The 144,179-nt window shown below is 39.0% G+C and overlaps 1 protein-coding gene across 4 annotated transcripts; it reads right to left on the reverse strand.

Moving 5' to 3' along the window:
• Positions 1 to 3,645: 3,645 nt before the first annotated feature.
• Positions 3,646 to 80,495, reverse strand: MAGED1 (MAGE family member D1). 4 transcript variants are annotated; one of them, XM_022566312.3, is made up of 15 exons: positions 80,428 to 80,492; positions 45,547 to 45,650; positions 45,353 to 45,440; positions 9,730 to 9,803; positions 8,291 to 9,019; positions 6,961 to 7,629; positions 6,765 to 6,828; positions 6,469 to 6,548; positions 6,149 to 6,240; positions 5,843 to 5,922; positions 5,709 to 5,751; positions 5,374 to 5,436; positions 4,686 to 4,800; positions 4,066 to 4,451; positions 3,646 to 3,856 (listed from the first exon to the last, which is right to left on the reverse strand). In XM_022566312.3, exons 4-14 carry the CDS (start codon positions 9,772 to 9,774, stop codon positions 4,074 to 4,076), a joined length of 2,358 nt encoding a protein of 785 aa, XP_022422020.1. In that variant the 5' UTR covers positions 9,775 to 9,803; positions 45,353 to 45,440; positions 45,547 to 45,650; positions 80,428 to 80,492; the 3' UTR covers positions 3,646 to 3,856; positions 4,066 to 4,073. The 4 variants fall into 4 exon arrangements, with proteins under 4 accessions (XP_022422020.1, XP_089760661.1, XP_022422021.1 ...); XM_089904535.1 differs by having other exon boundaries at positions 45,353 to 45,650; XM_022566313.2 differs by lacking the exons at positions 45,353 to 45,440; positions 45,547 to 45,650 and having other exon boundaries at positions 80,428 to 80,495.
• Positions 80,496 to 144,179: the final 63,684 nt, after the last annotated feature.

Raw genomic sequence — 144,179 nt, forward strand, 5'->3', positions numbered from 1 at the left:
TACAGAGGGAAAGCAAACTTCTCATCTCTTTATGACTGAAGGTAGCTATACAGCTTGGAGCCAGGTGCCTACTAAAAATTCTAAACCAGTAGAGTCCAAAGTTGCAAGGACCAGAAACATTTTGTGAATAGGCCTTTAGGAGCAACTCTAAATTCCATCCTTCAGCTCTTAGACCTAGGAATTCTGGTTGTTGACTAGATGACATTATATATTGTATATGGTGGCTAGTTCAAGACACATAGCATATATTGTAGGACAGCACCTCTAACACACAAGGTGTTGTCTCTCAACTTGTGGCATAACTGTCTTCAATAGAGTCATTATTCCACTGTATAAGGACAACATTTTTTATGAGTAATGGAGTGCATGATAAAACAACGAATTCCGTAGGTATAAGCCAATCACCACACTTTTTTAGTTTTAAAATGTCCCTTGATCGGAAGCAAGTCTGCATAAAATTTCACAACTATGGATAAAACATTCTGTAAGATCACAGATGGTGGCACTGACAGAAGTACTGCAGGCAGTGAAGGCAAATCCATGTCTAGAATACTCACTTATTCCAGAGAAATTATAAAGCCAACTAACTCCTCCATGATATAATGGCTCCAAACTAATTAACTTACCCCCAGGTACCTGGCTGGTCCCCTTGAGATTGATATGTAACAGGAATTCAGTACAGTGTTGACAAGTTGGGCATTCAGCAGCGGGGGTGGTCACATCAGCCTTTGTAAAGTGAAACCATATTGCTGAGGTCATGTATAGCCTCTGTTCATGCCACCATGACCACTTTCTACAGGTGCCCATTAAGGAAGCACAGGAGTGTCTGAGAAAAGAGGTTTACTGACCTCCACTGAATGGGTCATATTGCCCACCTGATTACTGAAAGCATATTGATGTGAGCGGTCACATCTAACACTAATAGTCTCATGCTCCTGACTGGTTCCAAGAAGTCCATATACCACTTCCCTAGATCTGTTTTGTGTCCATTTTCCCAAATGTCCTCATTCAAAATCTCTGCTAATTAGGATGAACCATTATCCCCGGACTTAGATCTGGATGCAATATCCTATATATTCATATTATATATATATATATATATATATATATTTCCAAAGGGTGCAATGGCAAGGAGTGTGTGTAGATGTTGGATAAGTGAACTTCAGTAAATATTAAAGTAAAAATAATTTTTAAAATTTTTATTCTGATAAGACTTACAAAAAAGTTGCAAGGATAGTAAAAGAATTCCCATATACACTTAACCTAGATTCTCCAATGTAAGTATTTTACTGTATTTGTGTTATTCTCCTTGTCTCTCACACTCTATACACACATACATGTGGACACAAATTTTAAAATATTTTGAGAGTAAGTTACAAACACATTCTCTTACAGAAAACAGTAGAATAATCAAAATCAGACCACTAACATTGATACTAACAGACCACTAACTGACCTTATTCAGATTTTGCCAACTGTCCAAATTGCACCAGAATTTCATGAGCAGTGAAGGGAAGGAATCAAATCTCTTCTGGGGTATGAATAGGGCAGATGGTGTACTGAAGCCTGGATTAGGGTTCAATCCACAGGGATGGAGCTAAGGGGGCTTCCATAGGCATTGGGCCTCCTCTGCCAGCTCCAGGCCCCAATGATACCACCCTCCTCTTTCTTCAGGCTTCCTAGAACTCCCTTGTGACCTTCCACACCTCTGATGTTGCCATAACCGCATAGTTCTGGAAATAAACTTTACCTGGGACTGGTCCCCACAAGGCAGAGGCCCCAGGACTCTTCCACCACTTTAGTACCTAACACAGCTAGGAGGATCCACAGAGCTCCATTGTTATTATTAGGTTTCTGTCTCACAGACACGAGCTGGGGAGGGGTGCAAAAATCATCTCTTGTCATCTCTCATTCCCATTGACAAATGGGCAAGGGAGGCTCAGAGAAGTCTGAGACTATTAGGGGCAGAGCTGGGGGAATGCCCCATTCCTGTCTCTTAGGCCTAGTGTCTTCCCCTGACATCACACAAGTGGTCTAAATTCCCCTCCCTAAAGGGCAGTCACAGTCTGCGCACAGCGTGGAGCTGGGGGTGTGGGTGGTGACGGGTGGAGGAGGGAATGACACCTCAGGGAAGACCTGTGCTTACCCGGGTGGCTTATGGATGAACGGGTTGTTCTTTTCTGAGGCTGCAAAGTGGAGTCCATCTACCTGAACATGGAGGCTGTAAACACACATCGGGAGAAGCCTGAGGTAGGTGAGGGACTCTGTGGCCTAAGCTGGCACGTGGTGAAAGCACCCTCCCCTGCAGAAAGGCAGCCCCAGTCCCACAGAGCTTGGGTGTTTCCACCAACAGGTAGAATAACCAGCACCCAAAAATGCAGGAACCACAGCCCAGACCCGAGGCACCATAGACACGCACAGCTAGAGCAACCCTGCCTAAAAGGCCTCTCTGGCTGAGGTTCCCCCAGGCTTGCCTGAGAAGAGGGTCAGGATCCAGGCCTGGCTGAAAGAGGGGAGCCTGGCAGTAAGGACAAGAGGCAGGGAGGGGCGGGGGCTCCACACTGCTGGCTGCTTCCTGCTAATACTGGGTTCTCTCCTCTCAGAATGTGAACGTCACCCGGGAAACTGTGGAAGCCCTGGACACTGTCCCTGCCCACTACTGAGCCCTTCCCAGATCAAATTGCCTTTGCTCCTGCTTTCTTCTACCGCAGGAGCTCCTGCGTCTGCCCTTGCCCATATGCTCAGGTAACACTAAGCCTCTGAGGAAGTTATGGCCTCTAAGTTGATCCTCAGCGAGAGAGCTCTGCTTCCAGCAAGACCTCAGCAGCTCAAGCCATCCCCGTTCAGTCACAGCCAAAAGACTGTCTGGCTCTGCATGGAGCTTTGTCTTACTTTCTCAATTCTTGTTCCCTGAGCAACAAAGGTTCCTCTTTCTCCCTGCAGGAGGGGGAGAAGTGGCCATTGTGAGGCCTCCTTCACTATGCATAAGAACTTGTCTCTGTGATGAGGCCCTGTTCCTGTGGGGGTGGGGATTGTGAAGGCTTTCTAGAGGCAGATTCCTGGGCAGCATTTCCAGAAGTAAGGGGCACCAGTGGGACTGACCCTTTATGAGCAATATGACTAGGGGTATGAGATCTTCCTTCTCACACAGGAAACTCCGGCACCTGGCTCACCATGTTCTCTGCTCCTATTCCTGCCCCCATCCTGGGGTCATTTCACTTTCCACATGGATAATATAACCAACACCCTGGAGTCCCCAGAACATTATCTCCAGGAACAGTTATCTCCCCTTACCTTCAACTACCCACTCTCCGAACTTTATTATTATTACCTGGAGTTCTACCTCCTGCGTCTTCTTAAATGCAACTGTCTGACCACCTACACCCTCTCTCATTATTTCATCTTTCAATGTCACTTCAAAACACCTAGCAGCATATCTATCACATATGAGTCACTTCAGTGATATTTAATACCATACTTTTTTTAGACCTCATTAACATTCGTGTTCATCAATCACTCCTTTGTTTCCCTATCCATTAGTCAGAAAGCTGATCCGCCCTTCAAGCTAGAACTGAGGCCCCATCTCTCCCATATAAACCTGTTGATCTCTCCCTAAACACAGAAAAAACAGGGAGCACATCTAAATCACTTTGCAGTTTCAACGTTTATTTCTGATACCAAAACTTGACAGCACACAAGGGGGGGAAGAAAGCAATAGACAAGGAACAGCAAATAAATTTATCTTGCATGCCACTTTCAGTCAACAGGATGTGGCTCTCTAGATAGCTGTGTTTAGAAGGATTCTGAGGCTTCAGCCTCACTCAGGGGAAAGACTATTGCAACTGATTAGCAATATCTGTGAACATAAAAAAGAAAAAAAATGTAAAAGTCAATGCTATATACCAAATAGTAAGGAACATAAATAACAAATACTGCTTCCACATACTTTCCTCTGCTCCCCACCACGTGTTTCCTAGGACTCCCAGCTAGAGCACATAAATACATTCCCATGGATTCTGTATCTCCCAATGACCCTAAGTGCCCAATCCAAAGTGATATACCTACCCAACATCTCACTCAACCCAGAAGAAACCGATGGCACCAAAGTTGGCAGCAAAGTTGGCACTGGCTGTACCACCAGGGCCAATAATGGGGCCGGCGAAGGTCTGAGGAAATCTGGAGCGAGCATTCTGGTGGTATCTGGCCCAGAAGGTAAATGGGATTCTGGACCAGGGATCTCCAAAATCTCCTTCCTCGTCCCAGGTCAGCAGCTCAAATTCAATGTCATCCCAGCTCCAGGGCCCAGATACGGCCTCATCTCCAATCCCCATGCGGGTTCTTGCCTCAGCCCGGGCCTCGGCCTCAGCTGCAGCAGCATCCAGAGCATCCAAGGCCTCATCTGCGGCCTCCATGAACTGCGCAGTCCAGTCACGAGGGTCTCTCTTCTGAACCTGAGATGAGGAATAGAAAATAAAACCCATAATAGTATTAGTTAATATTTATGAAGCACCTACTATATATTTAGCACCCTACTTTGTGCTATTATTTATGTAGTAACAACAAATACCACCAATAATGTGGTACCTACCGTGTGCGATACCTAAAATCTCATTCCTGCTCTGGAATTTTCCCAGTCAGTCATAGTTCATCCCTTAACCTATAGAGTGTTGCAGTTCCTCTATTACCTCTGCAATGAATCGCAGCACTTTCATCTTGCTAGTCTCATGGTAGGAACGGAGGCCCCAGAGGAACTCATACTCAGGAGGGTTGCTGTTGGGCACTCGTCTGTAGTCTAGGTACCTTAGAAAGAGGAGAAAGGCCTTTGTTTCTACCCAGGCAGAATGATAGTCCATCAATGCATAATAATCTGAGATTCTGACATCCCAGATTTCAGGTAGCAACTCCCCTCAGTCTCATTCCTAAACACAGATTTACCCTCTAATAATCAGGCCTTTGAATTCCTGTGCCAGTGCTTCTACACAAAGCAGTCACCTAGGCCTGGAGGGTGGCTTGAGTAGGGTCATAGAAAGGACAACACTTAATTTCACCCCCTCTGTCACAGCTCTAACTCCAAGTGCTTATAATCTTGTCATTGAATCACAGATAGGCCCATTGCAAAGCCTCAGCTAAGCTCAGCCTTTGGAATATCTACTGTGGGCGTGGTGGACAGGCTCCACTTGCAAGATCACTATACTGCAGGAAAATCCAACCACAAAGAGCATACTCAATAAATACTCCTGCGTACATATGTGTGTGTATATGCATAGGTATAGGTATAGTTAGTATAAGAAATGAGCATGGAAAGGGCTTTCTGAGGCTGACCAGCACACAGAATTCATGAAGACCAGACAAAGCTGCTTAGGCATCACTTACTTTTGCTTTACAAACTCATAAGTGAGAAGTTTCCTCAGATCTCCAAGGAGGGGATGTCTTACCCTGATAGTAACAACAACAAAAAAAAGGGATCCATAATCACACACTATGACATTGCCCAAAGGAAAGAAAAGAGTTTTCCAGCACAGAGGTCAGAGACAAGAGAAGAGGCAGAGAGGTCAGGACTATTTCCCCATCCACCCAGGTCACATCCTTGGGCTCTGTACCTCCCCAAACCAATTCCCTTAGACCACCAGGCTGATGCAATCCTGGGACCATCCTCTGTTGCCAAAGGATGATATAAACAGGCAAGAGATGAGAGAGCCCAATCATACCCAGGACGCAGTCCCATCTTGCGTAGTGCCTCCCAGAGGACAGCTGCAATGGGAGGCAAGGGGAGACAAGGGACGGAAAATGAGCATGGAAAACAGGCGGTAGCCAACCCCCAGCTGCTGGCCCAGCCACTCACCTTCACTGGCACGGTTGCCATTCATGAAGATGACACCCAAAATCACTAAGAGGAGACCCAGCTTGGGTGTGTCTTTGGTCCTAAAGAAGCACAAAAAGAATATATTTTCAGCAGTCATTTGCATGAGACACCCCAGGCAGCTTACCCATCTAGCTTCCCCAGTATTCCTCAGCTAGGGGATAATTCTACCCCAGGTCTGCCCATGACCTGCTATGTGACCCTGAATCCTGGACCCTGGCCTACTCGAAACTCCAGGAAAAAAGCATCACTGAGAAAGGCAATGTTCCACCTCCTTTCCCATCTTACGTTCCCAGTATGCCAGCCAGGGACTCAGGGGTACTGATGAGAATATACAGGTGTTCTTCCTTGTCAATTTCCTTCAGCTGAATTCCAAATTTCTACAGGGACAAGAAAACAGACTATGAAATTACAAAATCTAGCATAAGCTACCCCCACTCAGTACTACCCACACTCAGCTACTCCTTCGCCTCCCTGTGAGATTTGCCCTAAACTCCCAGTAGGAATCCCATGAATCTTTTAAATCAAGACTTTCCCGTGATATCTATCAAAAACAAAAACCAAAAACCCTTTCCCCATCATTCTGTTCCTCAGGGCTGCCTTCTCACCTTCTCCAGGACAAAGCATGCGCGTTCAATGATTTCTGGATACACATCAGTGTATTCACGGATGATATCCCTCAGCATTTCTGTAGGAGAGAGGAGGGAGCACCTGAGCTGAGCAGGGACCACAGAGCTGCGACCTCTTTGCCAGCCCTGCCCAGGGGAGCACAGTCAGTGAAAAAGGAAGACTCAACCATGGAAGGACGGGATTGAAGGGGAGGGGACATATAAGCAAAGAGACGTCCACAGAGCACGGGGTGAGGGGAAGAGCAGAGCTCCAGGAGAGGGCACTGGGTACCTACCTGAGCGCTTGATGGGCACCTTTGTGTAATCTTTAAGCATCAGGTACTTGACCAACTTATTTGCCTGGGAGGGAAAAAGGAAATCATTAAAGTTATAAGATATTTACAGAACACTTGGTTGAATTATAGATGGAAAGACAACAATGAAAAGAGCAAGGGGTGGGGGGAGAAGTGACTGGGGAGTTACAGTTCTTACTCTTTCCTGAAGAAGGGCCACATCTCGGGGCTGTGAGGCACCCAGGTTCTGTGAGGCACGCGAGTTGGGAGAGGGGCGCAGGTTTGGTGAGGGGCGCAGGTTCTGCCAGTCAGGTGGAACTGGCCAATCGGTGGGGATCCAGTCAGGTGGGAGTGGCCAGTCAGTGGGAAGCGGCCAATCGGGTGGCAGTGGCCAATCAGGGGGTAGTGGCCAGTCGGGAGGGCCTTGCCAATCTGGAGGACCCTGCCAGCCTGGTGGAGTCTGCCATCCAGGTGGAGTCTGCCATCCAGGTGGATTCTGCCAGGCCAATGGGTTCGGCCAGACAACTGGACCAGGCCAGACAATGGGGTTCGGCCAGATCACAGGGTTCTGCCAGATCACTGGGTTTGGCCAGATCACTGGGTTCTGCCAAGCAACTGGGTTTTGCCAGGCTGGTGGGGTCTGCCTAGCTGGGGGGCTCTGACGTGCTGGTGGGGTCTGCCTGGCTGGCTGGTTTTGCCAGCCTGATGGGTTCTGCCAAGCCAATGGGGTCTGCCAGAGCACATTGGGGGGTGCGCCAGGTGGACTCTGAGTGGTAACTGGAACTGGTGCAGACCTCCAGGTCCCTGGAGCCAGTGGGGCCCGCCTCTGATCCCCACTGCTGCTCTCTTCCACATTCAAGTTATTAATCTGCATCATCAGAGAAAAGGAAGGTCAGGGTCACCAACTGTTTCTGTGTCCTCACCATATCTATTCCAGGAAGGCCCCCTAAAACCCTCACCTGTAGTGACAGCCTGACCCACTAGCCAATGGTCACCCTGAGTCCTGGGCTTGTCTTTCACTGTCTTCCAGGCAGGAGTTTCATCTCTGAACCAGGCCAGGAGCAACCCAAGGGTGGGGCCTGAGGCTTCTCCTCTTCCCATGTCCACCACTGGCTCTGCTTGTACCACCCTGGACAAATCACTCAAGTCACTTCACCTCTCTGGGACTTAGTTTCCTTCTCATAAAACTGAAACTATGATCCCTAGCTGGTATGAGGTACCTTGAAGATTTAGTGAGTGAGATAACCTGTGTGAATGTGTCTAGGCCAAGACCTAACACATGGTGGCTACTTTCAAAACGTAAAGTGAATTACATACAGGCTGTATATATTATGTGTCCATGTCTCATCTCCCCATTAGTCTGTGGACACTCAGAGAACAGGAATTAACACTTTCACCTTTATCATCCCCTACAACCTAGTCAAATACAGACAGTTACATATATTGTTTTGTTTTGTTTAGAACAAATGAACAACCTCAGAGAAGAAAAGAGAGCGCCCAAAGCAAAGTGGAACTAGCAGGGATCTCACCTTGCGGGTCCTCTTGCCCCGAATTATAGTCCTGGACTCCAGATTCTGAGCCTGGGAACCATCTGCTGATGTCTGTGCAGCTGCACCATCAGATTCACAGATACCTGGGCATGGGTCAGCCTCTATGTCAGCCTGGGAAGTGGCTATCTTGGCTTGGTTAACATTCTGGGTCTGGGTATCAGCTACTGGGGCCTTAGTGGTGTCATTCCAAGCCCTGAAGGCTGTTTTGGGCTGAGTGCTGACCATCTCACTGGCACTGAGAGACTGAGAGAAATTGTAGGTGGCATTTGGGCCCACCGTAGTAGTGGTATTCTGGGCCTTAAAGGCCATCTCCGACTTGTTGGCAGTTAACTCACTGGTGGTTGCTGCCTGGGAAAAATCATAGGCAGCATTTGGGCCCTTTGGGGGGGCATTCTGGGACTTAAAGGCTGCTGTAGGCGGTGTGTTGGGAGTCTCCTTGGCATTAAGAGCCTGAGAGAAATCATAGGCAGCATTTGGGCCTTTTGTGGTGGCATTCTGGGCCTTAAAAGCTGTCTTAGGCTTAGTGGCAGCTGCTAAAGCCTGCATATCAGCCATCTCACTGGCTGTTGGGGACTGTGAACTCTGAGGACTAGCATTCGGCGCGCTGGCAGCTGCTGTGGCCTGGTTGGTAGGCGGAGCCTCTGAGATCTGGATGGCCTCCATCAGGGTCTGCATAAGCAAGGTGCTGTCTTCCACGGAGGCCTCAGCCTGCAAATACAGGGGGAAAAAATTAAATCTCTGGGTCTGCGAGGTGGGGTTGGGAGGATAGGGGAGAGAACACGCAGGGATGGTGCAGGCGAGCGGTTGGTGCAAAAAGAGGAAGGCTGAGGAAGAGATCTAGCAGCCTGCGTGGATTAAGGGATAACAAAACTTGTGGTAGGGGCTGAGTGGGGCAGGGGCTAAACAAGGGGTGGGGCCAAATGAGGAGAGGAGGCAAAGTGGATGGGGGGTGCTGATCTAGGAGTGAGGTTAGAACAGGGCAATGCAGAGTGAGGTAGGAGCTCAGGAGGAGGAGGCGGAGCAAGAGTGCCGCCTTGAGGAGTTGAGGAGAATAAGGGGGTCGCAGGGGGTGGGGAATGCTGGAGAAAGGGAGGGTGGAGGCGGGAGGTTGGGGGAGGGGGCGGCAGAGAGCTCTACAAGCCTCAGGACTACGGAAAAAAAAGGTTCCTTACCCAACCAGGATTCTCTGGGCAGATTGCCCTGACTACTAACAGGGTCTCCCCTTTCTCTGAGCAGGGACTGATGGCTGAAAAGGGACGACCCCCCCACACCCCGCGCCCTTAAACCATGGGAATTTGAAAAACGACGGAATCTAGGCACCAAGAAGGCAAAATCGGATCCAGGCGTCTGGACAGCCAAAGGGGCCCGGGGGGAACTGTCGGCTAAGGAAATGGTGGGGAGGGGAGTGGAGATCTCACCTGGAAGCCGAGGAGGCCCGCACCACAGTCCATTTTCTGAGACATGGTTCTTGTCCCTCTGGCAAGAGCAGAGCCTGGGGGGTGTGGAGGAGGAATTGGGCATTATACTACAGAGGGCAAATGCGAAGGAACAAATTTGGGGAGATGGTGGTGTTTGAGGTTTGATTGTGGGGGCGGATGAGGTGCTGAATGTGAGGGGAACGGGCCAGATCGGAGTGCGAAAAGTGAATGGGTGTCCGGATGGAGGTTCTGAATCCTGAGAAGCTACGACGGGGAGAAGCTTCAAATCGGGGTTCAGATAAGAGTTCTGAATCCAGGCAGATTGCGTTGGGATTCGCATTTGGGAAATTGAATGGAGTTTTCGAATCAGGAGGAATCGTATAACAGTACAGATCGAGGTCGAGAAATCTGTAGAGATTCTGAACGATGGGAGGGGTTCAGAGAGCGAACAGGGATTCTGAATAAGGGAGGTTCAGGTGAGGGGTGTGTGAATCAGGGTTCGGGGAGTGGAAGAGGGATCAGAATCCGGGGTAAAGGGATCGGGATGAAAAATGGGGGGCCCGCACCAGGGGGCAAGATGCCCTGTCTGGGGGCTAATTCTCACCTTGCCTCAGGTCCCAACCCCAACCCCCTCGTTGCCTCCCTTCTTCACGACTCAGAGGATCGGGATTGCAGTGTTCTGCTCTCAGCAGCCGCACCCTCTCCTTGTCCAGGAGAAAATGCCAGCGCGGCAGCTAGGACGACCCCGCCTCTTCGCCTAATATACCACCCACCGCCTCACATGGTTGTACGCATGCGCAAGAACTGACCGACCAAATAAGAGTCCCGCCCGTTTCCCCAACAAAAGCTTCGCCCTGAAGGCTATGCTGCGCATGTGCAGCGGGAAGCAGTCCCGCCCCTTTGCCAACACACCACCCCACCACCAACCAGGTGGACAGTTTACAGCGGTCCCTCCCCTTCCTCTATATCCCCTCCCCCAAACAGATGCGCTGTGCCTCTAGATCCCACCCCTTGCCCCACACACCGGCCCCCTACCTTTTCCGCAATGCGTCTCTGTTCTATCCCTCCCTCTCAAGGCCCCTCCTGTCAGGTGGGCATGCAACTCCACCCTCTAGTCTAGCAGCACTTAGGTCACTATTAAGGAGGTCTCTGTGTGGGGTCTCTAATTGCAACAAGTGCTTGGCTCCTGCTAAAAATAAGCTCATCCACTTAGGGGGCCTAGGAAAAGGAATGGCCAGAGGATACATTAATGGAGGTAGAAAAAGTCTGTGCCACGTGACTCTACATGATCTTCCCCCCCACCCAACAGCTTCCAGACTCATAAACATTAGCTTCTTTCCTGCCCTTTTGCAGCTCCAGCTATTTATTTTGTGTGTGGAGGCGGGGAGGAGGGGAGGGAAGGGCACAACGTGTACTTCACAGCACGATCTACGCTGGAGCTTGTTTTCCTCTCACAGCAGCCTTGGGAGGTGGATATCAGCATCTCCATTGTACAGATAAAGACGCTGAGCTAGACATTACATGAACTAGACAAGGACACTGAGCCAGTAAACAGAAAATGCAAAATGTGGGCCTGGGTCTTCCAGACCCTAAAAACCCCCGTTGCACCATCGCTGGCCCGGGGACTGAGGCACCCTCCCTTCTTCAGTTTGAGCAATAGATCCGCCCCACCTCCCCTGCTCTGTCAGCACCTGTCCCAAGCAAGCAAGTGTTCTGTTCCCTGAGACCTAAGCTCACGCTCTGCATCCCGGAGGGCACAGGTGGAAGTCCCCCGCTCCCCCCTCCCCACCTGCTCTACGTGCGTCCATCCCGGTGTGCAAATTGCTCCTTGGGGTCCACTCCCTGCTCCGTCAGGCCTCTTTGCTATGAGTGGCACAAACGCTGTCCCTGAGGCCTTTCTGGTGCCTGCTGGAGCAACCAGGACAATAAGGCACCTGTATGTCTGAGCCATGGCAAGCCTTGATTAAGAGTAAACGTTTGCCCTGCTTCCTTCCAGGGCTGGGCCTCAATTCGTGGGATGGAGTGCTGGACCAGTGTGTCACTAGCTGCATGAGCCCACTCAGGCCACTGGAATTCTCTGAGCCCGGCTTCTCAACGGGAAGCACAAGTAGCACTTACTGGGGTCCTACCCAACAACAAACATGCTGCACTTCCAGAATGACTGGAGAAGCTCAAAAAGGCAGAAAATGATATACAGATGTGAAATGACTCAAATTGAACTGATACTCTCCAAAAATCCAAGGTAGATCTTTGTACACTTCACATTTGTTCTTACATCAGCTCCTGCCAGGAGCCAACATATGAAAGGAAGCTAATGCTGGGAAGAACTGCAGCACTTGGTCCCCAAGGGCCAACATCAATTCTGCCTGGCTGGATGACTTTCCTCATCTGTTGCATAGCAACCTCCCCTGTCAAGCTGCCTGTTTTTCCTCAGCACTTCCTCTGTAAAGTGTCTGCAGTGGGACGTGATCAGACTCAGGAAAGGTCTGAAACACCATGTTATATGCTTTCTGCTCCCAAATCTGTATTTCCAGTTCTTGACTTGGCTTATGAGTTCTAGATCTATAATCCAACAGACTACCTCACTTCTGCAATTGTCTTGGTATTTTTACTATTAACAGGTCCCATATATCCTCCTCCTCAGCACATTGTGTTTCTCCTTTAGTCATGCCCTTCTCTCTCTTTTAGAGAGATGGATTTTTGTTTTATTCATTGCTGTATCCCTAGCACCTAAAATGATGCCTGGCATATTTTATATGCTCAAAAAATATTTAATGAATGAATGAATCCCACCATCCACCCTACTGCTTATGCAAGAAACCTGAGAGACACTCTTTTTTCTTTCCTGTGATGAATTCACTTTTTACTCATTACACAAATGCATATTCATCATTAAAAATTCAAACATTACCTAAATATTTTAGAAATTAAGTAGCCATCACTCCAAATCTCACCACCTTGAGATAACTGCTATTAAGATTTTGATGCTACCTTTTCATACACTTTATGCATATATATTCTTACATAAATGGGATTACATTATATATGCCATACTTTAAATTGCATTCTTTTACTTACTGCCTCCCACTTTCTTTCACCTCTATACCCTCATCTGAGACATGGTTGGTTGTTTTTTTTTTTGCGGTACGCAGGCCTCTCCCGTTGCGGAGCACAGGCTCCGGACGCGCAGGCTCAGCCAGCCATGGCTCACAGGCCCAGCTGCTCGGCGGCATGTGGGATCTTCCCAGACCGGGGCACAAACCCGTGTACCCTGCATTGGCAGGTGGATTCTCAACCACTGCGCCACCAGGGAAGTCCTGAGACATGCATTTTTAGCAGCCATTTTTATATCCTTTTATGTCCAAACATGTTCCATGTTTTTTGTTTTACAAAAATTAAGATCATATTATATACACTTTAATGCATCTGATTTATCTTAGTTAATGCTAATCTACCTCTGATTCATTCCTTTACATTCCTGCATAATATTCCATAATAGGGATGGACCACAATGTATTCAACCATTTCCTCACTGATAGTAATTCATTTTGGTTTCAGGTGTTTTGGCGGAGGGAGGGAGCACATACCAACAACATTGCAATAAAATACTTGTACATATATCCTTATATTTTAATGCTCAATATTTATTCCCATGACATCAGATGCCCAGGAGTAAGACTGATATACTCTACGTTTGGTGTCATAAGACTTTTCCAATTTTTTTTCCAATCTGATGTGTATTTTATTGGTATCTCCTTGTGTTTTTAATTTACATTTCTGATAAGTAAGTAGTGGACCACATATTCATATAAGAATGGACCTACTGGATTTCTTTTGGAAAGTACTTATGCAAGTCTTTTACCTATTTTTCTTGTGTTGTCTTTGTCTTAATTATTTTGCGGACTTCTTGGTACAGTCCTACAGATGCTTATTGAAATCCCTTAGAGCTAGATGTATTGCAAATGTTTTTTTTCACATTTTAGTAAGTGTGTATACTCTATACTATGTAACAGTTCCAACTGCAAGAATATATCTGCCAAAAAGGCCAGATATATTATTCACTTATGCACATTCCCTTAGCAGCTAAGAGAATGTGATCTAGGATTTACCAGTGTGGTGGGGTCCTGAAGGCCACCATCGGGTTCAATGATTCACTAGAAGCACTCACAGAACTCAGGATAGGTGCTACATTCATGGCTATGGTTTATTACAATGAAAGGATACCGATTTAAATCCACAAAGCTAAAAGGTGCATTAAGTCAAAGTCCAGGAGAGAACAGGGATGAGCTTCCAGTTGTCCTCTCTCAGTGGAGTTGTATGGCAGTGCTTAATTCTCCCAGCAAGATGTGTGATAACCAGGGAAGCTCACCTGAGCCTTGGCGCCTGGGATTTTACTGGAGGTCAGTCACGTAGGCATGGAACACCTGGGTGGCTAACCTTAGTTTACTCAGTCTTCAGCCTGCACAGAGGTCAAACTAACGCCGCAAGGTTCAAGGTCCCACTATAAATCATACTCTTAACATAAACCATCTGTTGGCCCAAAGCCCCGGGTTAACAAAGAGACTCTAATCAGGCACCATATGCCAAAGGCTTAGAGGTTATCTCCCAGGGGTTTGTCAAGAGCTGGACCTTTCTTTGGAATGTGCAGACATTTTTCGGAATGCACAGGGTTTGAACACCCCAGACCTGCCGAGTCAAGTCTTCTACTGCACAGTCATAATTCCAACCTAACGCTTGATCTGAAAGGAGTGATTCAAAGATTCAATGATGGAATTCAATGCCATATCTGTGATGGTGGGAGCAGGAACCGCAAGAAAATCCAGTTTCTAGGCACAGCATTGGTAGCAGGGCCAAGGGCAGCATCCAGTATACAGTATTCAGTGGTGACAGTAATAGTATCCAACCATGCCAATATTTATGGCATGATTTTTGAAATACAGCTGGGCCAGCTGCTCTTAGCAAATTATTTTATTAATTCTACCACTTTAACATACTTAAGAATATTTAAACTTTAAAAATTAATTATGGATACACTAAAAATTGCAAAGATAGTACAGAGAGGTCTTATGTACCCTTTAGCTGCTTCCCTCAGTGAGCATATCTATATACATATAATACAATATCAAAACCAGGAAATTGACATTGGTATCACATGTGTGTATAGTTCTATGTCACTTTATCACATGTGGAGGTTTCCACAGTAATCACAACAACCAAGATACAGAACTATTCTGTGACCAATAAGATTTCCCTGTACTACCCCTTTATAGTCACACTTACCTCCATTCCCACCACTATCCCTAACCCTTGGAAGCCATTAATGTGTTCTCCATCTCTGTAATTTTAACATTTCAAGAAGATTATAAAATTGGAATCATACAGTATGTCACATTTTGAGTGACTTTTTTCACTCAGCATAATGCCTGTGAGATACATCCAAGTTGTGTGGTTTTCTCCTTTTTATTGCTGAGTACTATTCAATGGTATAGATGTGCCACAGTTGGTTTAACCATTCACCCACTGAAGTACATCTGTGTGGTTTCCAGTTTGGGCTATTAGAATAAAGCTGCTATAAACATTTTTGTACAGTTTTTTCTGTGAACATAAGTTCTCATTTCTCTGGGATAAATGCCCAAGAGGGCAATTGCTGGATTGTGTAATAAGAGCATGCTAGGTTTATAAGAAACTTGCCAAACTTTCCCAGAGTGATTGTATCATTTTACATTCCCACTAACAATATGTGAGTGGATCTATTTTCTCCAAATCCTTGGCAGCATGTGTTGCATATTTTTAGGAATTCTGATAAATGTGAAATAATAACTCATTGTGGTTATAATTTACATTTCCCTAATGGCTAATAATGTTGAACATTTTTAACATATGCCTATTTGCCATCAATATATCCTCTTTGGAGAAATGTTTCTTCATGTCTTTTGTCCATTTTTCAATTGATTGTTTTCTTTCTTTTTTTTTAAAGTGTTGAACCTTGAGAATTTATATATTTTATGTATAAGTCTTTTGTCAGATATATGGTTCGCAAACTGGTTTCGCCCAGTTTGTAGCTTGTGTTTTCATCCTCTTAACAGAGTCACATGGCAAATTTTTTAGAAGTCCAATTTATTGATTTTTTTTCCTTTCAAAGACTGTGGTTTTTGTGTCATTTCTAAGAACTCTTCAACAAGCCATGAGGATCTGAAGATTTTATCCTATATTATATTCTAAAAGACTTAAGGTTTTAGCTTTTTTTTTTTTTTTTTTTTGTGGTACACGGGCCTCTTACTGTTGTGGCCTCTCCCGTTGTGGAGAACAGGCTCCGGATGCGCAGGCTCAGCGGCCATGGGTCACGGGCCCAGCTGCTCCGCGGCATGTGGGATCTTTCCGGAACAGGGCACGAACCCGTGTCCCCTGCATCTGCAGGCGGACTCTCAACCACTGTGCCACCAGGGAAGCCCAGGTTTTAACTTTCATATGGGAGTCTATCATCCATTTGGACTTAAATTTTGAATGAGATGTGAGGTCTAGGTCGAGTTTTATTTGGGGGTATGGGAGAGGCAGAGCTACAGAAATCCATCTGATCATTCCAGCACAATTTGTTTAAAAGATAATCCTTCCATTGAGTTATCTTTGCACCTTTGTCAAAAATCAGTTGGCCATACTTGCATGAGGCTATTTCTGAGTTCTCTATTCTGTTCCACTGGTCTATGTGTCTACTCATCCATCAATGCTGCAATAGTCTTGATTACTGTAGTTATACAATAGTCTTGAAGTTGGATAGAATTTTATTCTTCTTTTTCAGAATTATTTTATCTATTATTCTAGTTCTTCTGTTTTTCCACACATTTTGGAATAATTTATATCTACAAAGCATCTTACTGTAATTTTGATAGCAACTGCATTCAACCTGTATATCAATTTAGGGAGAATTAACATCTTTCCTATGTTGATTTTTCTAATTCATGAATACAGTATGTCTCTCCTTTTATTTTGATCTTCTTTGACTTTTTCATCAGTTTTGTGTATTCTGCTGTTGTTGGGTGGAGTGTTCTATAAATATCAATTAGATCCTGTTGGCTGATGATGTTGAGTCTATCTGATTATGCTTTTCTCCAAATTTGGGAAGTTTTCAGCCACTTTTTCAGCCCTTCCTCCTTCTCTCCTTCTGTGACTATGATGACACCTATGTTAGATCTTTTGCAATAGTCCAACAAATACCTGAAGGCTCTATTTATTTTTGTTTTTCAGTCTATTTTTCTCTGTCAGATATAATTTCTATCATTTCACCTTCAAGTTCACTAATTCATTCTTCTGTCATCTTATTCTGCTGTTGAGTTCATCTATTGATTAAGTTCATTTATTGGATTTTTCAGTTCCTAAATTTTAAAAATTCTTCTTTATATCTTCCATTCTTTTGAAGATTTTCTATTTCTTTGCTGAGACTTTCTATTCTTTCATGTGTCCTATGAACAATTGCTCATTGAAACATTTTTATCAAGGCTGTTTAAAAACCCTTGTAGATGATTCTAATATCTGTCATCTTGGTGTTGGTGTGTGCTGACTGTCTTTTCTCATTCCAGTTGTGATTATCATAGTTCTTGATATGACAATTGATTTTCAATTGCATCCAGGATATTTTGCATCTTATAAGGATCTGAATCTTACTTAAATCTTCTGGTTTACCACATGTGGGTGGAAGTCCACATTCCTACTCAGCCTCCACTGACACCTGGGAGAGAGGGGCTTCTTTTTACTGAGGGCTAAGTGAGAGTTCCAGCTCCATATTAAGCTTTTACTGATACCACCCTGATTGGGAGAGACCAGGTGCCTAATTACATAGCCAGGGAACTCACCACCACATCATTGCTTGGGATCCAAGTTCCCTAGAGAGCATGCCATCTTATCTCCTACTTTCAGGGTCATCACACGTTTGTTTTATATATAATGCTCAGTGACAAATAGGGAAGAGTACACCTATACCATTTACCTCTTTCTGCTGGAAGCAGAAGCCCCCAATTCTAGTTGGGGGCTTTTAAAAAAGTTATAACTATTGAGATTTCTAATGTAAAATCATACTATAAGAAAAAAATAATTTGATCACTTAATTAACAATATATATTGCAGTCATTTTGATGTCTTATATGACTTGCTGAAATAACAAAAACAATATTGGGCAATAATCTGAAAAAGTAACATCCCTTTCTTTTTCTTGAAATGATTTTGCCATTTAGAATGTTTGTTGCTTTTTTATAAGTAGCTTTCAAACAACATATTTAGTAGTTTATTTCTCTTCCTATTTTACTTACAGTTACTCATGTTTCTTTCTGCCTTGTTCCCAAATCTAATCCATCACCTATTCTTGTTGATTCTACCATTTTAAGTACACCTCGATTCCATTCTATTCTCTCACTTTTCATCATCCTATTGCTAGAAGGATGCATGAAGAGAGGGAGAAATGGAGAGAGAAAAGTTGAAAAGAGAGGGGATGAAGAGAAAGAGAAGGGAGGAAGGAAAGAAGAAAAAAGAAAACAGTAATAAAAGAAAGAATGAGTGACAACAGCAGTTGCAAGTAAATGGAATTATTAAGATAAGGAGAAATAAGAGAATGGAGAAGGAATGGATACTAAGTTGAAATAGACAAAGCAGGAGGAAAGAGAATGAGGAAGTAGAATGCATAAGGGAGAAGAGATGTAGGATGGAAGAGTGAAAGGGAGGTGGAAGGAGATAGAGAGATTAAGGGGTAAATGAAAAAGAAAGGAAAATAAACAAGGGGAAGGAAGAAAAAGAGGAACGAGGGTGTAGAGAAAATAACTAGGGAGGAAAGAGGAGTGTCTGAAGTAAGAGGGGCAGGGTGGAGGAGGAAGAGGAAGGGGGATGGGGGAGAGGGAGAAGGAGGAATGATGTGGAATCACACCTCACTATTGGCAGATTTCAGTCTGCAGAGAGAAGAATGCTTAATGTTAGAACTTTTTTTTTCTCCTCAAATACCTAGTTCCCTTTATATTTGGTACCCATCAAAGTGCCAGAGGTAATTTCTCACAGGGCGTCACTCTTGCCTAGAGGTAAGACCACTGTGGTTTTCAACCAGTAAGCGCCACGTGCCCCACATTTTGAATAGATAAATTTGTGTGTGATACTCAGCATTTATCACATACTTTCTGCTGCTCGTTATTCATCAGGTATGGATGTTATCTGACAAATTTAGGTATGCAGGAAATGTAAGTTTTCTTTTTCTCTGCAACTCAACTTGAATTCTGTCAAGTTCCCAATCTACTGAGTGGTTGAAACTCAACTCCAGCAGTGTGAAGTTCTCCTCACCCCATTCTTTGGGATTGTAAGTTATGCTATCTTAGTGTCAAAACATCAGGATGGGTGATATATGTTGAGTATCACATGTCCATCCCAGCATGACATGATGTCATATCTGGTTTACCAATGTTTGTCCAAGCAGGTAGCTGTTGAGTTGAGCCTAATTCTTTACCACAAAGCCCCTTTTGGGGTCTGACTCTCTCTGAGGGTGTCATATCCCACTCATATACATGGGAAATATTCTGCTACTCCTATCATATGTTCATCTCTGTGAGGCTGTCTTTGATGAACATATTCTTCTTATACTCCCATGATATCCTGAGCTGAGAGAAACTATGTGAGGAAGCCCACAGCTCAGAAAGCATATAGATACCACACAACCATTTTTAGTTTGTAGTCTTGTCCTTGTCCTCTTCCTGGCCTTACCCAAGAAGTGAGGCACAAGGCCACATTGCTAGAGGATCTTACAAACCTATCTTGGGTTTCTTCCCATCCCTGTAACACAGGGTCTAGGTTTCTCCTTTTTTCAGTAACCCACAATATCTACTGACTTCTTACTTCTTCTTTGCTTTTCTTCCCAAAATGAATATGAGGCTAGAGATACAGTCTTGAAAAGAAGTGCTAACAAGAACAAAAAGCTAAACAAACTAAAAGTCAATGACTTTTCTTGGACTTCAAGGAGAAACAAGGTTTCAGAGCAAACCACCATCCTGAAATATTGAGGGACAGGCAAATCAAGAGTCACAGACAAGATCTGCTTATCTAAGGCAGAAGCCACTAGAGCCATAACCTTGTAGGAACTCTTAAATGAAAATTTTGACAAACTGCTAGAGGCTAATATGGACTAGAATGAGAGTGAGAAACTCCTGGGAGTGGTAGTCTTGTTGAGAAAGCACACTTTCATGGGCTTTATTTCCAGGAATCTCACCAGGTTCTCATAGTAAAGATACGAGAAAGACACCATGGCAGCCCCAGCAGGAGGAGGGTAAGAGTCTTTGTGATTATCCTTGTGAAATATGCCCAGAGCCTTATCCATAACAACGCCCTACTTTCCAGGAGGAAGGCCTACCAGAGCCCTGTCCCAGAGCCATGAAGGTAGGACATTTTTCTCACTCCAGCCCCGCTCTAGCTTCCTTGTCTCACCTAAGGTGTGTGTGTGGCAGAGGGACAGTTGTGTGGGTGGAGATGTGGGGACTATACAAGAAGAAGTACTTGTAAGGGTCACAGCCCCACTAAAACACTGAAATTTAATTGGAATATTACAAAACACTCCCTTTCCCCCACACCATACCAACAGGGCTCCACTATATTATAGTGGATTATAGCGGAATGAGCTGCAAGACAGAGACTTTCTAAGGAAGCCCAAAATCAAGAGAGGAGAGGACGCTAGAGGAATATGAAGCCTCTGCCACCTGTTGCTAAAGTAAATTTTAAACAAAGCCCACCTCCTAACAAGATTAACATAAATCTTCACAACAGAGGCCTCTCTTTCTCTCAGTTCCTATGACCTGTCCAGCTTTCAACAAAAAATTACAAGGCACACCAAAAGGCAGGAAGAAAAAGTCTGAAGAGACAAAGCAAGCATCAGACTCAAATGTGACAGAGCTATTGGAATTATTAGGGAATTTAATATACTATAATTAATATGTTAAAGGCTCTAATGAAAAAAGCAAACAACATGCAAGAACAGATGGGTAATGTAAGCAGAGAGATGGAAATCCTAAGAAAGAATCAAAAGGAAATGCTAGAAATAAAAAAATCTCATGACAGAAATAAAGACTGCATTTGATGGGCTCATTAGTAGACTGGACACAGCTGAGGAAAGAGTTTGTGAACTTGAAGACAGGGCAAGAGATACTTGCCAAACTGATATAAATAGAAAGAAGAATGAAAAAAACAGAACAGAACATTCCAGAATTGTGAGACAATTTCAAAGGATACAACTATGTCATAACTGGAACACTAGAAGGAGAAAAGAGAGAGAATGGAACAGAAGAATATTGCAAATAATAATGGCTAAGACTTTTCCAAAATTAATGAAGACAACAAATCACAGGTCCAAGAAACTCAGAGAACACCAAGCAGGTAAATACTAAAAAATTTACACTGAGGAACATCATATTCGAACTGCAGAAAACCAAAAACAAAGAAAAATATTGGAAGAAGACAGAGGAAAAAAAATTCTAAGTATACTTATATCAGAACAAGGATAAGAATTACAGAAGACTTCAGCAGAAACCAAGCATGCAAGAAGAAAGTGGAGTGAAATATTTAAAATGTTAAAAGAATAAAATCCAGTGACCTAGATTTCTATGTCTAGCAAAAGTATCATTTAAAAGTGAAGGAGATATAAAGACTTTCTCAGACAAGCAAAGACTGAAGGAATTCATCACCAGTAGATCTGCCCTGCAAGAAGTGTCAAAAGATTTTTCAGGCACAAGGAAAATGATATAGGGCAGAAGTGCAGAACTACATAAAGACAGGAAAAGCATCAGAGAGGGAATAAATGAAGCTTTCCTTCAAAGAGGAAATCAAAACTACAATTATAGACATTCTGGGATGCTTTAATCAAAGGAAATTTATGCAATACATTTTTCCATTATTAAACAACTACATGCAATTCACAATAGAAATATTTCAACCATAAACATATAGCAAGGATAAAAGGATGAATTAAGTTATGGCACACAATTAATAAACAAAAGAAGATGTATTAATATTAGACATAGTACTTTAAGACAAAACATTCTAGATTAAAAGTTCACTGCATAATGTAAACAGAATAATATACAAATCATAATTTAATAGATGTGCAAGAAGGAATAATAAAACCAAAATCATATCATGCTATTATAACACCCCTTTCTAAGTGAATGATAGACTAATCATTCAAAATATGATTCTTAAAACTCTTACGAAGATACTGTTCATTGAGGCCCAAACATAAAATATTATGGTGCCTCAAAATGAACATTATGGAATTCTTAAATCCTTCTTCCATGTTTTCTGGAATGGAGGTAACTTGATTTCATCTGTTTCATTTACATATGTGTAAGAATGAAGAAAGAAATTTTAAAGTACTGTATGCTTAAGAGGTGCTATGTATTGTGGTAAGTGCTGGGGAAATAATGATGAGCAAAAACACACATATTACCTGCTTTCAAGGACTAATGGATCTCAGTCTAATGTAAACAAACTGAGCCCAGTCATGCTCACACAATTTTAAGAAACCTTACTGAGCTGTTCATGCCAATTTGTATCACGGGATCAGCCAAACTGACATCTCGAGGTTACATCAAATGATTTTTTTATAAACTTAAATAGGTTACACCTTCCTTCATACTCCACATTTCCCTTCCAGTTAATTCCTCCCTCCCACCACCTAGCAATTAATATTCCATTAATAAGCAGAAGGTTACCAGAAGCCTGCAAGTAGAACTTCCACACAGTTTGAGGATGTTTGATATTTTATCAGATGATCTTGCCATAAGGGCTCTTGGTATCTTGTGACACACAGGCCCTCTATCATTTGCATTGGAAAATCCAGAGGTATATCCGAATGTTCTCATATACCTGGGATATGATTTAGCTCCATATGTGTCTTTTAATGTTCAGCATCAATATAAAACTTCTAAACCGCCTAATTTGAGAATCACAAAGCTTTAACGACAACTATAACAGGGAGCTGGGCTTAGACAAGTCATCACATACTTCAGCTTTATGGCATTTCCTGATTCATTTAATGAAACAAGGATAATCTGAAAAGCACTGGGATACCATACCAACTCCAACATTGTACACACACACACACATGCACAATGGTAAATGATATATTCCACCTGAGACTGTTTTTTAGTACATGATGTTACATCACAATTATTTTGACATAACATTTTCCATGACATTAAAAAGCCTTTGCAAACTTCCTTTATAATAACTATGCAATATCCAATGATATGAATTTACCTATGACTAATTAACAAAAGTATTATTTCTATTTATTTTTGTTCATTAAATTATCATTGTGGTGATTTTTTTCCCCACAAACTTCAGTGCATATTTCAAATTATTTTCTCATGGTATATTATTAGAAATGGAATTACTAGGTCAAAGGTGTATGAACTATTTTAAGGTTGCTATTCAATAATACCAAAACGCTTTTCAGAAAGATTTTGATCAACACTAGTAATGTAGAAGAGGTCACATGTACCTCTGATAGTGTTGAGTGTTTGCTTGAAAAATATTTTCCAGTTTGATAGACAAAATGATATTTAATTGATTTAAATTGCATTTCTTTCATGATTAATGAAGTGGAACACACTTTCAATGTTTATTAGACATTTGTACTTCTGCTGTGAGAGTTCTTTAAATATTAAGATTATTAACCTTATATCTAGCTCATTTGCTGCAATTTATTTTTTAGTTTGTGGCTTGCCTCTTAATTTTGTTCATGAATTCTTGATCTAGGAAAAAATGTAAACCATTACTTTCTTTTCCATTGTCATTTCCTCTATATTTTTAATGCTACAGATGTCCTTCCCAATCCAAAAGCCAAATAAATATTCATTTTTCTGGAGATTAATTTGGAAATGTGTATTTAGGGCCTAAAAATACTTTCTCAGTAACTTACCTTTCAAGACTATGCTCTAAGTGGGAAATGATAAAAATCTGAATTATTTTGATGATTTTCATGACAGAAGCATGAAGTATAAAGTAAGAAAACACAATACAAATTCAGCAGGATATTCACTGGGACTTTTACAGTTGCCTCAGAATTTTGGTTAAAGCCACATAGCTAAAAAAAAAAAAAAAAAATGCCAAGTATCCCCATATTCTAAAGAGAGCCACCAAGGAGTCCTGAACACAATCCAATAGGGCTTAGGCAGGGGTGGCAGACTACTCATACTACTGATACTTATTCCATTCCTTCTCAGCCCAAATGTACTTAAGAGACTAGAAAGAATTAGAGAACAATTTACAGTGTTGTGAGTCCTTGGCTTGGGAAAGAGTGTCTTTCTCTCCCTTGAGGAAGGGAAGGGCATGCGACTCCCTTGCCAAAGCCATGTGAAGAGGGATCCAAAGAACCACTTATAGAGATTGGGGGGATCTGCATGAGATAAGAAGAGAGGGGAGTATTTTATCACATTTTGGATAGTCAACAGTTTCCCTCCAGATTGGAATTTCTGATGATTACTAAGGTTTGACTTGCTCCTAAAGACCTCTCTACGTTAAGTGCATTCCTATGGCTTCTCTTCACCATGTATTCAACTACACTTAATAACTTTTTTTATATTGAATTATAGTTGTTTTACAATATTATATTAGTTTAAGGTATACAACATAGTGGTTCAATATTTTTATAGATTATATTCATTTAAAATTATTATAAAATAATGGCTATATTTCCCTGTGCTGTAGAATATATCCTTGTGATTTATTTTATAAATGGTAGTTCATACTTCTTAATCCCCTACCCCTCCCTCCTTCCCTCTCCCCACTAGTAAACACTAGCTTGTTCCCTGTATCTGGGAGTCTGTTTCTGTTTTGTTATATTCATTTGTTTGTTTTATTTTTTAGATTCCACATATAAGTGATAACATACAGTATTTGTCTTTCTCTGTCTGACATTTCAATAAGCATAATACCTTCTAGGTCCATTCATGTTGTTGCAAATGGCAGACTTTCATTTGTTTTTATGGTTAATATTCCACTGTATTTATATACCACATCTTCTTTATGCATTCATCTGTTGATGGACACTTAGGTTGCTTCCTTATCTTGACTATTGTAAATAATGCTGCTATGAACACTGGGGTGCATATATCTTTTTGAATTAGTGTTTTTCGGTTTTTTTCGAATATATACCCAGGAGTAGAATTGCTGGATCACATGGTAGTTCTATTTTTAGTTTCTTGAGGAGCCTCCATACTGTTTTCCATAGTGGCTGCACCAATTTACATTCCCACCAACAGTGTAGAGGGTTCCTTCTCCTCCACATCCTTGCCAACATTTGTTATTTGTGTTCTTTCTGATGATAGCCATTCTGTCAGGTGTAAGGTGATACCTCACTTTGGTTTTGACTTGCATTTCTCTGATGATTAGCGATGTTGAGTAACTTGAACTCTGGTTGAAAGATCATCCATGATCACTACATACATGGGCTTATCTCTGCTGATGAATTTTCTGATGTTAACGAGATCTGAAGCCTGGTTAAAGGCTCTTCAATACTCTTTGCACATGTTTTCTCACCATCATGAACTTCTTGGTGACTTATAATCTCTGAAGTTGGACTGAAGCTATGATCATGTGACCCACATCATGGGCTGTCTGTCCTATGTATAGATTCATCCTAATGTAGGACAGTGTCTAAGATTAGAGCACAGTTATTCTAATACTTACTATAGTCTTGGAAGCTCCCTGGCTGGGAGCCAATTCTGTGAGTATCTATCCTAAGGCTTAAACATCTACCCTTTGAAGGGAGGTTAATCTGTCTCTTTAACCTGTCTTTACACTCAGAAGTTTCTTAAACTCAGAGTTATGAAGAGTTATCCTTGGAATATGTGGTCATATTACCTGTGATCCAAAATCTTCCTCAAATCCTTGATTTTGAATAAATTTCTTGTTCTTTTTCAGGCTCTTTCTCCTCATCTGATAACACAAATTTTTAAAGTACAGCTATCACTTATATCTGATACTTGGCAGTAGTGAGGAAACCAACCAGCTCAAAGGAGAGGAGAGGAAGAGTAAAGAAGAGAAAAAGGAAATGGAAACGAAAATGGAAAGAAAAGAAAGGAAATTATTCTTAAGTCTCCACCATACAGCTTCCTAAGAGGCAAGCTAGAGACTCAATTTACCCTCCAACCTGACAAAAATACTAAAAAAAATGGAGGACAAAAAATGTGAAATAATTGTGTTCAAGACACTGGACATCCAGGAATGAAAACCAGTGATCCCTGAGAGATGAGGGAAAATGAGGTGAACCTTTACAACTTGGGGGAGTTTCCAGTTTGTGGTGCAATGAGGGAGAATGCAGTCAAAGTCCAAAGGATTCACTCAGTTTAGGTGACAGAGATGAGACCAGAAAGACCAAGGTGGCTAGAGTTCAGAGGACAGAATACCAAAAAGGAGAGCGCTGCACTTAGGGAGAACTCCAGACACCTTTGAAGGACTGCCATAAAATATTCAGGAGAGTACTGATTAGTGAATGCATATAAAGAAATTATCCAAGGCTTGGAAAAGAACCATCTGAAAGTGTTAGAGGGAACAAGTGTCAGAAGCTCAGACAGGTCTGGGGATCATGCCTGTTCCCACCATCCAGAGCAGAAAAACTCAATTCCTGAGGCATGGGGTATTCAGATGGGCTTGCCTCAGTAGGCTGGGATAATTTAGCAGAACAATGCTGTGGTCCTGCCTAATAAATCTTAAAAGCAAGGCCTGAAAAAGATTTAACTGCTTCTGAGTAATTGCTTCTCATAATAAAGCTCAAGAAGATGTATAATAATACAATAATAGCACCAAAAGGTAAACCTTTATATCAAAATTTTACCAAAAAGTAAAGTTCATAATGCCTGGCATGCAATTAAAAAAAAAACTCAAGCATATGAAGAAACAGAAAAATGGGACCCATCATGAGGAGGAAAAAAAAAGTTAATCAATCCAAACTGACCCAGAACTTACACAGATGCTATATTTAGCAGACAAGCACATTAAAAAAGTTATTATAACTATGTTCCATATGTCCAAAAGGCTAGAAAAAAGAATGGTCATGTTAAGTAGAGAAATGAGATATATTTAATAAGGTGCAAATCACGGGCTTAGTGATAAAAAGCAGAATTGAAATAAAAAATACACTGGATGGAATTAACTAGGAAAGATTAGTGAACTTTCCTAGTTAATTCAAGTTCCAAGTGAACTTGAAGACATAACAATAGCAAATATTCTAAATTAAATAAAAATAAAAATTTAAAAACAAACAGCACATAAATGCCCTTGTTTACACTGTTTCCTCTTTTGGGAACACTTTCCCCCATCCCAACCATCCGTCCATCCTTCATCCAGTTAACTCTGAATCTGCCTTCAAGTCTCAGCTCAATCATCACTTCCTCCATCTTTCACCTCCCTGAGTAGACCAAATCCTCTTTAAACCTACTCACAAAGCCCCGTACTTACCCTCCACAGCAGTGTCAACTTCACAAAAATTTGGTCTGTGATTAATGTCTGTCTTCTTCACAAGACAGTAAGTTCCATGAGGGTAGAGAAAACATGTTTATTTCTGCCTACGATATCCCCAGCAACTCAAACTGTGCCAATCATATAGTGTTCCTGTACCCTGAATACTGTGTCTCTCACCTCTGGGATTTTAATCTATTAGTTATAAACCCTCTCTCCCATATCTTCAACCTCTTTCTCTACTGGCTGTATCCTACCCAACATCCCTTTTTCTTACTAAATAAACCTTGATTTTTATTATGGGTGATAATGTTCCCAATTGTAAACATACTTCCCAGACACCCTTGCAGACAGTGGTGGTCATGTGTCACAGTTCTGTCCACTGGATGTAGATGGAAATTGTTGGGTAGGATTTGGGGGAAAGCTCTGTATAAAGGAGATGAATTCTACTGACAAGTTATTTTGCCCTCTCCCCTTCCTCATCTTCCTACCTGGAACATGTAAATGATGGGTGGAGTTGCAGCAGCCATCCTGCAACCATGATGGGAGCCACATGCTAAGGATCATGGAATAACAACAAAAAAATATGTGGTACCTGAGACACTGATGAAATCATGGAAGTCCTGGGCTTTATACCATTGGATTTGTTTTAGTAAGATAAAGATATCCCCTAGTCATTTTAAGCAACTTACTTTTCAGATCTCTGTTACTCATATCCAAATGCAATTCCAAATGCCTATCACAAAACATGAAATCTCTCTCTCTCTCTCTCTGACAAACACACACACAGAATCTTTAATACACTATCTCATTCACACATGATTCCCTCTATGACTTATATGATAATGACTATGATTTATGATCTCCACACACTATCCCAGTTCTCCAAACTATCACACTAACCCACACACTGTCTTTATTACTCTCATTTCTGCACATACATTATCCTATCCTGTACTATCATACACACAAGTGTCCATACAGTACCATGACACCCACTGTCAAATATAAGTACCTCTAATCAACCTCCATTATCACACACACCATCTCCATCACTCAGTCACATCTACCATTACTCAATCCCTACACTATCACACAGTGCCTATCCATACCCACTATCATACACACAGTCCACATCCCCACTATAAAACCTCCATCATCCTCCAAAATTCCTTTCCCACATGCTCATGCTATCTCCATATCATACACACTCACAATCAATAACCACATCACCTCCATTCTCACACATTCTTTTGCCATTCCTCACTGACACTCAGAAACTGCATTTACCCATCACACACTTTATTCAACAACTCCACTCAGACACTCATGATTTCCATGCTCTAAGTTATCATAAGTATTACCATTCCCCATTGTCATGCATGCTCACTGTACCTATCTGCCCCCACTAACTGATATACTTCTTATTGCCCCCAGCATCACACACTCAAACATACAAACACACTAACCCTATCACTTCCACCATGTACCTATCTTCTACCATCACACTACATTTTCCCCATTCCACCCACTGTCTACGTCCTCCTATTATTGCTTGAAATGCCCCATCCACATTTTCAAACACACAAGCATCCCAGGGTCTCATTAATATCGTGTCCTTTCTCACTATTTTCTCTCCCTCCCTACTCTTTCACACAACCATACATATGCATAGTTCTCATCTTCCACAGTATGACATGCACTGCATCCCTATCATTATCACATACTTTCTGATCTTGTCCTGTCACTAACATTCACATTGTCCCTGACTTCATTTTCAGTGATTTCACACCATCCTCCACTATTATTCACACCGTCCCCATTGCCACCATGATCACACATACCTTGCTCACATCACTCCCCACTATCACTCAATACTCTCCCCATCTCTGCATCAAATACACAGCTCAGATCATCCACAATTTTACACATGGTGCCCATCCCCTGCAATCTTTCTCATTTTCTCTCTTTTTTCCCTTCCCTTCTCTTCTCTCCCACCCCCATACCACATACTTTCCCAATATGTGGTTATTACATGAATGCAGATATAGTAGGGAAATTTCTTACATGAAGCTTCATTTCAAAGCTTTAGTAAGTAGAGGAACAGACCATGGTCAAAAGTTACAATATTTTGTGTTCCCACTTTAGTTAGTTGTAAATGGATTCCTTTTGGTACATTTGCCTTTAAGAAACATTTCTTCATGTTTTGTTACTGCATTTAGATGAAGTTTTTAAATATTCCATTGATATGACTTTAATATGAAACTATGCAGTTATTTGCACTACACTTAAGTCTTCCTAAAATATCCCAACAGTTTTTTTTGTGAAGCTAAAAGCAAAATTGTGATATTTTTGGTACTGTAGAGGATAGACAGGTTCAAGCAAATGGCAATACTGAAGATATCACTAAGCTATGTTAGATGGAACGCTTAATCTTTACTTCTCATGCTTCCATGTGGAAGAACTTCAACTAGACTAACATTCCTGCTTTTCTGTCCATGGGAAAAGAGATGAGTTATATGACTAGTATGTTTAGGAGAAATATCTGAGTAGGCTTGGCTTGGGCCCTTGCTCTCTTCTTCTCTTTCAGGAATCTGTGTGCCTATAGTGAACATGCATTCTGACTGGCTCCCTGCCATACAATAAGGGGCCTACTTTGGCCTGGAGTCTTGTGGTTTTGCAGTTGTCTGGGCAAAGTTGCCTAATTCTGGGGTCCACAATAATTGGAACTCCACACTAAAACCATCTTCTCCAACCAGCTTTATTAGTAATGAAGATGATGATGTTTTGATCTCCATCTATCTGATTCCTACATTTATATTTCAATTGGTTTTGAACCTAGGCAGGGAAGACAAGTGTTATTTATTGATCCCTTACAATTCCCACACAATGTAGACCACTGAAATCATGTAAATTCTCTTTACTGGCTTTATCTGTCTTTAACACAAACAAGTTTCAAGGTGGAGTTTGTTTTTGATTAGCACTTAAGATTGCTTAGAATTCTTTCATGGGATAGGGTGGCAAACCTTTATGTGAAATACTAGAAAAGGAGTTAGATATTCATCCAGATGTACGAAAGCCTTACTAGAGAAAGACAAGATTATACATCGGTGAACCATTTCTTAAGGGGTAAAAAACCCTTTTAAGAAAAAACTAGAATTTAGTCTGATAGGATGTTCTTGTTAACAAGTTTTCTGGAAATTTATACTCTAACAGACATTTTGGCTATTTCTTTTGTTTTCTTTTTGCTAGCTAGCTTTGTGCTAGCTTTTGAGCCCTTGTATACAAACTTAAATACTGTGCTTGTCTGCTTATTAGTAATAACACCATTTCAGAGTACAATTTGTGTCCAAGGTAACTAGGCCCAAATATTGGAATTTTCAGTTTTTACCCTAGGACAATTTGTGTTGTACAGAAATGCCAACTGTTCTCTGGAAATAAAGCAGTGTGAGAACTGGACTTCACATGTGACCTCTTTTGCATAGGAACACTTTTCATACTTGCACATAGTTGGGTGTTCTAGTGGTACTGACCCAAATACAACAAGGTCAATACTGCTAATCCATTAGCAGTACTATTTACAATTACCAAGATATGGAAGCAACTTAAGTGTTCATCAACAGACGAATGGATAAAGAAGATGTGACATATATATTCAATGAAACACTGCTCAGCCATAAAAAAAGAATGAAATTTTGCCATTTGCAGCAACATGGATGGACTTGGAGGGTATTATGCTAAGTGAAATAAGTTAGACAGAGAAAGACAAATACTCTATGATATCACTTATACGTGGAATCTGAAAGATAAAACAAACTTGTGAATATAGCAAAAAAGAAACAGGCTCACAGACATGGAGAACAAATTAGTGGTTACCGGTGGGGAGAGGGAAAGGGGGAGGGGCGAGACAGAGGTAGGCATTTAAGAGGCAGAAACTACTGGGTATAAAGTGAATAAGCTACAAGGATATACTGTACAACACAGGGAATATAGCCAATATTTTATAATAACTAAAAATGGAATATAACCTTTAAAAATTGTGAATTAGCATATTGTACATCTGAAACATATATTGTACAGCAACTCTACCTCAATTAAAAAAAAACACAATGAGATATCACCTCACACCTGTCAGAATGGCTATCATCAAAAAGTCTACAAATAATAAATGTTGGCAACGATGTGGAGAAAAGAGAACCCTTGTACACTGTTGCTGGGGATGTAAATTGCCACTATGGAAAACAGTATGGAAGCTCTTCAAAAAACTAAAAATGGAACAACCATATGATCCCTCTGAATTCCAGACAAGATTGACACTGACTAATTCATTTATCCATTCACCTATCCATTCATTACTTTATGGTGCTATATGTTAATCTAATCAATACATTTAATAAGGACCTGTTATGTGCCTGGCATGATTCTAAGGCCCTTGAGATATATCAGTAAACAAAACAGACAAAAATCCCTGCCTTCATGAAGCTTACATTATAAAACATACTTAGGCATACCCTGATCAAATTCCTGAACTCAAAGAATAAAGAAAACATCTTACAAGCTTACAGATAGAAAGAAAAAATTATCTACAATAGAAAAATTAAAGTCAGACAGGCAAAGAACTTTACACGAAACTTCATGATTTCAATCACTAATTTTCCCAGAAATGGCTTTACTAAATTCTCAGGAACGCTGAAGTCAGTCTTTGACTCAGAACCTATGTTTTCCTAGGACACATTATCTAACAGGGGCAATACTACCCTTTTCTCATGCAACTAGATGTGTGCTTTTCAATTTTTTTTAAATTAACAATATATTGTTTAGGGACATACATATAAGGTGATAAAACTATAAGAAAACCAAGGGGACTGTTAATACAAAAGTCAGGGAGAAGTGTTACCTCTAGATGGAGGTAAACGGGAGGGGTGATTGGAGAAGCACACATGGCAGGGGGGGCACTAAGGTATGGCTAATGTTCTATTTCTTGTCCTGGATGGTGGGTTTACTGGCATTATTTTATTCATATTATTTTAAATGTAAATAATAATTCATTCATTCAACAAATAATAAGTGCCCATCATGTATCAGGCATTATTCTAGGCATTGTGGACACAGAAATAAATTAGATAAAAATCTCCGTCCTTATGGAGCTTGCAATAAAATTTTCCAGAGCTTAAGCACAAGAACATACACACTGAAAGAGTCTACCAAGTGTCCAGTACAATAGATATACAAATATCCACACATCACCATGAAATTTCAGAATATCAGTGATAAAGTAGAAATTCTAAAAGCTTCCAGGAGTTGGGGGTGGAAATAGTCCAGACTGGAATAGGACAGAAAGCTCTAGAAAGGGGATTTCCAGAAAATAAATTTTCTGGATAACCTAACTTACTTGAGCATGTTGCAAAATCCCAAACAAACAAAAACAAAAAAAACAGACATACAGATTAGATGGAAAAGACAGTAATATATAAAAAATGCAAGTGAAAAGCAATTATTAAATCTAGAATTGATAAAAATGTGTACAAGAAAAATGTAATCACAATTCACTACTGGTCTCTTTAGTGAACAATGCACACACAATAATGTAAATGTTATCATTAAAAATGTATGCTATAACTATATTAAAAGGATGGAGAAGGGAAGTAGGAGAGGAAAAGTGAAAGTTTAATCTTCATCTACCACAACAGGAAGTCAACAGCTAATACCTGAAATAAGTAACTCAAGAAATAATAGTATAGCCGTATTGTTTAGAATTATTGAGATAAAAACCAAAATAAATAGCTAACACATTTCAAAGTTGGTTACTTCAGGCACTTGAGCCTGGTGAGTGTGGGGAGGTGAAGCTAAATACTGCTATTTTTTGTTATGACTATATATTTTTAAGCCATATATAGGCCTTATTATAATATAGAATATATTGTATCTAAATATTATACTTACTATAATAAAAATACAAAATAGAATATACTTTCATTATAAAGGGCGCTAGTTAATTATAAAGGAAAGGGATATGATGAGAACTGGGATTTACTGAAATTAATATGGCCAACAGAATAGATCAAGAGGTGAGGAGCATATAAATGTAGAAAGTGAAGGGCCCCCAATGTTTGCCTTTTATTCTTTTGCAACTCAGGGAAGTGGGTGTTCCAAATTGTTCTTAAATTGTAGCAATAGTCAAAGGGGAGTTTTACACTTGAGAAGTGACCACCAGAGGACCTGGTAGCCCCAGTCTCACAGGTAGGATGGAACTGGAAATTATGGGTCCAAGATAGTCAGAGACAGGGGAGACTGAAGACAGGAGAGGGGAAATTTATTCTGGGAAAGAAACTCAGACTGCCACAAGAGAGCACAACAAGAATGTAGTATTTCCCCTGGTTCCCCTCCTACCTTTCCTGCTGCTCATTCTCAGCTTTTTTGCCCCCATCCCCACTCCCAAATGCCTGTATTTCTGAGATTCTGCCCCGCCCCCACCTTTTCCCACTCCACACACTCTCCTGGGGCAAGCTCATTCATACCTTAATTAAAACCAGCACCTCTATGCTTGATGACCTCCAAATCTATCTGTAACCCTACTTGCTTCACAGCAGAATAAATTCCTGACTGCCTACTGGATACTTCCTCTTGGACATTCCAAAGGTGCTTCAGACTTTGTTCAAAATTGAACTCATCATTTCTTCCCCTCAAACCTGTTCCTCATTCTGAGTTCTCCAGCTCATGGAATGGTTTTTACATTTCAACCACCCAAGGCAGAAAGAAAACTGAAGATCATCCTAGATTCCTTCTTCTCATCGGCCTCCCTATATCCTCCAGTCAGCCACTGAGTTCTTAATTTTTCACATACATGTATTCTAATTTCATTCCCACTGCCTTAACACAGGCTTCAACATCTCTCCTCTTTTGTAATAGCCTCTGAACTCATCTCCCTGTACACAGTTCTGTCTTCTCCAGTCTATCCATCAAAATCTCATCCACTAGACAACTGATGAGGACATACTGTATAGCACAGGGAACTCTACTTAATGCACTGTGGTGACCTAAATGGGAAGGAAATCCAAAAAAGAGGAGATATATGTACGTGTGTGGCTGATTCATTTTGCTGTGCAGTAGAAATGGACACAGCATTGTAAAGCAACTATACTCCAATAAAAATTAATTTAAAAAAACTCATTCACTGGATATTTCTAAAGTGCAAATCTGTTCCTGTTAATAATCTCTTGACTAAAATCCCAATATCTCCCCACGGTTCTTAGTATAGCATTCAAGGCTCTCAATGATCTGGCCACTATCTTCTTCTCATTAAATACCCTCTCACTTTCTATGTTCCAAGTATACTAACCATTTTGAACATACCATAAATATACTGAAAACATTGAATTATTTCATATAATGTGTCTTTGCTCATACCACCACTGCTTGGAATGACTCTCTTCTATTTCTCAGCCCCAACAGTTAAAGCTGACAACATCTACACACCTTGCAGGACTTAGGCATTAATTTCTTTCTGGAACCCTCTCCCACCCAACAGAATTAACTATGGTCCTCCTCTGTGTCTCTAATGTATTCTATATAGACTTTTATCAAGCATCTGTGATATTTTGCTGTGTACATTTGTTTATGTGTCTCTTCTACTAATATCAGCTTCTCTAGGACTAGGAACATATCTTTTTCATCTCTCTATTCAAAATATATATCACAGTGCCTGGTATAAAGAAGATGCTTAACAAATGTTTCTGAATAAATAAAAGAATCATCATAAGGATGTAATATATGAGGCCAGCCTGATGCCAATCTCCTATCTATGGCAGACATCAGTAATCTACCATAGAATTGTCCCCTTGCACCTCAGAATCATTGTCAAGCCAGCATATTATGAAAACCGATTTCAATCAATTGGAATTGGCACAAGATATAAAATTTATTTCTTATCCTGGAATGTAGGCTGTCACAATGGAGTGCCTCAGTAATTACTGGAGTTGATCTAAGAGAATTAACATGGGAGAATTAACATAACTAATGGCAGAGTATCTCCTAAACACTCTTTGCAACAGTATGTTGTAGCAAAAATTGGCATCAGGAGGTAAATTCTGTCTGTATATATCCAGCACTACCCATTGAAGAGACATCTTGTCATCAGAAGAGACAAAACCCCACATATTGGTATTCTGATTTATACTTCAATTTCATCTCAATTGATTCAGAAAATATTCCTCTCTAAGGATCAGAAATCCGATAACAAGCAAAGTGCTGCACCTGAGCTACCAGGCATATCACACTTGGAGAAACAATGGATCAACTTATCTTCATTCCTTCTGCATCCAGAACCCCTGGGAAAGTACAGAAGAGAAAAAATTCCTTTCTCAAATGGAACAACAATCTATTGGAGCACTGTTTCCAAATCTTAAGACCATAACACATATACAAAATGATAACTTATCTACAGACATGGGGCTATACTGGACAAGACTGTTCATTGCCAGAAGTAACTGGCCTGGAAGCTCCAGGCAAATTGGGCTGCCTGTACAATGTATTAGTTTCCTATTGTCACTACAAATTACCACAAACTTAGTGGCTTAAAGCAACATAAGTTTATTCTTTTACAGTTCTAGAAGTCGAAAGTCTAAAATGGGTTCACAAGGTTGCATTTCTTCTGGAAGCTCTAGGGGAGAATCATTTCCTTGCTTTTTCTAGTTTCTAGAGAGTCTACATTTTTTGGCTCATGGTCCCTTTCTTCATCATCAAAGTCATCAGCTTAGCTATCTTCTTTCCTCTCTGACCCCTGCTTCTGCCCACATATCTTCTCTCTATAACTCTGACCATCTTGCCTATCTCTTATAAAGAGCCTTGTGATTATACTGAGCCCACCCTAATCATCTAGGACAATCTCCATATCTCAAAATCCTTAACCTTTTACCATTTCAAGTAACATATTAGGTTCATATTCAGGTTCTGGGAATTAAGACAGACATCTTTGGAGGCCCACTATTTAGCCTACCATTTGCAGATTGTGCAAGCTGTGCATCACATGATTCTGCAGGGTATCATTCATACTGTGCACATCATACATATTTGCATTTATTATGACAATTTTCTGGCAGGTAGTAATAAAATGTTTTGAAGAAGAGATACCATATTCCAATTCACACAAAGGTACCATATGACTTAGCAGAAGCTCATGGTCTAAAGTGATTAATATCTCAACACAGCTGTAAAACACTGGGGTCGGGGAGCTCTGTATTATAGAGGGTTGAGGCCCTGGAAGAGCTAAAAAAATTATAGCAAACATTCATTAAGTGTGTACTATGTGCCAGGCACTACACTAGACACTTTATAACCCTTAAAATCCCTTGAATCTTTACAACTTGTTGTGGTATTAATATTCTGACCCAAAAAATGAGCAACATGAGACTCAGAGAGATTTATTAAATATAACCAAGGTCACACAGCTAGAAGGTGGTTAAGCTGGTAAATAAACCTAGGTATAGCTGATTCTAGAACACAAATACTTTTCTGCTGTACCATGCTGCCTCTTTTTTTTTTATTCTTTTGGCCGTGCCACACGGCATGTGGGATCTTATTTCCCCAACCAGAGATTGAACCCATGCCCCATGCAGTGGAAGCGCAGAGTCTTAACCACTGGACCACCAGGGAAATCCCCATGCTGCCTTCTTAAAGTGAGAGGATATAAAAATCAATGTATTAGAGTTCTTATACCTTGAGTTTCTGGAAGGCATACTGATCTGTCAATGCTAAGGCACTGAATAATTCCTATGGCAATTTCAAGCAGTAGTTCCTCTGAATACTGGGTGATAGACAAGCAACCTATGTCTATACCCATACCGGGAGGAAAATCATTCCATATACCCTAGTTTCTCCACTTCTTATCGGCTAGATTTTCTCGGTTTATTTTGGCTTTTCTGGTTATAATTCCTAAAATGATCTGGAACCTTTCCTGAAGCTTCCAGCACACACATCTGCCTGGCCTCCATTCCTACTCAGTCTTTTGTAGAACTGGACAATTCTCCCTTATTTCGTGATGATGAAACTGACCTAGCCAATTTCAGAGCCTACACCATGAGAAGTGGTTGTGGTGAACATTTGAGAAGAGAATCCAGTTATTAATGAAATCTTTCAAGTTTGGAGGTGATCCCTATTCAAAGCAATAAACTCTTTATAACCTTTACTCAATTTTCTGGAGCTCAATGTGGAGTTTCTGGCAGTATTTACCAGATTCCAAAGCTGACTGAAGGCTACCAAAACTCACTGCACTGAAGAGTGAATTGTGACTTCTGGAATGAATCACTTAATGATGAATAAAGGCTAACAAATCTCTGAAGATTTACACATTGCCAGTATAAACCTAGAATAATTAAACTGTCTAGGATTCAAACCCTGGCTCTTCCAGTGATAGCTGTGTGACCTTGGGAAAATTCTTCCATCTCTTTTTCTTGGTTTCTTCACATGTAAAACAAGGATGAGAGTTCCTATATTATACGATTGTTCCAAGAATTAAATGATTAAACAAACTATGTAAAGTTCTTATAGTAGTAGTATACATGGTAGGTGTATAATTATATGCAATAAATGGAAAGTATTTTAATTAACTTTTATTATGAATCTTTTTTCATTTTTACCAAGATCTGATTTTTCTCACAAAGACCTTTCCACAGCATTACATTAATCAGATTCCTGTACTGTCTAATGCTGAGCAAGATTACACTTCAAATTGAAGGCCTTTCTACATTCACTGCACTATGAACTCACTGATACCAAATAAGGCTAAATCCTAAGGAAAGCATACTCATTTTTTTTTTTTTTTTTTTTTTTGCGGTACACGGGCCTCTCACTGTTGTGGCCTCTCCTGTTGCGGAGCACAGGCTCCGGAGGCGCAGGCCCAGCGGCCATGGCTCACGGGCCTAGCCGCTCCGCGGCATGTGGGATCTTCCCGGACCAGGGCATGAACCCGCGTCCCCTGCATTGGCAGGCGGACTCTCAACTACTGCGGCATCAGGGAAGCCCACTCATATTTTTTACATACATTGAGGGTCTTGCCTTTATGAATCACTTAATGATAGATAAGACTTGGCCTCTAATTGAAGGCTTATTCAGTCTAGTAGTTTCTCTCCACTATGAATTTGCAGATGATAAACAAGGATCTCCTTTCATCTCCACTATGAATTTTCTGATATTCTATAAGGACTGATATCACCAAAACCCCTTCCCACATTCATTACATGCATAAGCTTTCTTTGCACCATGAATTCTTTTTTGGCTTAATAAGATTTGAGCTAGATCTGAAAAGCCTTCCACACAGGCATTGCAACCATTTTCTTACCTTGGAACTCTCTCATGTTTCAAAAGAAAATGTCTGAGCTTGTCCTGAAGTCTTTCCCAGTTAATACCCTCATAGGGTTTCTCTTCACTATGCATTTTCATATGGTGGAAAAACCTTGATTATTCACTGCAATATCTTTCACACTGGGAAAGTTTCCCCACCCTATGAAACTTCTGGTGTTGAAAGAGAACCGAGTTCTGCCTGAAGGGCTTCCCACATTTTTACAGCCATATTAATTAATAAGTTCTCAGGTGTGAATCCTCAGATGTCAAATTAAGATCAGCCTCATGACTAAAAATTCCTTTATATTCATTACCTTCACAGGATTTCTCTCTACTAGAGTACTCTGAGGCATCAACCTTGAACACTAACAAAAGACTTTTAGACACTAATCATACATGTAGGGCTTCTGTGCATCAAAAATTTCCCAGTGTCTCACACATTCTAAAAACTGTGCAGAGTCATAGTCCTATGAACCGTATCTCTATGCTCTTTCTCCTAGGGGCTTTCCTCATATAACAGACATCTAGCTCAGCCTTTTCTCAGCCAATGCACTCTCAGCCTTTCTCTTCAGTAAGATTATTTTTATAAGTGGCAGTATTGTGCCCACAACAGACTTCCCTGGAGAAAGGAATATGTTAGATTCTTCCCTGCAAAGCTTTCTTGCACCCTATGTCATCACATGCCAAGTCTTCTCCACAGAAGAGACTCTGACCAATTGGTCTTGGATTCTGGATCCATAATATTCTTCGGAATTTGGCTTTTTCTGAGATTTCCCTCATTGAAATAGATCCTAGTCTTAGTCATAAGCTTATCATCTAAAATGACAGATCCTCAAACATAAATGGGCAAAAAACATACGTAAACCAGTCACATAAAAGGAAATATAAAAAATAAATACATGAAATATTTTACCTTATCAGTCATCAATAACTGTAAATTGAAACAACCATGTGAGATTAACTGTTCCTCTCTCACTCTCACCAAGCAGTTTATATGAGTGCATGTTTGACTGCTGTCCTTGCTGGTATGAATGTAAACTGGTAACAACTTCTAGAAAACAACTTTCCAGTGTGTAATTATGAGCCAGAGAATAGTCGTACCTTTTGAGCCAGTAATTACTCTTTAAAACAATCTACCGAACAAAATGGTCAGATATGCAAATAAAGATTCATGTACAAAACGATTCATTGAAGCATTTATATTAGTGAAAAAATGGAAACACACAAAATATCCAAAAACATGGAAATGGTTAAATAAATTGCAGTATACTTTTATGATGGGATATTACGCAGCCAACAAAAATGTTGCCCAAAATTGTTACTGACAAGGGAGATTCTCATGTGAGATAATTTTTTAAAGAAAACAGGTTTTAGAGAAGAAAGCATGGGCTGAATTTTGTCCCTTTAAAATTCACATGTTGAAGTCCTAACCTCCAGTACCTCAGAATGTGACTGTACCTGGATATAGGACCTTTAAAGAGGTAATTTAGTTGAGATCATTAGGGTAGGCCTTTATCCAATATGACTGGTGTCCTTATAAGAAGAAGTTAGAACACAGAGACACATAGAGGGAAGACCATGTAAAGACACAGGGAGGAAAAGATAGCCATCTACGAGCCAAGGAGAGAGGACTGAGAAGAAACCAACCTGGTCAACACCTTGATCTTAGACTTCTATGCCTCAGAATTCTGAGGAAATAAATTTCTGCCGTTTAAGATACCCAGCCTGTGGTACTTTGTTATGGCAGTCCTAGGAAACTAATACAGCAGGATACAAAATTGTATATACTGAAAGGAAATATATCAATTAGTTAATAGGATTTATATCTGGGTAATGAAATGGACAATTTTTATTTCCTTCCTTATAGTTTTGTTGTTATCCAAAATCCTCACGATGAGCATGTGTCTACCTTTATAATACAAAGTATGTAAAAAAAAAAGATAAAGATATCCATAAGCAAACACAGAATAGATAGAAAAAACACATATAACTTTTACTTGATGAAATGAAGCTGCCAAAATGAGGTAGAAAGAAAATTAGTCAGAAAACTAAGGTCTAGGGACTTCATGGCTTTGTCTCACTTTTAGGTGGCCTCCCAACTCAGGGAGAGAGGGACTTGGAGAAGCAAAGTGATGTGAGGATGACTAGTTTGTTTGGAGGCTAATGGCAGAGACAACGAAAGAGATTCAACTGAGTGGAAATGGGAAGATGACCTGAACAAAGGAGGTGTTGAATGTGTAGAACTAAGAGAGAAAAGCAAGGATTTGGAAGAAGGGAGACGGCAAAAGATTCATTTTCAGGGCACTGAAGAAGGGGAAGCAATAGAGAAGGGAGAAGTAACTGGGCATGCTAACAAAAAGGTAACCAAAAAGAAAACAGGAAAAGAAAGATTCTCTTTTGCCTGATTTTATGGTACCCACCAGATGGAGAGTTTGAGAGGGGTATAGGGGTTTAGAATATGTAACCCCAAAATATGCCATGTTGGCATATTGATTATTTTGAATTAAAGGTACTTGAGAACCAGCTGGTGCAAGAACAATACTCTGACCCTCCTTTGTCCCCCTGAAAGCAGGAGAAAACTTTCTCAAGAGAAAGATATCCTCCCTGTACCAGAAGGGTAGAAGGCATCCTTATCACCAGAGACAGGGAATTTAGGGCCCGAGAAGGCTGTACAAACAAACCTTGTTAATTCTTTACTATTTACTATTTCTAGGCCAAACCCCTTTGCCTTGTCGATTCTTCATAAATACATTGTTTTTTTTTTTTTTTTTTTTTTTTGCGGTACACGGGCCTCTCACTGTTGTGGCCTCTCCTGTTGCGGAGCACAGGCTCCGGACGCGCAGGCCCAGCGGCCATGGCTCACGGGCCTAGCCGCTCCGCGGCATGTGGGATCTTCCCGGACCAGGGCATGAACCCGCGTCCCCTGCATTGGCAGGCGGACTCTCAACTACTGCGGCATCAGGGAAGCCCACTCATATTTTTTACATACATTGAGGGTCTTGCCTTTATGAATCACTTAATGATAGATAAGACTTGGCCTCTAATTGAAGGCTTATTCAGTCTAGTAGTTTCTCTCCACTATGAATTTGCAGATGATAAACAAGGATCTCCTTTCATCTCCACTATGAATTTTCTGATATTCTATAAGGACTGATATCACCAAAACCCCTTCCCACATTCATTACATGCATAAGCTTTCTTTGCACCATGAATTCTTTTTTGGCTTAATAAGATTTGAGCTAGATCTGAAAAGCCTTCCACACAGGCATTGCAACCATTTTCTTACCTTGGAACTCTCTCATGTTTCAAAAGAAAATGTCTGAGCTTGTCCTGAAGTCTTTCCCAGTTAATACCCTCATAGGGTTTCTCTTCACTATGCATTTTCATATGGTGGAAAAACCTTGATTATTCACTGCAATATCTTTCACATTGGGAAAGTTTCCCCACCCTATGAAACTTCTGGTGTTGAAAGAGAACCGAGTTCTGCCTGAAGGGCTTCCCACATTTTTACAGCCATATTAATTAATAAGTTCTCAGGTGTGAATCCTCAGATGTCAAATTAAGATCAGCCTCATGACTAAAAATTCCTTTATATTCATTACCTTCACAGGATTTCTCTCTACTAGAGTACTCTGAGGCATCAACCTTGAACACTAACAAAAGACTTTTAGACACTAATCATACATGTAGGGCTTCTGTGCATCAAAAATTTCCCAGTGTCTCACACATTCTAAAAACTGTGCAGAGTCATAGTCCTATGAACCGTATCTCTATGCTCTTTCTCCTAGGGGCTTTCCTCATATAACAGACATCTAGCTCAGCCTTTTCTCAGCCAATGCACTCTCAGCCTTTCTCTTCAGTAAGATTATTTTTATAAGTGGCAGTATTGTGCCCACAACAGACTTCCCTGGAGAAAGGAATATGTTAGATTCTTCCCTGCAAAGCTTTCTTGCACCCTATGTCATCACATGCCAAGTCTTCTCCACAGAAGAGACTCTGACCAATTGGTCTTGGATTCTGGATCCATAATATTCTTCGGAATTTGGCTTTTTCTGAGATTTCCCTCATTGAAATAGATCCTAGTCTTAGTCATAAGCTTATCATCTAAAATGACAGATCCTCAAACATAAATGGGCAAAAAACATACGTAAACCAGTCACATAAAAGGAAATATAAAAAATAAATACATGAAATATTTTACCTTATCAGTCATCAATAACTGTAAATTGAAACAACCATGTGAGATTAACTGTTCCTCTCTCACTCTCACCAAGCAGTTTATATGAGTGCATGTTTGACTGCTGTCCTTGCTGGTATGAATGTAAACTGGTAACAACTTCTAGAAAACAACTTTCCAGTGTGTAATTATGAGCCAGAGAATAGTCGTACCTTTTGAGCCAGTAATTACTCTTTAAAACAATCTACCGAACAAAATGGTCAGATATGCAAATAAAGATTCATGTACAAAACGATTCATTGAAGCATTTATATTAGTGAAAAAATGGAAACACACAAAATATCCAAAAACATGGAAATGGTTAAATAAATTGCAGTATACTTTTATGATGGGATATTACGCAGCCAACAAAAATGTTGCCCAAAATTGTTACTGACAAGGGAGATTCTCATGTGAGATAATTTTTTAAAGAAAACAGGTTTTAGAGAAGAAAGCATGGGCTGAATTTTGTCCCTTTAAAATTCACATGTTGAAGTCCTAACCTCCAGTACCTCAGAATGTGACTGTACCTGGATATAGGACCTTTAAAGAGGTAATTTAGTTGAGATCATTAGGGTAGGCCTTTATCCAATATGACTGGTGTCCTTATAAGAAGAAGTTAGAACACAGAGACACATAGAGGGAAGACCATGTAAAGACACAGGGAGGAAAAGATAGCCATCTACGAGCCAAGGAGAGAGGACTGAGAAGAAACCAACCTGGTCAACACCTTGATCTTAGACTTCTATGCCTCAGAATTCTGAGGAAATAAATTTCTGCCGTTTAAGATACCCAGCCTGTGGTACTTTGTTATGGCAGTCCTAGGAAACTAATACAGCAGGATACAAAATTGTATATACTGAAAGGAAATATATCAATTAGTTAATAGGATTTATATCTGGGTAATGAAATGGACAATTTTTATTTCCTTCCTTATAGTTTTGTTGTTATCCAAAATCCTCACGATGAGCATGTGTCTACCTTTATAATACAAAGTATGTAAAAAAAAAAGATAAAGATATCCATAAGCAAACACAGAATAGATAGAAAAAACACATATAACTTTTACTTGATGAAATGAAGCTGCCAAAATGAGGTAGAAAGAAAATTAGTCAGAAAACTAAGGTCTAGGGACTTCATGGCTTTGTCTCACTTTTAGGTGGCCTCCCAACTCAGGGAGAGAGGGACTTGGAGAAGCAAAGTGATGTGAGGATGACTAGTTTGTTTGGAGGCTAATGGCAGAGACAACGAAAGAGATTCAACTGAGTGGAAATGGGAAGATGACCTGAACAAAGGAGGTGTTGAATGTGTAGAACTAAGAGAGAAAAGCAAGGATTTGGAAGAAGGGAGACGGCAAAAGATTCATTTTCAGGGCACTGAAGAAGGGGAAGCAATAGAGAAGGGAGAAGTAACTGGGCATGCTAACAAAAAGGTAACCAAAAAGAAAACAGGAAAAGAAAGATTCTCTTTTGCCTGATTTTATGGTACCCACCAGATGGAGAGTTTGAGAGGGGTATAGGGGTTTAGAATATGTAACCCCAAAATATGCCATGTTGGCATATTGATTATTTTGAATTAAAGGTACTTGAGAACCAGCTGGTGCAAGAACAATACTCTGACCCTCCTTTGTCCCCCTGAAAGCAGGAGAAAACTTTCTCAAGAGAAAGATATCCTCCCTGTACCAGAAGGGTAGAAGGCATCCTTATCACCAGAGACAGGGAATTTAGGGCCCGAGAAGGCTGTACAAACAAACCTTGTTAATTCTTTACTATTTACTATTTCTAGGCCAAACCCCTTTGCCTTGTCGATTCTTCATAAATACATTGTTTTTTTTTTTTTTTTTTTTTGCGGTACACGGGCCTCTCACTGTTGTGGTCTCTCCCATTGCGGAGCATAGGCTCCAGACGCACAGGCTCAGCGGCCATGGCTCACGGGCCTAGCCGCTCCGTGGCATGTGGGATCTTCCCGGACCGGGGCACGAACCCGTGTCCCCTGCATCAGCAGGCGGACTCTCAACCACTGCACCACCAGGGAAGCCCAATACATTGTTTTTTTAATCTACAAGGTATAGCAGCTCTCTGTTCTGATCACTTGAGTCTCACATTTTTGTGGGACTCCTGTACATACAAAATTAAATTTGTTTTTATCCTGTTAATCTGTCTTATGTCAGTTTAATTATTAGACCAGTCAAGGGACCTATAAAGGAAGAAGGGAAAATTTTCCCACCCCTACAGTTGCAACAATAAAGACAACAACTACTACAACTATTTAGTAAGCATATGCCAAGCACAAACACTCACTGAAATACTATATTTCACATGGAAACCTTGAGAGATAAGTATTATTATTACAAATGTATAGATGAAGAAACTGATGGTCAGAGAGGGAAACTGAGTTACTCAATATTTTAGAATTAGTAAGTAGGGGAACTGACAGCCAATTCAAGTATGCCTGGCTCTTAAGCTCCTGTGTCTTCCACCATGCCAAGGGGCCTCGTGGGCATTCACCAACCAAAATTCCAAAACTATCCTAACACTATCTAATAAAGCTGTTAAGTTCACAAGTCCCTCCCTACCTCATTTTCCTTCCTTTGCTCACCTAAGAGGATTTCTTTCTGGGTTCTTTTGTCCTTAGCTCTTTCCAAATTCAGATGGGAATTTATTTTGGTCTTTTGATGTGGAAAATCCTGCAGTTGAAAAGGAAATAAAAGTTTGTGGTTAGAGGTGGGGTACTGCATGTCCTTAAATTCAGTTCTGAAGGGTACGGGGGGGTGATAGAAGGGGGTTTCTTACTTATTAGATGTTTTAGAACCAGGCAAAGGTCTTGTGAAAGAGGCATAGAAATGCTTGTGTTCCCAAGAACCACGGAGAGGGCGCTGACCTTGAGGGATGAAAACCTGATAAGAAAAACACAAGTCATTTACTCTCCATGGATTTGTTCCATAATCCAGGAACAGAAAACACTGGAATCCAAAGGTTACAGTGCACTGAATTGGTTAAGCACATAGGCTTCAGGGTTGAAGAGAGCAAGGCTAAAATCCCAATGTTACTTCTTACTTGCTATTGGACCTTGGGCAAATATCCTTACTTTTCTGAGCACTGGATGTGTGCAAAGGGAGTGTTGCTTGCCATTCCAGTAAACAACAAATGTTGCCAGCCATCAAGTCAGCAGCCACTGCAGCCGCCCCCCACCCCTCCCGCATGGTGCGCCCTGAAAGGAATTCACGATGGAGAAAAACAGGAAGCATTCTGTGCTGGGGATACTGGCCCTAGACAGTTATAAGATGCGTGTCTAAGGAATAATTTGAGCCTGGACTCTTGCATCTTCCCATACATAGAAAAGTACTAAAATCGTTAACTTGAGATGTCTATTTTTGTGATTAGCAGTAATATTTTGATGTTCGACTATATTTTTTTCCAGCAAAGAGCTCCTATATACCCTGTCTCCTCCCTCAGTAAGGTCCCCGAATCAAACTTAACTCCCTACTTTTAGGTTGTACATATTTCCTCAGCCAACAGATATTTCCTCTATAAAATAAAGCAAATAAAAACCCAAAAGGTAATGAGACGATCTGAGCCTAAACCTAATCTCAAAAGAAAATGAAAGAGTTCTAGGAAAATTTGCTAGTTCTGCCCCCCCAGCTTGTTTGGACAAACCCTCATGATAAAACAACTAAAAAAAATCTTGGTGAAAAAGAAGTAACAACTACTTGAAAACAACAAAAAGACAGGGCAATAAAAATATGGAAATATCAGAGCAACACCATGGGAAAAGGGGAACCTAGAGAAGTAAATATAAGCAGAGAGGCAATCCCCCCAAAATTTAACTTTCTATATTTCAGTTGCCTTGAAAGGCAAAGGAAACAGATAAAGCCCAGAACTACACAGAGTAGGAAAGCTATCAGGAGACCCTCCCTACAATAAGCTGGGACCCCAAAGACTACCATCTCGGGATAGGAAGCAGGTCATTTTGTAGCTCAGGTTGAACTACAGGACTTGCCCTGGGATCCTTGAACCTTGAATTAGACAAAGAAGCAAATCAGCAGGATCAGCTGATAACAGAAAAGACTTCAAACACTGGGATTAGCAAACACAAACCATAAAATCAGTATTTTACCATGGATAAAGAAATAAGTAACAAACTTAAAGATATTTCCAAGCAACAGGAAACTGTAACAAGTGGTATATCATAAGTAAACCTAATCAACTTAAAAAAAATACAATACCCCAAATGAAAAACTCAAGGTATAGCTTTAATCAGGAGATTAGGAAAATAATTTATGAAAATTTAAGACAAGTCAGGAAATTTATAAGAGACAAAAGATGGAAAGTACAGAAGAGTGTAAGAGACTCAAACTGCTCTCACTCACTGAAGCAGGTGTCAGGACTTCGTAAAAGTGATCACGCTGAATCTTAACAACTACTTTACGAGGCACAAAATATATAATTTCACTGATAATACAGAAAATCCTTTTCAGCCCTTTCTCCATTTCTACAAGCAAAATTGGGCTCCAGACCTGCTTTTTCTTTAAAAGTAGCTAGTGAAATTCCAGAGCCTAACTTTACAAATGCAAATGTTCACAATCAACAAAAGGAAACTCAAAAAGAAATGTGGGCTCTGTACTCTCTCCCTACAGCCTTGAAGGGGTGGAAACCATTTTGCTTCACAATTATTTCAAATAATCTAAATTTGAAAGATGTTAAATTGAGAATTTTAATGAGAATGTCAATCTTGTTCTCTTTTACAATATGGAGACTTATGAATATTCATAACTGCTACCAACTAATTCTATTCTCTGTTAATACATATCTTTCCTTAGAAGTATTATTTAAAGAAAGGCATTTTATAAGACTCTTGCAACTTTAGAAATTGATGCTTTTTTCTATGAAAATAACCCACAAAAGAAATGTGTAATTCTAATTAAGTATCTTATTTGGTAATTCATTAACCTGGTGTGGTAGACAGAATAATGGCTTTCCCAAGATGTCCACATCCTGATCCTGTGAGTATGTCACCTTACATGGCAAATGGGACTTTGCATGTGTGATTAAGGATCTTGAGATGGAGAGATTATCTTGAATTATACTGGTGGGCTCAATGTAATTACAAGAGTCTATAAGAAGGAAGCGGGAGGATGAGAGTCAGAGAAGGAGATATGATCATGAAAGTAGAAGGTCAGAGTCAGAGAGTTGAAGACGATATACTGGTAGATCTGAAGATAGGGAAAACGACCATGAACCAAGGGAACGCCGGCAGCCTTTAAGAAGCCGGAAAAAGCAAGGAAACCGATTTCCCCTAGAGCCTCTGGAGGGAGCTCGGCCCTGCCAACACCTTGATTTTAGGACTGCTGACCTCCAGAACTACAAGATAATAAATCTGTGTTTATTATCTATGTTTGCCATAATTTATTACAGCAGCAATAGGAAACTAATACATCTGGTGATAAAGCTGAAATTGCCATCTCTATATTTAAAAACAGATTAATACTTCTAAGACCATTCTGACAAATTAGGAAAAGATCATTGGCACTTTCCTCTCTACCCATAGGCATGGATAAACAAATATAAATCCATGATTCTGCTGGATTTACTATGTAACAAATACTTTGAGAGGATATATTTCTTTTAAATGAACAGTGTCATGATTTCTATTTCACCAGTGAGAAAAATGAAACCCCTAAGGTCAGTACACTATAAGCTAGGATTTAAATCCCTGTCTACTGGCTACAAAGTCCAGTATTATTTCACTACATCTTGCTGCCTCTCAAACTGCTTGGGGTGTGATGAAGACAGGGTAGAACATCTAAATGTATTCCTCAAACAACCCACAGTTGCACAAAAGACTCCATGTTTGTGAGATACTCTACCTTTTTGCTTTAACTCGATGATCTCACAGTAAGCAACATGTTGTTTTCTTAGTTTGACTTCCCAAGTACCCCAAATGACATATGCTAGAGAGAGGACCTGAGTGTTCTCGCCACAAGAAAATATTAGTGTGAGACGTGTGTGCTTTTCTCTCTGAATCTTAGTCTCAGTAAATTAATTTGTATTTGTTTATCACCAAGTTTCATTTTAGCATTTCACAAATGCTAAAGACCAAATCCTGGACAGTAGTCAATTAACTGAAATACCACCACCTTGTAGGCTCTTTTATTAAGTACTGTTAAAATTTCCAAATAAAGGTAATTTCCTTTCTTTGATGACTTCTAAAGTATTTACACGTCAAACACAGCTCATTAGAGCATGAGGCCTCAGAGATGCTCAAGTGAACTTGTTTCAGAAAAGAATTCTACTTTACTTTATACACAATGATATCAACTCACAGAGGTATAAGGACTGAAAGGGAAAAATAATTACAGTTATTCACAAATTACATTAACAAACCAAAACCACTTTGTGATAATTCACTGAGCTGTACAGGTATAATTCACGTACTTTTAAGTATGATTTACATAAATGTTATATAAAAACTCAATAAAATCTACAAACAAACAATTGGATCTAGAGAAAGAGGTTAGTAAGGTGAATGGATCTAGAAACTATACACCAGAAACAAGCATTCCCATATACCAGTCACAATGAATTACAAAATGTAATTTAAAAATATTAGCGAGAGCAACAAAAACTATCAGTACACAGAAATATACCTAACAAGATATGCATGAGACCCTTGCAGAGAAAATTATAATAAACTTTTTTCAAAGACATTAAAAATATCTAGATAAAAGGAGATAAACCACATTCATTGTTGTAAAGATGCCATTTCTGTATCTATAATCTATAACTAAAATGCAGTTCTAATCAAAATTTCAGTTTCTTAGAGACCATATTAAGCTTATCTCAAAATTCATATGGAAAAGTAAAAGGCAAAGAATATACTTTTGAGGAAGAGTTAAGGAAGGGGTCTTTCCCTACCAAATATTAAGATGCATTACAAAACTATAGTAATTAACAGTGTAATACTAGTATAGAAATAGACAAATAGACCAGTGGAAGAGAACAGAAAGCCTAGAAACAGATATATACATACATTACAACTTGGTATATTATAGAGACAGCATTATAAATCTGTGGAGAAAGAACAGACAACTCAGTAAATAGTCCTTGAACCACCAATTAATCATTCAGAAAAAAAAAGATCTTTACATCATATAGTACATAAAAATAAATTCCAAGTGAATCATAAACCTAATTGTGAAAAGAAAATTATAAAAATTTTACAGGAAGATACCGTAAAACACCTTTATGAAATCAAGGTGAGAAAGAATTCCCTAAACAAGATGCAAAGAACATGTCATAAAGAGAAACTGATAATTTCATGGGGAAATGGAAGTAGCTGCTCTTCCATGAAGGCTAAGGTGATCAATATTATAGCATAAACTGAACCACTTATGAAACTATTTCTATTTATCCCCTTTCCCTAGCTCTTCTAGACCAGAGTGGCCTCTCAACCGCTCATTTCTTCGGGTACTTCCCAAGCTCAAGGCTAGATGACATACCCAGGTAGCTACCGTACATGGTCTAAATGACCACCTGCTCTCTGGTCCCCACACTCAGAGGATTCTCAGCCACTGCCAGATTAACTGCTACTTCTATGGAAAATTAAGTTCTTACCATGGTGCCTTCCAGGAGGCCTTCCCTGAGCCCCGGGGTTAGAGATACCCTCCTCCATATTTCTACTGAAAGCACCACACCCTGGTCTCTCTGTCATAATACTCCCTGTTGTAATGTCTGTGTCTATCTCACCCACCAGGCTCAGTAGAAAATATATCTAATTCAACAACATGTCCTCATTATTCAGCAGAGTCTATATCACTACATTTTTTACTTATTTTCTTGATTGATTAATTAATTAATGGTCTAGCTAACTTTTCTAAGGTTTGAAATCAATCTATCTTCCCCACAGGTATCCTACCACTTCTGACATTCTCAGACTATGTATGTTTTCCTCTCTCACCTTCTGTAACTTCCCTCTTTCTTCACTCATACTTCCTGTCTACGAGGGTCTTGGGAAAATATTTTTCTGATAACCAAGAAAATAGAGGGAATGAAAAGTAGCAAGCCACGCTCATTGCCTCTTGAAGCTATCAGTTCACTATTCTCCTTCCCACCTAGAATATTTCCTTTGTGACCTCCAGGATCCCCCTCCTTGAAAAATAAGCTTACCACACCCTTCAGTGATGTATAGAACACCCCCTTCACCTTCTAGCCATAAATGAAATAGTTCTCTCCTGAGCCTGCTGGTTCTCCCACATCCCTGGTCCCAAAATTCCCAACTGGTAAACCACACACACTGGTATGTGAAACCTCTGCATAACATGCTACTCAAGAAGTATCTATCAGATGGACATCCTCAGGTGGCTTGCCCTGTGATACAGAGCAGAGCCCAACGTGTTGTAAAAGATAACTGGGTCCTATACTAACTGTATTGTAGGACTACACTGTAGTGTTCAACTGGTAGTAAAGAAGGATGATGTTTTCTAGAATAACTCTGCCTTGTGAGTATGTATGGAAATGCAGCCAAGAGCATTAAACAGATTGACACAAATAGAAGCCAAAGGATGAAAGGACATCAAGTGGAGAACCACAATAAATATGCCACTGTTTTCAATATCTTGAAATTCAAATTCTCAACATGCATAGAGAAAGCAAAAATAATAACAATAGTAAAAAGTAAAAACAGAGAACTAAAATACGAAATAAGCATCTCCTAATTTTAAATATGCTCTAATATTAGTGAAGTAAATCAGGTCCAAGAAGTACATTAAATACTAATTTTAATTAAGGTTTGGAATTATTTATTATTCCATTACTAGTTTTAAAATTAAAAAACAATAATACATATGTATAATATTTCACACCTTCATATAAAACATTTTGTCAATTTTCTAAAAGTTGATAAACTCATATGCAATTTTTGATCACTTCAACTGTATTTCTACAAAATTCAGGTAATTAAAGGTGTGCCATAAACAAACAAACATAAGATGAGACTCTAGGAGGCACTCCAAATGCTTACCCAGCCATCTTCACTTCTAACTGGCCACAGAAATAAACCAAGGTTCTCAATCTTTGAGATTTTGGGTGAGAAACAAACAAGACAGGGCCCTCCCTAAGGAAAAGACTCCCTAAGGGACAGACTGTGTAAAAGAAAGGAACAAGCCAGCTCCCTCCTTGGAGATGGCTAAAGATGGTTGTTCAAGGATCCTCCAAAGACACAGGGTCATCTAAGCCACTACCCCAGTCTTCATATTCTGCTAGCCATAGATGCTAATTATCTCTGATCACTTCCTGGTTCTGGTTCTTGACCCTTGAGTTTGAGGAAGAGTTAACTGAGTCAGAGCCCACCCACAGAACCTCTGGCTAATTGCTAAGATCAATTGTTTGGACCATCCAAGAAAGAGGAGCATTGTAGGATGCTAACCCAGCTGTCTTCATTCTCAAATGGCCTCAGAGGCTGAGCAACCACACTCAATTCTAGGGCCCAATTCTTGGGCCTAGAAACTCTGGAAAAGATAGGACCAAACCAAGGTTCTCCTACTGAAGCAGCTAAGGGCAACTGCTCCAGGAGAAATGTGAAATAGTAACCAAGACCCCCCATATCCACAGCAAATTACAAGTCCTGGCTATCCCTGATCATCTCTGAGCCATAGTTTTCTGGCCTCAAGACTGGGGGAGAAAAGAACCAAGGTATGTATCCTCATATACTTTTAGTGGGAGTTAAAATTGATGCAATCCTTTTGAAAATCAATTTTCCACTATCTAGTAAAGCTGAAAATATGCATAAACTAATACCAGATAATCCCTCTCCCAGATATATATCTTAGAGGAACTCAAGCACATGTGGAACAGGAGACATATATAAGAACAGCAGTACCGTTCACAATACTCCAAAACTGAAAGCAATCCAAATGTCCATAAACAGTAGAATGTATAGACAGATGTGTGTGTCCACATGTATCTGTATACATAGGAAAAGAAATGATTATCATAAAAGGCAAGTCAGGATAAATGGTTACCTCTGGGAGAGAAACAGGGATAAGACGAGGCTTCTGGAGAACTTGCAATGTTCTATATTTGGCCCTGGAAGGTTCTTTTACGGGTGTTTACTTTATAATTATTCATTTTAGTGTACATTTACATTTTATGCAACTTTTGGTATTTTTGTTATATTACACAATTCAAAAAACATTAAAAAAGAAAAAAGAAAGAATTCGGGCCTCCCTATGGAACTCCCTTAAAGCATCCCCTAAGTGCACGTGTTCTCAACCTTTCTGAGATAAGGAATGACATAAAAAGCATCCACCCCTCTGTAAAAGCTATGGGGACTGGTTATCCACATTCATTTACAATAGGATTTTTGGGAAGGGAAGCCTGGGCAGGCCAGGGTCCTACCAGCAGTGCCATTTCCCTTAAAGTTGCTAAGGGCAGTTGTTCAAGTCCCTCCAGGTACAGGAAGCAGGGAATAGAATGCTATCTTAGCTCCCCTTACATTCAAGATTTTACCGCCAGTCCTTTCTTGGCCCTGGTTATTGGCAAAAATAAAATAAGGTTTGTGAAGTAACGACAAAGTTGAAACAAAGCCAGGACTATCCAAGGGATCTGCTGCAAAGCTGGTTAAGGGCAACTACTCACGCTGGCCATTGCTGCTTCCATTCCCTAACTCTTCCTCCCTTCTGTAAAAATCCCCACTCCTTTGTCATGCCATGTGCCTCTTAGCTACACTCACCCCTTCTTCCACAAAAGAGCATCTTTCTCACCTTCCTCTCTACTCTTACACGCTAAACCTTTCCTACTATCTTTGATGATCCCATGGCTAACTTGTCCATCACCCCAGCTTCACAGTTCCTTGACCTCCTTCTACTCCAACTCACCTACCCACGGAACCTTCTCATCATCCAGAACTACTTTCCCTCTGAAATCTTAAGCTCCTATATACTACTCTGACCATGATTTCTTGTCTGCCATTCCACCTCTATCTAACATCCACTCTTTGAGCTTTGAAACCTCCACACAGCTTCACTGACACCCACCCACATATTCACACAGCTTCTCCTTCTCTGGTTCTACAGAATCCTCCTGAGAACACACTTTTTCCTGATGAGACTAAATCCCATGGTCTATAACCTGAACTAATCTCATCAGTAACCTCAATAATCTACTTAGCCCCTCAAACCTCCCACCACCCAAAATCATCATCACACATTCACAAGTCTAAAATCAAACCCAATGCTTGCCTTCCTTGCTCCCACTTTTTGGCAGCCGAACACATCTGGAAAAAAGGACAAGACTAAAAACATTTTATTTCCAGCTCAGAGAGGTGTTCATTACTGCCCATCAATCTTCTCTCATTCCCCAAAGAAGGGTGCAACCTTCTTCCTCTTTCCTCTGGCTCCTGGTCATCCCCTCTCACACTCCAGAATGCCCTTACTGCCTTATTCAGAGAGAATATATTGGGGCAAGAAAGAAACTCCCTCAATCTCTTGCCTTTCCAAAACCTCACAAACAAGCCTTTCTGACCCTCTTTAACTGCGATATCAGAAGTGATGCCCTTTCTCTTGTTCATGGCCAGTCCTTCCACGTGTTCTCTATACTACAGCTTTTCCACATTTGCTTCTCCAGTTACCCCATTTCTCTCCTGTATTTTCAATAACCTCTGTTTTTATTAGCTCCTCCTCTGCAGAACATATAAACATGCTCAGATCTCTCATCCTAAAAATATACACATACCATTTGTTATCTATTCTACTTTTCATAGACAAGAGTCTTGACACAGTAGTCTACATTCACTTCATCAACACTTTCGCCAATTACACTACTGGCCTGCTGTATTTTAGCCTTCATCAATGCACTGATCCATACATGCTCACTGCTCTGGTTTCCCCTAAATCCTTAACCTAACAGAACCCTCTCAAATCCACATGTTATATATCCATGTAGATAAATTTCACATTTTATATTTTTAAAAGTTTAAGATAGTAGTTTTAAAAAAGAAGTGCAATACATGTTCATTAGTGTACAACAGTGCCTGGCACAGAGAAACACATAAAAGGAGATAAGCATCTTCAATCATCATTCCACCCTCCCAGAGATAACTGTTAAAGCTACATTCTAACCTCTGGGAGAAGCTGAAAAAAAAAATCACCTCATACCCTTAAATCCCAGGAAGGAGAGGAGGAAGAGGAATTCTCAGATTACTCAAGGATACACAACTGGGCCTCAGTGCCAACTGGTGGAGCTTTGAAGAGGAAGAGCACAATAGGCAAAAGTTTTGGTGTGGCCTGTTAAAGAAAAAATTATTCTGACACTTGTTAAAATGGTAAGAAAGACTTTATTGAGGACTATTGTGATAGGTGTCAAGACTATTGCTATAGGGGAGAGAGATTGGACTCAACTCTGAGTAAAGACAGCTGGGGATCTATAGCCAAGAAGCTATAGAAAATTACTAAAAGGAAACGTCAAGACAAAGGTGATTGTTGCTAAACTAACTTGGGATTCTCGCTGAAGGCAGACCAGAGTGTTAAAATATCAAGCAAGGGTTGGGGGATTCTGGCTAAATTGAATTAGCAGGATCCTTTCTAAAACTAAGCAGGCCAAAGACAATGCCCAAGGATGAGGTTTAGTTGAAAAGAGGGCTCAAAGGAACATGACTAAAGTTTGGTCAAGGAGACAGTCTTTGTTAGCCCTTTCCCACTCTTCAGCTTTCCTTGGGGGATGTTTCTCCACTGAAATATTCTCTATTTTAGACCTGTGGCAATGAGACGGCCCCTGGATATACATGAGCAAACAGAATTACAGACATACAACACTACATCCATGTGTATGCACAGATCTATTTTGTATATATTATATATTATTCTATACATGTGTGTGGTGTGTGGGAAAGTTATGTATATGTATATACATTATATATTATGTGTTTTATACATAATCTGTTGTATACAACTGTATATATAACATATATAACCTATTGTGTGTATATATAACCTATGGTATGTATATTATAACCTATTGTAACACACACACACACACAATTCTCCCACATATCACACACACATCTAAAGCGCACTGTAACATGACATTATCTCTCTCCTGACAGTTACACCTCTCTCCTTCTTACCATTCTCATACTGCCCCACTCCCATCTACCACCCAATGCATCATCAGTACATCACAGGGGTGATTATATATCCCATCTGCTTAAGACAACTACATTACTTCTCCCTCATACCCTTCAGAGTGAAATCCCAGTTCTCTGACCTGACCTCTGGGGCTCTCAATGTCCTGGCCCCCATTCATGTTTCCAGTTTTGTCTCTCCTCCCCTACATAAAATTTATGTTCCGCTTATAACTAACTACATACATACCTCTCCTTGAATACATCAAGATCCCACTGCCTCTTCCAGCTTCCTCTGACTGGAACACCCTTCATGGCTCTTTCACCTTCATACTTCTACTCATCCAATATCAACCATTATCGCCCCATTCCAAAGCATTTTCAGGTGCCCAATCTGTGCTCCCACAGACTGTCAATCCCACTTGCCAATGTCCACCACAGTACTGATCACAGTCTTTAGACATTGCCTGTTTATTTACTCATATCCCCACAATAATGAATCTTCACCAAGGACTGGAAACCAGTCAGGTTTACCTTCACATCTCCTGCACTGAAGATAAGACCATATACCTGGTTGTAAGTGCTCCATACATTTTTGCTGAATGAATGAGTACATAAACAAATAAAGGTCATGCTCAGCAAATTTTCAATGCAATGCTGATGGAGTCATTCAAATGTGTTCAAAATAGTGAGGAAAATGGCATAACAAAAGGTCAGGCAGCAGGACTAAAAAAAAAAAAATCCTCTGAGAATTCACATCTTGTTTTCTAAGTACCAATCCCTACTGAAAGAATACACAATTCCTTGCAAAATAACTGATTCCAGGGCTGGAGCAGGGAGTATACATGATAAGCTGAAAATATATCAGAGAGCAGTGAAGTCAAGATCTAATGAAATCATGTGAAAATGATACAGGAACCAAACAAAAAGGATTCCTAATTTCTAGAAAGGCACAATTTCAACAAACAAGATTAGTCTACCCAGCAAGGATCTTATTCAGATTCGACGGAAAAATTAAAACCTTTACAGACAAACAAAAGCTAACAGAATTCAGCACTACCAAACCAACTTTACAACAAATGCTAAAGGAACTTCCCTAGGTGTGAAACACGAGAAGAAAAAAGACCTATAAAAACAAACCCAAAACAATTAAGAAAATGGTAATAAGAATATACATATTGATAATTACCTTAAATGTAAATGGATTAAATGCTCCAACCAAAAGACACAGACGGGCTGAATGGATACAAAAATAAGACCCGTATGTATGCTGTCTACAAGACACCCACTTCAGACCTAGGGACACATACAGACTGAAACTAAAGGGAGGGAAAAAGATATTCCATGCAAATGGAAATCAAAAGAAAGCTGGAGTAGCAATACTCATATCAGACAAAATAGATTTTAAAATGAAGACTGTTACAAGAGACAAGGAAGGACACTACATAATGGTCACAGGATCAATCCAAAAAGAATATATAAAAATTGTAAATACTTATGCACCCAACATAGGAGGACCTCAGTACATAAGGCAAATGCTAACAACCATAAAAGGGGAAATCGACAGTAACACATTAATAGTGGGAGACTTTAACACCCCACTTACACCAATGAACAGATCATCCAGACAGAAAATTAATAAGGAGGGTTCCCATGGGGACTCGGCCTGAGGAGCAGGGGTGGGAGCTTCGAGACTAGGGTGGCGTGAAAGGTTGCATCCTTTGCTTTACAACAATCATTGGAGTGCTGTTTTCAATATGTCCACACAGGGATTCAAAATAACAAAAATGCTTTTGAAAAATACTGTCGTAGGTTGACAGAGTGGTTTATAAATTATAGCATACAGGGAATCTGTGCTGAAGGGCTGTGCAAGGCCTCTGCACGAGGCACCCTGTGAGCAAGTGAAACTCGGCCTGGCTCTAGGTTTGTTCGGCCAGGTTAGGCAGCCTGGTTTCTGCAGCCAAGCGTCTTTCCCAGTGGTCTCTCTGTGCTTTCTTCTGGATACAAGCCGAGTGGATAAAAGGCTCTTGATGCTCCAGCCAGGAGTCAGTGCTGTGCCTCTGAGGTGGGAGAACCAACTTCAGGACACTGGTCCACAAGAGACCTCCCAGATCCACGTAATATCAAACGGCGAAAATCTCCCAGAGACCTCCATCTTAACACCAGCACCCAGCTTCACTCAATGACCAGCAAGCTACAGTGCTGGACAACCTACGCCAAACAACTAGCAAAACAGGAACACAACCCCACCCGTTAGCAGAGAGGCTGCCTAAAATCATAATTAGGCCACAGACACCCCAAAACACACCACCAGACGTGGACCTGCCCACCAGAAAGACAAGATCCAGCCTCATCCACCAGAACACAGGCACTAGTCCCCTCCACCAGGAAGGCTACACAACCCACTGAACCAACTTTAGCAACTGGGGACAGACACCAAAAACAACGGGACCTACGAACCAGCTGCCTGCAAAATGGAGACCCCAAACACAGTAAGATAAGCAAAATGAGAAGACAGAAAAACACACAGCAGATGAAGGAGCAAGGTAAAAACCCACCAGACCTAACAAATGAAGAGGAAATAGGCAGTCTACCTGAAAAAGAATTCAGAATAATGATAGTAAAAATGATCCAAAATCTTGGAAATAGAATAGAGAAAATACAAGAAACATTTAACAAGGACCTAGAAGAACTAAAGAGGAAACAAGCAACGATGAACACCACAATAAATGAAATGAAAAATACTCTAGATGGGATCAATAGCAGAATAACTGAGGCAGAAGAACGGATAAGTGACCTGGAAGATAAAATAGTGGAAATAACTACTGCAGAGCAGAATAAAGAAAAAAGAATGAAAAGAATTGAGAACAGTTTCAGAGACCTCTGGGACAACATTAAACGCAACAACATTCGAATTATAGGGGTTCCAGAAGAAGAAGAGAAAAAGAAAGGGACTGACAAAATATTTGAAGAGATTATAGTTGAAAACTTCCCTAGGATAGACCTAGAGTCTGTCATACAGAGTGAAGTAAGTCAGAAAGAAAAAGACAAATGCCGTATGCTAACACATATATATGGAATTTAAGGGGAAAAAATGTCATGAAGAACCTAGGGGTAAGACAGGAATAAAGACGCAGACCTACTGGAGAACGGACTTGAGGATATGGGGAGGGGGAAGGGTGAGCTTTGACAGGGCGAGAGAGAGTCATGGACATATACACACTAACAAACGTAGTAAGGTAGATAGCTAGGGGGAAGCAGCCGCAAGGCACAGGGATATTAGCTCGGTGCTTTGTGACAGCCTGGAGGGGTGGGATAGGGAGAGTGGGAGGGAGGGAGACGCAAGAGGGAAGACATATGGGAACATATGTATATATATAACTGATTCACTTTGTTATAAAGCAGAAACTAACACACCATTGTAAAGCAATTATACCCCAATAAAGATGTTTAAAAAAAAAAAAAAAACTTCCTAATATGGGAAAGGAAAGAGTTAATCAAGTCCAGGAAGCACAGAGAGCCCCATACAGGATAAATCCAAGGAGAAACACGCCAAGGCACATATTTAATCAATATGTATTTAATCAAAAATTAAATACAAAGAAAACATATTAAAAACAGCAAAGGGAAAACAACAAATAACACACAAGGGAATCCCCATAATGTTAACAGCTGATCTTTCAGCAGAAACTCTGCAATCCAGAAGGTAGTGGCAGGACATATTTAAAGTGATGAAAGGGAACAACCTACAACCAAGATTACTGGACCCAGCAAGGATCTGATTCAGATTTGACGGAGAAATTTAAAACGTTACAGGCAAGCAAAGATTAAGAGAAATCAGCACCACCAAACCAGATTTAAAACAAATGCTAAAGGAACTTCTCTAGGCAGGAAACACAAGAGAAAGAAAAGACCTACAATAACAAATGCAAAACAATTAAGAAAATGGTAATAGGAACATACATATTGATAATTTCCTTAAATGTAAATGGATTAAATGCTCCCACCAAAAGACACAGACTGGCTGAATGGATAAAAAACAAGACCCATATATACACTGTCTACAAGAGACCCACTTCAGACCTAGGGACACATACAGACTGAAACTAAGGGGAGGGAAAAAGATATTCTGTGCAAAAGGAAATCAAAAGAAAGCTGCAGTAGCAATTCTCATATCAGACAAAATAGACTTTAAAATAAAGACTATTACAAGAGACAAAGAAGTACACTACATAATGATCAAGGGATCAATCCAAAAAGAAGATATAACAATTGTAAATATTTATGCACCCAACGTAGGAGCACCTCAAAATATAAGGCAAATACTAACAGCCATAAAAGGGGAAATTGACAGTAACACAATCATAGTAGGGGATTTTAACACCCCACTTTCACCAAAGGACAGTTCAACCAAAATGAATATAAATAAGGAAACACAAGCTTTAAATGATACATTAAACAACATGGACTTAATTGATATTTATAGGACATTCCATCCAAAAACAACAGAATACACATTTTTCTCAAGTGCTCATGGAACATTCTCCAGGATAGATCATATCTTGGGTCACAAATCAAGCCTTGGTAAATTTAAGAAAATTGAAATCGTATCAAGTATCTTTTCCAACCACAACGCAATGAGACTAGATATCAATTACAAGAAAAGATCTATAAAAAATACAAACACAAGGAGGCTAAACAATACACTACTTAGTAAGGAGGTGATCACTGAAGAAACCAAAGAGGAAATCAAAAAATACCTAGAAACAAATGACAATGGAGACATGATGACCCAAAACCTATGGGATGCAGCAAAAGCAGTTCTAGGAGGGAAGTTAACAGCAATACAATCCTACTTTAAGAAACAGGAAACATTTCAAATAAACAACCTAACCTTCCACCTAAAGCAATTAGAGAAAGAAGAGCAAAAAAAAACCAAAGTTAGCAGAAGAAAGGAAATCATAAAGATCAGATCAGAAATAAATGAAAGAAACAAGAGCAAAGATCAAAAAAACTAAAAGCTGGTTCTTTGAGAAGGTAAACGAAATTGATAAACCATTAGCCAGATTCATCAAGAAAAAGAAGAAGACTCAAATCAATAGAATTAGAAATGAAAAAGGAGAAGTAACAACTGACACTGCAGAAATACAAAGGATCAGGAGAGATTACTAGAAGCAACTCTATGCCAATAAAATGGCCAACCTGGAAGAAATGGACAAATTCTTAGAAATGCACAACCTGCTGAGACTGAACCAGGAAGAAATACAAAATATGAACAGACCAATCACAAGCACTGAAATTGAAACTGTGATTAAAAATCTTCCAACAAACAAAAGCCCGGGACCAGATGGCCTCACAGGCGAATTCTATCAAACATTTAGAGAAGAGCTAAGAACTATCCTTCTCAAACTCTTCCAAAATATAGCAGAGGGAGGAACACTGCCAAACTCATTCTATGAGGACACCATCACCCTGATGCTAAAACCAGACAAAGATGTCACAAAGAAAGAAAACTACAGGCCGATATCACTGATGAACATAGATGCAAAAATCCTCAACAAAATACTAGCAGACAGAATCCAACAGCACATTAAAAGGAACATACACCATGATCAAGTGGGGTTTATTCCAGGAATGCAAGGATTCTTCAACATATGCAAATTAATCAATGTGATACACCATATTAACAAACTGAAGGAGAAAAACTACATGATCATCTCAATAGATGCATAGAGAGCTTTCAACAAAATTCAACACCCATTTATGATAAAAACCCTGCAGAAAGTAGGCATAGAGGGAACTTTCCTCAACAGAATAAAGGCCATATATGACAAACCCACGACTAACATCGTCCTCAATGGTGAAAAACAAAGCATTTCCACTAAGATCAGGAACAAGACAAGGTTGCCCACTCTCACCTCTCTTATTCAACATAGTTTTGGAAGATTTAACCACAGCAATCAGAGAAGAAAAAGAAAGAAAAGGAATCCAAATCAGAAAAGAAGAAGTAAAGCTGTCACTGTCTGCAGATGACATGATACTATACGTAGAGTATCCTAAAGATGCTACCAGAAAACTACTAGAGCTAATCAATGAATATGGTAAAGTAGCAGGATACAAAATTAATGCACAGAAATCTCTGGCATTCCTATACACCAATGATGAAAAATCTGAGAGAGAAATTAAGAAAACACTCCCATTTACCACTGCAACAAAAAGAATAAAATATCTAGGAATAAACCTACCTAAGGAGACAAAAGACCTGTATGCAGAAAATTATAAGACATTGATGAAAGAAATTAAAGATGATACAAATAGATGGAGCGATATACCGCGTTCTTGGATTGGAAGAATCAACATTGCGAAAATGACTCTACTACCCAAAGCAATTTACAGATTCAATGCAATCCCTGTCAAACTCCAACTGGCATTTTTCACAGAACTAGAACAAAAAAATTCACAATTTGTATGGAAACACAAAAGACCCCGAATAGCCAAAGCAATCTTGAGAACGAAAAATGGAGCTGGAGGAATCAGGCTCCCTGACTTCTGACTATACTACAAAGCTACAGTAATCAAGACAGTATGGTACTGGCACAAAAACAGAAATATAGATCAAGGGAACAGGATAGAAAGCCCAGAGATAAACTCCCACACATATGGTCACCTTATCTTTGATAAAGGAGGCAAGAAAATACAGTGGAGAAAAGACAGCCTCTTCAGAAAGTGGTGCTGGGAAAACTGGACAGGTACATGTAAAAGTATGAGATTAGAACACTCCCTAACACCATACACAAAAATAAGCTAAAAATGAATTAAAGACCTAAATGCAAGGCCAGAAAGTATCAAACTCTTAGAGGAAAACATAGGCAGACCACCCTATGACATAAATCACAGCAAGATCCTTTTTGACCCACCTCCTAGAGAAATGGAAATATAAACAAAAATAAACAAATGGGACCAATGAAACTTAAAAGCTTTTGCACAGCAAAGGAAACCATAAACAAGACCAACAGACAACCCTCAGAATGGGAGAAAATATCTACAAATGAAGCAACTGACAAAGGATTAATCTCCAAAATTTACAAGCAGCTCATGCAGCTCAATAACTAAAAACTAAAGAACCCAGTCCAAAAACGGGTAGAAGACCTAAACAGACATTTCTCCAAAGAAGATATACAGATTGCCAACACAGGAAAGGATGCTCAACATCAATAATCATTAGAGAAATGTAAATCAAAACTACAGTGAGGTATCACCTCACATCACTCAGAATGGCCATCATCAAAAATCTACAGACAATAAATGCTGGAGAGGGTGTGGAGAAAAGAGAACCCTCTTGCACTGTTGGTGGGAATGTAAATTGATACAGCCACTATGGAGAACAGTATGGAGGTTCCTTAAAAAACTAAAAATAGAACTACCATACGACACAGCAATCCCACTACTGGGCATATACGCTGACAGAACCATAATTCAAAAAGAGACATGTACCACACTGTTCATTGTGGCTCTATTTATAATAGCCAGGACAGGGAAGTAACCTATGTGTCCACTGACTGATGAATGCCTAAAGAAGATGTGGCACATATATACAATGGAATATTACTCAGCCATAAAAAGAAACGAAATTGAGTTATTTGTAGTGAGGTGGATGGACCTAGAGACTGTCATACAGAGTGAAGTAAGTCAGAAAGAGAAAAACATATACCGTATGCTAACACATATATATGGAATCTAAAAAAAAAAAAACAAAAACGGTCCTCAAATTCCTAGGCGCAGGACAGGACAAACGATGCAGATGTATAGAATGGATTTGAGGACACAGGGAGGGTGAAGGGTAAGCTGGGAGGAAGAAAGAGAGTGGCATGGACATACATACGCTACGAAATGTAAAATAGATAGCTAGCGAGAAGCAGCCGCATAGCACAGGGAGATTGGCTTGGTGCTTTGTGACCACCTAGAGGGGATGGATAGGGAGGATGGGAGGGAGACCCAAGAGGTAGGAGATATGGGGATATATGCATACATATAGCTGACTCACTGTTATACAGCAGAAACGAATACACCATTGTAGAACAACTATACTCCAATAAAGATGTTAAAAACAATCTATATGCTAACACATATATGGAATCTAAAAAAAAAAAAAGGTTCTGAAGAACCTAAGGGCAAGACAGGAATATAGACGCAGATGTAGAGAATGGACTTGAAGGCACGGGGAGAAGGGTAAGCTGGAACTAAGTGAGACAGTCGCATGGACATATATATACTACCAAATGTAAAATAGAGAGCTAGCGGGAAGCAGCCACATAGCACAGGGAGATCAACTCTGTGATTTGTGACCACCTAGAGGGGTGGGATATGGCGGGTGGGAGGGAGAAGCAAGTGGGAGGAGATATGGGGATATATGTATACGTATAGCTGATTCACTTTGTTATGAAGCAGAAAGTAACAGACCATTGTAAAGCAATTATACTCCAATAAAGGTGTTAAAAAAACATAACTGAGAAAATGACTATCCTACTCATAGTAATCTACAGATTCAGTGCAATCCCTTTCAAATTCCTAATCGCATTTTTCAAAGAACTATGTATGGAAACACAAAAGATGCCGAAAAGCCAAAGCAATTTTGCGAAAGAAAAATAGAGCCGGAGGAATCAGGATCACTGACTTCAGACTATACTACCAAGCTACAGTAATGAAGACAGTATGGTATTGACACAAAAAAAGAAATATAGATCAATGGAACAGTATAGAAAGCCCACAGATAAACCCACACACTTATGGTCACCTAATCTATGACAAAGGAGGTAGGAATACACAATGGAGAAAAGACAGCCTCTTCAACAAGTGGTGCTGGGAAAACTGGACAGCTACATGTAAAACAATGAAATTAGAAAACTCCCTAACATCTTACACAAAAATAAACTCAAAATGGATTAAAGACCTGAATGTAAGGTCAGACACTGTAAAACTCTTAGAGGAAAACATAGGCAAACACTGCTTGATGTAAAATGCAACAAAATCTTTTTTGACCCACCACCTAGAGTAATGAAAATAAAAACGAAAATAAACAAATGGGACCTAATTAAACTTAAAAGCTTTTGCACAGCAAGAGAAACCATAAATAGGACAAAAGGACAACTCTCACAATGGGAGAAAATATTTGCAAACAAAGCAACTTACAAAGGATTAATCTCCAAAATATACAAACAGCTCATGCAGCTAAATACCAAAAAAAACTCACAACCAAATCAAAAAATGGGCAGAAGACGTAAATAGACATTTCTGCAAAGAAGACATACAGATGGTCAACAAACACCTGAAAAGGTGCTCAACATCACTAAGTATTAGAGAAATGCAAATCAAAACTACACTGAGGTATCATCTCACACCAGTCAGAATGGCCATCATCAAAAAATATCTACAAACAATAAATGCTGGAGAGGGTGTGGAGAAAAGGGAACCATGCACTGTTGGTGGGAATGTAAATTGATATGGCCACTATGGAGAACAGTCTGGAGGTTCCTTAAAAAACTAAAAAATAGAACTAACATATGACCTAGCAATCCCACTACTGGGCATATACCCAGAGAAAAGCCATAACTCAATAAATACATGCACCCCAATATTCATTGCAGCACTATTTACAATAGCCAGGACATGGAAGCAACCTAAATGTCCATCAACAGAGGAATGGATAAAGAAGATGTGGTATGTATATATAATGGAATATTACTGAGCCATAAAAAGGAGTAAATTGGGTCACTTGTAGAGATATGGATGGACCTAGAGATTGTCATACAGAGTCAAGTAAGTCTGAAGGAGAAAAACAAATATCGTATATTAACGCATTTATGGGGAATCGAGAAAGATGGTATAGATGATCTTATTTGCAAAGGAGAAATAGAGACACAGATGTAGAGAACAAATATATTGACACCAAGGGGGGTGTGAGATGAACTGGGAGATTGGGATTGACATATATACAACTATTGATACTATGTATAAAATAGGTAACTAATGAGACCCTAATGTATAGCTCAGGGAACTCTACTCAATGCTCTGTGGTAACCTAAATGGGAAGGAAATCCAAAAGAGAGGGGATACATGTATACGTATAGCTGATTCACTTTGCTGTACAGTAGAAGCTAACACAACATTGTAAAGCAACTATACTACAATAAAAATTAAGTTAAGAAAATAAATAGGACTTCCCTGGTGGCACAGTTGTTAAGAATCCACCTGACAATGCAGAAGACACGGGTTCGATCCCTGGTCCAGAAAGATCCCACATGCTGCAGAGCAACTGAGGCTGTGTGCCATGACTACTGAGCCTGCTCTCTAGAGCCCATGAGCCACAACTGCTGAGCCCACATGCCACAACTACTGATACCTGCGTGCCTAGAGCCCAAGTTCTGCAACAAGAGAAGCCAGTGCAATAAGAAGCCCATGCCCCAAAATGAAGAGTAGCCCCCGACTTGCCGCAACTAGAGAAAGCCCAAGTGCAGCAACGAAGACCCAACGCAGCCAAATAAATAAAAATATAATTAAAAAATAAAAAATATTTAAAATAAATAAATAAAATAAAATGGCACAATTTGAGCATCAAAAAAATCATAATGCTACAAATAATCAGTACTGGAAAGAGTGTGCAGAAAAGGGAACCCTCCTATACAGTTGGTGGGAATGTAAATTGGTGCAGCCACTATGGAAAACAGTACAGAGATTCCTTAAAACACTAAAAATAGAACTATCCTATGATCCAGCAATCCCACTCCTGGGCATGTATCTGGAAAAGACAAAAACTCTAATTCAAAGAAATATATGCACGCCAATGCTTATATCAGCACTATTTACAATAGCCAAGACATGGAAGCAACCCAAGTGCCCATCAACAGACTACAGGCTTAAGAGATATGGTATTTCTATACAATGGAATACTACTCAGACTTAAAAAATGAAATATTGCCACCGGAACATGGATGGATCTAAAGAATATCACACTAAGTGAAGTAAGTCAGGCAGAGAAAGACAAATATCATATGATATCACTTACAGGTGGAATCTAAAAAATAATACAAATGAATCTATTTACAAAACAGAAACAGGGCTTCCCTGGTGGGAAGAATCCACCTGTCAATGCAGGGGACACGGGTTCGAGCCCTGGTCCGGGAAGATCCCACACGCCGCGGAGCAACTAAGCCTATGCGCCACAACTACTGAGCCTGTGCTCTAGAGCCCGCAAGCCACAACTACTGAAGCCTGCGTGCCTAGAGCTCATGCTCCCCAACAAGAGAAGCCACCGCAATGAGAAACCCGCGCACCGCAGAGAAGAGCAGCCCCCACTCGCCCAACTAAAGCCTGCACTCAGCAACAAAGATCCAACACAGCCAAAAATAAATAAAAATAAAAATAAATAAATTTAAAAAAACAGAAACAGACTCACAGACATAGAAAACAAACTTATAATTACCACAGGGGAAAGAGGGGGGGAGGAGGGATAAATTAGGAGTATGGGATTAATAGATACACACTACTATATATAAAATAGATAAGTAACAAGGATTTACTGTATAGCACAGAGAACTATATTTAATATCTTGTAATAACCTATAATGGAAAATAATCTGAATAAAAATGTAACTGAATCACTTTGCTGTACATGAAACTAAAACAATATTGTAAATCAACCACAGTAAAAAACATTTTTTAATCACAATGGATACACATTAACTACATAAAAATCCATGAATTCCTAATGATATTAAACAATGAAGGTCTCTAGGAAACCAATTCTCTGAAAATTAATAAATGATAAAAAAGTATTTATCCTTTTGTTTTTTAACGTTAACTCATTTTTTAACTGAAGTATAGTTAACTTACAATATTCTGTTAGTTTCAAGTGTATGGCAAAGCAATTCATTTACACACACATATGTGAAAATGTATATATATATAATATATACATAATTTTTCAGATTCTTTTCCATTATAGGTTTTTATAAGATATTGGGTATGGTTCCCTGTGCTATAGAGGAGGTCCTTGTTGTTTACCTATTTTATATATAGTAGTATGCATACATTAATCCAAAACTCCTAATTTATCTCTCCCTCCCCCCAACCCTGCTATCCCCTTTGATAACCATAAGTTAGTTTTCTATGTCTGTGAGTCTATTTCTGTTTGTAAATCTTGACTTTCTTTTCATGAAACATATTTCAGGATGAAAAATATACCTGGTAAGGAAAAGGTCTCCTTTATAAAATAATCCCAGCTAACGAATGGAGAATGAGTGCTAGAATTAGACCACTACTTTCCAACCACTACTGAAATAATGAATTAGACAATTATCTTCAATGGCTGCTAAAATCAACAGGAGAAAGGGTGGTAGGAAATGCTACAATGGAGGTATCATGCTGAGATCACCTGCAAACACAAATCAATCCCAGCATCAGTTAAAAAGATAAAATGACACATGATGAAATGCAAAAGAAAGTGTGTAACACTGCCTGAAATGATTCTTTCCCTTAAAAAATAATTAAACTGAATCTACTCAAGCCTCTAGCTCTAAATGCCAGTGAACAGGAAACATGAGGAGGGGAAAACACAATAAAAACCACCTCAAAGAAGCAATCATCTAAATCCATTTGTCAATCAGACAAATGATTTAGTTTCTCCAATAAATCAATGGTCTTTAAAATTGGGGCTGGGGAGGGGTGTATAGAGGATTTATAGGAAAGGAGACTCAAGAGAAAAACATCCAGTAGCAATAAATGGCCTTTGGACATATATTTTAAAAAGCTACTGTAAATAGACATTTTTAAGACAATCATGGAAATTTGAATATGGACTGAGCATTAGATAATATAAAGAATTATTATTAAACTTATTAGGTAAATATAATGGCCTAGTGGTTCCTTATATAACGCACCTATGAGTTAGAGATACAGAATGAGTTATTTATCTGTGCAATGACAGGATGGGTGGGATTGCTTTAATATGTCCCAGTGAAAAAAGTGGGTCAGGAGAAAAGATCAAACAAAATTGGCAAAATGGTAATCCTTGTTGAAGCTTAGGAATAGAGTCATGCACAGTTTTTGGGTGTGTGTGTGTGTTTTACTATTTTCTACTTTAAATCTATCTGAAAATTTCAATTAAAAAAAAAACACAAGCCAATGTGAAAGACTTCCAACTGGCTCCTTCCAAACTTGATAGTTTGAGCAATAGAAGAAACAATGAATGCAATGAATTGAAAAGTACTAAATATATAACAAGTTCAATAAAATATAGAAAATGATGACAATAAAATCTTAAGAAATATAAAAACATGTTAGGACACTGCATTGTCACCCCTGACCTCTCCCACACTCTCCATCTGCCAGCAATGGAGGGTGTGGGCCCCACGCTCCAGCGCCATCCATTTTCAGGGCTAGTTGATTCGGCAGCCGTGTGGCTGACAAGGTCTTGGTGCTCTGGCCTGGTGTCAGGCCTAAGCCTCTGAGGTGGGAGAGCCGAGTTCAGGACATTGGACCACCAAAAACCTCCCGGCTGCATGCAATATCAATCAGCAAGAGCTCTCCCGGAGATCTCTGTCTCAAAGCTAAGACCCAGGTCCATCCAACAGCCAGGAAACTCCAGTGCTGGACGCCCCATGCCAAACAACTAGCAAGACAGGAACACAACCCCACCCATTAGCAGAGAGGGTGCCTAAAATCATACTAAGTTCACAGATACCCCAAAACACACCACCAGATGCAACACTGCCCACCAAAAAGACAAGATCCAGCCACCCCCACAAGAACAAAGGCACTAGTCCCTTCTAACAGGAAGCCTACACAAGCCACTGAACCAACCTCACCCACTGCAGGCAGACACCAAAAACAATGGGAACTATGAACCTGCAGCCTGCAAAAAGGAGACCCCAAACACAGTAAGTAAAGTAAAATGAGAAGGCAGAAAAACACACAGCACATGAAGGAGCAAGGTAAAAACCCACCAGACCAAACAAATGAAGAGGAAATAGGCATTCTACCTGAAAAAGAATTCAAGTAATGATAGCAAAAATACTCCAAAATCTTGGAAATAGAAAATACAAGAAGCGTTTAACAAGGACCTAGGAGAACTGAAGACTAAACAAACAATGACGAACAACACAATAAGTGAAATTAAAAATTCTCTAGAAGGAATCAATAGCAGAATAACTGAGGCAGAAGAACGGATAAGTGACCTGGAAGATAAAATAGGGGAAATAACAATGGCAGAGCAGAATAAAGAAAAAAGATAACAATGTCAGAGCAGAATATAGAAAAAAGAATGAAAAGAATTGAGGACAGTCTCAGAGACCGCTGGGACAACATTAAACGCACCAACATTTGAATTATAGGGATCCCAGAAGAAGAAGAGAAAACGAAAGGGACTGAGAAAATATTTGAAGAGATTATAGTTGAAAACTTCCCTAATATGGGAAAGGAAATAGGCAATCAAGTCCAGGAAGCACAGAGTCCCATACAGGATAAATTCAAGAGAAAAACGCCAAAACACATATTAATCAAACTATCAAAAATTAAATACTAAGAAAAAATATTCAAAGTAGCAAGGGAAAAGCAACAAATAACATACAAGGGAACACCCATAAAGTTAACAGCTGATATTACAGCAGAAACTCTGTAAGCCAGAAGGGACTGGCAGGACATATTTAAAGTGACGAAAGGGAAAAAACTACAACCAAGGTTACTCTCCCCAGCAAGGATCTCATTCAGATTCAAAGGATAAATTATAACCTTTACAGACAGGCAAAGGTTAAGAGATTTCAGCACCACGAAACCAGCTTTACAACAAATGCTAAAGGAACTTCTCTAGGCAGGAAACCCAAGAGAAGAAAAATACATACAAAAACAAACGCAAAACAATGAAGAAAATGGTAATACGAACATACATATCAATAATTACCTTAAATGTGAATGGTTAAATGCTCCTGTCAAGAGACATAGACTGGCTGAATTGATACAAAAACAAGACCCGTATATATGCTGTCTACAAGCGACCCACTTCACACCTAGGGACACATACAGACTGAAACTAGGGGGAGGGAAAAAGATATTCCATGCAAATGGAAATCAAAAAAAAACTGGAGGAGAAATTCTTACATCAGACAAAATAGACTTTAAAATAAACATAACTAAAAGACAAATGAGGACACTACATAATGATCAAGGGATCAATCCAAAATGATATAACACTTGTAAAATTTATACACCCAACATAGGAGCACCTCAATACATAAGGCAAATGCTAACAACCATGAACGGGGAAATCGACAGTAACACAGTAATAGTAGGGGATTTAACACCCCACTTTCACCAATGGACAGATCATCCAAAATGAAAATAAATAAGGAAACACAAGCTTTAAATGACACAAGAAACAAGATGGATTTATTTGATATTTATAGGACATTCAACCCAAAAACAACAGAATACACATTCTTCTCAAGTGCTCATGGAACATTCTCCAGGATAGATCATATATTGGGTCACAATTCAAGCCTTGGTAAATTTAAGAAAATTGAAATCGTATCAAGTATCTTTTCTGACCACAACGCTATGAGACTAGATACCAATTACAGGAAAGAATCTGTAAAAATTACAAACACATATAGGCTAAACAATACACTACTAAATAACCAAGAGATCACTGAAGACATCAAAGAAGAAATCAAAAAATACCTAGAAACAAGTGACAATGAAAACGCGATGACCCAAAACCTATGGGATGCAGCAAAAGCAGTTCTAAGAGGGAAGTTTATACCAATAAAATCCTACCTCAAGAAACATCTGAAATAAACAACCTAACCTTACACCTAAAGTAATTAGAGAAAGAAGAACAAAAAAACCCCCAAAGTTAGCAGAAAGAAATCATAAAGATCAGATCAGACATAAATGAAAAAGAAATGAAGAAAATGATAGCAAAGATCAATAAAACTAAAAGCTGGTTCTTTAAGAAGATAAACAAAATTGATAAACCATTGGCCAGACTCATCAAGAAAAAAAGGCAGAAGACTCAAATCAATAGAATTAGAAATGAAAATGGAGAAGCAACATTGACACTGCAGAAATACAAAGGATCATGAAGATTACTACAAGCAACTATATGCCAATAAAATGGACAACCTGGAAGATATGGGCAAATTCTTAGAAAAGCACAACTTTCTGAGACTGAACCAGGAAGAAGTAGAAAATATGAACAGACCAATCACAAGCACTGAAATTGAGACTGTGATTAAACATCTTCCAACAAACAAAAGCCCAGGACCAGAGGACTTCACAGGCGAATTCTATCACACATTTAGAGAAGAGCTAACACCTATAATTCCTCCAAAACATAGCAGAGGGAGGAACACTCCCAAACCAAACAAAGATGTCACAAAAAACAAAAACTACAGGCCAATATTACTAATGAACATAGATGCAAAAATCCTCAACAAAATACTAGCAAACAGAATCCAACAGCACATTAAAAGAATCACACACCATAATCAACTGGGGTTTATCCCAGGAATGCAACGATTCTTCAATATACACAAATCAATCAATGTGATACACCATGTTAACCAACTGAAGGAGAAGAACCATATGATCATCTTAATAGATGAAAAAAAAGCTTTTGAGAAAATTCAACACCCATTTATTATAAAAAGCCCTCAGAAAGTAGGCATAAAGGGAACTTACCTCAACATAATAAAGTCCATATATTACAAACCCACAGCCAGCAACGTTCTCAATGGTGAAAAATTGAAACCATTTCCTCAAAGATCAGAAACAAGACAGGGTTGTACACACTCACTACTATTATCCAACATAGTTTTGGAACTTTTAGCCACAGCAATCAGAGAAGAAAAAGAAATAAAAGGAACCCAAATCAGAAAAGAAGAAGTAAAGCTGTCACTCTTTGCAGATGACATGATACTATACATAGAGAATCCTAAAGATGCTACCAAAAAACTGCTAGAGGTGAATTTGGTAAAGCAGCAGGATACAAAACTAATGCACAGAAACTCTTGCATTCCTATACACTAATGACGAAAAATCTGAAAGAGAAATTAAGGAAACACTCCCATTTTCCACTGCAACAAAAAGAATAAAAAACCTAGGAATAAACCTACCTAAGGAGACAAAAGACCTCTATGCAGAAAACTATAAGACACTGGTGAAAGAAATTAAAGACGATACAAACAGATGGGAGAGCTATACCATGTTTTTGGATTGGAAGAATCAACACTGTGAAACCAATTATACTACCCAAAGCAATCTATAGAATCAATGCAATCCCTATCAAACTACCAATGGCATTTTTCACAGAACTAGAACAAAAAATTTCACGATTAGTATGGAAACACAAAAGACCCCAAATAGCCAAAGCAAGCTTGAGAAAGAAAAACGGAGCTGGAGAAGTCGGCTCCCTGACTTCAGAGTACACTACAAAGCTACAGTAATCAAGACAGTATGGTACTGGCACAAAAACAGAAATATAGATCAATGGAACAGGATAGAAAGCCCAGAGATAAACCCACGCACATATGGTCACCTCATTTTTGATAAAGGAGGCAAGAATAAACCATGGAGAAAAGACAACCTCTTCAGTAAGTGGTGCTGGGAAAACTGAACAGCTACATGTGAAAGAATGAAATTAGAATACTCCCTAACACCATATACAAAAATAAACTCAAAATGGATTAAAGACCTAAATGTAAGGCCAGACACTATCAAACTCTTAGAGGAAAACACAGGCAGAACACTCTGTGACATAAATCACAGCAAGATCCTTTCTGACCCACCTCCTAGAGAAATGGAAATAAAAACAAAAATAAACAAATGGGACCTAATGAAACTTCAAAGCTTCTGCACAGCAAAGGAAACCATAAACAAGACCAAAAGACAGCCCTCAGAATGGGAGAAAATATTTGCAAATGAAGCAACTGACAAAGTATTAATCTCCAAAATATATAAGCAGCTCATGCAGCTCAATATCAAAAAAACAAACAAACCAATCCAAAAATGGATGGAAAACCTAAATAGACATTTCTCCAAAGAAGATATACAGATTGCCAACAAACACATGAAAGGATGCTCAACATCACTAATCATTAGAGAAATGCAAATCAAAACTCCAATGAGGTATCACCTCACACCAGTCAGAATGGCCATCATCAAAAATTCTACAAACAATAAATGCTGGAGAGGGTGTGGAGAAAAGGGAACCCTCTTGCAGTGTTGGTGGGAATGTAAATTGATACAGCCACTATGGAGAACAGTATGGAGGTTCCTTAAGAAACTAAAACTAGAACTACCATATGACCCAGCAATCCCACTACTGGGCATGTACCCTAAGAGAACCATAATTCAAAAAGAGTCATGTACCACAATGTTCACTGCAGCTCTATTTACAATAGCCAGGACATGGAAGCAACCTAAGTGTCCATTGACATGTGAATGGATAAAGAAGATGTGGCACATATATACAGTGGAATATTACTCAGCCATAAAAAAACGAAATTGAGTTATTTGTAGTGAGGTGGATGGATGTAGAGTCTGTCATAGAGTGAAGTAAGTCAGAAAGAAAAAACAAATACCATATGCTAACACATGTATACGGAATCTAAAAAAAAAAATGGTTCTCATGAACCTAGGGGCAGGACAGGAATAAAGACGCAGAAGTACAGAACGGACTTGATGACATGGGGAGGGGGAAGGGTAAGCTGGGACAAAGTGAGAGAGCAGCAATGACATATATACACTACCAAATGTAAAATAGATAGATAGTGGGAAGCAGCTGCCTAGCACAGGGAGATCAGCTCGCTGTTTTGTGACCGCCTAGCGTGGTGGGATAGGGAAGGTGGGAGATTCAAGCAGGAACGGATATGTGGATATATGTATACATATAGCTGATTCACTTTGTTATACAGCAGAAACACACACAACATTGCAAAGCAATTATACTCCAATAAAGATGTTAAAAAAAAACACATTATGTTGGCTGATGGTTTTAAATACCAAGTATAAAATAGTTGTGGGGAAAAAAATTAATTTGAAAATGGAGTAGGTAGGTATTAGATGATATTAGGGAATTATTGTTAATTTTTCTTAGTGAGATAATGGCAATTAAATTATTTACAAAATGTTCCTATTATTAGGAGATGAACACTGAGATATTTATGGTGAAAGTGCCATATGTGCTCTTCAAACTGATCTGTTAAAATGGTATCTCAATCATAATGCCAAGAAAGATTTTTGTGAAAACTGACAAGCTGATTCAGCAATGTATATTGGAATTCAAAAGGCCAAGAATAGGGCTTCCCTGGTGGTGCAGTGGTTGAGAGTCCGTCTGCCGATGCAGGGGACACGGGTTCGTGCCCCAGTCCGGGAAGATCCCACATGCCGCGAGGCGGCTAGGCCCGTGAGCCATGGCCGCTGAGCCTGCGCGTCCGGAGCCTGTGCTCTGCAACGGGAGAGGCCACAACAGTGAGAGGCCCGCATACCGATAAAAAAAGAAAAGAATAACCAAAGCATTATTGAAGAAAAAGAGCTAAATTGTAGGACTTACTGACCATAAATAAGATACATTATAAAGTTACATTAATTATAACAGTGGTACTCATATAAGAATAGAGAAACCAAAATGAACAGAATCCAGAAACAAACAGTCATATATAACCTAACCTTTGATTTATGAAAAAGATGATGACACTATAGGAGGGAAAGGATGATCTTTTCAATAAGTGGTATTGGATTGACTGTATGTCTGTTTCAACAATAACAACAAAACAGTGGGCCTTTACCTATATCCATAACTCATACTGGCAACATACAATAAAATGAATATCAAATGAATTGGAAATATAAATGAGATTAAACAGTAATACCACATAGAAAACTATCTTCATGACCTTGGGAAAGGCAAAGATTTCTTAACGAGGACAAACAAGCACTACTCATGAAGGGGAAAAATTATAAATTGAACAATATTAAAATTGAGATACAGGCATATCTTGTTTTAGTGCACTTCACAGATATTGCATTTTTTACAAATTAAAGGTTTGTGGCAACCCTATGTTGTCAGATGATGGTTAACTTTTTTTAGTAATAAAGTATCTTTTAATTAAGGTATGTACATTGTTTTTTAGACAATGCTATTGCACACTTACTATACTACAGCATAGTGTAAAATTAACTTTTATATGTACTTGGGAACCAAAAATTTCATAAGACTTGCTTTATTGTGATATTCACTTTATTGCAATGGTCTAGAACCAAACCAAGGTGTGCCTGTATTCAGTTCATCAAAAGACACCATTAAGAGACTGAAAATGCAAGCAACTGAGATTTGCAAATAAATAGATCTAACAAGTATTCACATCCTTAATATAGAAAGATATCCTACAAATCAATAAGAAAAGGATAGTCAAAGAGAAAAAGTGGTCAAAAGACTTGAACAGGCACCTCAAAAAAAAGATACCCAGGCCAACAAACATGAAAAGACACACATTTATCACCAGAGATATGCAAATTAAAACCACAATGAGGTACCATTAATAACCACTAGAATGGCTACTTTTTTTTTCCTTAGAAAGACAACACAATGACAAGTGTTGGCAATATTCTAGAGCAAATGGAACTCTTAAAATTTTCTATTAGGAGTTTTTTAGTACAACCAATTTGGAAAACCAATTGGCAGTATCTACTAAAGCTAATCTTATCCATAACCTGTGATTCATCAATTCTACTATTAGGTGTATGCTCAACAGAAAGCTGTGCATATAATCACCAAAAGACATGTTCTAGAATGTTTACAGTACTATTTGCAGGCCAAAGATGTAAAAAACCAAAATGCCCATCAGTTGTGGTATATTCACACAATGGAATACACGCAATAAGAATGACGGAATTACTACTACGTCCAATAACTTGGATCAATCTCAAAAGCAAAATCTTAAGCCAAATAAGTCAAACACCAAAAAATACATACTATACTATTATATTTTTATAGAGTCCAAAAACAGGCAAAATTATTATACAGTGATAGAAGCCAAGATGTGATTAATTTGGAGTTTAGTTTGTGACTGGTAGGGAATACATTCAAGGGATTTCAAATACTGATCATTTTCTATTTTTTTTTTACTGAAGTATAGTTGACTTACAATATTACATTAGTTTCAGGTGTACAGCACAGTGACAATATTTTTATAGATTATACTGCATTAAAATTATTACAAGATTATGGCTATAATTCCCTGTGCTATACAACATATCCTCCTTGCTTATCTATTTTATACATAGTAGTTTGTATCTGTTAATCCCATACCTGTAATTTGCCCCTCTCCCTTCTGGTAACCACTAGTTTGTTTTCTATATCTCTAAGTCTGTTTCTGTTTGGCTATATACATTCATTTGTATTATTTTTTAGATTCCACATATAAGTGATACCATAATGTATTCATCTTTCTGTCTCACTTATTTCACTAAGCATAATATTCTCCAGGTCCATACACATTGCTGCAAATGGCAGGATTTCATTCTTTTTTATGGCTGAGTAATATTCCATTGTATATATACACCACATCTTTATCCATTCATCTGTTGATGGATACTTGAGTTGCTTCCATATCCTGGCTATTGTAATTAGTGGTGCTATGGACACTGGGGTGCATGCATCTTTTCGAACTAGTGTTTTCATTTTTTCTGGATATATACCCAGGAGTGGAATTGATAGATCATATGGTAGGTTACACAGGGGTGAAAATGCTTTGAGCTGTACACTTATATGTGCACCTTTCTGCATGTATTTAAGTTTACTTAAAAATAATGCCTACAAATCTCAAATGGTTCAGCCAAAATAGATCAAAAAATAGATAAAACAGTATACTTCAATTTTTAAAAATTGGATGGATGAATAGTGAGCAAGTCAGTGAATAAGTGAGCTAATATGGCAAAAGTTAACAACTGTTGAATCTAGGTTCAGAGTATAAAAGTATTAATTGTACTCTTCTTTCAACTTATGCTTGTTTAAATATTTTATTAAAAAATATTCAAGTAAAAAGAGTAATCACACCTCTCAGTTCTTAATATTTATAACTAGGAAGTAAATCAAGCACCTGATATAATCTGACTTGTGAAAGGAAACTTACAAAATGAAATTTTTATACCCAGACTATTTCTAATAAAATAAAATATTCTGTGTATTTTCTATTTCTCATTAATGAAAAGAGACAGAGAAAGAGAGGACCAGGCCAGGACTAAGTGTCTGACACACTTTAACTCCATTAACTCCACTACCAAGTTACTATCCACCTGAGTCTTGGTTTTATCATCAGGAAAATGACAATGATGATACTGACTTTAGAGAGTGGTTTTGAACATTGATTAGGGAGCCACTAAATTCATTTCAATTTACCATACCAAACATTTATGGGCAACATATTATGAACATGCAGTGATAAGAGCAGTGAGAGAGGAAAGCAAGTATGCTGTAGGACAGCACACAATGCACCACAAATAAACAGATTGAGGAAGAGGTGAGGATAGAGACAGAGATACGTCTTCCTAGAGGGGCTGGTAACTGACAATTCACTTAAATGGTAGCAAGAAGCTAGCCAAGCAGAAGAGAATATGGGGAATTTACACGGACAGATTAGATCATCTGAGTATGCAGAGTGGTTCATTAATGCTATGCAGTAAAGTGACCACAAGCAGAAGGGAGGAGAGGGAATGTTGGAAGCAGAGTGACCAACAAATGCAGAGACACTGTCATAGATATACCCTATTTTTCCACTAGTAACTGTATAGTTTGTGCTCTCTCTTCCTTTAGGTTTCTGCTCATATGTCACGATACCAGGGAGGCCTTCCTGACCATCCTATCTAACATAGTACAATCTATTATATATTTCTTATATATTCACTTATTGTCTCTCGAGTAGTTTAAAGGACTTTGTTCTTGTTTTTATTTTCCACTGTTGTATCCTCAGTGCTTAAAACACTGTCTGGCGTATAAAAGCTATTCAATAAAAAAACTCTTGAATGAATGGATGGATGGATGCACACCCAGTGGGTTAAAGCCAGTGTGATATTTAAGTGCTGTTAAATTATGATTTGAATAGATAATAAATAGACATCAGCAATACCCTTTGAAAAAGTTCCTAAGTGTTTTGGTGTCATGAAACCTCAGTCTCCTCATTAAAGAACTGAAAATTATACCTGGCCTAGAAAAAAGAATCATCTCTTATTTTGGCAAGCCTAACACATTAGCTACAGGAGGAAGAGGGAATAAGTTGCTTGTTCAAAGAGGTCTCTGGTTAAACTCCTCTTTAGAGCCTGAAAAATCCCTGACACTCATTATAAATTTAATGATCATTTCCTCTCCCTTGGGTAAAGAACTGAAATAATAAATTGTGATAATTAATGAATATTCTCGCAAGACAAATTACACATGATAAATGGAGCATAAAAATACATTTCACATTGCAACAAATGAAAAAAAAAGACAAAGTTCATATTGCACCAAATAGATAATACATGCGAAGCTCCTAGAAAAAAATCTTTGCCTGAAAATTCTGCCAACTTGCTCTTCAATGTTGCTACTGGACACCAGAAAAAGATTTACATAATAAACCGAACTCATATGAAACGATAAATTTGTGATTGGATGTCATATCTGTCAACCATTTCTGCTCTGTGAGAAATTCTAAAGGGGATGGGAAAGCTTCCAGCCTCTAAAGCTGACACCAAATTATAGGCAAAATCCACTATGTTTGCCACTCTAAAAATTTGGGGATTCAATTGTATACCAAAATTTTTTTAAGTGTCATGAGTGGAGGGCTGAAACCAGTGCAATACCTGATATGTGATTTCGTTTTGGGTAAAAAATAAATACATAAAAGGACATAATTTGAACAAGTTCCTATGTCTCTCAGAGCTCTAAAATTTCTGCTCCTTTTCTTATTTTTAAGAAGAACAAAAGCCAGCCTTGCCCTTGAAATTGAAGTCACATCTAATTTCAGAAAGTATATAATTCACCAGCCTCTGCAGGAGTGGGACCGAAGAGATCAGAAGTCTTCAGGGGGAGTAAAATACTGGGGTCGAAAGTAAAAAGAAGGAAGAATGTAGGTTCAGAGTGTGGGAAGGAGGTAGCAAAAGTTCTGAGGCTAAGAGGGGAGCGGGTTGGAAGGTGGGAGTAAGAGGTAGGAAAGAAATCGGTGGTAGAGGGAATGACCCAAACTCAGAAAGACTGGTTAGAGGATTCGGGATAAAGAGGAGAAGTGAAGAATAATCAGGGATAAAAGGACCACGAGAGTCAGAAGGCGGAAGGGGATGACGGCCAGCCATCTCCTGAGGCGTAAGAGAGAGGAGAGAGTGAGCGATCGGAACCACAAGCGTCAGAAACATCCCTCAGTGTACCCTGGGGATGAATTCTTTCCACCTCGTGTTGAAGCAAGGAGGAAACCGTCCCTGAGGTGTCTGCGGACTCACTTGTGAAAATTACCAGTCCCTTTCTTTACACTCACCTTGATGAAGAACGCCGCGACGCGACGATGGCGTGACCGGAAGTGCTATTTTCTTTTGTTTGGAGGAAGCTTTAGCCCGGGCCGCCACACCCTCCCCCCGCCTTCACTCCAGACAACTTCCTGTGCCTCTCTAGCAAGCTCTTGAAATACTGTATCTCAGTGGCTCTCTCACCAGATGGGAACCCGGATAGTGACGTAAGATGTCTGAAAGAGGGAATCAGTAACTTTTTACAAATCCTAGCCCTAGTCATCCCAGGAACTACAGCATCTCCGCCAAACTCTACGTATCCAATTTGTCACCTCGCCTTCCTGATTCAGACTTTCAAATACCTCCCTTACCTTTAGTCCCTTAACTCTCGGATGTCTACAGTTACGTATTTACGATACTGATTTACTGCTTCCTGACATTAAAAAAATAATAATAAATTCATGTTTATTAGTGGCATACTTCGATTTCAAGATTTTTAAAACTTCGTAATCTGAATCATTTTTGTCTTGGAATGGTATCCAGAGAGTTACGTGCCATACTCAAATTTCCAAATAAATAAAAGTGAACTCATTTAGAAAGCGTTCTTGTATACTTGTATACTCACCCCGAAAATGAAGACAATGATAATTTGACAAAAAGTTTCAATAATAAGAATAATCCTTACTCTGGTTAAAAGTTCAATATTGAGTTAACTATTGTCATTACCTCCAGAAAGCTCTTCTGGGCCCAAAATCTGTACCCCAGGCCTTCTCTTTTGTGGTTATTTTCAATAAATCCACAAATGTACCAAACACTATTCTATACCCAGAGGCATCGCACTAGAACCCCACAACATAGGGAGGGGCTAAAGGCGACATTTAAACACATAAGAGTATAGCATAAAATTGGTGATTATAAATGTTTGTAGAATGAGTAAACGACCAAAATGTGGTCAAGGCAATGACGGGGACTGACACAAGGTCCTTACTTTTGCTAGTATTTGTATAGTTCATTTCAACATTTGACTCATATTTTGTCATTCACCCAACAGATTTTGAACAACCACTCAGTGTAAGGTTCTGCTTCTGATATTGTCCATATAAAGAAGAATAAGACATAGTCCTGGATTTCAAGACTCTCCAACCAGTGGGGGAAATGAACACATAAACAACTAGCAGCACTATAATGTGACAATAATAATCGGTAAAGAGAAGACAGTGTTGCAACTATGGCTACCCAATTGACTGGCGAATACTAAAAACCTAAAATAGACCTTATCTCCTAGAAGGTGCTCAATAAAGGCTGGTTTAATGTTCAATAAGTGATTGAATGGATGAATGAAAAGGAAGAATGACAGTGGATTTGAAGTGTGGTGTGAAAGAAGCGGTGATGAGAGATGAAGCCTGGATGTAAGAAGAGGCCAGACAAAGAAGGACCTTGCATGCCATGTTACGGAGTTTGAGCTTATTATGAAGAAAACAGAAAGGCAAAAATGAATTTTAAGCAAGAAAGCATCTAGTCAAGATGGTTTTCTGGGGACTCTAGTCTGCCATCTTCTCCATCTGCTGGCTTTCCACATAAAGTCTCTATCTCTTGCCTCAACAACAACAACAAAAAGCATCTAGTTATGTTTTAAACCAAAATATAGAAAATGGGTTGTACCAGTGCAACCTGGAGGCAGAGAGGTTGGTTTAGAGGCTATTGTGGTAATCAATGACCAAATACAGAAAATGAGGGGTTTACACTATTAAGAATTAATTGTATTTGGAACTGAGCTGGAAAAAAATAGTCAGTGGATTATCAGAAATCCAGAGGCAGTGAAACCTGAGCATTTTCCTTGATGCCCTCCACAATCAAAATTTTGATTATTTCATGCAACAAATATTTATTGAGCAGATTAATATGCACCAGGCCCTGAGGATAGAACCATGACCAAAATGGACAAAAATTTCTGCCCTCACAGAACTTACATTCTTGATTCATGGCTAATAAAATATTTAAGAAAACACATGTTAAGTGGTGACAAGCGCCACATAGAAATAAACCAGGTAAATGGGATAGCAATGTACTATGGGGGTTACACTATGTGGGGGACGGGAAGAGGGCTGCCATTATAGAAGAGCTCACTGAACATTTATAAACTTTATTCACTTCTCTCAGTAACCAGGATCACTATCTTAGTTCAGACCTTCTATATTACTCCCCAAATGCCAACTATGGTATACAAAAGCCTTGGTTGTCTAACTCTGTCTCTTTCTCTCATCCCATCTCTCATCACTCAACCTCTCCCACCCTAAATCCAAGTCTTACACAACTGTTTATAATTTGGAAAGTGCACCAAGATCTCAAATCTCTGTGCATTCACACTCCGCTAACTCATATTCATCTTTCAAAGGTCAGCTCTCATTTTATCTCTCATGAAACCTTGCTGATGTTTCGTTTCACTCCTTAACCAAAACCAGACAACTGCTCCCCTTCTCTGCCATGTTTAGTATTCTTAGCACTTTCTTTCATTCACTCAACAAACATTTGTTGGTCAACTTCTGTGTAATTGTCAGTGTTCAAGGCAGTAGAGATACATGCATAAATAAAAGAGTGAAAAAAATCCCTGCACTTTTGTAACTTACATCTTAGTTAGGAAGACAAGCAATAAACAAAATAACATAAATATGGACCTTATAAAACAGTAGTTCTCAACTCTGGGGGCCCATTAGAATCACTAAGAGAGCTTTTGTCTTTCTTCTTTTTTTAAATACCAATGCCTGATCCCCATCCCAGCCAAAATTAATCTAAAGCTTAGGAGTGAGGTCAGGCATTTACATATATTTTTAAACCTCCTTTAAAGCTCCTTTCTGATGCACAGAGAAGATTGAAAATTACTGCACTACAGGCTATGGAAAATGATACCAGAAGGACAGTCTGAAAAGCTAAGGAATTAAGAGCAAATAAAATGATAAACATGTATGTCAATCTAAAAAAACATGGTGTGTATAAAAACATAATAATCATACTGATTGCTGGGGTTGAAAAAATGGTGATTCAAAGATTCTGAACAAAAATATCATACAACTCAGGAGGAGATGGACATCAGAATTCATTTGTTTGGGAGAGAGGTTAATATATTTTTAAAGTTCAGACATTTTTAAGTTAAATAATTATAAGAAATATTCAAAAGTTACCGCTAAAATAACAGATTCACAGTGAGAGTAAAAAGTAGAATAAGGAAAAATGCATACATTTAAACCTGTAGAGGGATTAAATGGAATAGGATAAAAAATTTCAATAAAATCTTAAAAAGGAAACACATGCCTATATGAACAGAAAGACATGGATTGATGGATAGGGTAGTTGATGAGAGGCAGAGGAGGATTGCATAGCCCAAGGAAATTTATTAATAATTATCTTGGTTGAGAGATGGTTCAGATCCCATAACCCCCAAAAGTCCCTACGATATCCTGTTTTAGTCACACAGTCTTCCCTATCCCTAATGTTCTCTTTCAATCTAGTTTCTTCTTTTCTAAAATGTCACATAAATGGAAGCATAGAATATGTAACCTTTTGAGCCAGGCTTCTTTTACCTAGGATAACACCTTTGAGATTCATCCAAGTTGATGCATATATCAACCATTCATTAGTCTTTATTTATGAAGTGTATTTCATCATATGGATGTGTTGCAAATTGTTTATCAATTCACCAGTTGAAAAACATTTGGGTGGTTTCCACTTTTGAAGATGATGAATTAAGCAGCTATAGCATTCATATGCAGTCTTCTGTGTGAACATCAATTTTAATTTCTCAAAAGAAATGCCTAGAAACAGGACTGCTCATAAATGGTTATGATGTATAGATGTTTAACTTTATAAGAAACTGCAAAAATGTTTTCCAAACTGACTATACCATTTTGTGTTCCCACCATCAATGTGTGAGAATTATAGTTGCTCTACATCCTTGCCAGCACTTGGTATTCTTTACACTACTTTTATGTTAGCCTTCTAATAGATATGTAGTAGAATCTCTTTGTGATTTTAGTATGCACACAATTTGTTAAAAGGACAATTATTTCTCCATTGAATCTGTACCTTTGTTAAAAAAATCAATTCACCATATTTGTATTGGTCTATTTCTGAATGCTCTATTCTTTTCCGCTGATCTATGTGTTACCCCTTCACCAATACCATGCTATCCCGATAACTGTAGTTTTAAAGTAAATCTTAATCTCAAGTAGTGTGTGATTCCTCCAAATATATTCTTCATTTTCAAAGTTGGTTTGGTGATTCTAATTCCTTTGACTTTCCCTATAAATTAAGGAATCAGGTTTCCTATAACAACCAAAAATCCTGTTGTGATTTGATTGAAATTGTGTTAAATCTATAGATTAACTTGAGATAATTGTCATCTTTTTTTAACATCTTTATTGGAGTATAATTGCTTTAAAATGGTGTGTTAGTTTCTGCTTTATAACAAAGTGAATCAGTTATACATATACATATGTTCCCATAGCTCTTCGCTCTTGCGTCTCCCTCCCTCCCACCCTCCCTATCCCACCCCTCTAGGTAGTAGCAAACCACCTAGCTGATCTCCCTGTGCTATGCGGCTACTTCCCACTAGCTATCTATTTTACATTTGGTAGTGTATATATGTCCATGCCACTCTCTCACTTTGTCACAGCTTACCCTTGCCCCTCCCCATATCCTCAAGTCCATGCTCTAGTAGGTCTGTGTCTTTATTCCCGTCTTACCCCTAGGTTCTTCATGACCTTTTTTGTTTTTTTCTTAGATTCCATATATATGTGTTAGCATATGGTATTTGTTTTTCTCTTTCTGACTTACTTCACTCTGTATGACAGACTCTAGGTCCATCCTCCTCACTACAAATAACTCACTTTCATTCTGTTTTATGGCTGAGTAATATTCCATTGTATATATGTGCCACATCTTCTTTATCCATTCATCTGTTGAAGAACACTTAGGTTGCTTCCATGTCCTGGCTATTGTAAATAGAGCTGCAATGAACATTTTGGTACATGACTCTTTTTGAATTATGGTTTTCTCAGGGTATATGCCCAGTAGTGGGATTGCTGGGTCTTATGGTAGCTCTATTTGTAGTTTTTTAAGGAACCTCCGTACTGTTCTCCATAGTGGCTGTAACAATTTACATTCCCACCAACAGTGCAAGAGTGTTCCCTTTTCCCTTATAAAGAGGAGTCTACAAATCCATGAGCACTAGATCTGTCTCCATTTCTTTAGATCTTTGTAGTTTCCTTTAATCAGTGTCCTACAGTTTTCAATATGCAGATCCTGTTTGTTTCGTTGTTGTTGTTGTTAAATTCACACCTAATTGCTTCCCTTTTTGAGCTATCATAAATTGTATTGTTTCTTCTATTTTGTTTAAATGTTGGAGTTAGTATAATTTTTAAAAATTTCATTACTAGTATTTAGATATATGATTGATTTTGTGTGTTGACTGATATCCTGAGTTTTTGTTAAACTCACTTGATACTTCTAGGTTTTTTTTTTTAAGAAAACATCTTTATTGGAGTATAATTGCTTTACAATGGTGTGTTAGTTTCTGCTTTATAACAAAGTGAATCAGTTACACATATACATATGTCCCCATATCTCTTCCCTCTTGCGTCTCCCTCCCACTAGATTGCTTACGAATTTTTTTCTAGACAATTATGTCTGCAAATAGGAAACTTTTTTCCCCCTTTCCAATTAGTGTAAATTTTATTTATTTTTCGTGCTTAATTGCACTGTTTAGGACTTCCAATACAATGTTGAATAGAAGAGGTAAGAATAGTTTCTTTGTCTTGTTCCAGAAATTAAGGGGAAAGCATTCAGCTTTTCACTATTAGGTATAAAAGCTGGAGTGGCTACAATAATATTAGAAAAAATAGACTTTAAAACAAAAATGTTTATTATAAATAAAGGAAAAACTTTATAAGGATAAAAGAGTATATCTGCCTGTAAGATATTAAATTTGTAAATATATATAATCCCAAAACAGAACTTCAAATGAAAGAAGCAGAAAGTTGCAGAATTGAAGAGAGTTATGGAGAATTCAACAATAATAGTTGGAAACTTTCACAGACTATTTTCAGAAATGTTTAGAACAATAAAGCAGAAGATCAACAAGGAACTAGAAGACTTGAACAGCACTATAAAGAAACTAGACTTAACAGACATCTATAGGATGCTCCACCTAAAATAGGCAGACTACATATTCTTGTCCAGTACACGTGGAACGTTCTCCAGGTTAGACAATATACTAGGCCATAAAACAACAAATTGAAAATCAACAAAACAAAAAAATCAATTCTCTGAAAAGAGCAACAAAATTCATAACTCTTTATCTAGAATGACCAAGAGAAAAAAGGCAGAAGACTCAAATTACTAAAATGAGGAATGAGAGAGTGAGTGTTACTACTGGCATTAAAGAAACAAGAAAGAATATAAGAGAATGCTATGAGCAACTGTTCCCAATAAATTAGAATACTTTGATTCTTTCTAGGAATTTGTCCATTTCATCTAACTACTGAAACTAACTCAAGAAGTGGAGAATCAAAATACACCTATAACAACTATAGAGATTGAATTTGTAATTTATAAAACTTCCTACAAGAAAAGTCCAGGTCCAGACACACTGATAAATTCTACCAAACTTTTAAATGATTAATTAAAATCAATACCAATTCTTTACAAATTGTTACAGAAAATAGAAGAAAAGAAATATTTCCCAAATTCTACAAGGCCAGTATTTTCCTATTAACAAAAGCAGGCAAAGGCATGACAAGAAAAGAAAACTACAGACCTCTATGCAAAAGTCCTCAAAAAAATACTACCAAACCAAACCTACCAGCATATACAAGGGATCATATTATGACTAAGTAGAATATATCCTATAAATGCAAAGTTAGTATAAAATCTGAAAATCTATTAAAGTAAGTCACCATATCAATAGAATAAAGGACAAAACCCACAAATCATCTGAACAGACACAGAAAGAGCATTTGACAAAATCCAATACCCCTTCATGATTAAAAAAATAAAGCCAAGTTAGAAATAGAGTGGAACTTCCTCAACCTTATAAAGGTCTTCTATGAAAAATGCACAGCTATTATCATATTTAATAATTAAAGATTGAATGCTTTCTCTGTAAGATAAATGATAAGGCAAGGATATACACTTTCACCACTTCTATTCAACATTGTACTAGAGCATTGTACTAGAGGTTCTAGAGAGGGCAGTTATGCAACAAGATTTAAAAAAAAGAAACCTTGATTGAAAAGAAGTAAACTATCTCTCTTTGTAGAAGACGTGATCTCGTTTATAGAAAATCCTAAGAATCTCCAAAAGAAAACCTATTAGAACTAATAAATGGGTTTAGCATGTTTGTAAAGTACAAGATCAATATACGAAACTCAGTTATATTTTTATACATTAACATCGAACAATCCAAAAATGAAATCAAGGAAATAATTCCACTTACCATAGAATCAGAAAACATAATTAGGAATAAATTTAATAAAAGAAGTTTAAAAATTATACTCTTAGGCTACAAAACATTATTAAAAGTAATTCAAGAAGACCTAAATAAATGGAAAGAAATCCCAAGTTCATGAATCAGAAAACTTAGTACTGTTCAGATGGCAATACTCTCCAAGTTGATCTACAGATTCAGTGGAATCCCTTATCAAATCCTACATAGATTATTTTTGCAGAAATTGACAAGGTAGCCCTAAAATTCATATGGAAATTCATGGGGCTCACAATGGCTAAAACAGTCTTTAAAATAAGGTCAAAATCGAAGGACACAGAATCCCTGGTCTTAAAATTTTCTACAAACCTAGAGCAGTCAAGACATTGTGGTATTGGCATAAAAATAGACATATAGATAAATGGAATGAAGTGGAAAGTCCAGAAATTAACCCTTGCAATTAGTCTATTGATTTTCATCAACCATAGACCAAGAGTGACAAGAATTCATAGTGACAGAGTAGTATTTTCAGTGGTCCTCAGCAACTGAATAGCCACATACAAAATAATGAATTTGGACCCCTACCTCATACTATACAAAAAAGTTAACAGAAGAAGGAGAAGGAGAAGGAGAAGGAGAGGAAGAGGGAAAAGAGGAAGAAGAGGAAGAAGAAGAAGAAGAAGAAGAAGAAGAAGAAGAAGAAGAAGAAGAAGAAGAAGGAGAAGGAGAAGAAGAAGGAGAAGGAGAAGGAGAAGGAGAAGGAGAAGGAGAAGGAGAAGGAGAAGGAGAAGGAGAAGGAGATGAAGGAGGAGGAGGAGGAGGAGGAGAAGGGTAGGTGTGAGAGGATTCTGAGGTAATTCTTATGATAAGCAAGGTAAGAAAACCTGGAGGGCAAAAGAAACCTCCCTGGGTTCTCTCAAAGTCATTTAGGTGCAATTTGGCAAAGACTGAAGTTTCTGAAGACTAGGTGGGAGCAGAATCAAAGAAATATTCCTTTATTATTTATTTAAGTTTTTTGACTGTTGAAGTCTGGGAAACATGAAAAATTGGTAATTGGCAGATGAAAAAATATCATAAACTCAGGAAAGAATACCACGGATTTAAAAATAAAGTTTTTGACTTGCTATCTAGACAGGAAAGATGAAAAAGAGGAGGTAAGCCACTACTTTTTCCACAGCATCATGCTACTTTTCTTGATTGGAGTCATGGTTGTAATTCTACTAGCAATGCTCACTTTTACTAGCATCTATTGATAGGCTACTATGTGAATGATAAATAACTGGTAATGGTGAGATTGGGTGGGTTTTGGTGTCAAACTGGGAAAATATGAATACTCAGGCTCAGTATCATTTGACAAAAAGTGTTGGCAAGGATGTGAAGAAAAGGGAACCCTTGTTCACTGTTGATGGGAATGTAAATTGGTGCAGCCACAATAAAAAACAGTATGGAAGATCTTCATAAAACTGAAAATAAAACTACCTTATGATCCAGCAATTCCACTTCTGGGAATTTATCCAAAGAAAAGTAAAATACTAATTAGAAAAGATATAAGCATCCCCATGTTCATTGCAGCATTATTTACAATAGACAAGATATGCAAGAAAACTAAGTGTCTATCAATGGAAGAATAGATAAAGAGATGGGTATATATATATATATATATATATATATATATATATATATATGAAATGGACTACTAGTCAGCCATAAAAAAGAAGGAAATCTTGCCATTTGTGACAACATGGATGGAAACCTTGGGAGTACTATGCTAAGTAAAATAAGTCACAGACAAGTATCTGATGATCTCACTTATATGTGGAATTAAAAACAAACAAAACAAAGAAACAAAAAAAACAAGCTCATAGATACAGAAAACAGATTGGTGGTTGCCTGAGGCAGGGGGTAGGGGGTGGGCAAAATCAGTGAAGGGGGTCAAAAGGTACAAACTTTCAGTTATAAAATAAATAAGTCATGGGAATGTAATGTACAGATGGTCACTATAGTTAGTTAATAATACTGGATTGTATATTTGAAAGTTGCTAAGAAAGTAAATCTTAAAAGTCCTTATCATAAAAAAAATTGTTTTTGCAACTATGTGTGGTGACAAATGTTAACTAGGCTTATTGTGGTGATCATTTTGTAATACATACAAATATCAAATCATTATGTTGTACACCTGAAACTAATATAATGTTATATGTCAATTATACCTCAATTTTATTTTTTTTCAAAGTTTAGATTTCCATCTGTTTTCCACTACGTTGGCTGATCAAAAAATATACTGCATTTTCTTATTTTTATTACTTTCATTTCCCACCTAGAACTGTCATATCTTTGAACGTAAATGATTTATCTGTACTTTTTATTTATGTTGATCCACGTGTTCTTTAAGAAAATCTTTATAGTATTTAATATTGTCAGTTAACACTTTAATACTCATATCTTGTTTGACATTTGAAGGTTTTGTATACCCCACATAATCACTAAGTATCAAATAGACACTGTGGCAGATATTTTTGCCCTGACCATATCCTGCCCACACTCACGTCTTTACAATGAAGGTTGCCCTTATTGAACATCTCAACTTTCTGACTGAGGGACCTTTTGATTTTGTTTCTTGCTACAGGAGTACACTTATTTTCAATCAGAACAAGCCAAAAGTGTTAGAGAGATATTTCCCTTAGAAGTAATGCTCAACTAATGAGTGATGGAAGTGAGTGGCTAAATACAGTAGTTTCTTCTACCTTAATTGATATAACTCTAAGATGCATTCACTATCTCCCAGAGTTGCCCAGCTGGATTAACTCCAATTGTGCACCTATTTTGGGTTCTTTACATTCCTTATCATTCTTTTCCACTACCTTATTTACTTATTTTTTTAATTTTTATTTTTTTTATTGAAGTAGAGTTGATTTACAATGTTTCAGGTGTATAGCAAAGTGATTCATTTATATATATATATTTCTTTTTCAAATTCTTTTGCATTATAGGTTATTACAAGATATTGAATATAGTTTCCTGTGCTATACAGTAGGTCTTGTCTATCTATTTTATATATAGTAGTCTGTATCTGTTAATCCCAAATTCCAAATTTATCTCTCCCCCCTTCCCCTTTGATAACCATAAATTTGTCTTCTAAGTCTGTGAGTCTATTTCTGTTTGGTAAATAACCTCGTTTGTATCATTCCACATATAAGTGATATCATATGATATTTGTATTTCTCTGTCTGACTTACTTCACTTAGTATGATAATCTCTAGGTCCATCCATGTTGCTGCAGATGGCATGATTTCATTCTTTTTTATGGCTGAGTAATATTCTGTTGTATATATTTACCACATCTCCTTTATCCATTCATCTGTCAATGGACACTTAGGTCACTTCCATGTCTTGGCTATTGTAAATTGTGCTACTATGAATATTGGGGTGCATGTATCTTTTTGAATTAGAGTTTTCTCCAGATATATGCCCAGGAGTGGGACTGCTGGATCATATGGTAACTCTATTTTTAGTTTCTTAAGCAACCTCCATAATATTCTCCATAGTGGCTGCACCAATGTACATTCCCACCAACAGTGTAGGAAGGTTCCCTTTTCTCCACACCCTCTCCATCATGTATTGTTGGTAGATTTTTTGATGATGGCCATTCTGACTGGTGTGAGGTGATATCTCATTGTGGTTTTGATTTGCATTTCTCTAATAATTAGTGATGTTGAGCATCCTTTCATGTGTTTGTTGGCCATCTGTATGTCTTCTTTGGAAAAAATGTCTATTTAGGTCTTCTGCCCAGTTTTTGATTGGGTTGGTTTTTTTTTTGATATTGAGCTGTATGAGCTGTTTGTATACTTTGGAAATTAATCTCTTGTCGGTTGCATTGTTTGCAACTATTTTCTCTGATTCTGTGGGATGTCTTTTTGTTTTGTTTATGGCTTCCTTTGCTGTACAGAAGCTTTTACGTGTAATTAGGTCCCATTTGTTTACTTTTTTTTTCCATTACTCTAGGATACGGATCCAAAAATATATTGCTGCAATTTATGTCAAAAAGTGTTCTGCCTATGTTTTCCTCTAGGAGTATCTGGTCTTAGATTTAGGTCTTTAATCAATTTTAAGTTTATTTTTGTATGTGGTGTTAGGAAATGTTCCAATTTCATTCTTTTACATGTAGCTGTCCAGTTTTTATACCTCAATTTTTAAAAAGTACAAATAAATCCACTCTGTTCTGTAATAGCCACCTGTTAAAAAAATATCTGAAGTGAGACTACTTCTAGAAGACAGAAGACAGGGATTGATAGCTGAAGTGTGGCAGCAATAAAATTACATGGACTTATCGTGACTGTAGCATAAGAACAAGGTAGCTGTCTTGCAATAAAACAAAGTAGTGGAGGAGGATGAGGGAACCTTCTAGGAGTGCTTAACAATTTTAATAACTTGATCTGGACAATGATTGCACAGATATTTAGATAATTGAGCTCTACACACATGAGTAGTGCATATTATTTCATGTAAAATACCTCAATTTAAAAGACCATAAGAAAAAGGAACAGATATTTCTGCTTATGGATAATATGGAGTAAAAAAACAAGATTTACCCTCAAAGCTGGGACAACCAAAAGATGTTTTAAATAATATGAAACATCAGTTTTCAAGACACTGGAGATCCAGAGATCCAGCAATCCAGAGATCCAGGAAACAAATGAAGTAAGCTCAAAGATTGCCCCAGTTTATTGCTTTGAGAGATTTTCTGGGCTATAGTGCAGGGAGGGAGAATTTTTTTTTTAACATCTTTATTGGAATATAATTGCTTTACAATGGTGTGTTAGTTTCTGATGTATAACAAAGTGAATCAGCTATACATATACATATATCTCCACATCTCTTCCCTCTTGCGTCTCCCTCCCTCCCACCCTCCCTTTCCCACCCCTCTAGGTGGTCACAAAGCACTGAGCTGATCTCCCTGTGCTATGCAGCTGCTTCCCACTAGCTATCTATTTTACGTTTGGTAGTGTATATATGTCCATGTCACTCTCTCACTTTGTCACAGCTTACCCTTCCCCCTCCCCATATCCTCAAGTCTATTCTCTAGTAGGTCTGTGTCTTTATTCCCGTCTTACCCCTAGGTTCTTCATGACCTTTTTTTTTTCTTAAATTCCATATATATGTGTTAGCATATGGTATTTGTCTTTCTCTTTCTGACTTACTTCACTCTGTATGACAGACTCTAGGTCCATCCACTCACTACAACTAACTCAATTTCATTTCTTTTTATGGCTGAGTAATATTCCATTGTATATATGTGCCACATCTTCTTTATCCATTCATCCAATGATGGACACTTAGGTTGCTTCCATCTCCTGGCTATTGTAAATAGAGCTGCAATGAACATTTTGGTACATGACTCTTTTTGAATTATGGTTTTCTGAGGGTATATGCCCAGTAGTGGAGTTGCTGGGTCGTATGGTAGTTCTATTTGTAGTTTTTTAAGGAACCTCCATACTGTTCTCAATAGTGGCTGTATCAATTTACATAGGGAGGGAGAATTGAGGAGAAGACTGATGGACTCCTTGCATTGAGAACATGGGGCTGAGTGTCCAGAGAGACCTAGGTGGCTAGAACTTTCAGGAGAGAGTACTAAAGAAAAGAAACTGCACAGAGGTCAAACTTCAGATATCTACTGAGATTCCCCTTCAGCATTCAGTTGATGACTGATCAGAACATGCATGTGAGGAAAGTACCCAAGGCCAGATATAGAATCACCCAATAGGATTAGAACTAACAGTATATGCTGGGAAGGCAGAGCCAGAAATAATGCCTGTTCCCACCAGCCACACTAAAACACCTCAAAATTCATGGAGCATGAGGTTAGAGTACACAGAAGGGTAGCTTCTGTAGCAGGTAATCATTAGGCCTAGAATGAGCATTACTCCAGTACTGTAATAAAACAAAAGCATGACCCAATAATATCAAACCATTTCCAGGTACCTTAATTATTTCCCAGAACTATGTCAAGAATATTTATAGGAATAGAGACATATTTAACATTGAACAAGGTAAAATCTATAATATCTAGCTAGTATTCAATTAAAAATTACAAAGAATGTAAAAAGCATAAAAATATAAACAAAAATTATCGAGGAGAAAATTCACTTAGAACTGATTCAAAGCTGAGATGTTAGAATTAGCAGACACAGACATTTAAATAGACATTATAACTGTATTCCAATTCCAAATGTTCAAAAAGTTAAGTAGAGATGTGGAATATATGAAAAAGACCCAAATAGACATTCTTGAGATGAAAAATAAAATTTTTAAGATGAAAAATATGATGGATAGAATTAATGGCTGATTAGACATTGCATAAGAAAAGATTAATGTACTTGATGGCATGAACTATCTGAAATGAAACAGGAGAAAAATGAGTTATAAAAAATGAACAGCGTATCAGTGGGCTATGGACCAGTAACTAATGAAAGGATAATTGGAGTCTGAAAGAGAGAAGGGAAGGAGACAGAAAATAAATTGAAGAAATAATGGCTGAAAATGTATAAATTTGATAAAAACTATAAACTCACAGAACCAAGAAGATAAATGAATTCCAAGCACAAGAAAAATGAAGAAAACTACACCTATTACATTATGATCAAAGTGTTTAAAACCAGTGAAAAAGATAAAATCTTAAAAGCACCCAGAGATAAAAGACTTGTTATGTACAGAGGAAGAAAGAAAATGATGACATCAGATTTCTCCTGGGAAACGATGCAAGTAAGAAGACAGTGCAGAAAAATCTTTAAAATACTGAAAGGAAATAAAATGGTAAGGTAAATTCTGTATCTGGCAAGAATATCTTTCAAAAATAAAGGCAAAAATAAAGACACTTTTCAGACATATAAAAGCTGAAATAATTTATTACTGGCAGACTTGTACTACAAGAAATACTAAAAGTGCTTCAGGAAAAAGAAAAATGATACCAGATGGCAATATGTATCTACAGAAAGGAATAAAGAGGGCCAGAAATAGTGTGATATTGTTATTAATAATAAGAAATATATATTTGGTCTTCATCTGCTGTTCTTGGTACATAGCTCCTAAAATTCTTGCAGTTTCCTGCATAAGAGCCATAGGGGCATCTTTTGTTATAATATTTGGTCTTTTGTCCTCAGTTCCTGAAATAGTTTTAGGGCATAAAGGTGAAATGGGTGTCTTGTTATTTATTCATAACAAACCCCTTTCAACCACGTCTGAGATTATGTTAATGAGGTGATTTTTGGAAAGCCACTAAGGATGGGGGCTGGTTGCCAGGGGAAAACAACCTTGATCAGAGGGTTAGAACTTTCAGCTTACCCCCTAAACACACACACACACACACACACACACACACACACACACACACAACCTCCAGCAAAAGGAGAGGGGCTGAAGATTGAGTTCAATCACCAATAGCCAAATATTTAATTCATCATACTTATGTAATAAAGCCTCCATGAAAACCCAAATGGACGTGCTCAGAGAGCTTCCAGGTTGCTGAACATCCTGAGATGCAAGAAGAGTGGGGTGCGCCCAGAGAGAGCATGGAAACTCTGCCCCTTCCCACATACCTTGCCCTATGCAACTCTTTCACCTGACTATTCCTTTTATAATAAACCAGTAATTTAGTAAATAAATGTTTAGTAAATAAATGTTTTCCTGTGTTCTGTGAGCTGCTCTAGCAAATTAATTGAATCTGAGGAGAGGGTCATGGAAACCTCTGATTTATAGTCAGCAGGTCAGAAGAACAGGTAACAACTTGAACTTGCGATTGACATCTGAAGTGATGGGGGCGGTTTTGTGGGACTGAATCCTTAACCTTTGGTATCTGACGCTATCTCCAGGTAGATAGTGTCAGAATTAAGTTGTAGGACACCCAGCTGGTGCAGAATTGTGTGCTGTGGGGAAACTCCCTGCCACCCTGACACATCTGGTGTCAGAAGTGAAGTAGTGTTAGAGTACTGAAAATGGAGGAGACACACAGTAATGTGTTTTTCCTCTGGAAATGGTACCAAAAAGGATAACTATATGAAAATATTTATCTTATTATTTAAAACTTTTTAAAAGAAAATTGATTGTTTAAACAAAAAAATAATAATGTATTGTAAGTTTTATAATATATGTAAAAGTAAAATGTATACAGCAATAGAATAAAGACCAGGAGGGGAGAATGAGCAGGCTATTTTAAGGATCTTATATTGTACCCAAAGTGGTATAATATTACTTGAAGGTAGGCTACAATAAGTTAGATATACGTCATCTAAGACTGACCATTAAAATAACAAAACAAAAAGTTATAGTATAAACTGACAAAGGGGATAAAATGGAATCAGAAAAATACTTGACTAATGGAAAAGAAGGCAGAGAAAGAGAAAGAAAGAAACAGAGAACAGATGGGACAAATAGAAAATAAATAGAAAAACAGGATAGAAAATAATAGAAATAAGTAGAAAAATACTAAACCCAAACTAAACCATATCAATAATGACAAAATGTAACTGGTCTGAACACCCCAATTTAAAGTTATAGATTGGCAGACTGGATAAAAATACAAGTCACAGCTGCGTGCTGCCTATAAGAAATATAGGCAAAGGCAAAAATATAAGAAAAGATTTGATAAAGGTATACCATGTTAACTCTAGTGGAGAGAAACCTGGAGATGTTAAATTTATGAGACAAAGTACATTTTAGGGTAAAGGATATTATCACAGAAAAGGAAGGATATTTAATAATGATAAATTAGTCAATTAAATAAGAGGACATAACAATCATAAATGGTTATGTACCTAATAACATCGTGTCAAAATATATGGAGCAAAACCTGATAGAACTGTGTTAGGAAAAAAAAAAAAACCAGTCCTCTTCCTGTGTTTTTCCTTTACTCTCACACTACTATCACACTCTGACACCAGTTGTGTGGGTGGGTTTCCCACACCAAGCAATTATGTGATGCCAGCTGGGTGTCCTACAATTTAACTCAATTCAATTCAAATCTGACACTACCTGGAGATAGCATCAGATCCCACAGGTTTAAGGATTCAGTCCCACAAGACTGCTCCCCTCACTTCAGATGCCAACTGAAAGTCCAGGTTGTCACCTGTGCTTCTGACCACTGGGTTCTTATAGCCTCATCTTCAGGCTTGATTAATTTGCTAGAGCAGCTCACAGAACTTAGGGAGACACTTATATTTACCAGTTTATTAAAGGATATGATAAAGGATACAGATGAATAGCCAGATACATAGATGAAGGCCTGGGAGGGTCCTGAGCACAGGAGCTTCTGTTTCCACGAATTTGGGATGCATCATCGTCCTAGTACGTGGAGGCTCTCCGAATACTATACTACTGGGATATTATGAAGGCTTTCTCATGTAGGCATAATGAATTATTAGCTCCATTTCCATCCCCTTTTCCCTCTCTTGAGGATGGGAGGGTGAAGCTGAGAATTCCAAGCTTCTCACCATGACTTCATCATTCTGGTGACCACCTCCTGTCCAGAAGCCCACCCAGAGTCACCTCATTAGCACAAAAGATGCTCCTAGTGCTATTATCACTTAGAAATTTCCAAGGGTTTCAGGAGCCCTGTGTCAGGAACTGAGGTCAAAGACCAAATATTGTAACAAAAGATGTTTCTAGTACTCTTATCCCTTAGGAACTTACAAGGGTTTTAGGAGCTCTGTGTCAGAAGCTGGGGTCTGAGACCAATATACATTTTCTATTATCTCACAGCTACAAAGAGAAATATTCAAATCTACAATTATAGTCAGGGATTTCAATATTCCTGTTTCAATAGCTAATAGAAAATGTAAGCGGAAAATCAGCAAGGATATGAAGCCAACTTGAACAATACAATCAACCAGCTAGACCTGATTGACATTTACAAAACACTGTACCCCAAAACAGTAGAATACACATTCTTCTCAAGTACACATGGAACATTTGCTGTTATAGATCATATTCTGTGGAATAAAAACAAGTCCTAATACATTTTAAAGGAATTAAGTCATACAAAGTGTATTATCAGATGTTAAAGTTATTAAATTAGAAATCAATAACAGAAAGACTCTGGAAAATCCCTAAATATTTGGAAACTAAATAATAAACTTCAAATAACTCATGGACTATAGGGTAAATCAAGAAGGAAATTAAAAATTACTTTTAACTGAATAAAATGAAAACACAGTATATCAAATTTTGTGGGATACTGCTAAAGAAGTACTTAGAACAGATATTGAATCATTATGTTTTACACCTGAAACTAATGTAATGTTACATGTCAATTATATAAAAATATAGAAGTACTTAGGAGGAAATTTATAGCACTGAATGTCTACATTAGAAAATAAGAAAGGTTTCAAATTAATGACCTCCTTAGGAAGCTAGATAAAGAAGAGAACATTAATCCCAAAGTAAGCAGAAGAAAGGGAATAGTGAAGATCAAAGTGGAAACTGATGAAAGAGAAAAGATAAAAACAACACAGAATAATTAATGAAACAAAAAGCTCATTCTATGAGATCAATAAAATGGGTAAATCTCTAATCAGAACAAAAAAAAAGAAAGAAAAAAAAAGGAAACACAACTGAATATTTCCATCTAACTGGGGCATCAGCTATTCAGTTTTGACTGATTGGTACCACTAGTGAACTTGCATTCTCAATAAATTTTGCAAACATCATGTTACCAGCACTTCTAATTTTCAAGAGAAGTTGGAAGCTGCTATTTTTATGTAAAATCTGATTTTTAAATGTTGGCAATCAATTCAAAACTTTTCAGCACTATGAGGGCCTAACACAACCCATCTGTAGGCCTCCAGGCACTATGTAATCATGGAATAAACATTGTAAACAGAAGTTGAGAACTGAGATACTTCATTTCTTATTTTATTTTTATTTATTTATTTATTAAAAAAATTTTTTTTGCAGTACGTGGGCCTCTCACTGTTGTGGCCTCTCCCGTTGCAGAGCACAGGCTCCGGACGCGCAGGCTCAGTGGCCATGGCTCACGGGCCCAGCTGCTCCGTGGCATGTGGGATCTTCCCGGACTGGGGCACGAACCCGTGTCCCCTGCATCGGCAGGTGGACTCCCAACCACTGCACCACCAGGGAAGCCCCATTTCTTATTTTAAAAAGTACTAGAAATTAATTCTGGCTGTAAAACTGAATTTTTGTGTAATTAAATAATTTAATACACTTGTACTTTGTTTTAGCCAGTCCCAACCCAGTAGTTTTCAATCTTGGCAGCACAAATTACCTGGGGAGCTTTATAAAATACTGATGACTAAGTCATACTTCCAGAGATTCTGATTTGATTGGTCTGGGGGGTACAGCTAGGGCAACTGAATTTTTAATAAAACTACTTAGGTGTTTCTAACTTGCAGACAAGGATGAGAGCCTTTGAAATAGACTGAGGTAAGGATGAGTGCTTAATAGGGCAAACTGCCTATTGAAGACTCAGGAAAAGGAAGATACAATTTGCTCAAGGGAAACTCAGCTTTCAGCACTTCTCTTTAGTCCCCAATCTAATCTCTTTTGTGGTGGTCTTTTCAACTTGCTTTCTAATACATTGCCTACATTCACTTGCTTGATTATCACCAAACATTCCCTTATTCATTCAACCATTCATTCAATGTTTTGTACTCTGTATTAGGTGCTGAGATTACAAGAAAATAAGATATAATTCCTTGGCTTTGAGATGCCACAATCTAGTAGAGGGAGGGAGTAGACATGTAAACAAATCTTCTTCCTTGTTATAATCTACTATGTTCTAGGTCATTCCTCTTCAGCATGTATAGAAGTCCCCACTTATCTGCAGGTGATACATTCCAAGAGTAGACCCCCAGTGGATGACTGAAACTGCAGAAAGTACTGAAATATATATATATATATATATATATAATGTTTTTCCTACATGTACATACCCATGATAAAATTTAATTTCTAAATTAGGCACAATAAGAGATTAACAATAACTAATAATAAAATAGAACAATTATAATAATATACTGTAATAAAAGTTAAGTGAATATGGTCTTTCTCTCTCTCAAAATATCTTATTGCACAAATTTAATGCTTTTTCCATCTTAACTAAGTACTTGTCACACACTGCGGCCCTAACTTTTGCAGTTTGAGGTGCGACAGCAAAACTAGCATGAATTTCTTTTTCCTTCTTCAAAATTTCACAGATAGAAGATTTGTTCTTACTGTAGATCTTAGCAACCTCAGCATATATTTTACTTTCCTTAAGTAGAGAACTTTCACCTTTTCACTTTAAAGAAACACTTTACAGCTTCCCTTTGGTGTATCCAAATTGTCAGCATCACTACTCTTGTGCTTTGGGGCCATTATTAAGTAAAATAAGGTTACTTGAACACAAACATTGCAAAACTGCAACAATCTGATAACCTAGACGGCTACTAAGAGACTAACAGGCAGGACATGTTGGACAAAGGGATGCCTGCGACAGAGCGGGACAGCTAGAGATTTCATTATGCTACTCAGAATGGCGTGCAATTTAAAACTTTTGAATTTTTTATTTCTGGAATTTTCCATTTAGTATTTTTGGACTGCAGTTGACTCTGGATAACTGAAACCACAGAAAGCAAAACCTTGGATAAGGTGGGACTACTGTAGTCAGTTCTTGTTTTTCACTGCAATTTCTGCTGTCTTCATGGGCAACTTCAACATTTATTTGGATTACCCATCCAAATTTAGCCTCAAAGCTCCTTGATACCCACAACACCAATGGCCATTAACTCTATCCACTTCAAGCTCCAAACTCTATGACCTTTACTATGGATCCAATTTAATGTAATGTGTCTCTCAAAATTCACCAATGACGACTTTCTTCAAAATTTAATACCTTTCTATCTCTTGCTTCTACTATTTGGCACTGTTAGCCTATGTCCCTTTCTTCTTGATGTCCTCCCAGGAGCATCATACTTTAGGTACCTACGCTATTTCAGGGACAACTCCAGCTGATTAATAATGATGACTTGAGGCAGTATGTCAAGAAAATTTTAAGGCCATATCTGAGATCAAGAAGTAGTGTCTGCCCATGGATATAAGAAGGGGGGTGGCAGCATACTTGCCCTCCTAGATTTAATGCTGTATATCCAGACCTCAGTGTTAACAAAATCACACATGTAACAATTGGGTACAAAATTCTGACATCAGCTACCATGTTCCAAACCTTTGAACTCTCACAGCATTTTGGCAATCCTACCCTTGTGGTATTTATCTTACCACAGCTCTTATAGTAGCTGTTTTTGTATCCAATTTATCCTTCTTACTTTTTGACAAGCTCCTTGAAGACTAGAATAATGGCCTACTCACTATTGTTTTCCTCGCACTGCTTGGGATGATACAAAAATGACAATAGAAACTACATTTATTGGGTGCCAGGCACTGGATAAAACATCTTAACTAAGAAAATCATCTAATTTAACTGTTACAACCACCTTGTGAAATAGGCACCATCCCTACCCGTTTTACAGATGAGGAAACTGAGTGTCAAAGAGGTTAAGTGACTTGCCTAGGTCAATTAACTAGTGAATAGTAAAGCTTGGACTAGATCCTAGGCCCGACATCAACTCTTATGTTCCTTACTCTGTACTCAAAATTTGCAGAACCATAATAATGATTCAAAGAACACAAAACATTAGCATTAGTATAGTTTAATTTATTAGGCAGGATGGTGGGTGCATGGGCCTACACTGTACAATTCTATATGCCATCTTAAACGTCTTTAACATGTTATGATATTTTAAAGTTAGTGATCATAAGAACTTTAGATAATTGAGTTCTATCTTTCTCTAAACTTATGAAGTCATTTTATCATGCCATTAAGGTATATTAACTTCATTTTAAAAATTTATCATGTATTATTCAGATACCAAAATGCTCTTATATAATGTATCATGGACTACTATGTATGCTGTATTTGCAACCGTGTCTACAAATTTGTGTCTGAAGTAGTTTAGCAATGCCTAGATCCATGAAAATGACGAGTACGATATGAAAAGCATAGGCTAGAATCCAAGAAACTTGAAATCTAATAGACTATATTGGACACAGGCTGTAGAAAAGCTAGTAAACAAAGAGGGAATGGGGTGTCAGTATGGAGTCCAGCAAATAGTATATTAAGAAGAAAATTTAAACATTTAATTCCTTTGGTAGGAGCGATGAGTATGTTAGGTTCATTGACATAACCCATAAGAACTATGACTCTTACTTGTGCGCCAAGGAAACCTTCTCATTAGGACTTTTTTCCATTGTAGATATGAAGAGAACATACTGATGCAAAGATATAAATTATTGATCCACTTGCAAACTAAAATTCTCATTAGAAATCACCTGTCAGTTTATGGGACAAGATAAAGTAGACACACTTCTCATTCTTTCCACTAAGAACAGCTAAAAGCCTTACACTTGATAGGCGAAAAGAAGAAATCAGACCAGCTAGAAACCTCAGGACATGAAGTACAACACAGCAGTGAGTTCCTAAATTTTTTTTCTTTTGTCTCATATATCCAAGACTGGGTACAACAGAATCTAGCAACCCAGAAATGCCAATGGGTACATTTTCAAGAAAAGCCTTATTTCTGTAGCCAAAGAACTGGGAAAAGATAACAAGCATCAGCATAACAAGGCAGGAAAATTAAGGCAATTATTGCCTTACTCCAGCCAAACATCATGGAAAATAATGTGGCCTTACCTCACCCCTTGGTCAATAAAGGCTGAGTGGAGGGCTTAGACTTCCATTCTCACCTGGCTGTAACAAGGCATGTCTTTTCCTGAATCAGAGTGGTTTCAGACAAAGCCCAGTGGGGAGCTGAGACATTTATCCTCACCCAGTGACAAGGAAGCATTCCCCTGTGGTTTCAGTAGAGGCCATACAGGGAACAGTAATGAGGTGCCCCACAACATACAGATAGGGTAGTCTCAGTGTTGGCCAAGTAGGGAGCCTGAACTCCTGTCCACCTTTTAACGGTAACGAGGAGCCCCTCCCTTCCTGGGTATCAAGGGAAGCTGAGTGAGGAACCTAGACTTCCACATACACCTGGCAATGATAAAGCAGCACTTCCCCTTCTCCCACTTGTATGGTGTCAGAGGGAGTCTGTTGAAACGAAGGATTTAAGTAAGATCCAGAGTCTTCATAACATGCTACAAAAAATGTCCAAAATACAACACAAATCACTCATCATATCAAGAACCAGGAAAATCTCAACTGGAATGAGAAAAGACAATCTACATGTGCCAACACTGAGATGACACAGATATTGGTATTATCTGACAAGTATTTAAAGCAGCCCTCATATAAATGTTTCAATGTGCATTGCAAACACACCTGAAACAAAAAAGGTTGAAAATCTCAGCAAAGAAATATAAAGTATCAGCAAAGAAATAGAAGACATAAAGGAGGCTCAAATAGAAATTTTAAAACTGAAAATACAAAAACCAAAATAAAATCACTGGATGGACTCGGAGCCAGAATAGAGAAGACAGAACTGAATAAGTGAACTTGAATATAGAACAATAAAATTACCTAATATGAACAGAGAGAGAGACTGAAAAAAAAAGGACAGAGCCTCAGGTACTTGGACTATTACAAAATACCTAACATTCTTGTCATAAGAGACTCACAGGAGAGAGAAAAAGAGTGGAACTGTGAGTGTATTTGAAGAAATATTGGAAGAAAATTTCCCAAATTTGGGGGAAAAATTCTTGAAAGCAGCAAGAGAGAAGTGATGCATTATACATAAGGAAGAAACAATTTAGATTGGCAATAGATTTATCATCATAAACACTGAGGCTAGAAGGAAGTGGTAAAACATTTTTCAAGTGCTGCAAGAAAAGAACTGTTAACATAAAAATCTATATCCAGAGAAAATATCTGTCAGAAAAAAGGAGGAGATGAAGACATTCTCAGATGAAGGAAAACTTAAGAGAATTTGTTCCCAACAGAATGGCTAGAAACAATTTTTCTAAATAGAAAGGAAATGATGAAAGGAGTCTTGGAACATTGAGAAGGAAGAAAGAACAGCAAAAAGAGAAAAATTAGGGGTACATATAGTAGACTTTCTTTCTCTTTAGTTTTCTAAACTATGTTTAGGAATTGAAGGATAAATTATAGCATTGTCTTAAGTGGTTCACAAAGTATGTAGAGAAATATTTAAGATGATTATATTATAATAAGGGAGAGCAAAGGGACTTAAAAACTGGAAAGTTTTCTACACTTTACTTAAACTAAAAAATGAAGACATGGGTGGACTGTGATAAGTAATGTACCTACAATGTATAATGGAATAATATGTATAGTGTATAATGTAATACTTAGAACAATAACTAAAAATCTATACAGAGAGATACACTCAGAAACACTACAGATAAATAAAAATGGAATTCTGGGCTTCCCTGGTGGCGCAGTGGTTGAGAGTCCGCCTGCCGATGCAGGGGACATGGGTTCGTGCCCCAGTCCGGGAAGATCCCACATGCCGTGGAGCGGCTGGGCCCGTGAGCCATGGCCGCTGAGCCTGCGCGTCTGGAGCCTGTGCTCCGCAACGGGAGAGGCCACAACAGTGAGAGCCCCGCGTACCGCAAAAAAAAAAAAAAAAAAAAGGAATTCTAAAAATGGTATAAGTGAGCAGCCATGGACTCATTTTTTCCTGCTCCTCCCTTCTAACTATAAACTCTGGAAATAATGCAAGAAGGAACTAAATGAGAACTCTGAAAGGTGGAAAGAGGAAGGCAAGCTAGTTAGGGCCCCAGGACTGTGGGAACAGCATGGTGGCAGAGTGTCTTATGACAACCCCACCACCACCACCACAATACACACACACACACGCACACACACACACACACACACACACACCAGGCCTGGCATTTCCCAAACTCCAACCTATCAGCAGCAGAAAGCCCAGGTAGGCTTATTTCTCTCCTGAGGTGAATAGAAATACCATCACCAACACCCAGTGGAGCCTGGTGGCAATGGCCAGGAGGATTTATCAGGAGACCTGCTGATAATAAGCAGCCAGGGAAAATGAATTTCTTCCCTACTGGCCTACCCTCCCCTACAGGAGATAAGAGGCAACAGGGTGGCAGATTCCAGAGTGCTCCTACCACGACAAGCAGATCCACCCAGGAACCCTCTTCATCCACAGGGCCTGAGACCCCCTTGATAAGAATTTTAAAGCAGCTGTCAAAAAATGCTTCCACAAGCAATTTGAAATTCTCTTAAATGAAAAATTAGGAACTCTCAGTAAGTAATAATATAATACTGAAATAAGAAAATTCAGCTCAATAGTACAGTGGAGAAGAAAGGACAGAATCAGTGAATCAAGGACATATCAAGAGAATTTATTCAATCTGAACATAGAAGTAGATTAAATACAAACCGGAGCCTCAAGAACCTGTGACAAAATAACAAATGCTGCTGTTTACAAGAAACTCACTTCAAACTCAATGACATAGGTAAAGTGAAAACACAGAAAAAATATATAATGCAAGTATTAACAAAAAGAAGTTCTTTGAGAAAAAGTCAATAACATTGGTAAACATTTTGCTAGAATAGTAAAAATTAAATGAGATGACACACAAATCACCAAAACCATGAATAAAATAGGGAATATCATTAAAGATTCTACATAATTAAAAACATAATATGGAATAGTACAAATAATTTTACATTCATAAATTTGACAACTTAGAAGACAAAGACATATTCCTCAAAAATCACAACCTGCCAAAATTCAACCAAGACAGTATACATAATCTGATAATCTGATTAGCCCTATAACCATGAAAGATATTGAATTTGTGATTAAAAAGCTCTAGAAAAAGAAATCTCCATGCCAAGATGGTTTCACTGGACAAGCCTACCTAATATTTAAAGGATGATTAACACTATTTTACACAATCTTTTCCAGAAAATAGAAGACGCAAGAATACTTCCTGTGTCATTTTATGATTTAAGAATTACCCTAAATAAATGTATCTATTAAAGACAGCCCACCACCTTCCAACCACCTAAGCCCAAACTGAAAGGATATAGAGGTAAATGGCATAAGCTTTGGAGTCAAATATAATTGAATTCAAATTCAGTTTTGCTATTTATCACATGTATGAACAGAAACAAGCTGATTTTTCAGGTTGAATACAAAAGCTAGAAGAGACTGATGTCCCAGCTCAATGGGCAGGCAGGAAGAGTTCCTTCTTACTCCATTTGTTCTATCCAGGTCTTCAACTGATTGGAAGAGGCACACCAACATTAGAGAGGGCAATCTGCTTTACTCAGTCCACCAATTCAATGTTAATCTCATCCAGAAACACTTTCACAGACACATCCAGCAATAATGTTTGACCAAATGTCCGGGAACCCCTGGACACACAAAATTAACCACCACCGGGAGTAACACCTGTGAAATGAAAGGGAAGAACAAAGATTGAGCAGAGAGAGCCTTTGAACCATGATGCAGAGCTGGAGAAATCTCTCTCAGCATAGTGAAGAGCTCTAGGGCAAATATTGTCTGTTAGAGGAGCCCATGTTTGGTGGAAATGGTTAAGCCCTTGTAGAGCCACTTTGCTCAGACGGTGGCTGGGAGTCAACCAGTAAGAATCCTTTTTTTAAAAATTTTTATTTATTTATGGCTGTGTTGGGTCTTCATTTCTGTGCAAGGGCTTTCTCTAGTTGTGGCAAACGGGGGCCACTCTTCATCGTGGTGTGCAGGCCTCTCACTATCTCGGCCTCGCTTGTTGCAGAGCACAGGCTCCAGACGTGCAGGCTTAGTAATTGTGGCCTACTTGCTGCGTGGCATATGAGATCTTCCCAGACCAGGGCTCGAACCCATGTCCCCTGCATTGGCAGGCAGATTCTCAACCACTGCGCCACAAGGGAAGCCCACCCAGTAAGAAACCTGACTTTGTCTACCGCTGTCTTGTTCAGTTACTGGGTGGGGGCCACCAGAGAAGATTAGGAGTTCAGTTGGAAAGCAAAGGCAGGCTCAGAGAGCTAACTGTTGTCAGTTAAACACATTCTTCTCAATTGGATGGCAAGTATCATTTTGAAGATGAATATGACAGGTCCATCTCAGATATATGTGCCACAGCATCATGATCTAAGACACCATCATTTCTTACCTGGATAATTTCAGTAGCCTCTTAGCTAATTTTCTTGTTATCACTCTTGTCTCTCACCTCTCACTCCTGTGTCAGTACTCCTCACAATAGGCTGAGAAATCCTGGTAAAATGTAAGTTAAATCACCTACTCAGCTCAACAACCTCCTATTGCTCTCCATTTTCTTTGGAAAAAAAAGGTTAATAAAATGACCATCAAAATACATGATCAATAACTACATTTCCTATTTATTCCACAGTACTCTGAGCACATATCACCTTCTCAGAGAGACCTTCCTGTCTGCCACATCAAATGGAGGGAGCACTCCTCCATTCTCTATGACCACATCACATTTTATTTCATGCCAAATCTTATCAAATTAGCCTCATCTTGAGGGCACAAATTATATTGATTTTGTACTCTGCTGCATCGCTAGCTTTTAGAACAGTGCGTTATATCTCCCAGGCTCTCAATAAATATGTTTGGAGGGACTTGTATAATTCTTATATTGTTTCCTTCCCTGGCAGAAATGTAATCTCCACTAGGGCCATGATTTTATCTGTTTCACCTTTGGATCTGAAGATCATAGAATAGTAACCAGCAAAGAGTAGGCAAAAAAAATCATTTGTAGAATAAGTAAATGGTGTCTATTGGGTCCCCACAATGTACCAGGCCTATTGACAGATATTGCATAATAGTAATAAGCAAGGAAGATGGGTATCTATATTTAGATATAAAAAAATTAAAAGTAACAAATATATATCAATGCTATAAATTATGACACATGTGCATAAAGGAAAAATACATGGTGCTATCAGAATATAAAACCAAACTTTGCTCAGAAAGTCAGGAAAACATTCTATAGAAAGCAAAATTTATGCCAACAAGTTCAGGATAGGGAGAGGTTAGCAAGGGAAACGAGGAGAGGAGAACAGTATTCCAGGCAGACAGAACAGTATGTGCAAAGTCCCTGTGACAGGAAAGAAATTGGCATGTTTGATAAGCTGAAAGAACTTCTGACATTGTATATGTTAATGCCTTCTAGCCAAAGAACACTAGGAATACACAGGGAGATAAATTTAAGTTGTATTTACTACTCATTGCAGCAAAGAAATGAATGACGTGTGGAACCGTGAATATGTGCCAGGAAGATCACGTTAGAAAGGACTTATTATGGGAGTTGAGTTTGGGTTGGGTGATTTGGTTGTTTATGTCCAACAGGAGAACAACAGGGCTTAGCCGTGAGTAGCAGGACATGTTGTCAGCAACACTGAGGCCTGCTTGTAACCATCAGGCAAGTGCCACACATCAGCCACTGCTTCCTTCCTTCATATGACTAAAGAGCAGAGAGATGTGGGGGAAAGTGGCACAAGAACCTGGAGAGGTAGGCAGGGCCGGGCCAGTCAGGGCCTGGAAGACCATGTTGGCTAACTTGTCCCTTATCTTAAAGCCAAAGGAAACAGAGGCATGATGTACTTAAATCTGTGTGTCAAGGACAGTGGAGGGTCTGAGATTTTATCCTACTTGCAAGTTCACAAGTTAATTTGCCACAGGTTGACAGATCCTGGCAGAAGACAGAAGACTCCTGAGTGAGAGACAAAGGACTTTACACTCGCAGCAAAAGCAGTAGCCAGAGCAACAGGTCTGCACCAGTGCTACATGTGCCCAAAGTCCCCTGCGGGCGATGAAGGTAGACTTACCTGGATGCCTGCACATGCAGAAGGTTGTGATACAGGAGGGGGCCCTGAGCTTGGGAGACTTACTGCTTTTGTAGTGAGCAGAAGCAATCCTGCTCTTTGGGGGAGGTGTTACCTTATCCCTCAGGATTGCTCAGTACAAATAAAACCCTGAGAAATCTCCCTGGTTAAGAGTGGTTAGGGCTTTAAATTCTTGGCATACCCAGCAAAACCACAAAGGAACACTCAGGGCGCATGGTGGACTTCTTCTTCCAACACTGTGTTGTTGAAAAGGGCAACATTTGGAGAAACTGCTCATCACGTGGAGAAAACTAACACTGAGTCACTGCCTTACACCACATATGATCATTCCCATCAGGCTACAAACCTGCTATAATTTCTCCTGTGTTGACCCCCACACTCCCCTGCAGCTACTGCCCCACCTGGTCACCCTATTAATGGGGCAGGGGAATGTAACACACCCCGGGATAACTCCAGTGAGAGTGTATGTACAGAGACAGTGGTACTTTGCTGAGTGAAAAGAAGCACCCAACCCCATGAGGAAGGAAGGACAGGTGGAGGCAAGGAGGATGATGTTCTGGGCTGGGGACACAGAAGATGTCTGAACCCATGGGCACTGGTCCTCCATGGAAGCATGAAAATGGCACCCCAAGAGGCGGTTTTTGTATGTAGAAAGGATGTGGGCCTGGTGTAAAGTGGAGAGAGGCACCAACCCTTCCCAGCAACTTCCAGGCCTACCTCTTAGAGAAAGCCTCACCCTGCATTTTCTATGGGAGACAGAGTTCCTTGATATCCTTGGTTGCCATGGGAACTCAGGTACTTGATCCAGCTTCTGTGAGCCACATGTGTCTCATCAGGACCAATTTTTCCCCAAATGGATTCATAATAGTCAGATGCTTCGTTCTGAACTTGCTGATATTATCTGCAGATGGGTGAATAGCTGACAGTTTTAGGGACGGGTGACAGCTTTGGGGATGGAATGGGACACATTACTCCACCTAAAACTGTAGGAGGAACACTCCTGTTTAATCTACAGTGGTCGATGTTTCTACCTGTTGTGATGTTTGTATGTGTTCATTATACCACCGTACACTATTTTAATAAAGTACTTAATGATGAGAATTCTGATATACCTATTCATTTTTCCTAACATAATACAAATTATAGTCTCATTAGTAATTTAATAGTTATATTCAACATGTAATGATTTGTGGCATGGTATCAAGTAATATGCTAAGCACTTTACACATAAAATCTCACTGAAGTTTCAAAAAAAGTGTGAGGTTTTGTGTATTTTCTAAAACCTCCGTTTTGCTGATGAAGAGATTGAAGCCCCAGAGAAGTTAACTAATGGCACACATGGTGGGGGCCTGGGTGTGTGTACAGGAAGGGGCAGGGTGGAGAGTGCCAGGTCCAGAGGTGGGGGGCCCAAGATACCTGTGAGGACCTTCGTGGCACTAAACAGCAAATACAAAACACCATGGCAGGTCAACAGAGAGACTGTGGGAGAAAGGGGGGGGCAATAACAATTTTTTAAAATATTTATTTATTTGGCTGCGTTGGGTCTTAGTTGCGGCACACGGGATCTTCATTGTGACATGCAGGATCTTTTGCTGTGGTGCGTGGGCTCAGTAGTTGTGGCACGCAGGCTCAGTAGTTGCGGCGCGCGGGATCTAGAGCACATGGGCTTAGTTGCCCTGTGGCATGTCGAATCTTGTTCCCTGACCAGGGATTGAACCTGAGTCCCCTACATTGGAAGGCGGATTCTTAACCACTGGACAGCCAGGGAAGTCCCTTCACTGCCTTTTTGGATGAGAAGCCCCACATTTTCATTTTGCATTAGGCCCCTCCTTATATAGTTGGACCTGCGTGGTAGAAAAGGTCACAAATTCAGTTTGCATAGCTCCAAAGCCCATGTTATTGCTTTTTCTTTTCTTCTTGCCTTTAACGAAAAGAAAAAGAAAAAGAAAAAAAATGAAGAGGTGATACACACGCACAGTATAAAATTCAAAACTTTCAAAACATACAGTCAAAAGTATGCCTCTTGGTTCTTCCCTGGTGGCGCAGTGGTTAAGAATCTGCCTGCCAGTGCAGGACACATGGGTTCGAGCCCTGCTCCGGGAAGATCCCACATGCCTCGGAGCAACTAAGCCTGTGCGCCACAACTACCGAGCCTGCGCTCTAGAGCCTGCGAGCCACAACTATTGAAGCCCGCATGCCCCATCTACTGAAGACTGCACGCCAGAGCCTGTTCTCTGCAACAAGAGAAGCCACCGCAATGAGAAGCCCGTGCACCACAACAAAGAGTAGCCCACACTCGCTGCAACTAGAGAAAGCCTGCAAGCGGCAACGAAGACCCAACGCAGCCAAAAATAAATAAATTTTTTTAAAAAGTATGCCTCTCCCCCCAGTTGTAGAATCATACAGTTCTCCTCCCCAAAGGCAATAACACTTTTCCACCAGGTTCTTATATATCCTTCCTTTTATATTGCGCATATACAAGCATATATATGTATTTCAACCACTCCTCTTTATATGCAAGTGGTTAAATACCAAACAGAGTCTGGGCCTGAATTTTTCCATTTCTAATGTATCTTGGAGACCTTTCTGCGTGATCACAATGAGGCAAAAGTTAGAGAGCGCTTGTCATGCCATTGTTTTAAGTGCTTTAAACCTGTTGGCTTAACCCTCATCATACCCAATGAAGTAAATATTATCCTTGTTTATTGATGAAGAAACTAAAGCACACAGAATGTGAATAACTTGTCAAAGGTAACATGGCTAAAAATGGGGAGAATCAGGATTGGACCCACGCAGTGTAGTTCCAGAATGTACACTTAACCACTAAGCTAAATAACATTCTTTTTTCTTAAATAGCTGCATGGTACCCTTTTATATAGATGTACTCACTTTTATTTATTTACCAGTCTGCTACTGATGGACACTTACGGTTTTTCCAATCTTATGTTATCACAGACAAAGCTGCATTGAATAAGCTTACATGTGTCATCATGCCACACATGTGCAAGTACATCCAGTGGATAAAATCATAGAAGTAGGATTTCTGGATCAAAGGGAAAATGCACACATGATTTTGACAGATATTGCTAAATTGCCCTCTCCAGGCGTTGTATCAATTCACACCCTCACTAACAATGCAGGAGCATTTTTGTTTCCCCACATCCTCACCAAAAGAGTGTGTTTCAAACAGTAGATTGGGCAACATGATAAATAATGAGTGCTATCTTATTGTAGTTAAAATACACATTTGCCTTATTATGAACAAGGCTGGGGATTTTAAAAACATATTTAGAGGCGTTTTGTATTTTCCCTCCCGTGAACGTATCTGTCATACCAGTAGCAGAGACTGAGTAGCTCTTCTCCAAACCTGTTCCTTTACCTCCTCGAGTTCCCCAGCCCTCCAGAACCTAACTGTGGCCTATGGACTGAGTCCTGGCCAAGGGAAAGTGGATCTAAGTGATGTACAACATTGACCAGCCTGACTCCTAAAGGCCTCCTGTGACACCCTCCTATTCTCTTTCTTGCCCCATCTGCTGGCAAACTGCTCACACCAGAGTGACCAATGCAGCCAAATGCTGAAAGTGGCAGAGATACTTCCGTCAGTTGGTCCCCGAATAAGTTCAGAAAGCAGAGCCAAGCCTCCCAAGCCTGCTTGCATTTGGATTTTACGTGGGCAAGAAACATTTCTAGAGTGAAAAGGCCACTGAGATTTGGGAGGTCCTCTGTTACAGCAGCTGGTGTTATCATAAACAAAGAGAGGCCTTTGTTCCTTTTTCCAAAAACGGTTCAATAAAAGACTATTTTCTTATTTGGGAAATTAGCCCATCGTCTGTGACATAGATGGCAAATACTCTTCAAACTTGGCCTTTTGAGTTTTTACTTTAGATAGATTTAGTTTGGTGAATCTCTTTTCAGTATCGTTGTACTAAAATTTATCCCCTTTTTCTTTTATGAATTCTGCTTTCCCGGACTTCTCTGGTGGCGCAGTGGTTAAGATTCTGCCTGCCAATGCAGGGGACGTGGGTTCAATCCCTGGTCCGGGAAGATTCCACACGCCACAGAGCAACAAAGCCCGTGTGCCACAACTACTGAGCCTGCACTCTAGAGCCCGCGAGCCACAACTACTGAGCCTGCACGCCACAGCTATTGAAGCCCACGTGCTCTAGGGCCCGTGCTCCGCAACAAGAGAAGCCACCACAATGAGAAGCCCACGCACCACAACGAAGAGCAGCCGCCGTTCGCCACTACTAGAGAAAGCCTGCGAGCAGTAACGAAGACCAAACGCAGCCAAAAAAAAAAAAAAATTCTGCTTTTGCAACATGCCTAGAAAGATCCTGTTCACTCCAAAATTATACCTAAAAATCTTTGGAGAGTCTCTGCTACACCTCTTTTTCTAACAGTTGTTTCAGCATGAATGAATGATGAGTTTTAACAAAATATGTCTCTGCATCTACTGAGGAGATCATATTTAGTTTTCCCTTCCCCTTCATCTGTTAAGGTGATGGATTACACTGACATTCTCTGATGTGAAACCAATCTTGCTTTCCTGGGATAAAAGCAACTTGGTCATGATATGGTATCTTCTCTATATATTGCTGGGCTTTCTTTTTTTTTTTTTCTTCAAGTTATGTTGCTTAGGATATTTTCATCTCTGTTTATGAAACAAGGTGGTTTGTAACTTAAACTTCTGAAAGTGCCCTGTCTAGTTTTAGTACCAATGTTATGCTACATAAAATGCAAGAGGGTAGTGTACCCTCTATCTCTATTCTCTAAAAATTTTATGTAATATTGGGATTATCTCCTATTTAAATATTGACAGAACTCATTTATGAAGCTATCTGGGCTTAGAGATCCTCTGTGGAGATTTTTTATCCCATATGTTTCATATTTTTAGTTTAAATCATGCTTTTTTTAACTTCTCTCAGTTTTATTAAGTTGTATTTTACTGTGTGTCCACTTCCTCTTAATTTTCCATTTTGGCATAAAGGTCTCTAGTAATGTCACCTTATTTGATTCCTGGTATTAATAAATTGTGCCTTTATTCATTTTTCTGCTTAAGTCTGACCAGAGGCTTGTCCGTTTTACTGACTATTCAAAGGGCCTGTAAAATGCTGTGTTAAAATGCTCTATTGTATGTTTGTTTTCACTTTCATTAGTTTGGTTTTTATCTTTAATGATTCTTTGTTTTTCTTTGCGTTTATCTTGTTATGTTTTAACTGCTCAGGATGGATGCTTAGCTCATTTTCTGCCATTCTTCTTTTCTTTTTAAAAATATATTTTTTATTGAGATATAATTCACATACAACATTACTAGTTTCAGGTGTACAACAGAATGATTTGATATTTCTGTATATTGCAGAATGATCACCACAATAACTCTGCTTAACATCTGTCACCATTCATAGTTACAAAATTCGTTTTCTTTTGGTGAGAACTTTTAAGATTGACTCTCTTAGTGTTGGGCTGCACCCCGCAGGCCTATAAGGCCTGTGCTTGCCCAGCTTCAAGACCTAACAAAGAGCCTGGAGTCAGCGACAGAGACATCAGTGGTTTAATGGATGGGGGATCTTACATGTCTGAAGCAAGGTCCTGGAGCGACATCCCACCGTGTGCTGCGGATGGCGGGCAGGACATGGCTGCAGTCTTCTCTCCCGGGGACAAGGGGAGAGATTGCCAGTGACAGGGGGAATCGGCCTTAGGTTAGCTCATCGGTTATCAGGGAAACTAGCAGAGGAGCATGCCCTGCACTGCCGCTTTAATAAGAACAATCCTCAGTAGCTGGGCCCTGGGGCAAGTATGTAGGAAGGTCAGCCATGTGAGTAGGGGATAGGTGAAACTGGTCGAGCAGGGGATGTACAGAGAGCAAGAGAACAGCCATCTGGAGTGGTCTGACCATACAGTTATCAACTTTCAAATACGGTAGACCCCCCAGTGGATGCCTGAAACTGAAGATGGTACTGAACCCTATATATACTATTTTTTTCCTATACATAAATACCTATGACAAAGGTTAATTTATAAATTAGGCACAATAAGAGAATATCCAAATTGCCTGCATCACTACTCTTGCACTTTTGGCCCATTATTAAGTAAAATAATGGTTACTTGAACACAAGTACTGTGATACTGCCACAGATAACCCAGATGGCTATGAAGTGATTAATGGGAGGGACAAATTTAAAACTTAAGAATTGTTTATTTCTGGAATTTTCCATTTAAAATTTCTAGACTGCAGTTCAAAGCAAGTAACTGAAACTGCAGAGAACGAAACCAAGGATAAGGGGGGACTACTGTATGCAATACAGTGTTATTAACTACAGTCACCATACATGACATTTATTTTACAATTGGAAGCTTGTACCTTTTGACCTCTCTGGCAACCAGCGAACTCTTCTCTGTGTCTATCAGTTTGGCTTTTTGTTTGTTTGTTTCTGTGTGTGTGTGGTGTTTGTTTTCAAACCCACATATAAGTGAGATGATATGGTATTTGTCTTTCTCTGTCTGACTTATTTCACTTAGCATAAGGCCTTCAACATCCATCCATGTTGTCACGGATGGCAGATTTCCTTCTTCTTTATCGTTGAATGATATCCACTGTTCTATATATACACCACATCTTCTTTATTCACCCATCTGTCTATGGACATTTAGGCTGCTTGCATATCTTGGCTTCTGTAAATAACGCTGCAGTATACATGGGGGTGCAGATATCTTTTTGAGTTAGTGTTTTCATTTTCTTCAGATAAATACCCAGGAGTCGGATTGCTGGATCACAGGGTGGTTCTATCTTTAGTTTTTTGAGGAACCACCATACTGTTCTCCATAGTGGCTGCACCAATTTACATTCCCACCAACAGTGCACAAGGACTCCCTTTTCTCTACATCCTTGCCAACACTTGTTATTTCTTGTCTCTGATAATAGCCATTCTGACAGGTGTGAGATGATATCTCACTGTGGTTTTGATTTATACTTCCTTGATGATTAGCAATGTTGAGTAACATTTCATGTACCTGTTGGTCAGCTCTGTGTCTTCTTTCCTCTTTTCTAATATACACATTTAAAGATATAAGTTTTCATCTAAGTGAGCTGTCTTCCCAAGTTTGGTCTGTAGCATCTCTTTGCCACCTAGCTGAATGTGTTTTATCATCTGCACCTGGATAGATGATGCAAAGTGAAATGGGAGCTGATTTACTTATGATTCGGTCATCTTGACTCAGAGGGTGTAAGCCGTTGGGACCTCAGCTAAAAGTGAGGGGGTGGTCTACCAACATCACCACTTTTGGTTAGCTCTGAGCTTTAAAGCACAACTCAGTTTTCTAGCTGTTTACTTTCATGTAGGCAATTCTGGATAGAAGCTGTTTTCAGTTGTAGGCTTGTTCTGCTCGTCCTGTCTTCTCCTAAGAGACCCAGTAATTGCACACGGTAATTCCTCAGCGTCCTCTTAGAACTAAGTTGATTTAAAATTTTTTCTTTATATGTTCCCTGAGCTTTTTAGTTACTCTCGGCAGGCACACTGGCCCTTACGACCTACTTCAATTTATCAGAACTTGAAGTCTGTTATCTTGGTGCAGGTGCTGAGTATCATATGCATCTCTTAGACCTACATCATTTGTTATTTATTTAGTTCTTCTATGTTCTTATCGTGTGCACTTGATCTGTCATGCCCTGAGAGAGGCCATTGCAAGTCTCATACTGCTAATTTGTGTCTGCCATAATCATAAGTGTTATAACTTCCTAGGAAATCGTATTCTTCTGCAATAAAATATTCCCTTCTTTGTCTGGTATATTGCATTCTAATCTTAATTCATTCTGTCCCAATTTAAAATTGTGATTTAAATTTAACTTCTCTCTCTTTCCTTCCTTCTTTCTTTTTCTTTCTTCCTTCCTTCTTTCCTTCCTTCTTTCCTTCCTTCCTTCCTTCCTTCCTTCCTTCCTTCCTTCCTTCCTTCCTTCCTTCCCTCCCTTATTCCATTCTTTCTTCCCCCTTTCCTTCCTTCCTTCCTTTCTTTTATATTATTGATATTTGCAATTGTCTGGAAAATCAGCCTGCCTAGGCTAGGCTATACCATGTTAACAAACAAACCCAAAATAATTCTCCCTTACGTGTTGGCTATGGCTCACTCTCTACCATATTCATTCCAGGATGCAGCTTCCATTGAAGATATGGCTAGCTTTTAAATTTTTGCTTGGAGGTAACAGAACGCATTACATAATACTTTGCAGAAGACTTAGATTTAAATGTATCTGTCACATCAATACCTGTGAATGGTATAATCTGTCCTATTTTAAAAGACTTTCCATTTGGATTACATATGCCATAGATATTACTTTGCGCTCTGATGAGAAAATACTGTTATCAGTTCCTGACAGTAGAGTATTGAAGTTCCCAACAATAATTTTGGATTTGTCTATTATTCCTTTCAGCTCCGTCAGTTTTTGTTTCATGTATTTCAAGGTTTGGTTCTGGCTGCACACACATTTAGAATTGCTAAGATTTCTTGCTGGATTGATCCTTTTACCTTTACGAAACATGTCACCTGTGCCTAGTAATTTTATTGACCTGAAGTACACATTCTCTGATGCTGATACCGACACTCCTGTTTTTTAAATAATTAATATTAGCATGATATGTATTTTTTCCATCTACCTACTTTGAATCTACCTGTGTAGTTGTGTTTGAAATCTTTCCAGTAGACTGAACATATTTGGGTCACTTTCTTTCATCAGTTCTGTCCATCTCTGTCTCTAACTGGTGTACTTAGAGAATTTACATTTAAAGTAAATATTCCTATGGTAGGACTTCAGTCTAGTCTTTCAGTTCTTGATTTTTGTTGTTCCCTCTGATTCTCATTCTCATGGTTTGTTTTTGCATTCCTGTGGGTTACTTGCATATGTTTTAGGGTTCTATTTTGAATGCTTTGGCTATTTCACATTGTATGGTTTCTCTCAGTATTATAATGTACATATGCAACCATCTACAGGTATCGATGTTTTATGATTTTGCATGAAGTTAGAATCGTTAATTGCAGATAAGTCCATTTACCTCCTAACTTTGAAATTTTAATTGTCTCAAGTATTTCGTTAACATGCATTAAGCATCAAAACAGATGTTATACTTTTTGCTTCAACCATCAATCTTAATTTAAGAAGCTCCTGATTAAAAGGATAGTTTATTTTATATACACTTCTTTTTTTCCAAATCAGTGCTGTTCTTTATTCTATTTTATTTTTAAATCTTTATTAGAGTATAACTGCTTTACAGTGGTGTGTTAGTGTCTGCTTTATAACAAAGTGAATCAGCTATGTATATACATATATCCCCGTATCTCCTCCCTCTTGGGTCTCCCTCCCACACTCCCTACCCCACCCATCTAGGGGGTCACAAAGCACTGAATTGATCTCCCTGTGCTATGCGGCTGCTTCCCACTAGCTATCTATTTTACATTTGGTGGTATATATATGTCCGTGCCACTCTCTCACTTCGCCCCAGCTAACCGTTCCCCCTCGCCGTGTCCTCAAGTCCATGCTCTATGTCTGCGTCTTTATTCCTGTCCTGCCCCTAGGTATTTGAGGACTTTTTTTTTTTTTTTTAGATTCCATATATATGTGTTAGCATATGGAATTTGTTTTTCTCTTTCTGACTTACTTCACTCTGTATGAGGGGACTCTCGGTCCATCCACCTCACTACAAATAACGCAATTTCGTTTCGTTTTATGGCTGAATTATATTCCATTGTATATATGTGCCACATCTTCTTTATCCATTCATCTGTCGATGGACACTTAGGTTGCTTCCATGTCCTGGCTATTGTAAATAGAGCTGCAGTGAACACTGTTGTACAAGTCTCTTTTGGAATTATGTTTCTCTCAGGTTATATGCCCAGTAGTGGGATTGCTGGGTCGTATGGCAGTTCTATTTTTAGTTTCTTAAGGAACCTCCATACTGTTCTCCATAGTGGCTGTATCAATTTACATTCTCACTAACAGTGCAAGAGGGTTCCCTTTTCTCCACACCCTCTCCAGCATTTACTGTTTGTAGGTTTTTTTGATGATGGCTGTTCTGAGCGGTGTGAGGTGATACCTCATTGGAGTTTTGATTTGCATTTCTCTAACTATTAGTGACGTTGAGCAACCTTTATGTGTTTGTTGGCAATCTGCATGTCTCCTTTGGAGAAATGTCTATTTAGGTCTTTTGCCCATTTTTGGATTGGGTTGTTTGCTGTCATGATATTGAGCTGCATGAGCTGCTTGTAAATTTTGGAGATTAACCCTCCGTCAGTTGCTTCATTTGCGAATCTTTTCTTCCAGGCGGGGGGGGGGGGTTGTTTGTTCGCCTTGTTTAGGGTTTCCTTTGCTGTGCAAAAGCTTTTAATTTTCCTTAGGTCCCATTTGTTTATTTTTGTTTTTATTTCCATTTCTCTAGGAGGTGGGTCAAAAAGGATCTTGCTGTGATTTATGTCATAGAGTATTCTGCCTATGTTTTCCTCTAAGAGTTTTCTAGTATCTGGCCTTACATTTAGGTCTTTAATCCATTTTCAGTTTATTTTTGTGTATGGTGTTAAGGAGTGTCCTACTTTCATTCTTTTACATGTAGCTGTCCAGTTTTCCCAGCACCACTTATTGAAGAGACTGTCTTTTCTCCACTGTATATCCTTGCCTCCTTTGTCATAGATTAGTTGACCATAGGTGCGTGGGTTTATCTCTGGGCTTTGTATCCTGTTCCATTGATCTATACTTCTGTTTTTGTGCCAGTACCATACCGGCTTGATTACTGTGGCTTTGTTGTATAGGCTGAAGTCAGGGAGTCTGGTTCCTCCAGCTCCGTTTGTTTCCCTCAAGACTGCTTTGGCTATTCAGGGTCTTTTGTGTCTCCATACAAATTTTAAGATTTTTTTGTTCTAGTTCTGCAAAAAATGCCATTGTTAGTTTGATAGGGATTGCATTGAATCTGTAGATTGCTTTGGGTAGTAGAGTCATTTTCACAATGTTGATTCTTCCAATCCAAGAACATGGTATATCGCTCCATCTGTTTGTATCATCTTTAATTTCTTTCATCAGTGCCTTATAGTTTTCTGCATACAGGTCTTTTGTCTCCTTAGGTAGATTTATTCCTAGGTATTTTACTCTTTTTGTTGCAATGGTAAATGGGAGTGTTTCCTTAATCTCTCTTTCAGATTTTTCACCATTAGTGTATAGGAATGCAAGAGCTTTCTGTGCATTAACTTCGTATCCTGCTACTTTACCAAATTCATTGATTAGCTCTAGTAGTTTTCTGGTAGCATCTCTAGGACTCTCTATGTATAGTATCATGTTATCTGCAAACAGTGACAGCATTACTTCTTCTCTTCTGAGTTGGATTCCTTTTATTTCTTTTTCTTCTCTGATTGCTGTGGCTTAAACTTCCAAAACTATGTTGAATAATAGTGGTGAGAATGGACAACCTTGTCTTGTTCCTGATCTTAGAGGAAATGGTTTCAATTTTTCACCAGTGAGAACGATGTTGGCTGTGGAATTGTCATATATGGCCTTTATTCTGTTGAGGTAAGTTCCCTCTATGCCTACTTTCTGGAGGGTTTTTTTTTTTATCATAAATGGGTGTTGAATTTTCTCAAAAGCGTTTTCTGCATCTATCTGAGATGACCATATGGATTTTCTCCTTCAATTTGTTTATATGGTGTATCACATTGATTGATTTGCGTATATTGAAGAAACCTTGCATTCCTGTGATAAACCCCACTTGCTCATGGTGTATGATCCTTTTAATGGGTTGTTGGATTATGCTTGCTAGTAATTTGCTGAGGATTTTTGCATCTATGCTCATCAGCGATACTGGCCTGTAGTTTTCTTTCTTTGTGACATCTTTGTCTGGTTTTGGTATCAGGGTGACGGTGACCTCATAGAATGAGTTGGGGAGTGTTCCTCCCTATGCTCTGTTTTGGAAGAGTTTGAGATGGAAAGGTGTTAGCTCTTCTCTAAATGTTTGATAGAATTTGCCTGTGAAGCCATCTGGTCCTGGGCTTTTGTTTGTCGGAACATTTTTAATCACCATCTCAATTTCAGTGCTTGTGATTGGTCTGTTTATATTTTTTATTTCTTTCTGGTTCTGTCTTGGAATGTTGTGCTTTTCTATGATTTGGTCCATTTCTTCCCGGTTGTCCATTTTATTGGCATATCGTTGCTTGTAGTAATCTCTCATGATCCTTTGTATTTCTGCTGTGTCAGTTGTTACTTCTCCTTTTTAATTTCTAATTCTATTGATTTGAGTCTTCTCCCTTTTTTTCTTGATGAGTCTGGCTAATAGTTGATCAATTTTGTTTATCTCCTCAAAGAACCAGCTTGTAGTCTTTGTGATCTTTGTTTCCTTCCTTTCTTTTTCATATATTTCTGATCTGACCTTTATGATTTCTTTCTTTCTGCTAACTTTGGGTTTTTTGTTTGTTTGTTTGTTTTCTTTCTCTAATTGCTTTAGGTGTAAGGTTAGGTTGTTTACTTCAGATGTTTCTTGTTTGATGAGGTAGGATTGTATTGCTATAAACTTCCGTTTTAGAACTGCTTTTGCTGCATCCCGTGGTTTTTGGGTTATCATGTTTTCATTGTCATTTTTTTCTAGGTATTTTTTGATTTCCTCTTTGATTTCTTCAGTAACCTCTTGGTTATTTAGTAGTGTATTGTTTAGCCTCCATGTGTTTGTATTTTCTACAGACTTTTTCCTGTAATTGATATCTAGTCTCATAGCGTTGTGGCCAGAAAAGATACTTCGTATGATATCCATTTTCCTAAATTTACCAAGGCTTGATTTGTGACTGAAGATATGATCTCTCCTGGAGAATGTTCCATGAGTGCTTGAGAAGATAGTGTATTCTGTTGGTGTTGGATGGAATGTCCTGTAAGTATCAATTAAGTCCATCACGTTTAATGTGTCATTTAAAGCTTGTGTGCCCTTATTTGTTTTCATTTTGGATGATCTGTCCATTGGTGAAAGTAAGGTCTTAAAGTCCCCGACTATGATTGTGTTACTGTCGATTTCCCCTTTTATGGCTGTTAGCATTTGCCTTATGTACTGAGGTGCTCCTATGTTGGGTGCATAAATATTTACAATTGCTTTATCTTCTTCTTGGATTGATCTCTTATCATTATGTAGTGTCCTTCTTTGTCTCTTGTAATAGTCTTTATTTTAAAGTCTATTTTGTCTGATATGAGAGTTGCAGCTCCAGCTTGCTTTTGATATCCATTTGGATGGAGTATCTTTTCCATCCCCTAACTTTCAGTCTGTATGTGTCCCTAGGTCTGAAGTGGGTCTCTTGTACACAGCATATATACGGGTCTTGTTTTTGTATCCATTCAGGCTGTATGTCTTTTGGTTGGAGCATTTAATCCATTTATTTAAGTCAGCTATCGATATGTATGTGCCTATTACCATTTTCTTAATTGTTTGGGGTTTGTTATTGTAGGTCTTGGCCTTTTCTTGTGTTTCCTGCCTAGAGAAGTTCCTTTAGCTTTTGTTGTAAAGCTGGTTTGGTGGTGCTGCATTCTCTTAGCTTTTGCTTCTCTGTAAAGGTTCTAATTTCTCTGTCGAATCTGAATGAGATCCTTGCTTGGTAGAGTAATCTTGGTTGTAGGTTTTCCCGTTTCATCACTTTAAGCATGTCCTGCCAGTCCCTTCTGGCTTGCAGAGTTGCTGATGAAAGATCAGCTGTTAAACCTCTGTGGATACCATTGTATGTCATTTGTTGCTTTTCCCTTGCTGTTTTGAATACTTTTTCTTTGTATTTAATTTTTGATAAATATGTGTTTTGTCGTGTTTCTCCTTGGATTTATCCTTTATGGGACTCTCTGTGCTTCCTGGACTTGATTGACTATTTCATTTCCCATATTAGGGAAGTTTTCAACTATAATCTCTTCAAATATTTTCTCAGTCCCTTTCTTTTTCTCTTCTTCTTCTGGGACCCTTGTAATTCGAATGTTGGTGCATTTAATGTTTTCCCAGAGGTCGCTGAGACTGTCTTCAATTCTTTTCCTTCTTTTTTCTTTATTCTGCTCTGCGGTAGTTATTTCCAGTATTTTATCTTCCAGGTCACTTACCCGTTCTTCTGCCTCAGTTATTCTCCTACTGATTCCTTCTAGAGAATTTTTAATTGCATTGTTCATCATTGTTTGTTTGCTGTTTAGTTCTTCTAGGTTTTGTTAAACGTTTCTTGTATTTTCTCCATTCTATTTCCAAGATTGTGGATGATCTTTACTATCATTATTCTGAATTCTTATTCAGGTAGACTGCCTACTTCCTCTTCCTTTGTTACGTCTGGTGGGTTTTTACCTTGCTCCTTCATCTGATGTGGGTTTCTCTATCTTCTCATTTTTTTTAACTTACTGTGTTTGGGGTCTCCTTTTCACAAGCTGCAGGTTCGTAGTTCCCATTGTTTTTGATGTCTGCCCCCAGTGGCTAATGTTGGGTCAGTGGGTTGTGTCGGCTTCCTAGTGGAGGCAACTGGTGCCTGTGTTCTGTTGGATGAGGCTGGATCTTTTCTCTCTGATGGGCAGGACCACATCCGGTGGTGTGTTTTGTGGTGCCTGTGACCTTATTATGATTTTAGGCAGCCTCTCTGCTAATGGGCGGGTTTGTGTTCCTGCCTTGCTAGTTGTTTGGCATAGGGTGTCCAGCACTGTAGCTTTCTGGTCGTTGAGTGTAGCTGGTTCTTAGTGTTGAGATGGAGATCTCTGGGAGAACTTTCACCTCTTGATATTACGTGGAGCTGGGAGGTCTCTGGTGGACCAATTTCCTGAACTCGGCTCTCCCACCTCAGAGACACAGGCCTGACACCCGGCCGGAGCACCAAGATGCTGTCAGCCACACGGCTCAGAAGAAAAGGGAGAAAAAGAAAAGAAAGAAAGAAAGAATGAAAGAAAGAAAGAAAGAAAGAAAGAAAGGGAGAAAGAAAGAAAGAAAGAAAGAAAGAAAGAAAGAAAGAAAGAAAGAAGGAAAGAAGAAAGAAAGAAAGAAGAGAAAATAGTTATTAAAATAAAAAATTATTTAAAAAATAAAAGTAAAAAAAAAAGGACAGACTGAACCCCAGGACAAATGGTAAAAGCAAAGCTATACAGACAAAATCACACACAGAAGCATGCACATACACACTCACAAAAGGAGAAAAAGGGGAAAAAAAATATATATATATATATATATATAAATTAAAAAGATATGGAGCAACCAAATCAATAAACAAGTTTACTAATGATAAAAAAACTCTAAATTCTAAACTAAGATAAACAGAAAACCAGAAACAAATTTGATGCAGGAAGCAAACCCCATGTCTAGATTTGCTCCCAAAGTCTACCCCCTCAATTTGGGGACGATTCGTTGTCTATTCAGGTATTCCAGAGATGTAGGGTACATCAAGTTGATTGTGGAGATTTAATCCACTGCTCCTGAGGCTGCATGGAGAGATTTCCCTTTCTCTTCTTTGTTCGCACAGCTCCTGGGGTTCAGCTTTGGATGTGGCCCCGCCTCTGCATGCAGGTCGCCTGAGGGAGTCTGTTCTTTTCTCCGACAGATCGGGGTTAAAGTAGCAGCTGATTAGGGGGCTCTGGCTCACTCAGGCCGTGGGGGAGGGAGAGGTACGGAATGCGGGACGAGCCTGCAGCAGCAGAGGCCAGAATGACGTGGCAACAGCTTGGGGTGCACCGTGTGTTCTCCCGGGGAAGTTGTCCCTGGATAACGGGACTCTGGCAGTGGCGTGCTGCACAGGCTCCCGGGAGGGGAGGTGTGGATAGTGACCTGTGCTTGCACACAGGTTTCTTGGTTGCTTCAGCAGCAGCCTTAGCTAGCGTCTCTTGCCCGTCTCTGGGGTCCACGCTGATAGCTGTGGCTTGCGCCCGTCTCTGGAGCTCCTTTAGGCGGTGCTCTGAATCCCCTCTCCTCGCGCACCCCGAAACAGTGTTCTCTTGCCTCGTATGGAGTTCCAGACGTTTTCCCGGACTCCCTCTGACTAGCTGTGGTGCACTAGCCCCCTTCAGGCTGTGTTCACGCAGCCAACCCCAGTCCTCTCCCTGGGGTCTGACCTCTGAAGAAGCCGGAGCCTCAGCTCCCAGCCACCAGCCGCCCCAAGCGGGTGAGCAGACAAGCCTCTCGGGCTGGTGAGTGCTGGTCGGCACCGATCCCCTGTGCGGGAATCTCCCCGCTTTGCCCTCCGCACCCCTGTGGCTGCGCTCTCCTCCGCGGCTCCGAAGCTTTCCCCCTCCGCCACCCGCAGTCTCCGCCCGCGAAGGGGCTTCCTAGTGTGTGGAAACCCTTCCTCCTTCACAGCTCCCTCCCACCGGTGCAGGTCCCATCCCTATCCTTTTGTCTGTGTTTATTCTTTTTTCTTTTGCCCTACCCAGGTACGTGGGGGAGTTTCCTGCCTTTTGGGCGGTCTGAGGTCTTCTGCCAGCGTTCAGTAGGTGTTCTGCAGGAGTTGTTCCATGTGTAGATGTATTTCTGATGTATCTGTGGGGAGGAAGGTGGTCTCCACGTCTTACTCCTCTGCCACCTTGAAGGTCTCCTTTATCTTATTGTATATTTTTTTATTGAAGTACAGTTGATATACGATGTTGTGTTAGTTTTATGTGTACAGCAAAGTGATTCAGTTATGTGTATTTATATATATTCTTTTTCAGATTCTTTTCCATTATAAGTTATTACAAGATATTAGATATTGAATATAATTCCCTGTGCTATACAGTAGGTCCTTGTTGTTTACCTTTTATATATATATATATATATATATATATATATATATATATATATAGTAGTGTGTATCTGTTAAAAGCAGACTCCTAATTTATTCCTCACCACCCCTTTCCCCTTTGGTAACCATAAGTTTGTTTTCTATGTCTGTGAGTCTATTTCTGTTTTGTAAAGAAGTTCATTTGTATCATTTTCTTTAGGTTACACATATAAATGATATCATATGATATTTTTCTTTCTCCACCTGACCTACTTCACTTAGTATGATAATCTCTAGGTCCATCCATGTTCCCGCAAATGGCATTATTTCATTCTATTTTATGACTGAGTAATATCCTATGTGTGTATATATATATATGTGTGTGTGTGTGTGTGCGTGTGTATATATATAATACATATGTATACACACACACACACACACACACATATATGATATTAGTCATATATACCACATCTTGTTTACCCATTCATCTGTCGATGGACATTTAAGTTGCTTCCATGTCTTGGCTATTGTAAATAGTGCTGCTATGAACATCGGGGTGCATTTGTCTTTTTGAATTATAGTTTTCTTCTTTTCCCGATAGATGCCTAGGACTGGGATTGCTGGATCGTATTGTAACTCTATTTTTAGTGTTTTAAGGTACCTCGATACTGTTCTCCATAGTGGCTGCACCAATTTACATTCCCACCAACAGCGTAGGAGGGTTCCCTTTTCTCCACACCTTCTCTAGCATTTATCATTTGTAGACTTTTGATGATGGCCATTCTGGCCGGTATATACACACCACTTTTTATCCACTCCATTTTTCTTCCTTCCTCTCTGAAGCTGTAAGTCTTCTTAAGTTATCCTTTCCTTTTTGTTTGGAGAGCTTCCTTAAACAATTTTTCTTGGGATACATCTGCAAATGACTAATTATTGTAGTTTTCCTTGTTCTGAGTGTGTCTTTATTTCCCCCCATTCCTGAAGGAACGTATCTCCATATGTAAAACTTACGGTTGTGGATTCTTTTCTAAAGAACTCGAAAAATATTGGTCAATGGCACAACCTCTTAGTTATGAGATGAATAATTTCTGGTAATCTAATGTATAGCATCGTGACTGTAGTTAATAATAGTGGTGTACTGTGTACTTGGCATTGCAAGGAGAGTAGATCTTATGTGCTCTCACCACAAAAAAAAAGGATAACTATGTGCGGTGATGGATATGTTTATTAACTTGATTGTGGTTATCATTTCATTATGTTTATGTCTATTAATTCATCACATTATACAACCCCCAAAACAGAACTTGAAAAAGATGACACGCCACTTCCTTATGTCCTTCATGGTTTAAGATGAACAATCTACTATCGCTAGAATCGGTTTTCCTCTATAAATTAACATGTCACTTCTGAGTGTTTCATTTCTTGATTATTTTCTTTGTCTTGAGCTTTCAGTAATTCAAAGTTCTTGTGTGTTGGCAAGGAATACTTTGGGTTTATCCTATTTGGAGTTCACTCACTTCCCTGAGTCTGTAGTTTTAAAGTTGTTCAATTTTTTTTTCCTTAAACTTGGGAAGTTTTCAGCCATTAGTTTTTGAATACATCTTTTTAAGAAAATGACATCTTATGTCTTAAATAATATCTGTCTAGACCCCCAAGATAACTGGAACTACTGCAATGTGGTAGCAACATGCTTATTAAAAGTAAACCTTTCATTTTACAACAGTTTTTAGATTTTCAGAATTACTGTAAACAGTGTAAAGGCAGTTCCCATATGACCCATGACCAGATTCTCCTAGTATTATCATTTTGTGCTAGTATGGTACATTTATCACATTAATGTACTGATATTGATACATAATCATTACCCAAAGTCTATACTTTATATTCATATTCTCTCAGCTTTTCTCTAATGTCCTTTTGGTATTCTAAGATCCCATCCAGGATACTGACTCACATTTATTAGTCACGTCTCCTTAGGCTTCTCGTGGTTATGACAGTTATGTAGATGTGATTTTTAATGCTCCTGACAGTCTGAAATTAATATAACTACTCCCGAGTTCTTTTGCTTACTGTTAGAATGATATGTTATTTTCCATCTCTTTAACTTATCGGAAACTTTTAATACAAAATGGGTTCTTGCTGACAGTACTTACTTGTGAATTTGTAAATTCCACTCTGACTTTTTTCAGTGTTTATAGGCCATTCACATTTAAAGTGATTATTGAACTAGTTGCATTAAAATCAACCATGTTTGTAGCTGTTTTCATTACGAGAGTCTTCTTTTCCTGCCTTCTATGGTTGTAATGGAATGTTTTATATTAAGCCAGTTCATTTCTCCTCTTGGTGTATTGATTATACTTGTTTAAAATATATTAGAGGTTTATCAGAGATTACATATACATATTTCACTAATTTAAGACCACCTTCAAACAACATATCCACCTCACATGTAGAGCAGGTCACTTAGACTATTCCATCTCTTTTTATGTTACTGTCATTCATTTCACTTACCCACGTGCTATAATCACTTGATTCATTATTACTTTTATTATTTAAACAGTTATTTTTAGATCCATTAAGAATAAGAAAAATAAGAGATTTCATTTTACCTTCCTTTATTACTTCCCTGATGCACTTCCTTTCTTCATGTAAATCCAAATTTCTGCCGTACATAATTTTCCCTATAAATCTTTTCCCGTCTCTTTCAGGGTTGAACTACTGGTGCTAATTCCTTCGATTTTTCTTTACCTGAGAGAGAAAGTCTTTATTTACTCTGCATTTTTAAAGAATAATTTTTGCTGCATATATAATGATCCTAGGTTGGTACATTATTTTTCTCTTGGCACATTAAAAATGCCCCCTGTGCTCTCTTCTTGCTTGCATTGATACTGACAAAATGTCCACTATAATTTTCTCTTTGTTCTTCTACAGGTAAGGAGGTTTTTAATTTTTTCTGGCTTCCTTCAGGATTTTCCTTTGTCTTTTCTCTTGCAATTTGAATATGATACGCAATGAGGCATCCACCAGGGTACCTGCTGCTGCTGGTGGGAGAGCTAGGAGCTGCAGGCCTGGGTATCTCTCTGCCACTGGGTGGAGTGTGGAGAGACCCTGGAACTAGTTCACCTTCTGGTACAGGGTGGATATCTGGGAAATGCCAGGCCTAGTTGCCTTCTGCCATTGAGTGAAGGGACTTCAGATGCCTGGAATAGATATTCTTCTGCAGGACGGAATGCCATGAGCCACCTGGTCTAGTTGGCAGTCCTTTGTTGGGTAGAGGATAGAAAGACACTGGTCTTGGCTCACCTTCTGCCACTGAGTGGACACCTAGGAGATATTGGGGCTGGGGGAGTCACCTGTGCATGTGGCGAGGCCCTCCTGTGGCCAGCCTGAGAAGAGCATGGGGTGGGTCAGCCCTCTGAGGATCAGCTATAGGTGCTGTTTTGTGGAAATAGTGCCTGTTGTTTCCTTCATTTGGGGGTGGAGAGAAGGTGGTCCTGCCTGCCAGGCTAGGGTTAGCACTTGTAAATGCTGCAGGTAGTTCAGCTTGGTGCTTCTACTGGGCATCCATTTCTCCTTCATATCACTGTCGGGTTTTCACTTTTCCGGACGTTTGCACATTGACAGCAGGCTTTGCTTTTTAATTTGTAGTTCTTTTATTTACTTATTTACTTACTTACTTACTTACTTACTTACTATGAAGACTGGCATTTCTTTCTTGCACATCTCTAGAACCCGATTCAGGACATCTGAGGGATAAAAAGAAAGGTCAGGGAATTCACCACAGTGTATCATAAATCTTCAAGTCCTTAGGTCTTCTTTCCAACGTTTACAATCTTCTTACGATTATTTGTTGAAATTTTCCCAAGGTAATTATTTGAATTTGGAGGGGAGGAGCAAGAAAAAGTTAGTCTACACTATTTTCGCCAACAACCCAAAGTCCCTGAGGTATTTTTATAAATACAATTATATGAAATGTTCCTAACCTTCTGTTCCTTTAGACATTCTTTATTAATGCCTACAAGCAATGATCAAAGTAGAAAATCAGCTTTCTCTCTTTCCATCCCTCTGTTTTCCTTAATAATGTATAATTTTATTTATGTCTGTTTCACTTGATTTGCTAGTTTTATAAGGATTTAGTTCTCAACAACAGTCCACTTGCCTTAGATTTTCTATTATTGGTTGACTGAGTTCATACCCTGCAAACTCTTTAAAACACAGTCCTTAGAATAAACTTCCCTCACTTAGCACATGGTCAAAATTGTTCGCCTATTGCTTTTATGCTTCAGCCACAGATTGGTAGTGTGAAAAATGTTGGGGTTGGACTTTCTTCCTTGATTTTTTAGGTTTTTGCTCCACCAAAACTTGTGCTGCAAACCACAGGAGAATACGGATATCAGGTAGAAAAATCCTCTGATATTAACATTCTTTTGGAACATATTTTAGAGCCAGATCTGCGTATTCACCTTTAAGAAATAATAATAATAAGGCTTAACAATCATGCGTGGGTCATTTCCACTTCCAGCCATGGCTGTGATGAACTAGCTTGTTGCAGTCCTATTATCTCACAGAGAAAAATTTAAAAATCTGGACCAAAGAAAAAAACTTCTGCTTGTAGGCACCAGAGAACTCCTTCTGTGTCCAGGACATCAGTGTAGGAGAACCTGGAGAGTAGGGAACCTCACTGAGGGGGATCTAACAGTTTTGTGCTGCTTTTTACCCTCAGGGAATCTGCTGAATCCCAAACTGCCCTGGGTGAGAGCACATCATTCTACAGGCAAAACACCCACTAAGAGACAGAGACGACATTTGCTTCTAGGAAAATTCCTGGGGCTAGGGAAAATTCATGGAGCCAGACTTACAAACCAGGCAATATTGGAGAAGTCAAAATCTTAGGGAAAAGAAAGGTAGACAGAAGTGAGACCGACCTTGGGTGGTTTTCTTCCTTGAGGCATTTGTTCCTACCTAAACTGCGTAGGACACGAGACTAAGAAGATGAGCAGACAGCTGTTACAGGTCTCAACAGTTTTCTCCGCAGTCCCATGGTACAGTAGAGTAAAACACTAAGTGCAGAACTCATCCAAAAGAGGGTCCCCAGTAAACACCCCAGGCTGACAGTTGGGACCACTGGAGAGCTGTAACCTGGGAGGAGGGAAAACCAGGGGTAATCCAAGCCTGATAATTCCTGAAGCCTCCTGGAGTCAGCTCAGCCCCTGACTGGATTGATAGGATTGCCCTATGCTAGCGGCCTGCCAGAGAGTGTGTGAAACTTCTATGGAGGGAAAAGCATTGCCCAGAGCCAGTCAACTCTTTTTTAAACAATGTTCTGACATTTAGATCAACCACCAGACATATCAAAAAACAGGTTAAGAGATGAAGAAGAGAAAAGAAAATACCCAGAGGTTCCCAATATTGGAATTATCAGACAGGGGCAGAGAAATAATTATGATTAATATGTTCAAGACTATGGATGATGACAAAATTGAGATCTCATCAGAAAGCTTTAATTTAAAAATCAACCAAGTGGATGCACTGGAAATTGGAAAGCTAACAAATACCATCCACTGACGTTAAGAATTCAACATTTGAGTATAACAAAGTATAGCAGACAGCAGTATAAAGGGGGAAGAGAGAGAAAGGGCCAGGGAAAGGGCAAGCAGAAGGCTGACGGGTACATAGGGTTTGTCTCTGAGACCTCAGAGATGCATACAACTTCTCCTCAGAAGGGGCAAGAACAGACCATGGTTTAAGCGGCAGCTAATATCTATGGAGCCCTTTCTGTGTATTGGTCACTCTGCCTGGTCTCTGCAATTATTACCCGGAGACAGACTTAAGTACCGCTTCTACATGGCTGCATCTGGCCCTCAACAGACACTTCTGGCTCCTGATCAAAAAGTCCTAAGGATTTTAAACTATTTTTATTGTGGTAAATTTATACATAGCATGAAATTTGCTATTTTAACCATTTTAAGTGTACAATTCAGTGGAATTAATTAGATTCACAATATTGCACAACTGTCACCACTCTTTCCATAATATTTCATTCCTTTGCACAAAAACTCTGTTCACATTGATCAATAACTCCCATTAACCCCTCCCACCCAGCCCCTGGTATCCTCTAACCTACTTTCAACTCTCTCTATGAATTTACCTCTTCTATACTTTTCATATAAGTAGAGTCATATAATATTTGTCCTTTTGTGTCTGGCTTTAAAGCACAGAAGTAACAAGGCTTCCATTTTCTTTTGGGTTGAAAAGAAAAATTTAGAACCAGCCTTTGATAGCCCACTGTAGGCATGTGCATAACTCACTGGATGCCTTTTCAGCCACATCTCTGATATTTTGGGGGAATGTTGAGTTTTCCCTACTCCTGACAAGCCTGCCAAGTAATAGATGTGAAGTTTCAACAAATGAGTGAGTGAGAATGTTCTGAATCCTACCAGACAGAAGAGAATTAAAAGCGTTTTTCATCAGAGACGATGATTTACTCTCTACTCAGGATTAAATTAAGTGAAATAAGAAATTATCGATTTCTCAGACCTCTAATGGTGAACTTTCTTTTCTCAGTGGGTGAATTACTTCAAGATCAGAGCAGAGCAATTGTACACTCCCCTCCAACCCTCATCAAAGAAGCTCAGCCATCTCAGGTGGGGAAGACAAAACAACAACAACAGATTTTTCAAGGCTCAATCTCTGTGGACACAACCTGTTCACCATTTCTCTCCCTTTAGGTCACTCCTTTCTGATAAACACCCAAGATGTTTGACAGCAATAGCACCAGCTCACTCTACTACTTCTCCTTTCTCACTTCAGTATCTCATGCCGTTGCTTCATTTGTTGCAGAACAGATTTTATAACTAAATAGACAAGCATGGAACTATCAATAAGATAGAGTAGACTTAATAAAGCAGGGACCTGCCCCCCACACTGTCTGTTCTACTTCCTTGCTCTTACTTACCTACCGAATCTACTGTGAGCAGAAATGCTTCCGTCTTGCAGTGTCTTGATCTCCTAGGGAAGGTTTAGTAAGTCTATAATAGGTTTTCAGAGGAAGGAGGAAATGTCACATGTCAACTGGTGATTCTGCAGTATTAGGATGCCTCAATGGCTGTTCTCATGACATATGAAAATACTGATTAAAATTTAATGACATATCTTTAAAACTTCCAAAGACTAGATCCTGAGTTTTTTCCCATAATGGTGGGAATCTCCCTCTCTTCCCATGTTCTTCTGAGCAGACTCACAGAACGAGAACATGTCGGTCTGCAAATGGGGTTGAGCCACATGCATCTACTTAACAAGGGGATAGAGAGGGTTCAATTGGCAGGATCTATATCTCACGAGACCCAAGTCTTAAGGGATGGAGATTAAGGACAGAGGAGAATTGGGTCACAAGATTCTTGCATTGGGTCAAATATGGCAGGGGAGCAAAGTTGACATAATAAAGAACAGCTCTTTGTTCCATGAATGGCAATATTCTACTGGCATGAAACGGAGGTATGAGGCACAGGAAGGGCTTTCTAGGAACCATCCTTGATGTTCAGGCAGGACCTGAGCTGGACTCTGCAGGTGCTCATGGGACGAATGTACATCAAGCTCATTCCTTGTGAACAGGCGACCAGACCTGCTGGCAATGAGATCAGCGTGGCAGCACCTCTGCCTATGGTCAGATCATCAAGCTTCACACTTCCTGTGTTAGGCCCTGCACTCCTTTCTCAGCCCATAACTGAGTTCCCGTGTTTTCAGTTTTCACGTGTGACCTGGTGTGCAGAATGTATAGTGTGGGGCAGGATCATTTGTGAGCCGCTATGTGAGCCCTAAACCTGCAAACATCATCTACCATCAGAGTAGAGCCAGAATCAAACTAGGCCCCCTTCCTGAATTGGAATATGCCTAGCACAGTGCTGAGCAAACAGTGGACTTCCTTCCTTTGCCCTGTTAATATTTCCCACAGTGATTTTGGTGAGCCAGGGAGGTGGCTGTTAGAACCCCTGGCAGATGGGCAAAGTGCTGTGCTGTGGAGCCACTAATCAGAACCCCAGCTAGCCACCTCGCCCATCCACTAGGAGGCTCTGGTCCCTCATCGCATGCAACATGGAGGTAAGGCCACTTACCTCGTTAATAGGATTGCTGTGAGGATTGAACAAGATAGCAGGTGTGAAAGTGCTTGGAGAGAGTAGGTGACTCAATCCTGTGAGTGTATTCCCTTCAGTGCATACTTAATCCTTACCCCTGACTTGCTTTTGGCCCTAGGAGCTCCGCTTCCCCTTTCCCAGTAGATTTGTTGATTTCGGACCCAACAGCCTTTCCTGTCAATGCCCTAGGGTAGGAAAAACTAATTTTGGTCAAAGAGGTAATATGTTCAGTCCCCAGGTGGGACTTGGGATTTCTCCAATCCAGTCATGGCTACACCGTTTCCCTTTGTCAGATAATGATTTTTCCAGCCTCTTCTATAGCTAAAGGTGGCTCTATGATCCAGTCCTGCCAAATGAGACGTATGGGGAATGCGTTGGGGGCTTCTGTGGTATATGTCTTTTTTTAATGAGAAGGACAGATGTGGCACAGGAGGATGGTGGCACTTGGAATGCAACAGAGATGCCTGGAGCTCTTGCAGAGATGCCTGTGTGGCTGCATGAGGTTACCACCTTAACCTGCAGAAAATAGTGGATCAGGGGGATGGAAGCCATGGGGCCCTGGAGCAGCTGAATCAGAGAACAAATGGGTGCTTCCAGATTTCTTATTGCAAACAAGAGCAACAACAACAAACAGCAAAAAACAAAAAACATAAGGCCCTATTTATTTTACCTTTGCTTCCAAACTTTCCCTTAAACTCATTTGAAGTTAACTTTTACAACTTCTAATACTGGCTCTATATCCAGAAATTCTGATTTCATCAGTCTGTTTTTTGGCTTTGGATATTTTATTTATTTTTTATTTATTTATTTATTTATTTTTTTGAGGTACGCGGGCCTCTTACTGTTGTGGCCTCTCCCGTTGTGGAGCACAGGCTCCGGACACGCTGGCTCAGTGGCCATGGCTCACGGGCCTAGCCGCTCCACGGCATGTGGGATCTTCCCGGACCGGGGCACGAACCCGTGTCCCCTGCATCGGCAGCCAGACTCTCAACCACTGCGCCACCAGGGAAGCCCTGGATATTTTTTTTTTAAAAAAAACCTTCTGCTATAAATATTGTCAAACTGATACATGATAAATTAACTATTATAACGAGCTCCCATGTAAATCCCACCCAACTTCAACTGTCATGAGCTCTTGGTCAGTTTTATTTCATGTAAACCTATTAATTTACCCACCCCTCCAGGTTTTCTTCAGGCAAATCCCGAACATGTTTTCAGTTAATCCACGTATATTGCAGATTATAGCTCTCCAAGATAAAGACTCCTTAAAAAGACTACTTTAGTGACACAATACATGCCATTATCATGCCTAAACAAGAGTTAATAATTACTTAGTATCTTCAGTACTCACAGGTAAAGTTTCCCTTTCTCTCTTTTAAATGCTAATGTTTTCACTTTGTTTTCTTCAACTCTAGATCCCATTTAGACTCAGGCACTGCAGTTTTTCAATATGCCTGCTAATTCTCTGTAAAATTCACCCTCTCTTACTCTCTCTTTTTCTCATGAGAAATGAGTCCTTTGCTCTAGAGAGTCATCCACATGCAGAATTTTGCTGATTTCATTTCACTGGCATCATTTAACACACTCCTGTCCCCAGCCTTTCCTGCAAATTGGGATTCAGATCTTGTCTTCTTCTGGTTCAGTCTTCATAATTTGGCAAGAATGTCTCAGAGGCAGTGTCTCATTCGTCCATTGGGAGGTGAATACAGCATGGTTGTCCGTCTTTTTGTAAAGACGGACATTGTTTGTTGCTCATTGCCTAGAGCGCTTGCATCATTTGAGGTTGAAAATGGAGATATTTTCATTTTATCTACCCTTCTTCATTTATTAAATGGAATTCTTCTCCGATGAGAACCTTCCCTCATCCACTATTTGGTAACCAGTGTTACCATTCATATGCCACACACAGGATAATTGTTTCATTACTTGCCTCTGCTTACCCAATTTCCAAGTAATGAATCTATTTCCTAGCATTTGATCACGGTGACCATGAGGTCTTTGTTCCTCTAGAGCCACCATGAACCCAACATTTAATCACAGTTGATGTGTTTAAATCTGTTTTAGGTATTATTCTTATTGTCACTCAATTTGTCCCTGCGTGATGCAGACTCATAATCTGAATCTGCCCACACAGGGGCAAATGCAAAGCCGGCGCTCAGTCAGTGTGGGCTGGAAGTACATCATAGAACTGAGTGAAGTGTACTGACATCACACTTTCCTGTTTTATTACAACATTATATTACTGTGCTCATCCCTCCACCAGATGTTTGAACCTGGCATTACCCCTTGGCTGTCTTTGTTGTGATGCAGATATTACTACATTTGGAGACAGAAGAATTAAGACTCCCTCTCCTTCGCTGGACCTTTCTACCTTACTTGGGGGACACGTGACTCGACACTCGACTAGGCTCATGGGTTTGATCATCTTTTGGCTTACAAAATTCATTTCCCCACATTACCATTAATTCTCACTCACACTGTTTTCTCTGTGTTCATCTGTGCCATCATTTGCTATTGCTCTACTTTCTGGAACCTTGCATAACTCAGATTGCCTCTTTCCCTGACACATCTATCTCCTCCATATCATTGTACCAGCACTCCTGTGGAAGTAATTTATCAGTAAATCTCCAGTGGCCTTACTCGGCTTCTTCCTCTTAATGGTTTTTCCCGTCATGGCTGTGTATTTTGAGGGCTGAGTGTTTGGGCCTTGGTCACCTCAAAGACCCTTTGGCAACCAGCCTCCTTTTCTCCAAACTTCAATTTTCTGATTTCTAACCTGGGGCAAAAGATCTGGCCCTCCTGTGCCCTTGTGAAATGAGCTCCACAAGAGATTGCCAGAACATCATGAAGCATACAGAGTCTGGAATGTGTAAAACATTTGTACCCATGATTACTTGAATACAGGCTTGACTTTATCCCGTTACTCTGAGAGATCACAGTAATCTTTACGCAGGAATTGCTAGGACACATGCAGCAATTGGTTGGCCATCAGGTTACTGTATGGAGATATTTTCCACTCGTTAACCCTCAGATAAGACTACTTTCTGGTTAAGCTACTCCAGCACTCGGCTATCAGGCAGTTCAGTTCTAGCTGAGTGTGCTTCACCAAATTTTATTTTTAATTTTTTATTGAGATATAATTGACGTATAACATTGTATAAACTTAATTTGGACAATGTGTTGATTTGATACATTTATGTATTGCAATATGAATGCCACTGTAGCTTTAGCCAACATCTCCATCATGTCACATAATTATCATTTTATTTATATGCTTCACTAAATTTTATTTTAGCAGTTCTGTGTACTGGTGTAAAATGAACAAGTCTGAGTGACTAATAATCTCACTTTTCACAGTTCTTCATATTTCCCATATTGACTGTGTGTGAATTAGTCTGAAAACAACAGGTTTATAGTTTCAGCTTTGGTTTGTAATTATATTCTCACCTAGGACTGGAAACATTGGATGGGGTGTGGTGTGGACATTGCGGGCATTAGAGAGTGCCTTAGAATGGAGATACATTTCCCCCCATTTAGTCTCAAAATTAGGCATTTTTGTTTATGTTTACTCACAGGCTTTTCTATAAGGTGTATCATCCATGATGGAAGTTGTTATCTCACAATTTACCATATTGGTGTTTAGTAATGATGATGTCACTGAAGTATCTTACAAATCTAGCCTCTTTGGCTCTTTGTACCCGCCATGTACCTTTGCCCCTAGTACCTCAGGGTGTACATCTGAATGTGGATTCATCTCCACTTATCAGATAAGGAAACTGAGGCACAGAATGTTTAAGGATATTAAACGAAAACAATAGTTAACAATGGTATTACTTGATTTTGAACCCCAACTTTTCAGTACTTGTATTAGTCAATGTTTTGTTGCTGTTAGCAGAAAGCATTCTATGTTAATTAGTACCAGGATTAATTTGGGGAGTTAAGGCCTATAAATACAGTCCTAGGGCCTGGAGATACAGGTCTATTCATGGCCTCTCAGAATGATTATTATAGTCATTCAGCAGAATTGGTCCCCAAGGGGAGCTGCCACAGTTGAGTGGGTAAATCAGGATGCTTCCAGTGCAACTGTTGGCTTTAGGAATAGGGTGTCTTAGAACCAGAAAATTCTACCAGATTGTTAGCTCAAGAAAGATTCTTCCCCAGCTACATTCAGAACTCCAGATCATGCCTGCTTTACTCTACATCTCTCTACACTTAAATTAGCTCTAAAATAAATCTGATCAGTGTGCATCAGATTGACAGAAGGTAAAATTCATCTGGAACCCTACTAGTAAAAACTCTAGGAAACAGAGAATTAAGCTTTCCTGCCTTTTCAGTATAGAGGGGCATATTTATGAATGCAGTGGGAAGATACACTGAGAAAACAAATATAAGGCATCCAACACAGTGTTCTTAACCCTGTATCCCTAGTCCCTTGATATATTCCTCTTCTCCTTCCAGCCTATTTGGTACTACCATTCCTAAAACCTGGATGAAACTTAAAACTCTGCTTGTGCTCTAGTATGCCTAATGATGCTAGGTGTATGAGGGGGAAAGAGGGGAATCTCAACACCAGAGAGTATTATGTTTTCCAGTATAAACTGCTTTTGTTTAATTGGAATGCTTAAGAAAATAATTTTACATTTGCAACTCAGCCACTTCCCCCACACCCTAAAAGTCTATCCTAAACCTTCTCCATTTCCCATTTTCCTTATTTCATTCCTCTCACAATCTCCACAGGGTTATCTCCTACTTCAGGGAGAAAACATGTCCTCATAAAAGAACTTCACTGTATTATCTTTTATTTCTAAAATTCACCAATATTTCCATTTTCTACAGATAATCTATGACTTTATCCTCTTCTCCCATTTTGTGATTTAAACCTGCCAAATCTCCCAATTCATTTTATTTTTGGAGATAATAGATTCTACAAGCCAGTATGGCCTTAGAATCATACTGCCTGTGTTTGAACACAAAGCCCACTACTTACGAGTTATATGACCTTGGATAATTCACTCAGCTTCTCTAAACATCCATTTCTTTTCTGTAAAATATAGTGATAAGATTACCTTCTTTGCAGAATGGTAGGGAAAATGAAATAAGAAAATCCATAGAAAGTAATTAAAATATGACCTGCACCCAGGAAACATTCAACAAAAAGAGTTATTATCAGATAAATGTAGTTCAACCATGACATACTGGTAGAGAATGTGTAGAGCTTATGTAAAAAAATCTGTTTTTTCTAATCATATTGGTGGTGGCAGTATCAAGACTTCTATATGTGTAGGTGGGATAAATCAAATGAATAATTATTTATTTTCTAATTTTTATTTTATTATTTTTATTTATTTATTTTTGCGGTACATGGGCCTCTCACTACTGTGGCCTCTCCCGTTGCGGAGCACAGGCTCCGGACACGCAGGCTCAGCAGCCACGGCTCACGGGCCTAGCCACTCCGCGGCATGTGGGATCTTCCCGGACCAGGGCATGAACCCGCGTCCCCTGCATCGGCAGGCGGACTCTCAACCACTGTGCCACCAGGGAAGCCCTTATGTTCTAATTTTTATCATCCCCTTTTATCATTGAGAACCAGTATTTCTGGTTTGGCAGAAATATATAAAATTGGTCTGGTATATTTTGTCTCACCAGATAATAAATAAACCGTGAAGGATTACTAGCATAGTCTCAAAACCACTCAGAACCCAAGTTGAAGAGGCTTCCACTGGTCAATAATGGACCATCTTAAATTTGATGTGTAGTGAGAAAAATTGTTTAAAACATCAAATATATGTAAATCCAATAATTCATAAGTATTCTTTTGCGACATCCTTATTTGTCATCTGTGAAGGATTATAGGCAACCACATTATTATTTTCAAAACACTCAAATAAAGAGAAATAATCAACCACTTACCTGTCTCTCTTTTACAATTTGTACCTCAAAGTAACACAATTGTCAATAAAAGGAAACTGTTTTAAATGTGTATCCCAATTAATAAAGAAAGGAAGACCGACAGAAGTACAATATCACAATTTTGCAACACCTAATGATGCAATGTTTCTACACAATCATCATTAACTTCTGCTAACTGTAAAAGGAGTCACAACCTGATATTATGTGCCTCTTTATGGAAATACTCAAAATCTCCATTCAAGTATTCTTGCTAAAAAATTGCACCTATATCAAGCTCACAGATCCAATTATAGATATACAGAAAATACAGAGAAAAAAAAGGAATATTCTAAACTATACCATAGGGATACAATCAGCAAAGTCAAGAATGTAGAAAGCTCTCCAAGTCACATATCTACCTTCTTCAATGAATAAATGATGGGAAAAAATGGAGGATAGGTTGGGAAGCTGTAGATAGAGACGTAAAAGAATTATCGAAAAAGGCAGGCAATTTTATTTTATTTTATTTTATTTTACCTTTTTCATTCTTTCTTTCTCCCTTTTATTCTGAGCCGGGTGGATGACAGACTCTTGGTGCTCCACCAAGGCATCAGGGCTGTGCCTCTGAGGTGGGAGAGCCAAATTCAGGATATTGGTCCACAAGATAACTCCCAGGTCCACGTAATATCAAACGGCAAAAATCTCCCAGAGATCTCCATCTCAACACCAAGACTCAGCTCCATTCAACGACCAGCAAGCTACAGTGCTGGACACCCTATGCCAAACAAGTAGCAAAACAGGAGCACAACCCCACACATTAGCAGAGAGACTGCCTAAAATCATAATAAGGTCAGAGATACCCCAAAACACACAACCATACGTGGACCTGCCCACCAGAAAGACAAGATCCACCAGAACACAGGCACTAGTCCCCTCCAACAGGAAGCCTACACAATCCACTGAACCAACCTTAGCAACTGGGGGCAGACACCAAAAACAACAGGAACTACGGACCTGCAGCCTGTGCAAAGGAGACTCCAAACACAGTAAGTTAAGCAAAATGAGAAGACAGAAAAACACACAGCAGATGAAGGAGCAAGGTAAAAGCCCACCAGACCTAAAAAATGAAGAGGAAACAGGCAGTCTACCTGAAAAAGAATTCAGCATAATGATAGTAAAGATGATCCAAAATCTTGGAAAAAGAATGCAGAAAATACAAGAAACATTTAACAAGGAACTAGAAGAACTGAAGAGCAAACAAACAGTGATAAACAACACAATAAATGAAATTTAAAATTCTCTAGAAGGGATCAATAGCAGCATAACTGAGGCAGAAGAACAGATAAGTGACCTGGAAGACAAAATAGTGGAAAAAACTACTAGAGCAGAATAAAGAAAAAAGAATGAAAAGAATTGAGAACAGTCTCAGAGACCTCTGGGACAATATTAAATGCACCAACAATCGAATTATAGGGGTCCCAGAAGAAGAACAGAAAAAGAAAGGGACTGAGAAAATATTTGAAGTATTATAGCTGAAAACTTCCCTAATATGGGAAAGGAAATAGTCAATCAAGTCCAGGAAGCACAGAGAGTACCATACGGGATAAATCCAAGGAGAAACACGCCAAGACACATATTAATCAAACTGTCAAAAATTAAATACAAAGAAAAAATATTAAAAGCAGCAAGGGAAAAACAACAAATAACACATAAGGGAATCCCCATAAGGTTAAAAGCTGACCTTTCAGCAGAAACTCTGCAAGCCAGAAGGGAGTGGCAGGACATATTTAAAGTGATGAAAGGGAAAACCTACAACCAATATTACTGGACCCAACAAGGATCTGATTCAGATATGATGGAGAAATTTAAAACTATACAGGCAAGCAAAAATTAAGAGAAATCAGCACCACCAGACCAGCTTTAAAACAAATGCTAGAGGCACTTCTCTAGGCAGGAAACACAAGAGAAAAAAAGACCTACAATAACAAACCCAAAACAATTAAGAAAATGGTAATAAGAATATACATATCTATAATTACCTTAAATGTAAATGGATGAAATGCTCCAACCAAAAGGCGTACAGTGGCTGAATGGATACAAAAACAAGACCCATATATATGCTGTCTACAAGAGACCCACTTCAGACCTAGGGACACATACAGACTGAAAGTGAGAGGATGGAAAAAGATATTTCATGCAAATGGAAATCAAAAGAAAGCTGGAGTAGGAATTCTCATATCAGACAAAATAGACGTTAAATCAAACATTATTACAAGAGACAAAGAAGGACGCTACATGACGATCAAGGGATCAATCCAAGAAGAAGATATAACAATTGTAAATATTTATGCACCCAACAGAGGAGCACCTCAATACATAAGGCAAATACTAACAGCCATAAAAGGGGAAATCGACAGTAACACAATCATAGTCGGGGACTTTAACACCTCACTTTCACCAATGGACAGATCATCAAAAATGAAAACAAATAAGGGCACACACGCTTTAAATGACACATTAAACATGATGGACTTAATTGGTATTTATAGGACATTCCATCCAAAATCAACAGAATACACTTTCCTCTCAAGTGCTCATGGAACATTCTCCAGGATAAATCACATCTTGGGTCACATATCAAGCCTTGGTAAATTCAGGAAAATTGATACCCTATCAAGTATCTTTTCCGACCACAACACTATGAGACTAGATATCAATTACAGGAAAAAATCTGTAAGAAATACAAACACATGGAGGCTAAACAACACACTACTTAATAACCAAGAGATCACTGAAGAAATCAAAGAGGAAATCAAAAATACCTAGAAAAAAATGAAAACACGACGACCCAAAACATATGGGATGTAGCATAAGCAGTTCCAAGATGGAAGTTTATAGCAACACAATCCTACCTTAAGAGAAAAGAAACATCTCAAACAAACAACCTAACCTTACACTTAAAGCAATTAGAGAAAGAAGAACGAAAAAACCCTAAAATTAGCAGAAGGAAAGAAATCATAAAGATCAGATCAGAAATAAATGAAAAAGAAATGAAAGAAACGATAGCAAATATCAATAAAACTAAAAGTTGGTTCTTTGAGAAGGTAAACAAAATTGATAAACCATTAGCCAGACTCATCAAGAAAAAAAGGGAGAAGACTCAAATCAATAGAATTAGAAATGAAAAAGAAGTAACAACTGACACTGCAGAAATACAAAGGATCACGAGAGATTACTACTAGAAACTATATGCCAATAAAATGGACACCTGGAAGAAATGGACCAATTCTTGGAAAAGCACAACCTTCCGAGACTGAACCAGGAAGAAATAGAAAATATGAACACACCAATCACAAGCACTGAAATTGAAACTGTGATTAAAAATCTTCCAACAAACAAAAGCTCAGGACCAGATGGCTTCACAGGCGAATTCTATCAAACATTTAGAGAAGAACTAACACCCATCCTTCTCAAACTCTTCCAAAATATAGCAGAGGGAGGAAAACTCCCAAACTCATTCTTCGAGGCCACCATCACCCTGATACCAAAACCAGACAAAGATGTCACAAAGAAAAAACTACAGGCCAATATCACTGATGAACATAGATGCAAAAAACCTCAACAAAATAATAGCAAACAGAATCCAACAGCATATTAAAAGGATCTTACAACATGATCAAGTGGGGTTTATTCCAGGAATGCAAGGATTCTTCAATGTACGCAAATCAATCAATATGATACACTATATTAACAAATTGAAGGAGAAAAAGCATATGATCATCTCAATAGATGCACAGAAAGTTTTGACAAAATTCAATACCCATTTATGATAAAAGCCCTCCAGAAAGTAGGCATAGAGAGAACTTACCTCAACATAATAAAGGCCATATATGACAAACACACAGACAACATCGTCCTCAATGGTGAAAAACTGAAAGCATTTCCACTAAGGCCAGGAAAAAGACAAGGTTGCCCAGTCTCACCACTATTATTCAACATAGTTTTGGAAGTTAGCCACAGCAATCAGAGAAGATAAAGAAATAAAAGGAATCCAAATTGGAAAAGAAGAAGTAAAGCTGTTTGTAGATGACATGACACTATATAGAGAGAATCCTAAAGAGGCTACCAGAAAACTACTAGAGCTAATCAATGAATTTGGTAAACTAGCAGGGTACAAAATCAATGCACAGAAATCTCTTGCATTCCTCTACAGTAATGATGAAAAATCAGAAAGTGAAATTAAGAAAACACTCCCATTTACCATTGCAACAATAAGAATAAAATACCTAGGAATAAACCTACCTAAGGAGACAAAAGACTTGTATGCAGAAATTATATGACACTGATGAAATAAATTAAAGATAATACAAATAGATGGAGAGGTACACCATGTTCTTGGATTGGAAGAATCAACATTGTGGAAGTGACTGTACTACCCAAAGCAATCTTTAGATTCAATGCAATCCTTAGCAAACTACCACTGGCAGTTTTCACAGAACTAGAACAAAAAATTTCACAATTTGTACAGAAACACAAAAGACCCCGAGTAGCCAAAGCAAGCTTGAGAAAGAAAAATGGAGCTGGAGGAATCAGGCTCCCTGACTTCAGACTGTACTTCAAAGCTACAGTAATCAATACAGTACGGTATTGGCATGAAAACAGAAATATCGATCAGAGGAACAGGATAGAAAGCCCAGAGATAAACCCACATACATATGGTCACCTTAGTTT

Source organism: Delphinapterus leucas, chromosome X, assembly GCF_059928025.1.
Source record: "Delphinapterus leucas isolate spDelLeu-1000000601 "Yukka" chromosome X, BTC_Dleu_Yukka2, whole genome shotgun sequence".
NCBI classification, from domain to species: domain Eukaryota; kingdom Metazoa; phylum Chordata; class Mammalia; order Artiodactyla; family Monodontidae; genus Delphinapterus; species Delphinapterus leucas.

Excerpts from the sequence above, each read along its gene's own strand:
- MAGED1 (XM_089904535.1), bottom strand. The coding sequence starts at position 45,491 with ATGCAGTACCCCACCTCTAACCACAAACTTTTATTTCCTTTTCAACTG. Across the intron at positions 6,549-6,764 it reads GGTGCCCATCAAGCGCTCAG|AAATGCTGAGGGATATCATC; the intron begins GTAGGTACCCAG and ends TCTCTCCTACAG. Across the intron at positions 4,801-5,373 it reads TATGAGTTTGTAAAGCAAAA|GTACCTAGACTACAGACGAG; the intron begins GTAAGTGATGCC and ends CCTCTTTCTAAG.